General features: G+C 36.0%; 2 protein-coding genes across 5 annotated transcripts in view; one reads left to right on the top strand and one right to left on the bottom strand.

The window, feature by feature from the left end:
- Positions 1-18,411: 18,411 nt before the first annotated feature.
- On the bottom strand, positions 18,412-93,962 carry LOC129270809 (multiple PDZ domain protein-like). 4 transcript variants are annotated; one of them, XM_064106737.1, is made up of 37 exons: positions 93,896-93,962; positions 92,189-92,831; positions 85,432-85,801; positions 84,676-84,825; positions 75,651-75,947; positions 74,061-74,166; positions 73,663-73,757; positions 72,884-73,019; positions 71,091-71,234; positions 70,627-70,706; positions 69,918-70,094; positions 67,570-67,824; positions 66,721-66,894; positions 65,963-66,190; positions 64,703-64,910; positions 62,926-63,137; positions 58,691-59,069; positions 57,825-58,020; positions 56,821-56,940; positions 56,216-56,385; positions 55,596-55,708; positions 54,794-54,913; positions 38,604-38,687; positions 37,541-37,616; positions 36,777-36,861; positions 36,289-36,400; positions 35,674-35,823; positions 33,892-34,146; positions 33,183-33,465; positions 30,514-30,603; positions 28,057-28,226; positions 26,599-26,682; positions 24,862-25,076; positions 24,042-24,186; positions 23,310-23,439; positions 21,895-21,994; positions 18,412-21,353 (listed from the first exon to the last, which is right to left on the bottom strand). In XM_064106737.1, the coding sequence occupies exons 1-37, from the start codon at positions 93,909-93,911 to the stop codon at positions 21,086-21,088; spliced, it is 6,636 nt and encodes a 2,211-aa protein (XP_063962807.1). In that variant the 5' UTR covers positions 93,912-93,962; the 3' UTR covers positions 18,412-21,085. The 4 variants fall into 4 exon arrangements, with proteins under 4 accessions (XP_063962807.1, XP_063962809.1, XP_063962808.1 ...); XM_064106739.1 differs by having other exon boundaries at positions 58,691-58,844; XM_064106738.1 differs by lacking the exon at positions 30,514-30,603.
- Positions 93,963-108,493: 14,531 nt separating this feature from the next.
- LOC129271469 (uncharacterized) overlaps positions 108,494-123,004 on the top strand; it is a 21,308-nt gene continuing 6,797 nt past the window's right edge. Inside the window, exons 1-3 of the mRNA XM_064106732.1 lie at positions 108,494-108,747; positions 110,578-110,697; positions 120,048-120,406. Of these exons, the coding sequence (XP_063962802.1) occupies positions 120,095-120,406 (312 nt within the window). The 5' untranslated portion in view covers positions 108,494-108,747; positions 110,578-110,697; positions 120,048-120,094. The remainder of the gene's footprint in view (positions 108,748-110,577; positions 110,698-120,047; positions 120,407-123,004) is intronic.

Below are 123,004 nucleotides of genomic sequence, written 5' to 3'. Positions count from 1 at the left end.
GCACCCCTCAACAAGTATTGGCGTGTGAACCCTACCCTTAACAAGTCATTGGAAACAAAACAATAGGGGAGACCGGGGATAGTTGGAACACGGGGTTAGTTGAAACATTGTAAATTTCTTTAACGTCTTTAAATAAATTTCTGCATTACTGCCCTCAATTTATTGTCATTATCAACAGCCATCCACCATATTACCGACAACACATGTGCAACAAGCTTGGTGAAGTTAGAAAGGAATTTTTGTTTTTTCACCTTCTGAGTAATTTTTTTCTCTTTCAGAAATGTTGTATTATCTCAGAGAAGTTTATAGGTCAAGTTGGCCAGTTTGGGGGTATAATAGACACTTGTACCAAGCTACAAAATGAGGTTATTAATATGCCATGGTGAAATCCCTTTTTTGTGCTTGTAAGCTTGTGAACGTCAAATGGGCCTCCGGGGTTAGTTGGAACAAAAGTGAAGGGGCTAGTTGGAACATGTTCCAACTTACCCCAAACATAATTATGAATAAAAACATTGGATGTGAGAAAAAAATACATAAAGTAATTCACACTCTTCTGAACATGTATTGTATACCATGCTTGTTTTGTTTATCAGTTAGGTCTGAGTGTACATTTAAGGCCTATTGTAGGCCCCTAATGCAATATTAACCCTTATCAAACTGGGGGGGTCAATTTGAGCCCCCCCCTCGAAAAATTTCGTCACTACGCCGTCGCGCGAAATATTTTGACTACACTGCTCACTGACTTTTTACTTTTAAGTCTTGCGCATCATTTGAGACCAAATTTGCGATGCCTGTGTGTGCGGTTTCGAAATTATGCAATATTTTGTACATGCATATCGGACCCCAAATTGCTCAAAAACGTGATTCGATGTACAAGGTCAATGCAAATTGTGTTCAACCAAAAGTCATAAATGTATGATTATTTTTTACTTTTATTGGTTCAAATAGATTTATTTTATGCTATTTATGATCGCAAAAGAGTCCCGACAAAGTTCATCGGAAAAAACAAAGGTTCGAAAAAACAAAGAAAAAAAAAAAAAAAGACATAAGAAACTATATTTTTTGCAATTGTGGGTGGATATTTGTTATATGTGAAAATTGATACTCTCACCAAAAATTAGCATTCTACTAGCTTAATAAATAGAGTTAAGGGAAAAACTGTATAAAAAAAATTTAGGGCAAATTTCATATGCTTATTTGCAAAATTAATTAATGAAAAAAATATAAACAATTAATTTGATGCAGAAGTACATGAAATTGCTGATAGTATTGGTACACTTAATTGCATGTAAAATCAAACGCACCCAAATATGCAGAATTCTACTACACAGTCTGCTTGCGTGAGTGGCTGTATAATAGAAAACATAAAGTTCAACAAATCCACACTTTAAATATTTTGAACTTGAAAAAATAAAGCAAATAGGCTAAAACCATGTAATATTATAGTTTTAAGTAGTTTTAGTATAATTCTTTATTGACCATGCAGTGTTGCAACATTCCCCATACCATGTTCCAACTTACCCCGCATTGGGGCAAGTTGGAACGTTTGCGATGGTCTTGTTCAAGGTGGATTTTTTCAGTAACCATAATAGAGTTAAAAATTTTATGGGGTACATTTGAAGCCCTTAGCTATATGCTTCAAGCTGATATACGGATTGTTTCTCGAATAAAATCTATTTGGATTTTACAGCCATTTTTGTCAAAAATGTTCCAACTAACCCCGGTCTCCCCTACCCTTGGCAAAATTGAACCCCTAAACAAGTACAGCGATATTTTAATTGTTTTATGTCACGGACTTCGGTCGTTGGTTTTACCTTTACCTACACCATTCGGTTTATTACTGGGCGTTGTGGCGTGCGCCTGTAATCCAAGCTGTGGGGAAGTTACAAATTGATGCAGAGGATCGAGGTTCGAGCCCTGGTCACGTCTTTCGGATGGTGATGTTAAAGGTCGGTCCCAGACGTAAATAATCATATCTGATTGATACACGTCTGACAAAACTCAAATACACACACACACACCTCTCATCCCACACCTCTGACTCTAAACATGTATACTGTTGGTGGGGCAAAAAGTACATCCTTTACAAAATATTTTAGTCTTTTTAATACCGGTACCCTCGCAAATTTTTTCATTGTTTTATGTCACGGACTTCGGTCGTTGGTTTTACCTTTACCTACACCATTCGGTTTATTACGGCCGGCGCCCCACCTCTCATCCCACACCTCTGACTCGACTCTAAACATGTATACTGTTGGTGGGGCAAAAAGTAAATCCTTTACAAAATATTTTAGTCTTTTTAATACCGGTACCCTCGCAAATTTGACCCTAAACACGTAGCTTTCCTAGCAAAACAGATACCCTTTTTCATTAATTTAGTGTTTTTTGACACCCTTATTACGTTACGTACGTAACATGCCCTATCTTGAAAAAGAATCCTTTTTATATGTTTTTTGGTCGCGCTCGCGCATGGTATCTACTTGTCAATGCAAGTGGCCTCCCCCCCCCCCCGGGGGGATGTTGTCACGGCATCAACGTTAAGAGCAAGAAAAGATGAGGAACAGAGTCAGAGTGCTAAAAAATAATATAAGTCACCAAAAAAAAATGGACTTCAACTTGAAGCACTCCTAGTACCAATGAGGTCCAAACATTACATGTATGGACCTCATAGGCGACATCACTAGTATTTTGTGTTAGAAATCTTTGAGAACAGGATATTTCTATATTTATATCACAAGTAGAAGCTATAATTCGTTTCTTTTATTGAAATTTAAATTTTAGTGTGTAAATGCATTGTTAGCAACAACAAAAAATGAAAGAAATTAAGGGAAACTTACATTTTGACGACCTTTTCTTGATTTTCTTGGCAGTTGCTCTTCACTTCTGACTCTCGATCGGAGCTGATATGCAGATCACGTGATACGCGTTCTCGTCAGGTGATCGGTTGGTTATTCTTTTCGCCAGACGTTGATAGTTATATATTTCATAACGCTAGCATTCATCGTAAATTTGGGTGAAAGAGATTGAAGTTAAACAGCGCAAGCTTTAATTTTTGTTTTAAATAACGTTTAATTGATTGCACAAGTTTCGCCTCGGACATGTAGGATCATTTGGTCCAATATTGGCTTAACGCATAACTACGGGGGGGGGGGGGGGGGGGGGGTGTCCCTACCACTACCGTCCACAAGCCAGCAATTATCTTGTTTTCTCTCTTTTTTTAAACCAAAATACTCCCCAGAAAAAAAGGAACCAGGGTTAAAGAGAAAGAGAATAATGATGGAATAAAAAATAATTTATTTTTTCAGCTTTTACTGTTTTATTCGACTTATAATCAAATATTAAATGGGGCTTAGAACAGCCTTTTTAAAAGTCAATTAATAAAAAATATTCCTCCTCGGGATTCGAGCTTTCATCATCAATCTTTTTCATAACTACGAAAATATTTTAAATGTCCAAATTTTGTATTGGTATATAAAGCTTTAGCTCATGCGTTGCGCCCGTCTTATTTTAATGTTGAGATACAATTTTATGCTTCTAATGAATTCCTAAAAACACTAAATTCTCAGATCCTTTCGCAATCGAATGATTCGATTAAGCTAATGAATGATTATTATGTTTCATGAATTGTTTAAAAGGTGTCTCTCTATCAGTTTTGAATATTTAAAAAAAATGCCAGCTCGTGCTTTTTGCTCGCAACATTTTGATTAGTAAGAAGTTCTTGTAAGTTTGATAGATAAATAACTAGAGAGAGAGGGGGGGGGGGGGCCCTCAGCTACTTGTCCTCGCTTATTCCCGATTTTTTTATTATGCTCGTGTTGTGAGTGTTTCAAAGTCTTTTCTTATTTTTTTACCCTTTTTTATTGTCTCGGAGCTTCCCTCTATTTCTATTAACTATGATGTAGCCCTTTTTACTTGTTTCAATTCTTTTATGTTCTCATTTCATTGAAAACATAATTATTAAACTGACGTAGAAGACTTTATTACGAAATTTTGATATTGTTTTTTCTTGTTTGTTTGGCTTTCTTTTTTTCTTCTCCTCATCCTTCTTTTTCTTCTTACTTTTTTCCATTTCCTTATTTTCTCTGTTATTTCAATTCATGAGGCATCCTCCAACTTATATACAACATCAACACATTTAGAGGCGGATATCCAGTGAGGGGGCGTGGTGGTACGTGTGCCCCTCTAAAAAAAGGAGGAAAATATGAAGGGAAAAAAAGAACTGGAAGGGGAAAAAATAAGAAAAAAAGAAAGACGATGATGGCAATGATTATGATGATGAAAATTATCTTGGTGAAGATGATGGTGGTGGTGATGGTGGCGGTGATGATGATGATGGTGGTAGTGGTGATGAAGATGAGAATGAAGTTGGTAATGATGATGATGACTAGATGTAATTTGTCTTTGAAAAAATTAAGTAGTGCAAAGGTGAATTCATTTAAAGTTTATTATGAAAATAGCAGAAAAAAATAATTTGAAAAATTGGTATGCGTTCGAGGAAAATCCATCCCCCACCCAAAAAAAAAATTAAAGGTGAGATTAAAAAAAAAATTATTTGTGACGGCGTAGGCCTATGCGAGCAGCTTTAGGATATAATTATGGTAAAAAAAAGTAAATGAAATGTCAAGAAATACATGATAATGACTTTTATTGTACATTCAGTATTTCAATAGATAACTTCATACCCCTACTCGTTCCAAAAAGAAAAAAAGTGGGTCATTACGGACCATTAAAAATGGGAAATTTTGGCATTTTATATTACATAGAATATAGAGCAACAGCTTGTTTATGGCGTCACAAATCAAGCATTCTAAATTCTATTAACTCCAATCTAAAAAAAAATAATAACACCTTCACCGATATTTTGAAATTATTTTTCTTATTATCACGATATTTTTATCAAGGTGAAATTCCCCTTTAATTTACAAAACAGTATCAGCATGATCAGTGTGAAGCGGTAAAGCATTCACCTGATAAGTATAGACCTATCTATAATTCATGTGGCGCGCAGCGCGTGCGGCAATGTTTAATAATATATTGCTGTGAATAGAATGAATGTCATTAAAAACATAATCTCACAGATCAAATAATGCCAGCTCGACGCTCGAGCTGAAAAAATATATTTTGTGCCCTGATAATTTTTAACCCTAACCTAACCCAATTTCTAAGTATTTTTTATCATAAACGGGATAACTATAGACAATTGATTGAAAACTTTATATTCTTTGCGAAAATGAATATGAAGGACAACTTTTAAGAACACAGCCCGGAACACAGTTTTAGAGCGTTAGAGCGCGATTTATACAGATTTATACCTACAACCGCTAAATCCTCATGAAGCAGTTGGAACATTTAGTCCTGATTCAATCAGCTTAATAATTTTTGCAACAGGCGCCAGTCCAACAAACAGACAAACATTTGCCCAAACGGACAACATCTCAACCTCTGCTCATTTCTTTTTGCACGGGCACATAAAATCTCGACCTACCCATCACTTTTCTCACTATTTTCTCCTCCCTTTTATTTTCCATTAATTTATCTTTCGTTCACTTTATTTCTGTCCTCTTTTCCCTTCTATTTTTTTCTCGTCTCACCGCTTTTCCTCATCCCCCAGCCCCCGACGCCCGTGCAGATTCGCAAACAATATCAAGAGTAGTGGTAGGCAAGGGCGGAAATCTCTCCCGAAAGGTAGGGGGACTAGGGGCTGGAAAATTTTACAAGCAAAAAAAAAAAGAAAAAGGTTTATCACCCCAATTAAAAGAAGGTCATCTTGACCAAAAGAAATTTGACAAGCAAACAAGCCCCCCCCCCAAAAAAAAAGGGGGCACCCCAAAAGTAAGATCGTCTCTTCCAAAATACATGTTTTATTTCGATTTTGAATTAAAAGACCAAAAATAGTAGAGGGGCATTTCATAATGTGCCCCCGACTATTTTGGGTGAGGGGGACATGTCCCCCTGGGATATGCGCCCATGTGGGTGGGGGTGATGCGCCTCTCTTTCGGAATCATTATGGAAGAGTGTAAATACGAGTTCGCTGTGATTTCGATCTCATACCTATAAAAAAAATAGAACAGCTACGCCTTGAAGACAGGCAAAAATGCCTAACGATTTCTCCGCGGCATTAACAACTCTCGTAAGGGGCGCTCCATTTATAAATAAAGTTGCATATGTAGCTACCTACCGCGACAGGAACAGTCGCAGAATTGAAGCCAGAAGCGTGGGAAATTGCCCGAAAATTCAAGAAAAGAACCGGTGAGTACCGATTTAACAGGGCATTATCGTGCTTTCTGACTCCGGAGACAAAAAAGATCTGGGGTTCAAAATTTCTAATAACAACCGCTTAGTCTCGATACCGCACCGGGTATAGGTTAAAAAAAAAAACAATAGCTACTATATAGACTGCGTTGCGCAATCGCATATCGCGAACCGACAAAACCATGCCCCCCTCTCTCTCTCTCCCTCTTCTCTTCGCTTTCAAGTTTCATACTAAATAAATTACAAATTGTAAAACAATTTCAACAAGCTTATTATTTATCTTCCTTTTTGACTCCAGCGCGTGTTATTAAGTAGACAAAACCAATAGACGGAGCCAAAAAGAACGATAAAATGATAGAATCTTAGTTTTATCGTTCTTTTTGGCTCCGTCTATGGGTTTTGTCGACGTAATAACACGCGCTGGAGTCAAAAAGGAAGATAAATAATAAGCTTGTTGAAATTATGTTGGATAAATAGCTAACTGTCTAAAAGTGGCGGAGTGGTTTTGAAGAGAAAGGAAAAGAGGGGTTGATGGAATATACAGGTGTATTTCCGTAAAAAAAGTGGAGTCAAAAAGGAGGATAAAGATATAGACAGTTTGAATTGATTTATTTAGTGGATAGCCTACTGTCTAAAAGTGGCAGAGTGGTTTTGAAGAGAAGGGAAAAGAGGGGATGATGGAATATATACAGGTTAATTACTGTGCGTATCGTTAAAAAAGTGGAGTCAAAAAGGAGGATAAAGATAAAGACAGTTTGAATTAATCTATTTAGTGGATAGCCTACTGTCTAAAAGTGGCAGAGTGGTTTTGAAGAGAAGGGAAAAGAGGGGTTGATGGAATATACAGGTTAATTACCGTGTGTATTTCCGTTAAAAAAGTAAAAAAGAACGATAAATATATAGACAGTTTGAATTGATTTATTTAGTGGATATAGCCTAAAGCTATAAAGTGGCAGAGTGGTTTTGAAGAGAATAGAAAAAAGGATTGATGGAATGTACAGGTTAATTACCGTGCGTAAATTCGTTGAAAAGTGGAGTAAAAAAGAACGATAAATATATATTGATATATTCAGTGAATGTAGAATAAAGGAAGAGTAAAAAAATATTCAGAATCAACGTCAGGCCTATTCTGACTAAATAAACAATAGACTTAAACAATTCGCGTATAGGAATATGCCGCAAAAAAAATGTCAAGTCATTCATGTAGATGACAAAATAAATACAGATATCGCAAAATGAACATGTCGGGAAATATAGTAAAGGTCTACTTCTGACTCAATAAATGGCTCGAGTTTGTGCTCCTGACGTCATAATAGAGCCAGTCACTACTCCCATGAAGCTATTTTATTCCCCTAAAACTGACATCTACATGATATCGTATGTTACATGTGTGCAGGTATGCCTAATTCAATGGAGATGTAAATTTCTAGGCCCGTTACAATGATTGACAGAATAAATTACGTTTTTTATCGATCGAGATGCGCGTGTCGCGTGCCATGCTTGTGAATTTCAAGCCTAATGATTGACAAAATGCTGCTAATTATTTCATGGCACGTGCATCTCACTCTCGTAGTGTTTGCCCACGTGGTTTGGAGAGGATGTTTTGGATACATGGCGAAAATGTGTTGGCCTCGTGAAAGACCCCCCCCCCCCTATTTAAGATCTAAAAATTAAATCAAATATCTTATCGCTTTTTCCACACTTAAAGTGTTAATACAGTATTGAATCACAGGCATTGGGAGTTCACTTTGCAATACTTATAATGATTTAAAATTGGATATGTTATACATTCAAACTCACATGACTTGTATTCAACATAAAATCGTATTATGATGGAGAACTAAATAAACAGCTAATCGTGAATATACCTATGTTGTAGTATGAATAAGGTAAACTGATTCTTTGATGAAAAGTGAGTAAATGCAGATTTGAACAAGTTGTGTGTTGGATATGTGAACATCTTGCGGGGGGGGGGGGGGGGTCAGTTGCCGCCAAAATTTGCTGGAAGCAAGAACATCGCACCAGGTGCATTTCTGCAGGAATATTTCATTCATGAAAAATCATGTATATTTTACCTTAAAATACAATTGTCATACTAGGTAATTTTATTTATTGAATTGTGTTCCTTAAATCTAAGATTATGTTATGTATATTTTATTTATTACGTCTTGCAAAAGCTTCGAGGAGAAGTTGAGATTGATGAGAGTCTGTTTGGGAGGAGGACCAAGTACCACAGGGGAGATCCTCGCGGACTCAAGATATGGATCTTTGGGATGGTTGAAAGATCTACCAACAGGATTGTACTCTACCCCGTTGAGAGAAGAGATGAGAACACTCTGCTGCCATTGATCGAAAGACATGTGGAAAAGGGGTCGACTATCTATTCGGATGGATGGCGTGCCTATTACAGGCTGAACGAGATTGGATATCGCCATTTCACTGTTGAGCACTCCGACACATTTGTGCAGAAGTATCGAGACACGACAACGGGAGAGGCAACCACCGTTCATACCAATACGATAGAAGGTGCCTGGAAGATTGGAAAAGATCACTTCAGGAGAATGAATGGGTGCAAAGCATCGACAATCGAATCTCATTTCTGTGAAGTAATATGGAGAAATAGGAATGCGGCAAGCAAACGCCCACTGATCCCTGCGTTCATGGATTTGATCAGGGATCACTATCATCTCAGAGGAAAGCCCAATCTATGCATGAAAGTTCCTTTCTTCAACACATGGCACGCAGACAAGAAAGACAAGCTAATGAGAGAGGAATTAACAGGCGACGCCCCTGTCAGGATAGATTCTCCTCCAAGAGCATCGCCCCCGTTGTCACCCAGAGACGTCCCCGGAACGTCAGGCATCCGTCCACAAGCCGCATCCTCCGTGCCTTCGTCACCCTCGATTCCCACCGTCAAGCGCGTCCTCTCCTCGCCGAGTTCTAGCATCGCCAGTCCGTTCCGTGCAACATCGCCATCTTACGGCCGAAGCAAGAAAGGCAAGGGGATGAAGAAGCGTAAGAGTGACACGGTTACTGGCACACTGCATCATCCTCCCGGCTTTGTACCCATCGGCAAGAAAGGGAAAGCAAAACTTCAGAAGGACAAGAGTGTCAATGTGTATGAAAGGCAAAACTTCGTCGCAGATTGGGGATCGGACGACGATGATTTCCAGTAAATGAGTTCCAGAAAAAAAACAGTGTTCGTGTTTTTTCAACAGTTAAACGGAGTTTTAATTCAGACTGGTTTTTTTACAACTTTCTAGTTACATGCCTATTTTTGTGGCAATTGGAGTTTGGAAACTTTGTATTTTTGACTTTGAAGAAATGAATTGTTGGATTTTACTGCTCTCATGATCATATGGATATAAGATTTGGATCTAATTCGCATTTTGGTAAGTGACCATCGTTATAGTTACCGTCAATGATGTAGATTAATAAAGTACATTATATATGTTTTTTAAAGATGATAAAAAAGATGTATGCTAATACTTGGTTATATTAGCTTGTGAAAGGGACCTGTGCATTTTGTAAATATTTTTATATCATTTTATTCATGAAAAGTGTCATTTTAAATTAAAGTCCAGCTTTTCTGATCTATATCACAGTTCAATTTATTTAGTGAAATAATTAACCAATGAGACAATCGTCATATCACTATATCTGAATTAATCAATTTTGTAAAACTTTTCTTTTCCAGGATCTCTTTTGGCAACGCCCCGGTTAATGATATGCTCTACATTCTTCCCCTCAACTTCAGAAAAGCTAATCATCCGGAATATCATTTCCAGGTAAGTTAGAAAACGAAACTCCTTACATTGATTTAGTCAGTGACTCTCACGCTCACTTTTCAATGAGTTTCAATTAGATTACTAGTAAAACAATTATGATCGAGGCCTTGATGATTGTTTTATTTTGTCAGCAAAATTAAAATGTAAATCTCGATTCCTACGAGTAGTGAAATCTGTTTAATAAAATTCATTTAGTTATAGTTTGACAAACATTATATCATTTTAAATAAAGTGATTTTTTTTTAGATTTAGGCCTGTAAATATGAGGCGCCGAATGTACCAATATTATATAGAACAATTATTTGTTATATAATCATTATTTATTAAATAATAACTATTATTTATATATAATTTACATTTTATTTGTAAATAACTACTATTATATAAAATATCATTTCTAATTATTTATATATAATTCCAAGTAATACTTCATTATTTGTAAATAATAATAGTTCGACATTCCATTATTTATAAATAATGATTATTTGTTTTTCATTATTTATAAATGATTATTTGTTTTTCATTATTTATAAATAATGATTATTTGTTTTTCATTATTTACAAATAATGATTATTTGTTTTTCATTATTTATAAATAATGATTATTTGTTTTTCATTATTTATAAATAATGATTATTTGTTTTTCATTATTTACAAATAATGATTATTTGTTTTTCATTATTTATAAATAATGATTATTTGTTTTTCATTATTTATAAATAATGATAATTGGTTTTTCATTATTTATAAATAATGATTATTTGTTTTTCATTATTTACAAATAATGATTATTTGTTTTTCATTATTTATAAATAATGATTATTTGTTTTTCATTATTTATAAATAATTTGTTGAGTTTTCCATTATTTATAAATAATGATTATTTGTTAAATAATGAAAACGTCTACTTCATTATTTATAAATAATTTTTTCGAGTGCACCATTATTCTCATTATTTATAAATAATCATTATTTAATGTTCGAGTTTTCCATTATTTATAAATAAAGATTATTTGTTAAATAATGAAATATCTACTTCATTATTTATAAATAATAATTTTGTTTCAATATCCCATTAATCATTATTTATAAACAATTTTTACAGTTTGCCATTATATACAAATAATCATTATTTATATACAAAAAACCATTATTTATTAAATAATGCCATTATTTATTAAATAATGGAAAACTCGCTATAACATGCAAATGTGGGACCGCCCATGATATGAATATTCATGATGCGATTTCCTTTTTCGTGATTTTTCTTCACAAATTTTTGTCCATTTCCTCTTCATAATGACATTTCTTGAAGCAATTTTCTAGGGATATGGTCTGATTGTAATATTCTTCATTTTCTATATAACTTCGTCTTCGTAGAAATATCAAAAAGTGTAATTTTATACGATTTTTCCTACAGTTCACAATCCCCATAGGCGCGCGTGTACGGTAGGGACAACCGGTGAATCGACGGAGTGCTCTTCATCGAAATACTACGTTGGTTGGTCCCCGGAAGTGGCGGGCGGAATTTAGCCCGAATCCTCGATGGAAGTCGATCAAGTGCATATGAGCTGAGAGAGTGAAATATCAGTGTACTTGTACAGGCCCTTCTACTTTTTATAAATATTTCTTGTTGCTTTTTTTGTTAAGTTAATTTTTCCTGGTGTAGAGATAAGTTTCAATTCTAATAATGCACTTCAAATACATTTTGGAGTGTCTGTTTGAGGCGTTTGGGGCGATTTCACCCTGGCCCCAAAATGCTCGCAACAAATACGGGGGCATGATGACCCCTAAATTTTTAAAAACTTATTTTTCTATTGAAAATTATCTCAAAATTCACCAAAAGTGTGCACGAAAGCCTTCGTATTTCACTTTTAAAACTCCAAAAAGTGCCCAAATGACAAGCTTGGTCGCTTCGCTGTGTCGCATTCAACTTGAGAACGTTTACGCGTCTGCTTCCCCCCCCCCCCCCCCCCCTCCTCCGAAAGAAATTCTGTATACGGCCATGCTCTAAAGAGCCTGGCACATTGATTTATGTATACTTTCATTTTCATTATTTTTATCTCATTATCAACATGGCCTTACGCAGAATTTTTTCCAGGGGGGGCCGGAGCATGACGCGCGTAAACTTTCTCATAAAAATCTTGAAAGCGAGACAGCCACGGGACCAAGCCCAAATGACAAGCTTGGTCGCTTCGCTGTCTCGCTTTCAACTTGAGAACGTTTACGCGCGTCTGCCCCCACCCCCCCGAAAGAAATTCTGTGAACGGCCATGCTCAAAAGAGCATATGGCACATTGATTTATATGTACTTTTCATTTTCATCATTTTTATCACATTATCATCATGGCCTTACGCATAATTTTTTCCGGGGGGGTGGGGGGAGCAGGACGCGCGTAAACTTTCTCATAAAAATCTTGAAAAAGCGAAGCGACCAAGCTTGTCATTTGAGCTTGGTCGCGTCGCTGTCTCGCTTTCAAGATTTTTTTGAGAAACTTTACGCGCGTCCTGCTCCCCCCACCCCCCCCCCCCCGGAAAAAATTCTGCGTAAGGCCATGATGATAATGAGATAAAAATAATGAAAATGAAGTATACATAAATCAATGTGCCAGGCTCTTTAGAGCATGGCCGTATACATAATTTCTTTCGGAGGAGGGGGGGGGGGGGAAGCAGACGCGTAAACGTTCTCAAGTTGAATGCGACACAGCGAAGCGACCAAGCTTGTCATTTGGGCACTTTTTGGAGTTTTAAAAGTGAAATACGAAGGCTTTCGTGCACACTTTTGGTGAATTTTGAGATAATTTTCAATAGAAAAATAAGTTTTTAAAAATTTAGGGGTCATCATGCCCCCGTATTTGTTGCGAGCATTTTGGGGCCAGGGTGAAATCGCCCCAAACGCCTCAAACAGACACTCCAAAATGTATTTGAAGTGCATTATTAGAATTGAAACTTATCTCTACACCAGGAAAAATTAACTTAACAAAAAAAGCAACAAGAAATATTTATAAAAAGTAGAAGGGCCTGTACAAGTACACTGATATTTCACTCTCTCAGCTCATATGCACTTGATCGACTTCCATCGAGGATTCGGGCTAAATTCCGCCCGCCACTTCCGGGGACCAACCAACGTAGTATTTCGATGAAGAGCACTCCGTCGATTCACCGGTTGTCCCTACCGTACACGCGCGCCTATGGGGATTGTGAACTGTAGGAAAAATCGTATAAAATTACACTTTTTGATATTTCTACGAAGACGAAGTTATATAGAAAATGAAGAATATTACAATCAGACCATATCCCTAGAAAATTGCTTCAAGAAATGTCATTATGAAGAGGAAATGGACAAAAATTTGTGAAGAAAAATCACGAAAAAGGAAATCGCATCATGAATATTCATATCATGGGCGGTCCCACATTTGCATGTTATAGCGAGTTTTCCATTATTTAATAAATAATGGCATTATTTAATAAATAATGGCATTATTTAATAAATAATGGTTTTTTGTATATAAATAATGATTATTTGTATATAATGGCAAACTGTAAAAATTGTTTATAAATAATGATTAATGGGATATTGAAACAAAATTATTATTTATAAATAATGAAGTAGATATTTCATTATTTAACAAATAATCTTTATTTATAAATAATGGAAAACTCGAACATTAAATAATGATTATTTATAAATAATGAGAATAATGGTGCACTCGAAAAAATTATTTATAAATAATGAAGTAGACGTTTTCATTATTTAACAAATAATCATTATTTATAAATAATGGAAAACTCAACAAATTATTTATAAATAATGAAAAACAAATAATCATTATTTATAAATAATGAAAAACAAATAATCATTATTTGTAAATAATGAAAAACAAATAATCATTATTTATAAATAATGAAAAACCAATTATCATTATTTATAAATAATGAAAAACAAATAATCATTATTTATAAATAATGAAAAACAAATAATCATTATTTGTAAATAATGAAAAACAAATAATCATTATTTATAAATAATGAAAAACAAATAATCATTATTTATAAATAATGAAAAACAAATAATCATTATTTGTAAATAATGAAAAACAAATAATCATTATTTATAAATAATGAAAAACAAATAATCATTATTTATAAATAATGAAAAACAAATAATCATTATTTATAAATAATGGAATGTCGAACTATTATTATTTACAAATAATGAAGTATTACTTGGAATTATATATAAATAATTAGAAATGATATTTTATATAATAGTAGTTATTTACAAATAAAATGTAAATTATATATAAATAATAGTTATTATTTAATAAATAATGATTATATAACAAATAATTGTTCTATATAATATTGGTACATTCGGCGCCTCATATGTAAACACCTAAAAGACCCTACCCTTTTTCTACAATTTATTTAGTTTGTCAATCTGCATCATGTTGTCAGTTAAAGGAAAACGTGATTGTTTTGCGTATAGCTATGGGCGAACTACTAAAATGATATTACATTTTATTTTTATAGATATTTTCCTCCGCCGGTTTGCAGGACCCTTGCTGACCTCGGCCGACAGCGAACAACGTGATCCCCTAACCGCCAAAACCTTCCGCGAGCTCTGCCGTTCACCTCCGCTGACAACATACCGAGGAACCGGGCCGAGGAAGAAAGGTTAGAATGTTGTCCTCCTTTTTAAGTAGATAATTTCAAACCGTCTATATATTTATCGTTCTTTTTTACTCCACTTTTCCAATGAAATTACGCACGGTAATTAACCTGTATATATTCCATCAACCCCTCTTTTCCCTTCTCTTCAAAACCACTCTGCCACTTTTAGACAGTAGGCTATCCACTAAATAGATTAATTCAAACCGTCTATATCTTTATCCTCCTTTTTGACTCCACTTTTTTAACGATACGCACGGTTATTAACCTGTATATATTCCATCAACCCCTCTTTTCCCTTCTCTTCAAAACCACTCTGCCACTTTTAGACAGTAGGCTATCCACTAAATAGATTAATTCAAACCGTCTATATCTTTATCCTCCTTTTTGACTCCACTTTTTTAACGATACGCACGGTAATTAACCTGTATATATTCCATCAACCCCTCTTTTCCCTTCTCTTCAAAACCACTCTGCCACTTTTAGACAGTAGGCTATCCACTAAATAGATTAATTCAAACCGTCTATATCTTTATCCTCCTTTTTGACTCCACTTTTTAACGATACGCACGGTAATTAACCTGTATATATTCCATCAACCCCTCTTTTCCCTTCTCTTCAAAACCACTCTGCCACTTTTAGACAGTAGGCTATCTACTAAATAGATGAATTCAAACCGTCTATATCTTTATCCTCCTTTTTGACTCCACTTTTTAACGATACGCACGGTAATTAACCTGTATATATTCCAACAACCCCTCTTTTCCCTTCTCTTCAAAACCACTCTGCCACTTTTAGACAGTAGGCTATCCACTAAATAGATTAATTCAAACCGTCTATATCTTTATCCTCCTTTTTGACTCCACTTTTTTAACGATACGCACGGTAATTAACCTGTATATATTCCATCAACCCCTCTTTTCCCTTCTCTTCAAAACCACTCTGCCACTTTTAGACAGTAGGCTATCCACTAAATAGATGAATTCAAACCGTCTATATCTTTATCCTCCTTTTTGACTCCACTTTTTAACGATACGCACGGTAATTAACCTGTATATATTCCATCAACCCCTCTTTTCCCTTCTCTTCAAAACCACTCTGCCACTTTTAGACAGTAGGCTATCCACTAAATAGATGAATTCAAACCGTCTATATCTTTATCCTCCTTTTTGACTCCACTTTTTTAACGATACGCACGGTAATTAACCTGTATATATTCCAACAACCCCTCTTTTCCCTTCTCTTCAAAACCACTCTGCCACTTTTAGACAGTAGGCTATCCACTAAATAGATGAATTCAAACCGTCTATATCTTTATCCTCCTTTTTGACTCCACTTTTTAACGATACGCACGGTAATTAACCTGTATATTCCATCAACCCCTCTTTTCCCTTCTCTTCAAAACCACTCTGCCACTTTTAGACAGTTAGCTATCCATCCAATATAATTTCAACAAGCTTATTATTTATCTTCCTTTTTGACTCCAGCGCGTGTTATTACGTCGACAAAACCCATAGACGGAGCCAAAAAGAACGATAAGATTAAGATTCTAGGTTTTATCCTCCTTTTTGGCTCCGTCAATGGGTTTTGGCAACGCGATAACACGCGCTGGAGTCAAAAAGGAAGATAAAGTAATAGTACGCTGAAAATTATTGTGTGTGACTGTGTATGATATCATATCATCTAGGATGATCCATTATGATTTGGGGGTGTGATGATGCGAGAGTTATCATGCAACGTCGTGTCAACGGAGAAATTGTCCCACGTGCGAGTCTTGTCCATGAGAGAGCTAGCTGAGTGAGCTCGCATTGAACGAAATAAATCTATTGAAAATCAACGAGGCGTAGTCGTGCTCAGTGAAATTCAGGTACTGTATACTTTATGGCTCCAGAGTCAGCATTCACGATATGGCCTTTAACAGTACTAATTTATTGAGTAACATTTATTGAATCATAAGAATATAAAACAAAGCTTAGTTCTAAGCTAGGGCGGCCCAAATGCGCGTGAGTGGAGTCCCAGTTTATTAGCACGGGTAAGTATTGGGGTGTCGCCTAGAGTGACTTGAAGTTCATAACGATCGGTAAGTGAAATGGAACAATTTGTTAGATTTCGTAGAAATTATGTATAGGCCCTATTGTGCGATCGCATGGAAGTGTTTTATCTGGACTCCAGGAATCTCCAAAGAAGTGGAAGGATCGCACAGAGAGAGTTATATGCGTCGTGCCTTGATTTTCCTTAACCTTGAGTGGGCCTAGGCTAGGCTAGACCAAAAGCTTCGGTCTCTGTTATGTTGGTTGTTCAGCTGAACTCCGTTTGCTTCACTCACCAAATACAGAGACCGAAGTTCTAGCACGATCTGTACAGGGGACTCAATGGCCATATGTTTATGTGTATTAAGTTCTGATAAAACAGGGCAGTGAAGTTGCGCGACAGCCGAGGTAAGTCACTGTTTTTGTTCCTTTTAACTTGATTTTCCCCGTTTTTTGGCAATTAATGCCAAGAGGGAATATTATTATTAATTTGCATTTCGGTCGCGTTAATTTTCAAAAGTTTGATTCATTAAAGACAAAAATTGAAGAGCCCCGACGGGGGGATTTTGCATTGTAAGTCCCCTAATGGTGGCTGCACGATAGCGAGCCGTCTGTGTATGAGGAGAAATTATTAAAAAAAAAAATGTTAAAAAACTCCTCGAAACAGACGGCTGCCAGCTGTCTAAGGCTAGGCCTACATGAATTCCAATAAACGGGACTTATGCGTGCCCAGACTGGCCAGAGCAAAGCATGCGCAATTAACGTTAGGATTGTGGAGTAATTTATCACAATACAGTCCAGTCAATTATGCCCAGGTATCGGCACTTGATATAAATCAAATGTTGTGGAAAAACGAATTAACTTACATTGTTGTAGTCGTATATCTAGATGTTTTGCATACACTGGTCTCTTCCCTCCCTTCGTACCTTCCTACTCGCCTTGTCTGCGTCTGCTGACGCGCCGGTACCGCGGCGGCGCGGCCGTCGCACCCGTACCCGGCACCTAGCTCCAGCGCGGCGTTCACTCAGATCGCGATCTTACGTTACGATGCCCGTGTTTTCTAACGTGAAAGAGCTAGGGGAACGAATACCGGTACGTACAGACGCTGGCAGACTTATTTGCCGTTTCTTTTCAATTGAAAATGTCAGTTGCACATGTTTTCTGTCATTTGTTTTTATGTGTATGTTCAAATTCATCATTATCATCATCATCATCACCACCACCACGTACCACCACGTACCACCATCTCCACCACCATCATCATCATCTCCATCATTATCTTTTCCATCATCACCATCATCAATATCTCCATCATCATCTCCATCGTCATCATCATCACCACCATCATCATCTCCATCATTATCTCCTCCATCATCATCATCTCCATCATTATCATCATCATCTCCACCATGCACTATCATCATCATCACCATCATACTACTCCTCTTCATCACCATTATGATTGATCAATGTTATCACCATCGTCATCACACAATTGCTCAAAATCCTTTTCAAACCTTATCCTTTTCATCATCGTCCTTCTCATTATCATTACTACCATCACCATTAATCATAACTATCTTTCCCCTCATCATCACTGTCATCTCTTCGAAATCACTGTCAATCAAATCAGTTGTAAGCCAAATAAGAATCAGATAAGATGAATTGATATTAAGGATATGCGACTTAGTACTTTAATTCATTTGCATGATATATGTTTAACAATAAAATGTGAAAAGAATAAAAAATATTATTGACAACAAAATATATATCCATCTCATGATTTATATCGGTGTAAACATAGCGGCTATTCAATCAAGGCACTTCTTTAGAATCAAATTGTGGGTTAGATATCATCGATGACCATAATTACTGACAAAGGAGAAAGCCCCCGTTCCACTATCACGATCTGAAACCCCTATCCGTCCAGATCATTAGCTCGGCGGTGAGCGGGATAGGAATCGGTTGAAATCGGGAGCAGCGTAATAACAATGTTGTGACGATGAGTAATAGCGGGCCTAATATTCAGATCAGTGAGATCAGCTAAAATTTTTGAACATGTTCAAAATTTCATGCTGATCTTCCCAATCAGACAACGTGCAGTTTTAATCGTGGGGGAAGCGGGAAAAGCGTAAGCAACACGGTGCACAGTCGTGGGACGAGCATAATCAAGTCTTAACTGGCGTGCTAACAGCAACATGAATCCCCATACCTTTGGAAAACTTATTACTGCAAACTATTTTTCGCTGACTCCCGGTAAAGCGACTCGTTTTTCCCCGATCCTACCCGATCTGAGGGTTTGTCTATCGAAGCAACATCGGCATAGTGGAACGGGGGCATGACATTATGAGTATATACGGTAACAAAGAGAGTCCATTCATATCAAGATGCCATATTCATATGAAAAGATAACTTCTTACAATTGTTCATTATCCAACAGCAAAGAAAATGAATTAAACGCTCAGATAGGTTATGGCTATTTGAGTACATATTCATGATGGTTTATATGATTTTCAAGTAAAAGAATATCCAAGTTACAAAAGTAATTCAGACAAGGAATTTGAAACAGATGTTAAAAGGCCGAGTCCACCAAACCAAAGACCATTCATTACATCATTTGCATATTTGCATACAACCAATTATGTGTATAGCACTGTTTACAAAGTGCAAACTGAATTTCAAAACCATAACTTTCTTATTCTTATGAAATAACGTGTACTAAGCTTGTGTGAGTTTTCTCTATGTAATTCAACTCAGATTTTTGCTGTGGTGGACTTGATTTTTAAAAGAACAGTATTCCAAATATTTAAAAATACTGATTCAGAAATTATTTTCCTTAGGATCAAATTGGTATATCTTCAAACGAGAACTTATAGGTTTCCATCATTTTTTTCAGTTTACAATCATATATCCATTCTTTCAAAGATTTTAAAATGTTAACCAAATAAAACCAACACCATTTTAGTATCAATGATTAGATCTATCCTTTATATCTATCCTGTATACAGTACAGTGAAATCAGCATCTGGTACTACTAACCCTATTAAATACATCCAGGGGGGAAATTAATAATTTCAAATACAGTTTGCTTTATAATGTTAAGATGATTACAAGAATTTGAATTCCATAAAAAAGTGCATAGATGCATATTAAATCATAAAGTGCAACCCCCACATAATAAAGTTAAAATTGTAAATAATGAATTCACATATTTTATTCTATATTTCATGAACATTCTCTTATTATCAATCTGTTTACAAACTTCCGTTATAAGCTACTGAAATAGGGTAACGAATGGGTTGAGAGCACATTTAATTATATCATGGAATCCTCACATTTCTTAGTATGATTTGTCAAGTTTCTAAAAACTAATTAAAATAAAGATATTTTAAAAAGGAAGAAAATAAAGTATCTTTCTTGCTTGTTTAATGTGGTTGATGTGATTGTAATAATCACTGCTTAAGTTGACTAAGAAACAACAGGCTAGTGATTTTTTAATGCTATATATGGGTGAACTATACATGAAGGAATAAATATGCTACAAATAATAAATATATAAACATGAGATGATATTGACCATTAAGGTAATCATCCCACGCAGACCATAATATGGGGAAAGGGGAGGCCTTTTATAATTTTTTTTACACAATCTATTGGTTTATACAATGGCAATGATGCTATATCAAATTTGCTATGATTTTATTGAAACCTCCTCTTAGAACATAAGATAAAGCATGAATACCAAATAAAACTACGGCAGGTGAATGATATCGAATACAATCATAGGCAATATATTTTTAGTACTGGTCATGAACAAATTTACCCTTCTACATTTTCTCTTTTAATAATCCACTTTTAGCCCTCTAATTTTATATACTTTGTACACTAAAAAAAAAATGCATTTATACTGTTGAAGCTTAACATTATCTGTCAATATAAGGGGTTGTACATGGAACATCTGCCAACCTTTTGAAATCAAATGAAGTATCTGATGAAGAAATGAATATTGTCATTTCAAACAAACCAATGGCAAATGCCCGACTTTCTCACAAAATGCAAAAAATAATGGGAGGAAATAGTGGCTGCACGACATAGTTCTTGTTAAAATAAAGAATCGCAGGTAGTTTGACAACTTTTTTCACTTTTAAAAGAGACATTTCTTTAATAATTCTGATAAAATCTTACTGCATGGCATGATACATGATATCCTAACATTGAATCATACATTACTTCATACGAGATCCCAAGATAGGAATGTGTGTGCCGTAGGATAAAACATTCAATCAATCACGAAACGCACCACAGTTCAAAGGTGAATGATTTTGGGTCAAACGTCACAACTCAATCAAGTGACCACTGTTAGAATGACCTGACCACGAGCCTTCTTCAAGAGATTGACCGCGGCTTGGTGTGTGGCGCCCTCTAGTGACTCTCCGTTGACGGCCAGAATTTGATCGCCGCGTTTGAGTTGCTTGGCGACGGCTGCGGCTCCGCGATCGAAGACCGTCTTGATGTAGATAGGCAGGTTGCCATGGGGACTTCCGTATCCCCCGACGATACTGAATCCAAGACCATCCGGTCCTCTTTCCAGGGTGACTGTCTTGACACCAGAACTGAGGAAAACAGCAAACCAATCAGATAAACATTAAAATCAATCTTTGTTTAATAAGAACATGCTTCATTTGTAAAGCACTTAATACAATGTTTCTAAACACTGCATACGAACATCTCTTTTGTCATTGGTACAAAGGAGGCAAAAATAAGTAAATATTTTCTGGTCTTCAATTTAAACCAAGGGGGTGTTTCACAAATATTTAAGTATGACTTAGAGTCACTCTTAAATGCCCAGTTGCTTGCATTATAAAAGGCATTACCGCATTGGTCAGATCATGCCCAGAGAACGCACACAACTGCGTATTGATCAATAAGACTGCGCATTGCATAATGTAAGTGTCAGCATTTAAGTGCGACTCTAAGTCATAATTAAATCTTTGTGAAACACCCCCCATATATCATACACACTGATATGATGTAGACCCACATTTTGAATTCAACCTTTTCAAAGTTACATTTGATTGGCTGAGAACTAATTTGTCATTAACAATATTACAGACCAAGCACTTTATGAAAGCTTCCCAAGAATATCTGTCTTACCTGGAAGATGTTTCCTCTTCTTCTTCAGAGATTATTTCAGTACTAGATCCAAATGATTCCTGGGCTTGGATGTAATCAGCTCTTCTGCTCTCCGCACCACCTTATCAACAAAAATAATAAAATAGGCAAATGTTATCATTTGAATAAAAAAAAAAACAAACATGAAGAAGCCTTCTTTTTCTCTTTCTCCTTTTCCCTCCCTCTTCCCTTTCCGATTTCACTTTCCTGATCCCACCCTTCCCCCTCTCTTCTTGAAGAAATACAGCCAATTTTGTTCTCCTTTCCCTCCCCTCCTGGTGGGTGTTTCATAAAGCTGTTCGTAAAGTTACGCACAACTTTACGCACGACTGGAACACGTTCTTAGGACATAAATCAATTATATAGGGATATCACATAGCACAAGAAAGGATCCCCAGTCGTGCGTAGAGTCATTCGTATCTTACGAACAGATTTATGAAACACCCACCTGGGTCCCGTAAGGTTAGCGATTAATCGTACGCTTGATTTTCACGATTGATTGTACATTGTAGTCAATGGAATCAATCGTAGGAAAATGTTCTACGATCATAGCTAAGTTTTGTGATACGGGCCCCTGGTCCCCTTCCTATCCCCCTTCTGGCTGGTGAATGTTTAAGTAAAAGTAAATTCAATTTTGCTAGACTTGTTAAATTATCCCTCCAAGTAATTTAATTCAATTCTCGGTAGTTTTCCATCTCCTACATCATAGCCTCGGTATGCTTACTTAAAGTAAGCTTATGTTAGTGTTAATTTGTATTTTGTAACCCCAAACCCGTCACATCAGTCTAATAAAGTATGTATTTGATCCCATTTTACTACTTTCTTTTATTTATTTCTATGCCGCCAAATGGTTATCCTATCTTTACAATGTTAGATTCATCTCTTCAACTCAACTTTATGTATCTAGTGCTTAGCAACAATACGTAATAAGTGCTATATATATCATATATAGCTTGGGATATAATACCTGATTAGAGCTTTGTAGGAAAGTAGTAGTAAATAATAATATCTGTAATTGTATTATCATAATCATCAAAAGCACAAAATATCTTGACATAGGCCCGTATTCTGAAGTCAGGTTTAACTTAGACTCAGGTTTAAAGTTGTGGTTTAAGTATGGATAGCCAATTGTTACATAAATCACTAACAATAGAGATATCATATTTCAGCTCATTTGGCTCTCAAATCATTCATAATTGTCCAAATAGTATAAATAGATGATTGTCTTCACCATCGATGAATAGGGAAAAAGCACAGTAAACATAAGAAACATTACAACTTTATAAAAATTGTGACACTTTTGGCTTCCCATACTTAAACCACAACTTTAAACCTGAGTTTAAGTTAAACCCGACTTCAGAATATGGGCCCTTGTATTTGCAAATATCTGTCTTTACCTGGACTTGGTGATTGCTCGACAGTGATAGGTTGGGCAGTGACGACGGTCTCAAACGAAGTCATACTCAGTCGAGATCCTCCACCGTCCTTCCTACGAGAGATCTTCAGGCTAACATCACCCTCGGCATTCTAAAGGTCAAAGGTCAAAATGGATATTTGCGCTAATTGCTCGACTAGAATTCATCACCATTGTTACACAACTTGACAAGTATGTATAGCACAAATTGCACCGGAAAGATTATAAAAATAAAGTTAGTCTTTTCGTTGATCCTAGTTAAAAGGCATTAGTTCTATCAATTGGTGGCTAGAATTCAATTCAAAGATTTTGGCATAAAACCAAAATAATAAATTCTGGCTAAATACAAAATTTCATTCATTAATTCATTGTATAAGAAGAAATATTTTCCATAATTGGTGGTAATTTTGTAATATAACCCCCCCCCCAAAAAAAAAAATATTATGTACTTTCTTGTAAAACCTATTAGGGAATATATAATGCAATATAGTATGCAGTGGATATAAGTGGAGAAAACTTTATCAAGCAGTTCTAAAAAAAACAAACACAAGATGCGATGATTTCAGTAGCTTATAACACCACTGATGTATCTCTTCACGGCATGGTTCTCTATTGTCACATCATAAGGAAAAATCAGCACTATGCCATAGAGAAAAGAATCTTCTTTTTAATATCTGTACTTCAATTATTTTTGTTAGTTTGTCTATTGACTGACCTGTCGAAGTGTGGCCAGAGCTTCCTGTGGTATGTTCTTAACCGCTCGACCATTGACTGCGATGATCTGGTCACCTCTCATTAACTGACTATTGGAATCAGCCACGCTGTTCGGGGCAATGTCCGAAATGTAGAGGGCTCCTCCCCTATGCATAAAGAATTGAGACAAAAATTAATTATAATAATAACAAGAGTGTCGCTAAGGCGAGCACATTATACGCCCGCCTGTAACGCGGAAAATGGAGTTATTGGTCAAGCAAGAAAAGTGGAAGGTGGCGACTTCACCTTTGACCTTCTGACCTCAAAATCAAAAGAATTACTGGGATCTATGCTAGTATCATACACACCAAATTATATGAGCCTAGAGGTTAAGTTAAACTAAAGTAATACGTCCCGTCTAGACGGGCATATAAAAACTAAACACATCTCAAGACTCACCAATCAAACAGCAAAAGCAACTTATATTTCAAGCAAAATCATAATTTAAATACCGATCTGCAACTGTTAAAAAAAAAATGATCGCATTGGAACAAATTCTCGCAATGCATATGATTTTTGAGCTCAAGCTTGCTTGCTTAGATGTCGCCCTCTATAAGTCAAATTATGCAGTCTCTTTGCCAAAGCGATACATGCAATTGAACCACGGTTCAAAACTTGCATTAAACTACATGTAGATGCTCATAAATTCGCGCTCACTGATCTTGCCGCGAATTCCGCGAAAATTTCCACACCGCGAAAATTTATACTTTTACAGAGTTTGATTATATTAACATTGACCCTTTACCAAAACTTAGATTGACTTTGAAGAATTAATGACTCACTTTCCAGCGATGCTAAGACCAAGACTTTGCCCTGCAGGTTGGTGTAAGACCACTGTAAAGATCTCCTCCCCTTCCTCTGGTTCTTGGTCTCCCTGGTTTGGAGCAGCAGCGACAGAGTCTTCCCGAAGCACCAGCATTCGAACCTTAGAAGTTGTATTTCGGAGAACGTTGAGGGCAGCCTCATGGCTGATGTTCTTAAAATCTAAACCATCCACCTGCAAAGATAGTTTTGATGATTCCAGTTAGGTATCCACTTTCAAATCATGTCCCAACTAATCATTGATTTATTACGTTAGTTACCACTTGTACCTAACTATTAATTGATAGTTTGTTGTCAGCATTTTTTTATGGGAAAGGGGTTCAAGAAATTGTGGTGACCTTTGACCCTTTTTTGTTAGAAATGTTTCTGCCCTTCCTGACAAGGTTTTTCAGGTACACCACTGCTTTAAGAATGCCACTTAAAATCTATGAAAAGGTTTGAAAACACTCTAGAATGGGCTATTTCAGACACAAAAATATGATTACTATGGCTGAAAATAAGTTTTTAAAGTCTGAATTCAGACCTGGGGGGTGTTTCACAAAGATTTAAGTATGACTTAGAGTCGCACTTAAATGTCTAGTTGTGTGCAGCATAAAAGGCATGACCGCATTGGTCAGATCATGCAATGAGGACGCGCATTACTGTGTATTGATCAATAAGATTCCGGGTAGGCTATGTATGCGTCAGTATTTAAGTGGTACTCTAAGTCATACTTGTATCTTTGTGAAACATCCCCCTGGATTCAGACATTAGTCTGAAAAGCGGCATCTCTGCTGATTACAAGCAAACTCTAAATAAGTTTCTTAGCAATTTTTTTTATATGAATGAAGTGGAAAATGATCTATTTTCATGTTTTCTCATTTTAACGGCTCATTACCTCCTATTTTAGATGATTTATTTTCTAATAGTAAATTCAAGCACTCATTTAATACACGTAATAAGAATAACGCTATCTTGCCACATTGTCGTATAAATCTCACTCAGCATAACTCCATCATCTTTAAATGTACTAAGTTATGGAATGCTCTTACATCTGAAATAAAAAATATACATTCACAATATGCCTTTAAATCTAAATATAGAAAAGTTGTTTTATCTGCATATTGATTCTACAAAACCTACACAAACATTTTTTTTTAATGTTTTTTTTGTGTGTGTGTGTGTGTGTGTCTGTTGTTTGTAGTCTGGTTGTAATTGACCTATTGTAGATTTGATTGTTCTTTTAAGTTCTTGATTTACCATGTCATAATGTATATTTTGTATGAAAGGGGATCACTGTTTAGCAAGCCATAGGCTTTTGTTGTGACTCCCATACACATTTTATTGTATATATCTGCTTTGCATTTTATGAATTATTATTAAATTGTATTTAGGTGTATATATCACTTCATACTATGGTCCGGGAACCCTATGAGTAGTTTGGGGGAGCGTTTCATGAAAGGGCTTGTTAAACGTTTCATCCATCAGTTACCATAGCAACAGTGCTTCTCAGCCAATCACAATCAAGGAAAGATGTCAGGTCTGACAACTTGTCGGACAAAATGTTGATGAAACGCTCCCCAGGTCTTGAGCTGATCTTGGCAGTGGATACGATAATTATCAATTTGACTTCTATCACGCCAAAATCATTCTGCAGAGTGCCCAGGAAATTTTAAGAATTGAACAGAAATATTTTGAGATTTTTTTTGAAAACTCACCTCAAGGATATGATCACCAGGTTGAAGGCGGCCATCTTTAGCCACTGCTCCATCAGGTTTGATGTTCTGAATCATGATGGTGGCCTGTAATAGAAAAATGAATAAGAAAAATAAAATTGTACTGAGCCAGAATAACTACTTCATGTGCTGAATGAAAGATGAAATCGAGGCGATAAAAACAGCAAAGTGAAAAGAATTACACTTCCAAGCCATTATCACAATAAATGAACAAAATGAAACTGAGACTGTACACAATATCTTTTAGATTTCCAGACAGTGTATGAACGATAATACCTCAGTCACATTTGCTCTACAGCAGCCATAGGGTGAGTCGAAAACAGCCGTTTAATTCATTTTTATTCAAACCACCTATATGTAGCTGGTACAAAAAATGTTAAAACGGCTGTTTTCGAGAGCAAATGTGACAGAGGTTTTAGGAATAAGAACTATGAAAATCTTTTAACTTCTCCAGGTCTCAATCTGTTTTTGTTCTTTTTTTTTAATTTCAAGAACATTCTGCTTCAAGCATATTCAGTAAATTCAATTGAAATGCAGGAAACCATCAAGCAATATTGACAGAGCAAATGCTTATTCCTCAAAGGCGCACACACACACAATTTAATACCTATTCAATGTTCAATGGAAGTGACCCACATGCTATTTAGCACCACTTATTTTAAAACAATGGTGTTCAGTGAAGTTCTTATTCAGGCATCTTTGAAATGCTAATTAGTCATAATTTCAATTCATATAAAATTCATCATTATCGATTGGATATTTTTCTCACAAGCAATTGTTATAATTAGGGATTCCTTTTTATAAGCCAGTTCACGGTTAGCTCATGATCAATTTTTCTCAAATGACCTTTGTGATTTTTCATTAGGATAAGCACTATCATTTTCAAATGTAGATGTTGCGTAAGCTTTACCGGTAGAGTATTCAAATTCTAAGAACAAAAGGCATTGTATAGACCAGGTGACTAGGATAGTACATCAGGGATAAAGTTTGGAAATCTGTTTTATTGTCTGCCTTTGGCACAGTTGACTATCGTTTATGCTACTGTCAAATACCAGTGATTATGAAGGCTCTATTTATTACTCTTCAGCTTGGATGTGATAAATATTTTGAAAGGAATACATGAATAATCATCAAATCACAAATGCCTATTTCAGTGAATTTGAAAGCCACCTTCATGGTTGTCTCCAATGACCTTTTTCTGCTCGTGCGCAGTTTACAACCGTGAACAGGCTTATTGATACACCATGTACGATGTTTTGTCATACATGTATTTACCTGTTGTTTATCGGCTCCACCAATAAGACTGATCCCCAATCCTTTGTCGTGACCTCTATCAACGACGATCAGTGTCTTGTGACCTTTGATCACCGGACAGGTCAAAGGGTTATTTAGGGATTCCTTTTTATTGATACACCATGTACGATGTTTTGTCATATTTACCTGATGTTTATCAGCTCCACCAATGAGACTGATCCCCAATCCTTTGTCGTGACCTCTATCAACGACGATCAGTGTCTTGTGACCTTTGATCACAGGACAGGTCAAAGGGTCAGAGGTCGGAGAGACATCTGACCTTAGCTCTACGGAAGGCTTGGCAGCAATGACGGAACCTGGAAGGATTACAAAGAGACAAAAGAAATATATGGAGATATCGATATAGAATTTAAGGGAAAGAATGAATATGTATGTAATAATTTACACCAATCAAAAGTATGCAATCCTACATAACATGGATCTGTGTGCACAGACATTGCAAATCCAGCCTAATAAGTAAAAAAAAAATCAGGGGCCTGTTTCATAAAAGAGTTACAACTGTGGTAACGTTGCCATCATGGTAACTACCATGGTAACAGGGCTCAGCAGCCAATCAAACTCAAGGTTACCATGGTCGTTGCAATAATGGCAAAGTTACAACAGTTGTAACTTTATGAAACCGGCCCCTGGTGTACTTGGTTTTCGGACGTACTCATGATTTCAAATAGAATATAAGTTTCTTGCAATGCTCCAATAGAGCGGTCTACTGGGATGTTGCAGGAAACTTTACGATCGATTCCAAATTTGCAAACGATAGGTAAAGTTCCACTCAATCAAATGAACTTTAATTTTCTAAATTGCAACAATTAGACTGGCACTACGTGTGAAAGTGAAATTGATTACAAGATTTATGAATGGTTTTAGTTCTTAACTTGAAATTGCAATTAATTGTAAGTTTCTTGCAATGTCCCCTAAGATATGATCACTAGTTAGTCTCATATTTCAGACCTTCTATACTGAGACCACAGAGCCATACATACCTCCATGGTCTAGACTAGATTAGCTCTTTATATTGGCTGTCCTAGAAAAGGAAGACCAGTGGAATTGAGTACCTTGCCCTTGTTTTTTTTTCATTTTATAAAAAATATCTGTTCAGCATCTTATGCCGAAAAGAATGATACCACGATCACTGAATTTGGTGAATTTTAAATGATTTTGCTGCTTTTATATTTCATCTGTTTTTTGGACAGAATTTCTGCCAAACTCGTTTTTCATGACCTGTATGATGTTTGGGGAAAGCTGTGACATACATGAAACAGTGAACATTGATAAAAAGCATATACATGTATGTCACAGCTTCCGCTATTTAACAATGTGCACTGTTTCATGTTGACATGGATCAATACAGAAAGAGAAAATTGAAAATAATTGAAAATAACAGAATAAAAAAAAAATGGACATAAACTAAAAATGACTTAACCTAATTCAATGATCTTGATACCATCCATTCTCTTCATACGATGATGCGTATCAGTCAAATTTTGAAACAACACATTTTGAGGTCAAAGTACACAAAGTCCACTCTTCCCCTTTTTCTGGTACACTCGGTACAGAAAAATGCTGATAACACATGTAACATCCGTTATTAGTATTGTTAGAATGCAGATCTATTTCTACAAACTTACTGTTAAGATTGTTAGTAGAATCAAAGCTTGAATTAGAAGATGAAAACTCTGTCACCTCTAGGTCATCCAAGGGAGGGAAGAATGCTTCATGTTAAAAGAAACATGCATTGGATATTAGTTGATATACGAGGAAACCCATTCATATGTGACCTACCATCGCATAACCAACAATAAGTCGCCAGGGAAGGTTCTCTGTAAATAGCCCAGATAGAAATTTGGTCTTCAAAAAGTGAAATTTATGGAATTGGCTGATCTGAATGAATAATTTTTCCTCTTCATACTGTAAAAAATTTGAGTTAGATAAAATATGAGATACAATGTTTTCTTGACGCCAATTTTTTTTCTGGACTGAGTGGAATTTTCATCAAGATTGCAGAGTGTTCACATCTCATGCTTGAGTGAACCCCCAAATTCAAACATCGTTTGTTCCTTCTTCTTTGAAGCTCTTGCTGAATATCTTCTTGACTCGATCAATCCAATCCAAAGGTCATTTGATATAGCGCCTTTTCCTTTTGGTCACAAAGCGCTGCGCACACACTACTCCATGTTCAAGTACTTGTAAGGGATATTTTTTATCGATTTTGACAAGTTATTTATCATTTTAAAGCTTTGGATGTGCCTTTTCAAGCTCAATATTCCCAAGATTCATTTTGGGAGACTTATTGTTGGATTGGGTGGCGTGTTAAATAGGTGCTTTATATTATAGACATCGTGATATCAGGTAGACAAACTTGCAAATGATATTATTAGATAAAAAAACAAGAATAAACTGTGGTCGATGTTAGTAAAGGCAGGCTACCTTGATGAACAAACTAATGAATTAATGATACTGTGCAAGCTAGTAAAATGTAACTTTCAAAATCACAGCAGATGAAAAAAAAAATTCCAAGAAATTTGAAAAAAAAAATGAAGTGTTAAGATAGAAATATAAATAATACTGTATGGTCCCACTACTTACTGTCTGAGTTGGTAGAATGTTGATAGTTAATACTAGTAGAGGCATGAAATGAGTTGGGCTCTTCATCATTATCAAGAGCTGGAAAGAAGTCTTCATGAGGAGGATAAATACATGCAAGGTTTGTTAGAAAGCAACCACCAGGGAAGAATTCCCTATCAAGATCATTTTACATGCATACCGAATGGGTTGGTGTAGTAAACATGATTGGTTTATAGAATTTGAAAGGAGGTTTGCTTGGTTGTTAAAGCATGAAAGCAAACGGAATCTACTCCCATAACATATTTTGTGTTTTTCCAGAAGATGCTTTTTATTGCACTTTAAAACCTAGAACTACCTAGTGAATTTGGGCAAAAACGATCTTTCTTTCCTTTGGACCACATGAGGAATTCTATTGCAACATTACAATAAAGGATTAATTAACTAGAAAGCCAGGAATGCAATCTGTTTAAAGCTTAAATTTTATGCAAACTTTCCAAATATGTACATGTACATGTGTATTTGCGCCAGAATGTCGCATGAATTTTCAACGGTAACTTCAGTTCAATGCAAAAGTACAACAAAGGGAAATCTGGACCGAGGGTCCAAGCAATGACATAAAACATATCTCACTTAAAAAAAGCCATCCCTGATCTTGGACAAATTGAAATTCAGGTGCTACATTTGATACATGTGTATGATTCACTGTATAATGGGCTGAAACAGGTTTTCTAAAATGGGAACATTTTGGCTGGATACCTAAGTGCATTAGTGCCCAATCTGGCAATTTCTCCTCCAAAATAGGACATGTTTGATGCTACATGATGAATACAAGTACATCACGAGAAAGATTCAATAACAAGGGCTTGAATATAGCACTTGCTTAGATGAAACCAACTGGCTATACATCATTTTCAAGGTGGGGGGGAGGTGAAGATGTATTATTTGGAAGCAGTCCATATAAACAAGGTAAAAGAGATTTTGTGTCTTGCCCACTTAAGAAAATAACCAGAAATATCGTGATTTGCGAGGGCACGCAACAGAATTGTATCAAAACTTCATTGTGAAATGACTGGGATGGAATAACACTTGTCATAAGAGCCTTGCACGTAAACTTTAACGTTGACCTGAAAATGACCTTTGACCTTACCGTGTGACCTCCGACTGCAGCATAACATGCAGGTCGCCTAAGTACATCTACCATCCAAGTTTGGTTGAAAAGTGACTTACGGTTGCGGCGTAAGGTGTCATAAGAGTCTTGCATATAAACTGTAACGTTGACCTGAAAATGACCTTTGACCTTACCATGTGACCTCCACCTGCAGCATAACATGCAGGTCCCCCAAGTCTATCTACCATCCAAGTTTGGTTGAAAAGGAACTTACGGTTGTGGAGTTATGTGTCATAAGGTTTGTGACGGACGACATTTGGATCCCTAAGTCTCGCCTTCACCTCTGGTGGGCGAGACAAAAATGAGCCAGCAATATCCAAGTTATATGCAGATGCTTATCAATTAATAACAATGAAAATAACGTATACATAAAATATACAATGACCATGGCACAGAAAAGTTTGAAATCCTACTCAAAAGCACAATTCCATAGGTTATAATTCATGCAAAATTAGATTAAACCCTTTGAATAATATAGAAATACATTAAACACAGTGAAAATGCTAGGGTAAGGGCTGTAGATATAAATCTGTTTATTTGAAGTTAAATTTGGTTATTTGTAAGTTGTAAATATAGTTATACAATAAAACCATACATATCTCCCACGGTCATTAATATTCACCATCATGTTAATACAAAATCAATACCCATTGAACAAATAAATATGTAGCATCATAAGAACATCCTCAGCTCCATGAATTCTTGCATTACGTGAGGGGGGTTTCTGCACCATGCAATGCACAAAAATATATATGTACAGTTGAGGCCAGAAGTTTACATACATGTACACCCAGGAAATTCAAAGAAAAACTTACACTTGCCAAACATCATAAAATTTACTGAATACTTTTAAAATATTTGTGCTATCATGACAAATTTGATATCAAACAAATGAGTATGTCATGCCCCTTCATCACATTGCTTTGTCACCAGGAGCTGAAAAATATTTAGGTGTTATTTTTTCTCCAGAAATCTTCATATTTTAGATAAATTAAAAATAAAAACTTGACAAAAACATTTCATATTTGTGCTAGTTACTTCTCAACACAGACATTTCAGATTACACTTTTTTGTTCAGTAGTGACATATCATGATAGAAAATGTAATATAAATCATAGATTTGACATTTATATATTTCCATGAAACGATGTTTGAAAATATAATAACAATAGACTACATTTGGCACGAATATTACTTTTTTTCTTCAAAGAGAATTCCACCTGAAACATACTTTGATCCCAAAGGCACCCAATCATGCGAAAGAGCTTAATACGCTCTTTCATTTGATACCAAATTCGTCATGGTAGTATTTATATTTCTGAAGATATAGTAAATTTTACGATGTTTGGCAAGCGAACAAATTTCACTGAATTCCATGGATGTATGTAAACGTTTGGCCTCAACTGTATATATAATCCAGCACCATAATTTTGAATGAGATCAATAATTATTATTAATATTAATTGGTTTTTCAATGAAATTAGTAGTAATGCAAGGCTGCAAAATATATATTGCGACTTACCGGCATGTCCGATCTGGCTTCTTATCGGCGCCCCAGCGAACACATCTGGTTGGCCGGTGGCGGAGATGGACACGCCCCCTTCGAACCCACCACCCAGGTCTAGCGTAGGGAAGAGGTTCTTCTGAGGGGACCGCGGGGACGAAACGGGTTTAGCAGCGCTGACGGTGAGGGCGACGGATCCCCTGGTGTCTTTCAGGACACTGATGGCGCTAAGCTTGGAGAGGCCGATGACCGATTTGTCGTTGACGGCGAGAATCTGATCGCCCACCTTCAGATTCCCCTCCTGTTTGGGTGGAAGATAGAACGGTCTCAGTAACAGGGTCAAGTCATGGTCATACATATAAGTATTTCGTGATGGTGAAATTGTCATCATCACTCTACATTCCATATCAATCCTTTTCACCATTATCACCATACATTTTGATTATTGTTGCAATCACTAATCAATAGTACCACAAAAACTGTGGAAGACATGCTTTTAATCATGACCACAAAGCTGTTATATTCAACCTTCAAGTAAGGAGGGAAAGTGTGGGGGGGGGAAATCATTCAAGCATAATCAATCATCAATCACCATGGAAACCTAACATCGATTCACCATCATCAATCACCATGGAAACCCAACATCCACTCAATATCATCAATCACCATGGAAACCCAACAACCACTCAATACCATCAATCACCATAGAAACCTAACATCAACTCACCATCGCAGCTGGTCCACCCATGGTGACATCCTTGACAAAGATACCGGAGAGCCCCTTCTCATCCTGATTCTCAAAGATAGCAAAGCCCAGACCTCTGGGTCCTTTCTGGAGAGTGATGTGCTTCACGTTGGGGTAATCTTCCGGTGTAGGGATCGGTTTCACTGGCTCTGGCTCTGGAACAGAATGGACGGGTGCCGAGCCGCTATCGGCCTCATCGACAGCCTCATGCTTCTTTAGGATGGTTGGCATAGAAGTCTGTTGAATAAGAATATAATTATCAATGTTAAACTCCATTTGTAGAATCGATCGCAAATTAAATTCCTACTGTAACGCTTTTCCCATAACGACTCAAAGCACATTACAGCATATTATTACCCCGGCCATTGGATTCATTTCAATCCCGCACAAAAAGTGCACAATTTCCACTCCCTGGGAAGCATTCCTTGCATTCATCGCAGCCTCATAACGGCGCTGGCAAATTCAAACATACAATAACTTTCACATCCTATTGGGTACCCATTTAGCACCTGGATTGAGACTAGACTGCGGTGGGATTGGAACACACGACCCTCTGTTTACAAGGTGGGAGTCAGAACCACTACACCACGACTCTAGTAATGAGAGCACATAAAGGTTTGTTATCAATCGCAAAATGCCAAAGACCAATCAAGATCATTGTTGCGTACACACTTTGTTCAAACAACCGACCAGGGACCAATCAGAGTGGTTCTTTCATATGTGCAATGCATTGCTAACCTTTATGTTACACGGGTCAGGGCCCCATTGTACAAAGAGTTACGATTGATCCGATCAATCATAACTATGGCAAGCCAGCAAAGTCAACATATGAAATGCATGTTTGTTCAAAAAAAAATTCTAGATATGAATGCATATCCAAAGATTCATTGATTTCTTGACAATTTGGGGTGTTCTCCTTTAATTACAAAGGACATTTTGCAAATTTCCTGTAGAAAAAATTATGACACTGATGGATTTCCATAGAGTTACGATTGATCGGATCAATCGTAACTCTTTGTACAACGGGGCCCAGACCGCCATTTTTATGTGCCCTACATGAGCAAAGTTTGAAGTTGATCCGTTGAATGCTCTCACGTTATCAAAAAATGGATGGATAAACCTGTAACCCGATGTCTCCAACAGGTGACACGACATTTGATCCTGAGACAATTGCTCCGGGGTTAATTTCGTCTAAGATATAGGGTTATGTGCAATAGGGTTTTATGATAGGTTTAGTATTAGGTTAGGGTGGGGTAAAGTTTTAAACCCAGGGTTGAAGTTGGCCATTCGATTAGTATGTGGAATTTACATGTAGAGCGGAGCAATTGTCGCCAGAGCAAATATCATGGAGCCCTCCAACAACCGGTCGGTAGAGGAATAAAACTAATATTGCATACATCCATACCACCAATTTGTGAATATGTTTGAGAAAAATATTTTACAAACCCTCAAATAACTGAACAGGGGTCCGTTGCAGAAAGAGTTGCGTTTAAACGCAAGTCAAAAAATCAATCGCAAGTCCCAAATGCGCGCTGTTGATTGGTTGAAAATCAAGTTGCGCATGATTTTTAGAGTTGCAATCGATTGCAACTCTTTCTGCAACGGGCCCCTGGATGCTTAAGAGAATAGGCAGAGCAAGTCTCTCCAAATGTTTAATAGTAGGTAAATTGCTTTAACTACTTTAATAGGAATTACTTGGAATGAAGGAATAGTTAAAGGAATCAAGTAATTTTCGCAGCAGACATGGTATCAAAGGAATATTACCTGATTGGGGTAGATGACCGGTGGTACAGCGAGCTGATTCAGAGACTCTGAATTCCTGACGAGGACCACCTTGACCGTACCAGGAGCAAGACCACCGATGATACTAGATGCATTCTGATGGGAGTGACCATATACCTTGATGCCGTTGATCTAAGATGAACATAAGGAGAGAGGTTACACTCTATCATAATTAATCATCAATTGTTACTATCATCATCATCATCATCCTCCTCATCATCACCATATTATCATAAATCAAATCATCATTATGATCATGATCATCGTGATTATCATCATTGTCATCATCGTCATCCTGATCATCATCATCATCATCATATTATCATCAATCAAATCATCATTATGATAATGATCTTCATCATCATCTTCATCATCACCATCATGACCATCATCATCATCATCATGACCATCATCATCATCATCATCACCATCATCATCATCATCATGACCACCATCATCATCATCATCATCATCATCATCATCATCATCACATCATCACTTTATCAACCATCACAACTACAATTATCTTCATCACCAATACTACCATCACCACCACAACTACCACCACCACCACCACTTCCACCTCTACACTCTTACCTCTAAGACCTCATCTCCAATAAGAATCCTTCCATCTTTCCCAGCGGCGCCTGAAGGGTTAACACCAACGACAAACACGCTTGTCTTACTCCTGTCCTTATTCCCAGCAAGACTACAACACAATATACATGTAGAAGAAAATAAATCAACTCGTTGACTAGCACTTCAATGACATAAGCATGATCTATACATAATAAATCATACAAATATTTTTGTGATGAATCATCGTAAATCACCTGAAAGTTCACTTCTTTCTTTTAAATGAAAGTTCCTTGGCTTTCTGCTATAAGGTTTTAAAACAAAACAACAACAATATGAAGAAATGATCATGCAATATATACTTCAGCACATATTTATGAGAATCAAATACAAATATAAAATTACATTCAACAACAAAAGAAATATACATTTATAATTAATACCATTAATGCTCACTCTACACAATCAAATTACTACTCTAAACCATTAAAGGAATTCATGTACTTTACCTAAGGCCCAATCCTCGATCTCCTTTGTTCAGTTCAATCACATGCAATTCTCCGTCTAAATCATTATATCGCTGGCTAAGTTTCTCTGGTGGAGACAAAAATGTGTCGTAAAAAATCATTAATAAATCTTGATGGATCGAGGCACATCCAGCTTATTCAAATTTTGTTTTCTATACATGTATATTTTATGTAATATATTACTTGCATTTTCCATGATATGATCTACGGAGAAATATTGAATAAAACTTTCTTAGAAAAAAAAAATAATTGAACATAAATTCTAATCTATGGCAGTTAAATCCATCAATGTTATTAGTATTTCAGATACTATTGGAATGGGACTTTCATATTTTCTTCAAAACAAGAGTAAGGAATTTAAATTGAATTATTATTACATCATACATTGAAGTTTTTGCAAAATTGTATAATTGTAACAGATTATTTTCAGGATTTGTAAATTTTCATATTTGCAAAATTCTCCTTCTTTCCACCGAAAACCCCCCATTCATTTCTGTGACTCATCTGAATCCTAACATGGAAGGGCTGGCCAAAGTCAGAATTTTGTGGACCCCCAAAATATAGATTATACTTGAAATATAATTTTCCATGTATTTCCCATAAGATATTAACAAATTCCCTATGGTCATTGTAATTTATCATTCATTATCCCATGTAGGGACTGTCTTTAGTTTTAATTTTCTATTTTTAATTTTCTATTTTTATACATTCAATTATGTTAAAAATATATATTCAATGATACTTACTCCAGGTATATCCAAACTCATCTTCGGATTCACTGTCGCTCTCTCCATCGACTTCTCTTCTCTCGTCTGGTGCATCCTACAAAAATAACAGATGCAATATTATGCTATTATGCTTTGTAAAAAGGATGTGACACAATTTGTATTTGATTCATTGGACTTTTAAGAGATTTGTATACTACATGCGAACAAGTTGCGCCCTTATTGTGGCGTCACTTATCTGCATTTATCCTGAGAGAGTGGTCAACCACAGTGTATCCATCACCATGCATTAATCACAATATTTATTTTTCAAAGTGATTACAATAATTGGCATTTACATAGCGCTTTATCAATCTACGACTGCTCAAAGCGCTTCACAATTATTATTACCCGGTCACTGGATTCATAGCATTTCAAGCAGCCTGTTAGGCGCGCACTTGCTAAACCAACCACAATGACGGTTGTTTCCTACCGGTACCCAATTAGCACCTGGGTGAGAGTGGCAAAGTGTGGATTAACGCCTTGCCAAAGGACGCTAGGCCATGGTGGGATTCGAACACACGACCCTCTGAATACAAGGCGAGAGTCAGAATCGCTACACCACGGCGCTTCCACAATGTCTGATTATGAACCTTATTCTTAAACAATCCAGTTTTCCGATTAATCCTGACAGATTCAATGCTTCCTACTCTTTAATAGTCATTTACTCCTCAAGTTCTTTAGTTTATTATTGCATAATTTATGTATACTTCCTTTTCTCTCTCTCCCATATCTTTCTTTTATTGCACCTTGGGCACTCTGCAGGGTGGAATTGGCGCACTATAAATCCTATCTATTATTATGATTAATCCTTATTCTTCTATCTGCTTTGGATTCATTATTCAGTTCAATATTTCTAAATTTGCTGTTTCAACTCTGACAACACAGTGCATGCTTGAGGCCTATAGGGAGAAGAAACTAGTTGATCCGCAATGCTACTCATGATGATGAACATTAGTGGTGCAAGCATTAAGAAAAGCACAAATTGGTGGAGCCATTTGAATGAAGAAATTTGACATAATACGACAATGATTGCATTACGTACCAAATTATCATCGGATTCTGCTCCTGCTTGTACAACAGTCGCCATGGCAACAATGCTCCCACTGTCTGGGACATCATCCTCCATCTGAAAACAAAAACAAAAAGATAAAAATTTGCAGTGAATGAGATGAATTTGGAGAACATTTCACGCAAAAAAACTAACTTCCTCGTAATGTCCAAATTATGTTAAAAACTGATTTAAGAACCAAGAAGCACTCATTAGCTGAAATAGATTCACAAGTTTCTCAAAGAAGGAAGTTTGCTTTGAATACATGGCAATGCGACGGTGTGTTGGCTCAGCTGGTAGAGTCCGTCTCACAACCGGGAGGTCGGGAGTTCAAGTCCCAACCGTGTCAGATCAAAAGATGGGACTTGCTGCTACCCTGTCTGGCATTTAATGATTCAAGGGATAGAGCTACATGGAACTGGCGTGCTGCAGAATGGCTGCCAGGCCAACGATCAATTGGGAAATTTTTTTTCTCGGAATATTCCTATTTCCGATTTCATTTTGAATAATAAAATATGGACTTTAAAAAAATGTGTTTTCATCATTTGACATATATCTCATTGCTACACTAGGCAAGAGTGTGTGTCTCTAAAGCGTGGTCTATTAATGTGGCGATATGTAATACACACCAAATTTCAGAAAGTATCTATGAATATAATAAGAGAATAAAGAAATTAACTTAATTCCAATTAAAAAAACAAGATCTTGATTCACATAATTTTTTTTAACCATTTACAAAATGACTAAACAAACTTCACAATCAGTTTGTGTTTATAAAAAAGGGTCAAATAACATAGAAAAAGTCAAATAACAATTAATCATCATTATCAAGAGGCATAGCATATACCAAACAATGATAAACATTATAATACTGTATTGAGCAACAAATGCAACAAGGTCATGACAATGTCAAATATATATCAACACACAAACAATTTTACCTTGCAATTAATGAGGAAAGATCATGCTAAGCATGATAAAAAAATTCATGAGAAAACTTGGGAAAAACCAATCCACAAAGAAAAAAAAAATGTTGGTCTATGACAAGGATGTCATAGAAATTCTGACAGATGCAAACACAGTACACGATGATCATGTGTCTTGGTTTGAACAGTAGGTATTAATTAACATCTCTCTCTTACATCCTTCCTCCGCTAAGATAGGGAGATCATCAAAGACCAGCACTGCTGACACTGTCAAAGTTTGTGCCGAATGGCTGTTTGATATTCTATTGTCCCATAACACAAAAGTTAGCAATTAACCATACTCTTGATTTTCACGACCGATTGTACATGTACATTCTAGTCAATGCAATCAATCGTTAAGATATGTGCTACGATCATTGCTAAGCTTTGTGTAACGGGCCCTAGGTTGCAGGAGAATTAAGAAGAAGAACTGCTAAGCAGATTTTGGCAGGCTGTCTGAAGGATTTTATAAATAAGTACTCAATGGCCCGTATTCTGAAGTCGGGTTTAACTTAAACTTAGGTTTAAAGTTGTGGTTTAAGTATGGACAGCCAATTGTTACATAAATCACTAACAGTAGGGATATGATATTTCAGCTCATTTGGCTCTCAAATCAGTCATAATTGCCTAGGAAGTATAAGTAGATAATTGTCTTCACCATCGATGAATCAGGAAAGAGCACAGTAAACATAAGAAACATACAACTTAATAAAAATTTTGACACTTTTGGCTTTCCATAATTTTAGCACAGAGTTAGACCATGGTCTAAGTTAAACCTGAATTCAGAATACGGGCCAATAAGTACAATAAAAGTGCACAGAGAAAATAAAAAAATTGCCAGGATGTCCATGAAACATTGGGAAAATTTCACATCTGGTTCACACCGAGTAGCTTAGTGACAACTTTCTAAATTTCTTTAAAAATAGAACTATGCATAGGAAATCATAGGTATGTAGCTACCTGACTTCACAAGTACATGTGCATGTTGTATCAAGTTTTGGTCAACGTAATTTCCATAATTTGACTTTTGAGACCAAATGAAATATCCCGATGCTATGTACATGGACAGTGTCTCTGTACATGGACACTGTGTCCGTGTAACAGCATTATACACCATTTTGCTCAATAACTTCATAAACGAGTCTAAATGGCCCCAAATTGCCAGAAAAATGTATGGTCTTAAAACAAATGCAAAGCTTACAAACAATAAATGTATATTACAATTAGTATTGATTTATGCTGAAATGGCAAAATTTGTACCCCAACTTTGTGGAATGACCCAAATACGTAATCATCTGATTTTAATCTCTTCACATCAAAGGTATAGATATGAAGATGGGACTTTATCATTATTTTGACTTAAGGTATGCATTCTACTTTACTATATGACACTCCAGGTGGGTGTTTCATAAAGCTGTTGGTAAGTTAAGAGCAACTTTAAGAACGACTGGTGAACCTTTGTTTTGGTAAATGGTATATTCATTGGCGATGGTTAAGCGCGTAAGAAAGGTTCACCAGTCGTTCTTAAAGTCGCTCTTAACTTACGAACAGCTTTATGAAACGGCCCCCTTGTGCATATCACTGTCTTACAAAGAGTTACGATTGATCCAATCAATCGTAACTCTATGGAAATCCATCAGTGTCATAATTTTTTCTACAGGAAATGTGCAAAATGTCCTTTGTAAACAAAGGAGAACACACTAAACTGTCAAGAAATCAATGAACTTATGGATATAAATTCACATCTAGAAATTTTTTTTGAGCAAACATGCATTGTATATGTTGACTTTGCTGGCTTTCCATAGTTACGATTGATCGGATCAATCGCAACTCTTTGTAAGACGGGCCCCTGATGTACGCTTTGCTACAGATTATTCTGCAGACTTCACATATGACTAAGTAAAACCAATCCAAATTCAATCAAAATGAAAAAAATATCAATAAATGCAATTTCTATGATAGATGAGCGAAAATTACAAGATAAAAGAAAAAAAAAAGCATTGAACTGTGCTGAAAGCTAAAGACATTCGTAAAAATATGAAATCGCTCAAATCTAACTGATTTTAAGAACTATGTGCACGCATGAATAGATTGCTGAAAATGGAGCCAACATGCTTTTGGAAAACCATTCACAACAAATCAGAAATCAATGATCTTGTAGAACTCAGAAATCATGGAAATCTAAGATTTTAACATTCCCTAGTTTAAATGAATGACTGAAGATGGATGATCAGATAGATACCACGTCTAGCAATATAATCCAATCATGCATAAAATAATGCATCATCTACAAACAACCTTATGACCCCCTCTCCCCCCACCCTCCCTGGAATAAATATAAATGAATGGATGATGCTGTAACAAAATAATTCTACCAGTCTAAAAATCAGAACACAGAGAGAAAAAAACAAAGAACTATCCATTCACTAAATCTGGAACACAAAGAATATAAAATGAAAAAGTACAGCAGCAGATAAACAAAGAGTCAATATTGCACAGAGATAAATATGACTGATGCATATTCTTTTTAATAATGGGTGGAGGCATGGGCAAAACCTTAGTTTCATCTTACTCAGATTGAGAACTAAAACCTTCCCTCCCCTTTGTGGCTTGCCGGTAAAGGGGGGGGGGGGGGCTAGAACCCAAAATCTCTTTATAATGACCAATAGGCTTGCAAATCAAGCAATGATGGTGTATTCATGAAATGAAAAAATAGAAATTAAAAGTAGTCAGTTCTGTCTAGAAAGCAAAAGTGTTTGTAATGTAATTTAACCCACTCTCCAAATTCAGAAATATAACATTGAAAGAATATTTTATCTGATGAATCTGATTGTATCTACATGCATATTTTGAGAGGCTTTTGTTATCAAAGAAAACTGATCCGCAGATTTGTGAGGTGAAAAGTGCAAGTGCAAAGTGAGAATGATTGAAGTTGATATCTGGGTAGAGTTTTATAAAGCTGTCCATTATAAGGAATGAACAACTTTACACATGAGTGGTCATCGTCATCTTTTCTTGCCCTAAAACAGATTATCTGTCATTTGTATTTCCATACATTATGCTAAAATTGAAATGCAATCATTTTGGAACATAATTCTCATTGTAAACAAGCACATGAATGCCAATTTTGTCAAATTGATTAGGATCATAGAAAGCTCACTCACAATATGTTCGAACAGAAAAATGGGATATCCATCTATCACACAAAAGAGTCACCAATCATCCATAAAGTCTTATGAAATGACCGCCTGCATGACTTTAAAACTCACTAACTAAAAAAAAATCCAACAATATCATGTTCTTGTGTTTTTGTGTGAAAGCTTTTAAAAAGAGACTAAACAATACCCCTCAAAGATGTCATGCTGACTATTGCTCAGGAATGTGATCTTATCAAAATTATAAGAATTTGTTGTCAAGATGAAGTAGTGTCATAAAATATCCAATGAAATGATGACTTTGCTCTGTAAATTCATGCTACACGTACAATATCATTATAAAATAAGATACAAAAATATGTAATACCATCAAACCATGCATGGTTTTAAAATGGAGGATTAGTTCATATGCAACACAAAATGGTAGCAGGAAGGTTTGGGGTTAGAATTTCTATCATAAAATAATCAATATGCACAAACATAAGATTAAAACAAGGCAGCAAATGGATTCGCTAAAATCTGCAATAAACGGGGAAATCAAACACATGCAAAATAGCATCAAAGGAGACTTACTTTTTGAGAGGTTTGAATATCTTTACGTTGAGCGGTTACACTCCAAATAAGTTATGGGTGGGGGAAAGATGAACAATAATGACAGCTTTGAAGTTATAATAAACTTTGAATAGGCTTGTATTTTCAAGTAAAAAAGCAAAAAATAACCAAATCTAATCACAGGCTAGATCTTCTAAGGATGTATACATATATGGTTGAAGTCTGCTCTATTACATTATCATAGTACTGTTGAGAAATGCTATGTCTAAATACCTCAAACTTCTTGCTCATTTCAAACTATTCATTTGGGCACCTCTGCAAAAAAATGAATGTTCAAATCTATATTGATGTATTTCCATTTTCCAATGCATGGATACAATTTCAAAATGAAAATAGCTGAATTTATAACAGCTCTTTTAAAGGTGGAACCTTAAGAGAAAAATTAGAAGAAATGCTCCAGCTCAGCAAAATATTAGTTGCCCTGTTTGATCACAATGGTACTAATCGAACATATTACTTAATTTGTATTAATTAGCTGCACTACTGCATAATTTCTTCCAATACTTATCAAACATTCTTGTGAAATAATCATATGAATGAATACCGGATTAAAATGTCTAATTTACTAGCAGATACGTATTAATGATAATTGTTACAGTTAAACACAACGCATGCCATCCAACTTACATTGAGTGATCACGAGAAACGGTAAATTAATGTAAGTGGAAACGAAGCCTTTCCTCTCTCCATGAACTCCAGAGCGAGGGCAGCAAACTTTCACTGGAATTAATCGATATCTGAACTACCTCTTTGTGCAAGTGAAATCAATCGTGATGTGGGAGGGTTTGTATGCGAGTGTGAGAGTGTGTAAGGGATGCAAATTGTTCAACATTTATTTGTTTGAGGAACTGATCTAAAGATGTTTTTTTTCTTTAGCAACAAACATGTAGAAATTAAAGGAACAGATATTAAAGTTAAAGATGAAGAAGAATAAATTAAAGAAAAAAAGGCAAATGTAGTTCAGGGTGTTAAAAAAATGAGACATGAACTGCCAATGGTAATTATTGAATTATGTGAACATAAAATAAAGGTATATATAAAGAGACAGGCAGGGGGGGTGGAATTGAACAACGATTTTCGTTTTCACCACTAAAAAATCAATCGCAGGTTATGAATACAAGCTTGTAATTGGTTGAAAATCCAATAGTGCTTCAAGTCCAAAGTCGCAACTACTGGGATAAACAGGCCTGTGCAGTCAAATATAACTAGGAATTTCTAAGCAGAATGAAATTTGAGCATCGTATTATTATCTTAAGCAACAAGAAAAAAACCCAAGGCTTTGTTTGGGGGCTTATATTTTGAATTTGGATGATTTAAAAAAAAAACATGAAATTTGAATGGTTAATATTCCAATATAGATATTTTCATAATTTTGTTCCTATAGCTGTACAGAACAATTGAATATGAATTTCATTACAATCAAATATTTCATGCATAATTTTAGCTTCAGCACTGGCCATACTTTTGGATATTTTTCACATGGTTGACACATGAAAGTAAGGTATGTGTAATATGTGTGAAGTACAAAGCATCGGTGACAAACAGAATGAACAAAAATATTCACAGAACTCTTCCAATAAGCCAGTTCGTAGTTCCTTTCTGCGCATGATCAAAAGATTCTACGCATGATCAGAGGAAGGTCATTTGTACTAAACTGACACTGTGGTTTAAAATCTAATGAGATAAGCACCAACTTTGATGTCTTGATTATTCATATATTCTTTTGAATTGTGGTTTTCATTTACATCCACAAAAAACAACGCGTCCACGAACGAATGGTTTTCACAGTTTGCCAAGTACATTGTGCAACATGCTATGATATGCATTCAAAGTAGGAATGCAACAAATACCTTCATAAAGTATTCATTGGTGTGCTATTCTAGTCACCTGGTCTATTCAATTTCTTCATCCTGCTATGTTAGGCAAGCTTACGTAATATTTTGCTTTGAAATCTGCCTATCATAATGAAAGAAATGAAAGGTCATTTGACCGAAAATTGTCCATGAGTAACTACGAACTGGTCTATTGGGCTCACCACCAGTAGTGGAACTAGCCAGATTAGAGACAATAACTTTGGGCCTTTTCACACATGAATCTTGAATCATCATTGTAATAATGATTGCTATTCGTCTTTAGAATCATCGGACCTTTCACTCGAAAACTGATTTGAATTCGAATTCCCGAGCGAAGGCGATATGTGTCCTTGGTGACTTGTCAATCAAAGCACTGCATCGCAAATACAAACTACGATGAGTGCATGACAATTGTATTATTATTATCTACGGAAGTGCTTGAAAGGTCACGTAAGCTCCGCCCCTCAAGATGTTTTGGAGGTAAAGCCTTTCACACGGAAAATTTGTACCGTAATTTGAGTGAAACTTAATTGGAATTCACCTCCGGAGTAGAATTTGAATTTGTGATTAGCATTCGTGATTCTAATCATGTTCTAGTTTGGTTTCACACGTGCTAAATATCGTCATTAGCCTGATTTTTCACTGGAATCATCATTCAAATTACAATTTTTTTACCATGTGAAAGGGCGGAAAGACAGGCAAACGACAGTCCAGTAAAATGGTATTGTATTGAATCCGGCTAGATTCACCACTGATTTTCACCATCAAAACTTCATTTTTGTTGCATTATTCTACTATGAGCGAGTACTGAACTATTTCTTTTCACTATTGAGCGAGGGAGCAGAATACAGAGAATTTTTCAAATAGAAAATAAATCGACCAGTATCAAGTTTTATACAAGCGTACATGAATACCATTTCACAAGGGAGCAAATAGCAAAGCTCAGTTTAAGGTAAGTTTTCATGATTTTTTTTGAAAATTAATTAGGCACACATATGAGGGGCATTTCATGCACTGTCAAAATAGAGTGATCATATTTTCATTCTTAAAGTGGCCCCCATTGCACAAAACTGTATATCAATGATAACTTCCATGGACACCTTATTGTTGATCTGCTCTCAGACCACAATATTGGTCAAGGGTACAAGTAGGTCGATGAAAGCTGAGTGACTGTCTTGACTCTCCTGGGGGCCATTTGCAGAAAGATTTGCAATCAAATGCATCTAAACAAAATTTATACACAATCTGATTTTCAGCCAATCAAACTCACGCATTTGGGAATTGTGCTCCATTTTCAAAATTGCGTTCAACTGCAATTCGTTCTGTTACAGCCCTCTGGACAACCGTAGTCGGTGATTTGTCTAATGTTTTATCCAAAGTGCCCATAGAAATAATCATACACCCATGCTTCTTGACCAATTAAAATCAAGTAAATTTATCAGATCTGACAACAAAGAGTCGATGAAATGCCCTCCTGTAAAGTACAGATGTAGAAGAACCTATACAAATTTAGGAGAATGTAATAGCCATTATTTTTTTCTGTCTAAAATGGTCAAGAGGGTCACTCGACCACCATTAACCATCTTTAAACATAACTCTAGTGAGAGTATCACTGACAACAGAACAGACAGTGATTCTTTACACAATAAGATCCAGATATTCTCCAGTGCCGACCGCACAGAAACGTTGTTAGCCTAACAGAGCGCTAACAGTAAGCTCAGTCACATCTTTCGGATTAAAGTCAAAACATTTATTTCAATGTTAAGCAATGCATTGTTGTAACATTAGGCATCGCCACCACATTACCGGTTGTAACAGGGCCTCTGTTAGTGCACTGTTAGCGCTAACAACGTTTCTGTGCGGTCAGTACAGAAACACACTCACAAAATGTCACTAAATGGCATCATTTCTCTAAAGGAGTGGGCTTTATTATATACTCAAATGCATAAATTACCAATACCAATAAATAAATGACTGAAAAATCACTGAATACATTGAGCTGTTGGAATGATGCAAAGTGACTCAGCATTCATGAAGGCACTACTAGTCCAGGATAGAAGAGGCATAACCTTGTTTTTTTATATAGACAATATTTTTTTATGGTTTCTTGTCAATTCGAGGGTGCTGATTACGAATCTGAACGATGCCACTCGTGTAACCTTGAGCATTTTCCGCAAATTGGCAAAATCCAATATGGCCGCCAAAATATGCAAATTACCCATGAAAATCATAAAATTGTCTGCACATTGGCTATGAAATGCATGAAATTGTGTGGCAGGAGTGAATTACAATCTGAAAAAATAATTTTTGACAAAATATTTATTTTCCTGATATTAAAAATGGCCGCCATAGGCCCTTGTATACTCTATCAAGTATCATGTACAATATGAATAGGAAAAACTAATTATCACAAAAATGAGCACTAAACTGCAAAAATAGCGATGTATGAACGAATTAATATATGCAAATCATCATTAGTAACAAGATATATCATTTATTATGTCATTTATGGGAACATTGCTGTATTTTGATATCTAAAATAGCCGCCACTGGCCCAAACAGTATTGCATACAATGGCAATGGGGGCCAACAAATTCACAAGAGTGATCACTAAAATGCTTATTATGAAGATTAAACGAGTGGAATACTGACTAAAACATAATAGTTAACTAAATATATTATTGATATACCATGTATTTAATGAATGTTGTATTTTTATATTCAAAATGGCTGCCAAGGGCCCTAAAAGTTTTATGCACAATGAGAAAGAAGAGAAAAGAAATCACAAGAGTGAGCACTAAAATGCATATACTGTATGTGATAAATTAATTGGATACTGTCTAAAAACGTAATTTCTAACGAAATATATCATTTAGGTTTCAAGTTTTTGTGTTAAATACTGTACTTTGACTTTCAAAATGGCCGCCATAGACATTAACTGTATTATGTACAATGCAAAGTGGGAAACCAATATTCACAGGAGTGAGCACCATAAATACACGTAATAGTGATCTATGAGTAAAATATTGTCTGAAAGCATAATTTCTATTAAGATATATCATTTATTCTGCCAGTTAGGTGATAAATACTGTTATGTTAAAGTCAAAATGGCCGCTACAGGCCCTTACGGTATTATGCACAATGTGAATGGGAACAAATCATTTCAACAGAATTTGGCTTTGCTTGGCCAAATGGTGATGCATGAGTGAAATATTGTCTGAAAACATGATTTATAACAAAATATATCATATCTTATGCAATTTAGGTGATAAATACTGTATTTCAACATCCAAAATGGCTGCCATATGCCCTTTTTGTGAACATTATTTTTCTCCACTCAAATTGCATATTATACGATAAGTGCCTATGGTGGCCATTTTCAATTTAAAAATGCAACATTTATCACCTTAATTACACAACATTATGATATATCTCGTTAGAAACCATGGTTTTAGACAATAATTCACCCTTACATCACAATTCACAATTGTATGCAATATTTAGAGTCAAACAAAGCCAAATTCTGTCAAAATTATATGTCCCATGTTACAATGTACACAGTACTTTTAGGACCTATGGCAGCCATTTTGGATTTCAAAGTACAGCATTTATTACCTCCACGACCAATATGTGATGTATTTAGTTAGAAATAATGTTTAAGACAATATTTTTACTCGTACATCACAGTTATATGCATTTTATGATTCTCAGTCTTGTGAAAATTAGTTTCCCTGTTCGTATGTTACATAATTTAGTTAGGGCTTGTAGAGATTATTTTGAATGTCAAAATACAGTATTTATCACCTATATGACAGAAGAAATGCTATAAAAAAATGTTTTCAAATAACGTTTTACTCATACAACAGGATTATATGGATGTCATAGTTAAGCAAATCCAAATTCTTACAAAATTATATGTCTCCATTCACATTGTAGATAATACTGTTAGGGCCTATAGGGGCCATTTTGAATTTCATAATACAGCATTTATCTCATGCATGACAGAAGAAATGATATGTCTTGCTATAAAACATGTTGTCAGACAATATTTTACTCGTAGATCACAATTACATGCATTTTATGTTTCTTACTCGTGTGAAAATTAGTTTCTCCATTCGCATTGTACATAATAGATATAGGGACTATGGTGGCCATTTTGAATTTCAAAATACAGCATTTATCACATAAATTGCATATTAACAATTATGTTTTTAGTCAGTATTCCACTTGTTTATCTTAATAATATGCATTTTAGTGCTCATTCTTGTCATTTTTCTGGCCCCGGCCATTGCCATTGTACATAATACTCTAATGGGCCAGTGGCGGCTATTTTAGACACAAAATACAGCAATGTTCCCATATATGACATAATAAATGATATATCTTGTTACTAATGATGATTTGCATATATTACTTCGTTCATACATCGCGATTTTTTGCAGTTTAGTGCTCATTTTTATGAAAATTAGTTTTCCCTATTCATATTGTACATAATAGTGTATACAATGGCATATGGCGGCCATTTTGAATATCAGGAAAATAAATATTTTGTCGAAAATTATTTTTTAAGATTGTATTTCACTCCTGCCACACAATTTCATGCATTTCATAGCCAATGTGCGGACAATTTTATGATTTTCATGGGTAATTTGCATATTTTGGCGGCCATATTGGATTTTGCCAATTTGCGGAAAATGCTCAAGGTTACACGAGTGGCATCATCCAGATTCGTAATCAGCACCCTCGAATTGACAAGAAACCATCAAAAAATATTGTATATAAAAAAACAAGGTTTGGTCAATTTTCTATGGGACCTATCCTGGACTATACCTACTAGGCTTCATATTTCCATCTAGTGTATGAACAGGGAGTTGTTAGGAAGGAGCTGTAACTGTAACTGTAATTTATGCAAATCCTACTAATGGGTTCTAAAGTATAACAATGGGATTCTCAACATTCCACTTGGCTTTGAACTTTCCACATCTTTCTTCTTGTGAGGTGATTTTCAAAAGCCTATCTCCAGTTTTGAATTTATATTGGTTGAAATAATGGTTAAATTGCAATATGAATTATAAAGCTCATGAATGGTTTGTGTTAGAAATAGGACACCTAACAAGTTTCTCTAATTAGGTACTATGCCTATATCGTGATTTGTGTACTAGATTCGATCAAAGGAAAATTTGATGTACAATCTGTTGAAAATAGTATCAAATTACAGGAGTTTGCGTCCGCTCATGAAACACGTTACACATTTGACCACTGAAAAAAAAATCATCAAATGGGAGAGCGAACAGTTGCCAAAATATGATGTTCTGATGCGCAAGCTTCAAACACTTAATATTTATAATATATATCTATTATCTAACCAGCTGGTTAACAACCAAACGTTAGCACATAACTAAGTTATTGGCAGTGTCAAGCAGGGCATGAGGAAAGCAGATTGACCCCTTATAACAACTCCCTGGTATGAAGATATGAAATGATAGGTGATGAAAGTACTAGATGACTTAATACTTTCAAAGACAGCATTTTACTTTATAACCAAATTTAGAATTCAATTCATGATTTAGTAAAATCTTTTGCCAAGCAAAAAATTTTGTTTTTCATTTTCACAAAGAGCTGACTGCGATGCTAAGTTCAGTTTAAATTTCTAGTAGCATGTTTATTAGGCAGCTAGAATGGGAAGATTTAAATGAGATGTATAAACACATAAATATAAATAAATACAAAAATCAAACGTTGGTGGTTATCATTTAGCACCTATAAATGCACAGAAATTCTACAACAACAATATAATTATAATAATACCAATGATAATAACGATAACAAAAATAATAACAGTAATAATAATAATAATATTAATAATAATAAATCTTCTAATTATCAATTTACATCTAAAAAAAATTAGCATTGCACTAACACACAAAATTGCCTATTTTCAAATGTTTTTGATGAGCTTTCTAGCTGGGTTGATCAAAATTCCAGGTGGCCGCTCCATAAAGTTGTTTTTAATGCCAATGAGCCACACCAGATTTGAACAGCACCAGCCCAAGGACCACAAACTACTCAAATAGTTCCTGGATCTTTACCCAGGATGCAACATTGTTCCTGGATCTTTACCCAGGATACATTATTTTGATAATGATTCCACATTTCTTTACATCATACCCCAATACCTGCCAAAAAATATATTTAAAAAAAACAAACCTACCGGTAATCCCTATATCCAATATCTAACCTAATACATATAACTCACATATTTTTTTTTTTACAAATACTTGAATAACTTAATAATTAATTAATTTAAATATTCGCAATTGTACTTATTTGATTGGAAATAACATATTTGATATACAGCATTTTGTATGTAATTCCATTGGTATTGTAGTCTATTTCATTCTGTATATGTGCATATGTATTTGTAACTTTTTAAACCCGATGTGAAAGGAATTTCCTACAAAGGACAATAAATACATTCAATTCAATTCAATTCAAATATTGGGACAAAAGTTTCAATAAATAGATACACAGAGCAATTACCTGTAGTTAAACACGTGCAGAGGATTTCGAAAAGGTTATCCTGCCCCTTTCACTAACAACTGGTAAACTTTCAGACTAAACGCGTTGACCTTGGTTTCCTTATGTACATGTCTATATCCCAAATATAATATCTACCAGGGGAATGAAATACACATTTCCAGATATTTACATCTTCAACTGATGATCTATTCTACTATACATCATGACCATCTATATATACAAAAATATTGAATACACTTTGTAATCGCCAATGATACAAAGAAATGTATCATTATGAATACTGGGCTGAGAGTTGGAAAACTATTATAGTTATAATATTTCATTTCATTTCATTTAGGTTTTATTTCCACAAATCCGTTATGTTACAAAACTTTGATAACTTAACTGACATAACTAAGCTGAGCAACCATTACACACGTAGACTATATAAGTATAGATAGCAAGCATTCTTAATCACTACATATTAATACATGTTTAAATACATTAAAAAAAAACGGAAAAGCGGAGGAAACCTTAGAAGCAGAATGCTTGTAGATAAGGTTCCCTTTTTTATACATTACATTTGACATTACTACTTAGTAATAATACACGTGACAACATTTTATCAATTAAATTACACCCACAAAAACAACACAACACAGAAACGTGACAAAAAACAAAGAAAGAAAGAAACGAAGAAAAAAATAAAAAAATAAAATAAAAAATAAAGTAAGCAGCTGCCATCCAACAGAATTTAAGAAACTTCTGGATAATAAGCTCTATGGACAAAAATGCAATAGAGCATGCCAATAAATAGCAATTTCAGTTTGTTTCATTATATCGAAGAAGAAGCTTTGCTTTCAAGTGATGTTTGAAAATATTATAATTTTGTAGTTGCTTAAGTGTCATATCCAAGGAATTCCAGTAAACTGGACCAGTATATACTATCGTTCTTTTCCTAATATTAATAAGCTATATCCAAAGCAAATACCGTACAGAGATGAAATAGAAAATTAATTTTATACCAAAAATGAACTAAAAAAATGTACATGTACATAAAAGTTTTAATAGAAAACATATCTGTCAGATGGTTGAAAAAGTTTGTCAAGGAAGCTTAAATGATTACCTTTTTTAATAGCATTTTGAATCTTTTTGTATTGTTTTTTTAATTTATTCATACTTGAAAGGAATAAAAATTTTATCCACAGGAGCAGTAACAAAGTTGGCTCGACTGAAAAATTATAATTAAAATTAATATCTGATAATATGACAGCGATCTAGCATATTTTATACGATTATCATCGAAATATATATATATATCATTCTATATTTATAACCACTGGACATGTTGCACAAGTCTTATTGTCACAATTATTATGTACAGTAAATTAACATTTACCACCTCTGTCATTCCAGTGGTTAATTTCTATGTTTTATTGTTAATCCATTGCTCTCTGAATTGTTATGTATTCTTGGAATTATCTTCCATTTTCACAACAAATAATAATGATAATGCTAAGAATAAGAAATAATTTAAATTACATGTACATGTATGTTTGTTAATGTGGATTGTACAATGGCAAGAAGTCAATATTAAGACACCATGGTGGCATGATATGTAAAATAAAAAGCTTTGAAGAACAGAAAGCAATAATAAGGCAAATTTAAGAGTCAATTAAAAGCCAAGCCCAAAATTTTTAAACTAAAATAATACCGTTAGTCTGCGTAAGTTAACCTTCTACAAGTTGAATAATGGCAAGATTCAAATTAATTTATCAAATTTGATTTGTGCAAAACATGTACTATTTACTATTCCTGCATCAAATTTCGTCTGAGTCCAACATATTTTTCTGGTCTAAAGAGATTTGACTTTAATAGGCAGACTCACCTGTGATTAATACAGTTATGCTGTGTAACATCTATAAAACTTAATATAATCATATAATTCTTTATACAGTCCCACCAAAGAAACTGACTCCAGACCGGCAAATGCTCTTACGTTATTAACGATGAGAGACCATCGTTTGGTTTGGAGTCGGTTTCGGTGGTATGACTAAAGCATTATGTACATGTAGAAGGAAGAAGCACACTGTTCCAAAGCACCAAATGATGAGAGGCAAGACAAATTTGTGTAGCATAAAAAAAACTGGCTAGTAAAAGTAAATAATAATATTTGTATTTGACATCTATACATGTATAACAGACATATCCAATATGTTGAGCAATGAGCTCTGGACAACATGGAGCTGAGTGATCAAGTATACTGCCTAAATCATAAAAATAATTCCTTCCATATATTTACACTCGATGGAGAGAGGCAAATGTAGATTAATGTCTTCCCAATTGACATTAGTGCTTAGGTGGGATTTGAACCCTGGACCTTGTGGTTCTATGGATTCTAAACAGTTGATGATGGATTACTAGTCATCTCGGGTCAAAATAAAAACTGTTCTTACTCGTCAAATGAAAAAGAAAAAAAAAGAAGAAACTTGTGACCCCGAATTATGAATATTCACCATGCAGGATTAATTCTGGTGGTTATACATGTAAGGCATAGGAAGAAGTGTTCTATAATAAACTTCACAGTTCATATAATAATAAACTTAATATCCACTCGACCGAGGTAAAATATTTCTGCGATATGTGGTAGATACGGTATACCTTCTGAATCATAATTAAATGTTGACAAAAAGTGAGAAAAAAAAAACATATTATGCTAAAATAATTCTGTGGTGAATGAAATCACATTTGGTCAGGAAAGAGTTGGCCACAAAAGAGTACCACTTGTACTCTGATTTCCAATGGAAATATTGGAAATCTGAGCCAGATGAAATCTCTACGTATCAAGAGCACAGTTATGGGAAAGTATATGAAGTTCAAATGGAAAATATGAATATGAATCAAGTAAAAACTGTGAGGAAATGGAATACATGAAAAAGGGGAAAAGTGGAATTTAGAACTGAAAGATACTTAATGAAAAACATGAGAGGAGGTATAATAGAAGAGTTTTATTCAAAGAGGCCAGAGAGCTGACTGACCCGGCTGGCACGCTTGATAAGAGGAGCCGGGGTAGGACTTACGATTGCTGCTGGCGAGCCTACTCGAAGACTCTGGACTTGGAAATGCATCGGGTTCGAGGCGTTGCGGATGACGGCCACTGCTTGATCATGGGTCGCTTCTCGGAGGTCACATCCATTGACCTGAAGGGGGTCAAGGGTCCAGGGGGTATAAAAGATATGAGAAACATGTTAGAATAACTATTACCATGAGATGGAAATGTTTTACAACTTCTTGTTTTAGAAAGGAGACAGTTGAATAAAGTGAATGTACATATATAAAGAAGAGTATTTCCTTCATCTACATGTATAGCAAGAAATTAGAGATTAAGGAATCTTGATGACACTATTAAATGAACAACTATACATATCAAGGGTATTGTATGATCATAAAAATCACACCCCCTCCACCGTTTTCATCACCATCATCATCACCATCATCATCTTCATCATCATCATATCATCATCACCATCATCATCATCATCCTCCTCCTCATCACCATCACCACCACCACCACCACCACCATCGTCGTCATCAGCCAGCACCACCACCATCGTCATCAGCATCGCCATAATTGCCACCATCATCATCACCATCCCCTTGCTTTTATTCTTCCTCATCAACTTCATCATCATCATCATTATCATCATCATCACAACCACCACCACCAGCACCACCACCACCACCACCACCACCACCATCATCCCCTAGCTTTTATTCTTCCTCCTCCTCCTCCTCATAATCATCATCCTCTTCATTATCATCATCATCATCATCATCATCATCATCACCACCATCATCATCCCAATGATGACCAGCACTCACCTCTAAAATCCTGTCCCCTGTTTTGAGTTGTCCCGTTTTCCATGCTGGGCTGTTCTCAAGAACATGTTTGATGAAGATGCCTTGAACCACCTGTCCATCTCCTCCTGCACGTCCTACAAGAATAGAATAAAGACAAAAGTATTGGATCATCAAAGGTGTCTCTTTAAACTACTGATCTGGGGGATGTTTCATTTTCCTAGTTGTGATTTGTATATCCCTAAATTAGTCAGTGCTGAAACAAATCAGTCTCTTTTCACATTCACAGCACCAAGAAAAATGATTCAATGCTATCATTAGTTTACTTCTGATTTAATCAACACACTAATGCGGTCTTATTTCCATTTGACGAAGTAAAATCAATAGTAGAAGAAGAGATAATTAGACCAACTGGGGATTAGACTAAATGAGAATTAGACCAAGTGAACTGTAGACCAAACAGCATTTCTTAAGCCTATGTGGTATTAGATTATCTGAGAAGTAGAATAACTTCTTGTAGACACAGTGAATATAAACATTTGAAAGCACACACCAGGGCAAAGGGAAATCCCCTAACATAGCCAAGGGAAATCCCCTGCTAGAGCCAAGGGAAATCCCCTTCAAGAATTCTTCTTGATACATACCTCCTACTATGCTGATACCGAGACTCCGCCCTGGTTCCTTAGTTACGGTGACCGTCTTCACATCTTCCCACTCACTCTCCTCTGAGGGTGTGGCCTCAGTGGGCGGAGTCATGCTCGGAGGGGTTGTCATGGTAATGTCCATACTGGAATTTGGAGTGACAGATGGACTACTGCTTGTAAAAAGAGAGGGAAAATACATAAATGCAAATTTTATTCTGTCAGTCCGAAGGTTAGAGCATTTCTTCTTATGAGTACCATTCTTTTCCTTTTTTCTCTTTATAATACTTCTTCAAGTTAACTTAAAACTCTGAAATACTGACCTCTTTCTTTATGGAGTATCTTCATCTTTATCATTATCTTTATAAGTATTATCAGTATAATCATCAATACCATTATCATTATCATAATCAATATCATTATTATTATCATTATCAAATATTATCCTTATCCATATCATCATCATCATCATCATCCTCCTCATTATCATTATTATTATCACCACCACCACCACCACCATTATCATCATCATCATCATCGCCATCATCATTGAAATTATCATTATCATCATCATTATCACCATCATTATCATCATTAATTTCTTGTACCTATCTGTTGATCTGACGACGCTGGATGACCGTGATGTTCTCAGGGGCGGGGTACCCATGGGGGAACCATAAGATGACTCCAACAGACTGGCTGCCTTGGTAGCTGGGATGTACGTCACTCTGAAAGATTGATATAATCAAATATTTCATGGTGGAGAAGGAGATATGACAAATTATACAACTTGATCCAAGAAGATGGAATGAAATTATCAAACCAAGCCTGAGGAAAGATAGCAAACACATTCATATTGCCGATAAAGTCATAGACCATTTCATCATCTGATTATTAAAGGTGATCATTTGCTTTGTATTCCATATTGGAAAAGATTTGATGAGGTAAAAGAGATTTCATTCAGAAATTGTATGAGTGTCATTGAGCGATAATCTTCATAAAGAATCAATGTATGTCTGCACGTCTGAACATATAACCACTGTATCATGGGTAAGTGAAACATTAAATGTGCGGTGTTATCCTGATGTTTCGGCAAAAACATAAGAAAAAAACAAGAATTTTATTCCACACTTCTATGGAATGCTAGTGTTAAGTTTATTTCTTTATTAATCATGACAAATATAATGTATCCCATAATTCATTGAAAATTCATTATATACTCATAACCATTATTTTTTCTGATACAATATTGGGGGGATAACTTTTGTTCACAAGATCAAAATAGTTTATACTTGGTGAATGGGATGGCGACTAGCCTTCCATAAAAGTCTGGACTCAGTAAGCCTGGGGGTAATTCAACTACTGCTATAAGAATACCACCCCATAAGTATCAAATAATGAGTGGGTGGGTGATTCGTAAAGCTGTTCATATAGTTACACATGACTGGAACATGTTATTAGTTGCTAAGTCAACTACGTACATGTACATTGTAGGACATGCCATTTAGCTTCAGAGAGGGTCGCCCATCACGCGTAAAGTCATTCATAACTTAAGAACAGCTTTATGAAACACCCGCCAGGTTTGTGAAAAAGTGTATTGTGTAAATCTCACGTGATATCTGTTCCCTGCATGAAGCTCCGCCTTAGGACCCCCCTGGCCGTGTTGTTGCTAAGGTTACGCATGCTCTCTCCGTTCACTCCAGTGATGTAATCACCCATTGACAGGCGCCCGTCCTGCTGGACACACCCACCGCGGATTATAGACTTGATGACCACGCCGTTGGCCTTGTCCGCACTGACCGTCAAACCTTAGCATTGGGATTCAAAGTTTTGATTACGAGAACACGAACACTAAGGAATGCAATTCAAATAAAACAATAACAGGAGTAATGAGAGAAGAATGACGAGAATAAAAAGACAAAGAACAGGAACAGGAAAGAGAAGACAATAATAGAAGAATTACAGAAAGACCATGTACCTATTGAATAATTCCATTATTCCTTCTCACTGGGGTCACCAAAAAATGTGAGGTTCAAGAGATGTTGGATGGAAAAATTTCATATCAAAGTAAAAGCTAATTAAATTCAGATATTGCTAAGTTTTTAAGGAGAGACCTGTGGGTCACGCAGATTCAGTTATCTTTCACATAACAGACACAGGTGACGCTAAATAATAATAATAGGCATTTATATAGCGCCATCTATCAAGAAATATTCTATTCCGAGGCGCGTTGTTATTAATATTATTATCCCAGCTTTAGCTCGAGCTGCCTTTCAGCGCTCATGCATTCAAGGAATTAATCCTGCCGGGTACCCATTCACCTCAACTGAGTCGAGTGCAGCACAATGTGGATAAATTTCTTGCTGAAGGAAATTAAGCCATGGCTGGGATTTGAACCCACGTCCCTCTGTTTCAAAGTCAAAAGGCTTTTCCATTGGGCCACAAGTGCCAAACAAATAATAATGGTGTCACACTCACCTAGACCTGCGTTTGTTCTCTTCAAGACAATGGTTTCTTCCAGGGTTGGAGGCAGGATCACATTAGAAGACTTCCTCCTACCGATGGGTGGTGTCGACCTCATCGGTACCATCTTAGCCACGCGTTCATCGGAACTACGCTCCTCGAGTGACGCCTGTCGGTGATGGGAGAGAGTGATTGTAGCACTGGAGCTAAACGTACTGGAAGGGGAAAACCCTTTGGAGCCTGGAGGGGAATACCCCCTAGGTCCAAGGAGAGAAGCGGGGGTGGAGCGGGGCGAGGAGGGACTGGTAGCAAACCGGTTCTGGCGGAGGATGGGCTTTGGAGGGGGCTTGGGTGGGGTGCGCTTGGGGTGGGGAGGGGTGGCGGGTGCCGAGGGCTGCTTATTATTAGTTATATGACAAATGATAATTGTTATTAATGAGCGGAGGGGGGTTTGAATGGGTGCATTAGGAGGGAGGGTGTAAACCACATATTTAGGATGATATGTTAGCACAACATCACATAGGAAGTGGAAATGATACAGGAATTAAACAGAATAAATTAATCAACAAATAAATGGTTTAAAAGTATATAAATGATTAAAAGAAAAAAATGACCACACAATCAAACAAATTTAATATGTTTAATCAATAGACAGCCACACAGATGCAAGATTAGTTCAGAATTAAAAGGGTTCCATTTTGGGGAAAAGAAAAGGTTGAATATAAATTTTGGAAGGAGCAGGGAAAGCGAAGGAAAGCGATAGATGGGGGGAAAAACCACAGAATGAGAAGCGAAGATGCAAATAACAGTAAGTACATCTATATCTGTGACCAACTCACATGATCAAATGGATAATGAATGCAAATCAAATATCATAATGCATAAATGTCAAAATGTATTATATCAAGCAACTAAATTAAATGTATTGTCATCGTGTAATCAAATCAAATTATGATAAATTGTTTAAATTATCACACATTTTGATCAAATGAATCCTTGAAGTTTACAAAAAAGTAAAATCTTGCAAAACAACAAGAGGACAAAAAAATAATAATAAAAAGATAATAAAAAGGAAAAGATACTAACAGATAATTCACTGGTCAAAGCATATGCTACATGTGGGCAATTGTCTTGTTTTTTAATACCAAATCACAGCAAAGTGGACATGATATTCATTTTTTTTCCATGATGTGAGAGTGACAAATTTCATCAATCTGCAATCCAAACATTGTGTGTTTACAATCAATGTTACACTATACATGTACATGCATTAAAGGGGAATCCAACCCAAATAAAAACTTGTTTTTATAAGGAAAAGAAAAATCAGACAAGTTGATAGGTGAAAGTTTGAACAATATTGGACAAACAACAAGAAAAATATGAATTTTTAAAAGTTGCAAATATTGGTAATCACTAAACCCATGGAGACTTCAAATTGGCCGCATATGGGATGTCATAGTGATGTAAGGCAAGGACTACTCTTCCATGTACTCCAATACATATATGGCTAAAATGTAATTTTTCCCAAAAGTTTTACTTCAAATTATATTTTTCTTTCATGAGGACATTAAACAATATACTACCTGGGTTATATTTAGATTACTGCCCCAATGGAATGGGTACTTAAGAGAAAACCACAAATCCCTGATAATAAAGTACATGGCCTATGGGAAAGTTGTCCTTGCCCCTTGTCATAATTTACTTACCCAGTTGCCAATTTGAAATCTACATATTATTAGTGATCTCAATTTTAAAGCAGCTATAACTTTCTTATTGTTTGTCCGATTTCTTTCAAACTTTCACCATTCTGTTTAATTTATTTTTCTCCTTCCCAACGCAACATTTTATGGCCAAGGCTGGATTCCCCTTTAAAGACTTTATCATAGTTTTGTAATCATCTCAGCACATCCAGAATGTTCAGAATATTTTCATTTCAATTGATTCATAATAAAAAAAAAGAAATTCCTTGAAAGCTAAAGTGCCTGATCAGGGTTGCCGTACTAAAGCCAGGTAATAATCTGTAGCACTTGGAAAAATTTGTATTAAGTGCTATATAAATGTTGCAAATTGATATTATCATTATTATTATCATAATGTACATGTGATGAAGTGTTGCATTGTGTCAGTGCAAAAGCCTATGAATAACATGAAAGCAAGTATTTTTTTTCATTTCAAAAGTAGATCAAAAAGCCATGTCCTTTTATAAAGATTAATTACCAAAAGGTAAAGAAAGATCATTTTAATATCATTAAGTAGGAAGGGATATCCATGCATGGTAGTTTAGGCCAGAAATTTCTCATCAAAGTTTTGCTAATAGATAAAACTACAGAGAGCAATAAAATACTTGATAGAAGTAACATTTATAAGTTAAATATGGGGAAATATTAATAGCACTGATAGTATCAACGATTTTTCATATAGCGGGTTGCCAAAATTAAATGAGACAAGAGATATCACATATACAAAGATCAAAGAAATCAGAGATATATTACACAGAGATCATTTTGTATGCTGCATTCTTATTTCTATACAATCTTATTAGATTCTTTTGGCAGGATGGGCTCAAAATTAGACCAATATCAACTTAAAATAGATGCAAAATATCAGACAACATAAAGAGTATAAATAATGATACATTACACATCACACTTCATTGTCTGCCTAATGTCGTTATACGAATATGGAAAACATTCAGAGCAAAAGTGTAGAAAATGAATTGTGCGAGCACTAGGGACAGTGATTTTTTCATTTACCAGTACCGGTACATCAATACAGAAAATCCGTTCGGGTTCTTTCATTTTCATGTGAAAATTAATCTAATATAACTTTGCAAAACGGTATTCATGTTTCTGCTGTGTACATTTTCTAAGACAAAACGGAATTTCCATTTTTAGATTATGTTTGAGCTAAATCACAGGTTTCCAAGAACGGGAAAGACCATTTTTTCATTCAATAGTGAAATCACTGTCCCTTCAAGTGATGACAAAACTAAATGATTCACAGCAAACTACAGGATTTGCATAAGATCACTTATAAAAAAAAATATGGAAGGGAGCCATGGCCATGAGAGAGGTGGGGGGGGTTGGGAACGGACTTTCTCACCAGATTCGATTAATGGCTCGTATTCAGAAATCCAGTTTAAACTCTGGTCTAAAGTTGTGGTTAAACTATTGATTGCCAAATGCTACACAAGTCCCTAAGAGTGTACACAAAGTTTCTATTTGTCAGTACATTTGGTGTCCCATTCATTCACAATTGTGTGGGAATAACAAATGAAATATTTTTCTTCGCCATTAAAACATGAGGAAAGTATACAGTGAAAATACGAAATATAAAATGTATCTTTTTTAATATTTTTGGTTCACCTTTTATTTTTTTAGTACAGAGTTAGACCACAGTCTATGTCAGACTGGACTTTAGAATAAGGGTCCACAAATCTATGAATACCCTTAAGTTGTTTATATTATCTTCCATGCATAGTTTTCTTCAACTTTCCCCCAGGCATCCAAAGCAGCAAGTAATCATTCAAGCAGAATAAATCTTCAAAATACCAATCTTAATTTACAGCAAAACAGACATTATAATGAACAGGTTTAATATTATGCTAGTTTCTGAGCTTTTTTTTAAATTCCTTTTCGCACCAGGCAAAAGCAACAATAATCAAGATTGGGGGAATTAAGCAGCGATCTCTCATCCAAAGTCAAAAAGTTAAATGTTTCAAATAAATCTCTGTTAGTTCATATCAAAGTCAGTAATAATAAAATGGCAATGTTATGCATAGAGTGATATATTATACAAAGTTATTCATTCTACAAGAGATATAAAAAAATAAATTTGAAATACAGATTTTGTTTTTCTTACTAACAACTAACAAAAGAGAAAAAAAAAATTATTGCAAACATTTGTTTCCTCAATTTATTCAATGACACATCGCAATAATAATGAATTACTGGAACTTCAAAACTTATTCAATTTATAATTTTCTCTGCTATAAAATTTTGCAACACATAATATAACAAATACTCAAGTTAAAAGTTTACTATCAAAAACAAATAAGTTGAAAAAAGGAAGTACACAAATTCACTCTCAGTGAATCTTGCAATCAATGCTATCAAAAGATTTCACATTCGATATTTGAAACCTCTCACAATAACAAATTCTATTAAACAGCGGGTGTCAATTTCAACCTGGTGTTAGTGTTAGCACCACAGAGATTTAAACGCCATACCCTATCCTAAGTGTCATCTTACCTCTTCTTTGGCTACTGTTCCACTAACACCAACACTGACTGGTGGAGGTGTTGAGGACACCGGTGCTTCGGGTTTTGGGCTGTCTGACACTGTGATAGAAGACACCAGATCAGGGGGCATGGTTGGTGTTTGGGTGTCCGGTGTTTGGGGTGCTGGTGGAGCACTGTGGGATACTGACACCTCTGCTGCTACTATTGCTGGTTCTGCAGGAACTATTGGGATAGGGGGTGGGTGAGAAGAGTAAATCAGTTAATGTATGTGTACTTAAAAAAATATATATCAATACAACTTGAAAAGAAAAGTTCTGGGACTGGCATAAATATCAAACCTTCTGAAAAATAGTAACACATTATTTTCATATAGCACTTAACACTTAACCCTAAAAGGACTGGGGGGGGCATGATGGCTGGCCCCCCCTTGACGCTTCGTGCGATATTTCCGAAACGCAAAAAGATAGCACCGCTAAATTTTCTGACTTTTTTCTTTGAAGTCTCGTGCAACTTTTGAGACCAAATTCGCGACATACATGTACGGGTATATCATCGCGACGTCATGTGGTTTTTTACGAGGCAATGTCATGCCGAAAATGGCTCATTTTTATACTTTGTGTACAAAGTCTATGGGAGATGAAATTCATAAAAGGGTGATTATTTTTTGTTCTTATTGGTCTGCTCAATTAATTTAGGTTTTAATTTAGTTGTTAAATGGTCCGTAATAATTTCCATTGAAAAAAACAATGAAAAACAAAAGATTAAAAAACACAGAAATACATAAGAAATTCTAAAAACAAAGAAATACATAAGGAAAAAAAATTGGCTTTCGCAATTTTTCTTTGTGGAAACCTTTAAATTAGATTACAAAGATGACATCTGCAAGAAAAGAAGAAAATTTGAAGTGAAATAGGGTGATAAACATGCAAATAATGTTTTCATGAATAAATTTGCATATTTTATTCATAATAATTAGAAAATAATTATTTTCAGAATTTTTTTATACTAGCTTGTAGTTTATGTGGTAAAGAAGGTGCGTGCCAAATGTTGGCGCGATCGCACGAACGGCGGCCGAGATCAGAAGGGGGGCCATCATGGCCCCCCCCCCAGTCCTCAATAGATCTCAAATAGCCCAGTATTTTAGGGTTAATTTATCACAAGTCTGTTTGTGCTCTATAGTAATGCAGCACAATTACCTTCATTTGAGCAGAGCAGCCGTTATGTACTCTAAGTTTCAAGAAATAAATTCCTGGCAAGACCTCATTTACCACACCTGGGTCGAGTGCAGCACAATATGGACAAATTTCTTGCTAACGGAAATTATGCCATGGGTGGGATTCGAACACACAACTCTCTGATTATGAGGGCCAATACGGAAATCGAGGCTAGAAAATAACATTTCCCCACTTCTGCAGTAGACGTTAGTATGAAAACCATATTGGCAAAATTGTATTTTCATTTTCTACAAAAGCAGTATTTATGTTTCATAAAGACTTGTTATAGTAATAAATACACAAATTCTGTAACAAATATAATATCAGAATGAAGGATTTCACTAGCTTTATTAAAACTATTATTGCAAATTTGTAATTAGAACAAGTTCTATGAAATGGGTCCCTGGGGAGTGTTTCATGAAAAATGCTGTCAGACGTTTTATCCGACAAGTCCTGTTTTATCTGACAGTTACCATAATAGCTGTGCTTCTCAGCCAATCAAAATCAGGGAAACTTGTGAGATCTGACAACTCGTCGCACGAAAATGTTGATGAAACGTTTCCCGAATCTTACCTTCAACAGAAATTGGTTTGACCTCCATTTCCGTCTCCATCTCCCTCTCGGCCTCGGCTATCTCCCTCTCCGCCTCCTCCATGGCTTCCTTGGCCATTATACCGGCCGCTAGGGGCGAGATATCAACGTCCGGTAGCATGGGCGTGGTGGTAGACATGGGGGGTGGGGACTCCTGCACCATGGCGGGCATGGCACTTACTATCTGGGTCTGAGCAAGTAAAAAATTGGAGCGGAAAATTCAATGAATAAATATTTCACTCTCTTCATTACAGTAAACAAACCTCATAAATTACAGTGTGTTTATAGCATTTGCAGCCAAGAACTTTCCAGGGCGCCGTAACACACAGGTTAGCGATTAATCGCTAAATAAAATGACCAAAATCCTTGTTGCATGTGCATTTTGCTCAGTAGACTGACTTTGAACCAATCAGAATTTTTCTTTTAAATTAGCGATCAATCGCTAACCTTTGTGTTATGGGACCCAGATCATGAAATTTGAATTTCAATGACTTAACTGAATACACACTCACAATATTGCCAGTGGCAGGTATACAGGGTCTGCACAAGCATTGATTTGTTAACCGTTGCTAACCACATGAAGGTAAATTTCACACGTTTATCATCAACAAAATCTTCATTTTACATTTATTGCTATATTTTGAATAAAGAGGACATATATACAGTTGAGGCAAGAAGTTTACATTTATATTTTTGAAGATATAGTAAGTTTTACAATGTTTGGCAAGCAAAAAAATTTCACTGAATTACATGGGTGTATGTAAACTTTTGGCCTCAACTGTAGGTCAATGACCAGAAGAAATTTACAAATCCTATAACGTTCCCTGACTTTTTGCTACTAGAAAAATAATTTTAAAATTCTTGACTTTCAAGATATGCTAAGACCTATATAAATGACGGCCTCATGGCACACTTCGCTTCTACAGCAGTCACTACAACATTAGGTGATTTCAAGTTCAGTGTTGACCTTTTGGTGTTGGTGTTAGGTCAATTTTTACACGATTATAACGCCAAACATAAAATGAAGATGGTCCCAAAAATTCAATCACTAGTTGTTGAGGTGTTAATAATGTGATCTGGATCAGTTTTGCAAACTAGGAATAAGTTTTGGAGCCAGGGGAAGCAATCCAAATTTCAACACCAAGGCCAACACCGAACTTGAAATCACCCATTGTGTATTACTTGTGAGTTACTTCTTGATGCAAATATCGGGCTCAAAGTAAAAATCAAACCCTGACATACCTCCTCGCTCTCCATCCCAGAGGCAGGCTTGGCCACACCAATGGTAACCAAACCCCTGGGGGCGCCCTTCAAGACCTGCACGGCTGCATCGAGAGTGCAGTTCTCCAGATTGGACTCGTTGACCGAGACAAGCCTGTCTCCGGGAATGAGGCGGCCATCTTGTTCCGCAACACCGCCCGGTACGAGGGATCGGATGACGATGACCGATGCCACAGGGTTGTCGGGATCCTACGTCAAGAATTATTGAAAAATCAGAATAGGGTCTTTTTCTAAAAAATAATTTAAGTACCAACATTAACACACCTTAATGCCAGAACTTTTCAAGACAGAAAAGCCAACAGTCTTTATTGTGAGGAATTAAAAAATAAAAAATCTGAACCTTAGTTCCCATCTGAAATTTGAAGTACTAGTATCCCTTCTGAGGATAACATTACTCTTTCCACTATATAAGGAAGATCTATTTTCTGCCCCTTTTACAAGTCCTTGTCAAAATACAAAAACCTAGTAAATGTGTAATTATCTTTGAATATATACAATATTACAAGTTATTATTATTTATTCGACGAATATAAAAAGTACATACACAATACATCAGAAAAAAAAACAATTACAGTACATGAACATGCAAAGAAAGGCGGGAACGGCATGTGGGTCAGGGGGCACAAAAGCGAATGTTAATGTTATTTGATTATTCTCTATTTATTCAAATGAACTTATTCTTGGGGTGGACTTGACCTTTTAAAAATATCTCTGGTTACCTGATAATCAAGGATACTGAAACCGAGTCCTCTATCTCCTTTCTCTAGCTCAATGTATTGAATATCCTCACTCCACATAGAATCCTTCTCTTGACTAGCTTCAGTCTGTATGCTGTATTCTAAGGGGCTTCCGCTGTCATCCAGCGCAGGCAGCATGGGGGTAGTCATCTCCATCTACTCGTATACAATAGACATAAAGATTTATTTGAGTTTAAAGTGGTACTCTGGGCTGAAAATAAGCGGGGATGTGACTTCATCAGCTTACTCATTGCATGTTAATGAGGACATGCATAAAACTGTCTTACTTAAATAATGCAAAGCTTTAAAATGTCATAACTTTGTTATTCCTGGATACATTTTTATGATATTTTTATTTGTTTTGTTTTTTTGTCTGACTTTTCTCCATCTGCTCTACCCATATTATTTCAGCTTAGAGTACCTCTTTAAACTGAAATGAAACACCCCCCAAAAAAGAAGAAAAAAAAAAAAACTTCTCCACTCTTTCTCCTCTTCCTCTTTCTGCCCCTCCCCCTATTTTTATCTATATTCTTTTCAATTCACCAACAGCCAAACCAACAGTCATTATCAATACAAAAATGTAAGTAATAACCATACAAATCTTCAACCCTTTTGTACATCCTACCCCAATTTTTCTCAATTTTTATTACACTTTATGATGTGGTCAACCCACACAGATTTGAGAACATTACAACTTTTCATACGAACTAAAATAGAAAACAGAAACAAATCCTCTCAGGAGAGTACCAAAAATAGGGGGTCGGAAGTAGACATTTTATGGAACTGCCCTTGTGAGGAGATCATTGGAAAATTCAATTATTGACCACTCACCCCTGCAGATACATTGAGCGATACCTGCTCCTCGACCGGCTCAGCGCTTCCACCGACGCTGAAATCGGGTAGCTTGATACCGTCATCATCACTGATCGGGTTCTCCATAGATGGCAGGCTCTCGTCGGACATCACGGTCTGAGGGAAGACAGAATCGGCAGAGCGGGCACAGACCAGACGGACGTGTTGGGGTAGATCCTTGAGAATCGTGACGACTGCCTCGTGGTTCAACCCTAGCAGACGGGTGCCGTTCACCTACATGGTTCAAGTTTACATTTTAATATTTCATTGATAATATTACCTTTAATTACTCTTCACTATGGTACTACAGCTGTTGCTGCTGCCACAAATACTGCTGCTACTACTTCTGCTACAATTGCTACTACTAATACTACTACTACTACTACTACTACTACTACTACTACTACTACTACTACTACTACTACTACTACTACTACTACTACTACTACTACTACTACAACTACTACTACTACGACTACTACTACAACTACTACTACTACAACTACTACTACAACTACTACTACTACAATTAATACAACTACTACTTCTACCGCTTATACAACCAACAATAATGTAATTCTTTATATGCCATAATTTCACTTACATGTATAAATCCTTCAGGTTACATAAAAACGTTTAAAAAAAAAAAAAAACTTTTGTGAATGTGTCATTGGAATTTCAATCGGAACAGAATATTGTTATCATGAACTAAAATCATCAACACTTTGTCCCCATGCACTACAAATATGACAACCATAATTATTGTCAAAATCATGAAAAATACATCAAATGCAGAAGTTATATGTTGTGACACAAATAGTGGCTTAAGGCACAATGTTTGTCGCAACAACAGTAAAAACACTGTGCTTAACAGAAAATATTTGTATGACAATATGTGAGCATTAATGTCTCCCAAAACCAAATGGTGAGGTATTCAAATGTCAAAGTGATACACCTGAAAGAGGTGCGGCCCAGTCATTAAAAGCTTACAACAAAGTTGGAGGAATGGAGTGTGGGGAAAATCAACGTGCAAGTAAAAGAGTGACCAAACCCTACCCACAAAAGGTTATTACATGTACATGTAGCTAAGATTTTTTTTACAATACCATTACAGTACATATTTACAGTAGGTTTGAGCATTTCACAAATTGACCGACAAAAATATATGTAATACATAGATGGCCTTTGCAAAGATTGAAAGGACAACAAATATCTCTAGCCTTTTGGCTACTGGATTTCTGCAGTCTAAACCGATTTTGTGAAGGGCGACCAGGTTGTATAATAGGTTTATACAACTTGACTTATGAACTGGCTAAATTAGAAAACAATGACACGCAGCTCAAGGACAATATTGAAAGAGTTGAATCTCTAGGTGGGGCGGCCATATCTTGTGAGCAAATCTGTAACATGAAAAGCTCTCGCTATAAGGTTTAATGACTCTTTTTAAAATCTGCTATGCATCTACGCCACAGATTTGAACTACGGAGAAAAATCACTCCTATTCACTTCTGACCTATCTTTAATGGAATGATTAACTGCCAAATTTCTCAGCGATATTGAATAGCATGAGGTAGTGTGGATCTCCTGTCCCGTATCTTAACACTGTCACCTTTCTTTTGTGTTGCACTAAGCAAGATGGCACATGAAGGTGCCACTTGGCAAATTGAATGATCTTTCTACTTCAAGTTTAAAGATGCACTCTAGTGCAGAAAACCAACCCGATACCCCATCTTGATAAAAGCACGACAGGCACACACGGTGAGACCATATTACTTACATCTTTGGATGTCTCTACTTCTCGAGGTACGTTGTTTGGATATATCTTTCCATAAAATTTGGCAAAAGATTTGTCAGTAATTGAATATTGGCATAATCTTATGTAAATCAAAGCTAACACCCAGATTGACAGAGTAAAAATGTAATTAAAACACAAAACAAACAAATAGCTCTTCCTTCAACTTCATTTCTATTGAATATTATTCAAACAAGAGAAATTAAGGAAGCAATAATTTATATTGTATAGGTGTGATAACTTCAGGTTCAATGAAAAAAGTCTTCTAGTCCTGTGTTACCTCGTCAGGTCTAATGAAAAGTCTCATAGTCCCAGATACTTGTATCTGTGTCATCCCTTTGTATACAATGATAAAAAAATGAGTCCTACATCCATATATCTGTGACATCAGTTCAAGTCAAATTAAAAAAAGTTCTAGTCCCATATATTAATATCTTTGTCACCACTTCAGTTCCAATGATAAAAACTTCTAGTCCCATATACTTGGATCTGTGTCATCACTTTGCATACAATGAAAGAGCAAAATAATACAAACCTCTAATAGTTCATCCCCACTGGCAAGGAGTCCATTCTGGCCGACAGGACCCTCGGGTTGGATGGAACGGATGTAATGGTGCGGCTGAACTTCTTGACCATTCTCATCAATGTCCACCGTTCCTTCAAGACTGATGCCAAGACTTCCACCCTCATGGAACTTGGATAGCTGAGCAATCTGGACAACAACACAAAAATTACCAGGGAGTTGTTCCAAATATTGTAGTTTGATTTCATCCATTTCCTGCCATCCAATAGTGATTGTCTAACAAAATTTTCAAGAAATATTATCCATTTTCAAAAATTTTCGATTGCGACACATGTTTCTGTAGGAAAAAAATAAAATACCTGTAGTCCATAGTCTGATGCATTGAGTACAGAATTCTCAATTTCTTAGACTTGGTAGAGTGACCACACAGCTCTCATAGCAAACAGATAAAATGTTGGGTTTGTCATCCAAATTTGGCTGTCTGAAATTTTATCCCACCAGTCCAACAGGCTTAAAAGGTGGAGAAATCATAATTTACTGAAGAAAAAAAAGCCTCTTGTAAATTCCATACAATTCCCGGATTTGCAATTTGAGGGTCCCTTTCAAATCTACATGCTTTTTTGAACAGTTCATTGCTGAATTGTGTGACAAACATTCTGTGTGCCTTAACAGGATGCATTAGAATAGATAGGTATGTTCCTGTCCAAGTCTCATGACCTACCACAATGTCTTTCTCCAGTCCTAGTAAGCCTTGCCACAGAGCCATGATTGCTATCTCCTCCTCTGGACTCAATTCCCCCTCTATGAAAATATAATAAAGAGAGAGAAAAGGACAGAAACAGGGAGACAAAAAAGACAAAGAGAGAGAGGGAGAGAGAGAGAGTGAGATACATCAAGACAGAGAACAGACACAGAGAGAAATAAAGGGAAAGAAAGAAATATATAGAGATACAGAGATAAATAAAGACAAGACGGGAAGAAAGAAAGAGATAGAATACAAAATATATCATTCACACCATTTCCAACACAAATATGTCCTCCTCTAATTTCTAAGAAATTTCTCTTGCAATTTAAACATAATTATAACACATTGAATTTGACAAATCACAATTATATCATACAGTAAGAATTGCTATCTTTCACACGTAAATAAAAAAAATCGAACACTATCTGGAAGTAACTTACCAAAACTCTCCTCCACCTCTTGCGGGAACTCTGCGCTGTCCTCTTCACTGAACGGGGATGATGCCACCGCTATGGTATCCTCCGGTACAACAATGTCGTCATGGAGAGACGGTGGTGCAAGGTCAGGCAAGGGTGCTGCATGGGCTGAGATGGGAAGGACAGGATGAAAGAGCAGGATGAATAGAAAGTGAAAGTTAAATACACTTTGAAACCATTGCGTAATTTCCTTCAGCAAACAAGAGTGTCGCTGGGGCAGGCACATAATACGCCCGCCTGTAATGCGGAAAATGGAGTTACTGGTCAAGCAAGAAAAGTGGAAAGTGACGATTGACCTTTGACCTTTTGACCTCAAAAATCAATAGGCTTCCTGGGATCCATGCTAGTATCATACACACCAAATTATATGAGCCTAGGTTAAGTTAAACTGAAGTTATTGCGTTTACAAGGAAAAGTAAACGGACGGACAGACAGACAGACGAAAGGATTGACACTAAGCGTGATACCATAATACGTCCCGTCCCATCTAGGACTGGCGTATAAAAATTGATCCACATTGTGATGCACTCAAACCGTGTGAGGTGAATGGGTACCCGGTTGGATTTATTCCTCGAATAAACGCTGAGCACCGTTGATAAAGTGGTACCTTTAGCTAAAGCCAGGGTAATAATAGTTGCACTTTGTGTCCTCTGGCAATAAGTGCTATATAAATCCAGCATTATTATTATTATTATCATTATTACACATATCATCAAGTAAAGGGGAAAAACAGCAATTTATATACTGGGCGTATCTTTAATAATTTGTTCTAACTTAGGTAATTCCATAAAATATGTAGGTCGACCCCCTATATGAGAGACCTTCATCCTGAATTATAAGTCTCTGTTTTTTAATTCTTGAGATTATTCGCAAAGTTCGCAAATGATCATGCTTTGGGCAGTTCACAAAGTGCAGTGAGAAAAAAGAAAAATGGGGGTCGGATGTCCACAAACATTGATAGTTTTATTAAATTGCCCTATTATGTTTCCATCAGCAAGGAATGTGCTAAACATGTACATGTATATGTTGTCTCAAAGACAATAACATTTATTGTGCGCCAAGTGGCAATGACGATATCCCTCCAGTGCAGACGAGCTGAAGAAGCATCCCGGATCGAACGTGAAACTGTTCTCGGTTTCAATAACAGTAAGTGCAGATGATCAGATTTATTTTCTCTTTGTAATTTGTCTTTCTTTCTTCCTGGATGAAGCAAAACATACATCAGTTTATGTAAATGTTGTGATGATATATATATAAAAAAAAAAAAAAACCCTCACAATAACATTATTACTGTCTATCTTATTTGTTCTTAAAATATATTGAACCATCAAATGACGTCAAGGGAGCATTTCATCAACATTTACCATTCGACAAGTAGCCAGATTTCACAACCTACCTTGATTTTGATTGGTTGGGAGGCACTGTTACTATGGTAACTGCCAGATCAAAAAGTCTTTGTTGGATAGAACATCTGACAAGTCAATTCATGCAACAATCCCCTGGATATAACACAGCGGGGTAATTCCATAAAATGATCAACCTTTTTGTACGTCAGACCCCCATTTTCCTCAAGCCTTACTTCTCTTCATAAACTGACAAAGCCATTGTCATTTGAGAGCATTACAGACTGTCAAAAGAACAAGAATTCAGAGACAGAAAATTTCATGAAGGTCCCACGTATAGAGGGTCGGACGTACATATTTTATGGAATTGCCCAGAGGAGCCTTTGAAGACAAAATGCCTGGATATTTATTTACCTTGTTGAGTCGGTTCCTCTAGTTGTGGTTGTTCTGGCGGGAACCTGACAAGCCTAAGCATCACCACCGCACCGGTCTGACGTAGGAGATCTACAGCGGCCTTATTGTCATATCCCTGCACGTTAACTCCATCAACCTACGGATAATATAATTGAATACAATGGCGTCAAATTACATAAAGTTATATATTCTCAATCAATTAAATAATCAAGTGAAGTCTGTGGTACTCAGTTTAACAGAGATCTGTGACTAATTCCAATCATGAAACTTATTCATTCTTTGTGTTTAATACAGGGTAAAACTTTTATTTTGTATTCAACAGTTTTTCTTTCACCATACAATCTATAAAAAAACAAAACAAAAATAATTTCATTGAATATTATAGTCTGAATAAGAATACTGTTAGTGTATTTTGGCTGCTTTCTTTTTCAGCATCTTTCTAAAATCAAAATTAAAATTATAACTTGTGGTGAATCTTAATTGAAATGATCCAACGCTGCTGATATCATCATCATAATCATCATCATCATTACTATAATCGTTATCATCATTATATTCATCATCATTATCATTTTTATCCTCATCATCTTTTTCATCATCATCATCATAGTTGTCATCATCCGTTTTGTCATTATCATTATCATTTTAATCATCGTCATAATCACTACCATCACTAAAATTCATTATAGTCATCATCATCATTATCATCATCATCATCATCATCATCATCATCACCACCACCACCACCATCAACATTAAGACAGACTCTGACAACCTACCTCTATAATCTGATCACCAACATGGATGTTGCCCGACATATCGGCAGCACTCCCCTCTGCAATCTTCTTCACAAAGATTCCTGAAGTTTCTCCACCTGTCAGAAGATAAGGGAAGAATTTCAAGAAACAGTCAGTCATTTTGCACGAACAGGTTTGTTCCGTGCCAATCACATGAAAGGGATTCAGTAGCTTACAACAGTCAGTGAAAATGGAATGAAATGCCCCCCCCCCCCCCGAAGAATTCCATCATAATCATCACTTGCATATAACATATATCTGTGCTTACAGACATTGTTCTGATGCATAAAGGGCTATGTAAAAGTCATATATTATTATTACTATTAGGTATACTATATGGACTTTTGAAGAAAAAAAAAATAACAGAGCGAAGGACCTACCATCAGGTGTCTTCTTGATGAAGCCTGCAATAGAGAGACCAAGTCCTTGGTTTCCTTTGGCTAGCTCGACCTCAAACACCTCACCATGATCTACACCAGAGGTTAGCTGGTAAAGAAGACAAGATATATTCATTATTTCAACATACTATATGAATAAACAGAGAGACCAAGTCCTTGCTTTCCTTTGGCTAGCTGGACCTCAAACACCTCACCATGATCTACACCAGAGGTTAGCTGGTAAAGAAGACAAGATATATTTATTATTTCAACATACTATACGAATAAACAGAGAGACCAAGTTCTTGGTTTCCTTTGGCTAGCTGGACCTCAAATACCTCACCATGATCTATACCAGAGGTTAGCTGGTAAAGAAGACAAGATATATTCATTATTTCAACATACTATATGAATAAACAGAGAGACCAAGTCCTTGCTTTCCTTTGGCTAGCTGGACCTCAAACACCTCACCATGATCTACACCAGAGGTTAGCTGGTAAAGAAGACAAGATATATTCATTATTTCAACATACTACAGTCTATGAATAAATAGAAAGACTAAGTTCTTGGTTTTGTTTGGCTAGCTGGACCTCAAACACCTCACCATGATCTACACCAGAGGTTAGCTGGTAAAGAAGACAAGATATATTCATTATTTCAACATACTATATGAATAAACAGAGAGACCAAGTCCTTGCTTTCCTTTGGCTAGCTGGACCTCAAACACCTCACCATGATCTACACCAGAGGTTAGCTGGTAAAGAAGACAAGATATATTCATTATTTCAACATACTACAGTCTATGAATAAATAGAAAGACTAAGTTCTTGGTTTTGTTTGGCTAGCTGGACCTCAAACACCTCACCATGATCTACACCAGAGGTTAGCTGGTAAAGAAGACAAGATATATGGTATGAAATGTAAATTAGTTAGTGCAACATACATGTATGAATTAACAGAAAGAATAAACAAGAGTGAGATACATGTATATTAATAAGACCCCTCTTACAGTGCAAGGCTGGGCCAAGCTTGGGTTGGGGTCAAGTTAAAATGCAGAAATCAACCTCTCTATTTTGTGCTTTTATAGTGGCAGGCCTGACCACCCTACATTTAACCTTTTAATATTTGTCATAGTAGGGCTCTACATGTAAACAAATTATTATTTGGTGGCAAGCCAGGTTCAGTGCTGCACCAGGCATGGGTCGCATTTGGGTCTAAAAAGAGGCAAGGTTTGACCCAGGCATGGCCTGGTTTTATTTTTACTGTAAACAGGGTCTTAAAGAGAGTTGAAGAAAGATTTGTTTTTCAAATATAGAAAAAGAAGAGATAAACAGAATTATATGAAAAAGGAAAAGGAAACAAATAACCCAAACTCATCGCATAGTCAAATGTGCACATACATGTACAGTTATGACAGTTGACTCCTTCTTGCACTGATTTATGGAAAGGGTCCTCCCCGAAGAAAGTGTTGTGAATTACTGAAAGCAAATTGAGGCAAATTTTACTGTTGGTGTGGACTGTTTTCATGTGGCCAAGAAGCAGAACGATTACCATAAGGTGCACAAGTTTTGAATTCATAAGAGATCACCTTACCTCTGACAAGTTAGGTGGAGGCGAGACCGGAAGAGGATCCAGTTCCATCTGACCCTGTCCAAGGAGGTCCAGTCCCTGAGGGGGAAGTCTAGTACCCTCTTCTACCCTCCCCTCTACCTCTGGCTCCATGGGCGGGGCTGGAGAGGATTGGATGACAGGAAGTGCTCCCCGCGCCACCACCAGCTGAACGTGGCTCCCAGATTGACGGAGGACGGACGCCACCTGGTCGCTGTTCATCCCTTCAAGGTCCGTCTCACCGATACGCAGGATGATGTCACCACTCTGAAGACGTCCATCCTGTTGATTTTAAAAAAGGCAATGGAATTACGGTTCATTTAAAAACAAAGAAAATAAATAATAATAATATTTGACACTATATCACATAATAATCTAATGTTTTTAAGGGCTTCCAAAGGACTTTGAATATCATTATCTTGGTATTAGCTCAGCAAGCTTTCACACAGCGTAAAAATATCTCAAGGAATATATCCATGCCAGGTACCCATTCTCCTCACCTGGGTCAAGGGCAGCACAGTCTAGATAAATTGCTTGCTGAAGGAAAACACGCCCTGGGCAGGATTTGAACCCACAACCCACTGACTGAAAGGAGACGGTAAGAACCACTAGACCACAATCCTCCTAATGTTGTAACCCGCACCCGTTGCGGTACGGGTTAACCTGCCGGTATGCCCCCGATCGCGGGTTGCGGGCCGGGCCGAGTTCATTCTCAAACCCGCAGACCGTCATACCAAAAAAAGGGAGAAGTAACGACGCATTATAAAAACATTGACAATGAAAATTGAGTAAGGATCATGTGCTTCTTACGTGGCGGATTCTTTTAGAGACGTAGATATTTCCTTTAAAAAAATGCCGGCGTATTTTTGTCTTGTGAACAGTGAACAGGACTGAGACAGTTCGACATAAAATACATCGAGTTGCTCTTTCAAAGGAGCGCCAGTGCAGCGCAGTCAGAGAAAGGAATGTTTTACGACTGGGAGAGGGGGAGAGAGAGAGAGAGAGAGGGGAGGGGATGTGTTCGGAGAATGTAGACAGAAGCCAGAATACATTGCGTAATCATGTCTGGCAAGGAGCGAGTGATAGCCACGTGGTAGAGATAGGATTGCTTTATGACTTGGAGTGGGGCGAGTCGAGCCCGTTTCCACGGCAACGCTCGCTGTTTGAGCTCGAGGGATTTGCGGTGCACGGCAGTGAGACAGTTGTTTGCTCATTGGATTACCAAATTAGGTCATGACCTGATAGAGCGTGCCGTCAGGTCAGAGTGTTAGCTGCCCTTTTTTGTAATTTTTTTGAAGACATGCTAAGCTAGTCTAGTCTAGTGGCTAACTAACCCTCCTTTTCGTTGTTTCATACATTTTCTGATGAAAACTGAAGCCCCCGCACCCTGAATGCCCAGATCTCTTAATTTTTCCGATGTACAATTGATTGAAAGTCTTTAAGATTTCTGAAGATGTAAAATTGGATTGCAAGTTTCTTGCAAATACCTCTCTCTTGACCGATCGATCGAGAGAGATAAAAAATAAATAAAAGCCTAGCTAAGCTAGCTAAGCACTAGTAACACGAGCTGTTTACGTAAGTTCATGGGCGCCCTCGTGCACGTTTGTATTAGTTTACAAAGAATTGGAAGAAATACAAAAACAGAAGGAAATAATATGGAGATATACAAGAAGAAAAAATTGACTGCATCATTATCCTGGTATTTATTTCAATTTGATTACTTTACAGACGAGGTCCCATAGAATTGAATATTGTAATTATGATTGTTGTGAGTCGCCGTGTCGACCGACCTGGACTGAAAAACAACATTGCCGATCTTTGCTGGGCAGCCTGGGCTAGCTAGCGCGTGCTGAGCTGCGGCTCCAATCAGAGGAGTTAATTGCGTACTGCTTTCAATTTCGAGATCAGAGCGGACCCATTTCGTGGTACAAAGTCACCCAAAAAAACATTTTCTCTCCGGAATAATAGGCAAATTTGCAAATTGTAAGTAAATTCACTCTAGGCTAGGTTAGTAGTTGGCATATATTTTCCTGATTTGAGCCTGTATAGTGTGGGGATTGCAGAAATAATATTTTTCATTTTTCAAAGATAAATTGACTTGCGGGTTAAAACCCGAGGGGTCAGCAGGTCCCGCTTGCAAATTATTGGATTATACGGGACGGTACGGTTCGGGTTTTCACTTGCGGGTTACAACATTAAATCCTCCCACTATATTAAACCATCACATGGTGAAATAAAAGAAGAAAGAGCATAAACTATATATAGGATTCTCCGATGCGATCAGTAAACATTTATAACCTTTGACCTTATTATCCTCTATTAACCATTCAAAATATATCCTCACTCGAATGTGTACCGGTACATGCAATTATGTAAACTTGTATCAGTCTCCAAAATGATATCATTTAAGAAAATGCATTATGAATCTGAATCAAGTTTAATAGAGCAATATAGAATGAAAATGTTTATGTTTTACTAGGAGAAAATATCAGATTGATGAGAGATTGATGATAAAGCTTACAGATTCAGAGATGATATCTGACTTCCTTTCCTCACATAAAACACTTTTATTTACACATTAATCATCGTGAAAAGCCTTTTGGAAATGTTGCATCAATACAGATGACAATGATACAGGGTTCCCAGCTTTTTAAGGAAACAAAATTCCCAGATTTTTCTCTGATGAAGTTTGAGAATCCCCTGATAATTACTTAAACCCATTCCCAGTTTCGCACGTTTTCTAAGTTGTTGCAGTGAATTATATACATTGCAATTTCAGTATAAAATTAAAAACAATAATGTAAAACTAATTAGTGAACACTAAAAAACCACCATAACCAGTCATTCAATGAATGTTGTTTTGATATGCAACAAAATATACCAGAGTCTGACCGACTACTGTGCTTTTGACTTTCGGGCTGATCAAAATTCCCTGATTTTTCCCCTCATTTGAGGCATTTTTTTCCTGATTTGAGGTAATTTTTTATCAAATTCCCTGACTTTTCCCTGACTGGAAGAATGTATAATAATTTTCCCTGATGGGCTGGGAACCCTGTGATACTAATGCTGGTTGACGCCTCAATTTAGAGGAAGTCTGCATTGATGGAGCATCCTATCATAGCTGCATGAAGAAACCAAATTCATATTGGCAGGGATGTGCTTTACGGTATTAAGATTTAAGTTTGGGCTACAGCTGGTGCACATGTACCTACAATCTTTCTTGATGCTTCTCCGATATCACAAGCTTGGCGGACAATGTATGTATTTTCAGATTTCAGATTCAGATTTTAGATTCATTTATTTCACACCTCTTTACAATACACATAAATACAAATAGAAAAACAGAACAAGTATTGACAAGTATATTGTATAAGTAACAGATAGTAGATAACATTTAATTATTCATGTAATTATTCAACATATTTTGCACTGGATCATAAATTTTAATATTTTGTATTGGATCATAAATTTTTAGAAATGAAAAATAATGATAGTAATAATAAACAGTGATGTTTATTCTTATGGAAATCCTTTACATAATATACCTTCAAAATATCACTAAAAACATGGTTACATGTAATTATGTGAGCTTTCCTGTAAATATAACTTTCATCCCCTGTTTTATTTAACTAATACTTCAAAAGTATACATGTCTCTTTTTTCCTTCCTTTTCTTTTCTGGACCATGATCATCTTTTCAAGATGAATACTGGCATATTACAAATATTCAGATTATTTCTATTAATAACATCCACTATACATTCTCTTGAAGATGACAAGATCACACTTGTCGAAATGCCAAGTTTGGGTGGTCCTTTTCAGGACCAACGCTTGCCCAAGAAAGATACATGGTGTACCGTGAAACCTACTACACTATCCACTGTACATGACGATATAATAGTGATTTGTTTTACATGTAATATTTCACGCTTGTATGATTTCATGAAGGTACACATTCCAGATAATTCCAACTACAAGGATTGATTATTTGTTGCATTATACATTATTCTGTCCCGGGTTTGATAGGTTTTCTGCTTTTATTTGTTCAATATTATTGTTTTACATTTTACATATGTACGTTGTGCTTTAATTTCTAAACAGACATCTTTCAAGTTATTTTCTTTTAGTTACGACCCCACGGAGGACAGCAATATTTTGTAAATATCACTGAAATGGGCTATAAATAAAAAAAAAGAAAAAGGGATTGGATGTCATTGAGAGAGAGGTTCTTGACAGGTGAAATCTGCTAAAAACTCAAATTCATCATATTCACAGATTGACCCATTTTAGACAGGTGTTTATCCCGTAGGCATTAGCTTTAAAGGCAACTCAGGGGTTTTTCTTGAGCCGCAATTGGTTCGCTTAAGGGCTTAGGATTTAAAAAGGAAAACAGGAAGCAATTTGGTTTGGAAAAGCTAGTGAAGACATTTCGGGTGCATTCAATCTGCCTTCCAAGGCTGTGTTCAAGCGACCGCATAAACCAGAATAACAAACACGATTCAAACCACAAACAAAAATAATGGGTTTGATCGATCCTCTCTCCAATGCTGTTTCTCCCTCGACTTGAACCATGCCAGTGCGCAACATAGTGCGCAGTTTGACCCAGGGAAGTATAAGTCCACTTATATGCCCCCCTTTTTTATTTTATATATTCTTCTTTCTTCCTTTTCAGCTTTTAAAAGTTACTCATGTCCGATGTTTATCTTTTAAAAAATATTACTAATAACCCAGCAACATAGTTTAATCCCGATTTCTCCATTCATTTTGATTACGCACAGGTTCACCCATGCACAACCATGTCGGGCTGTTTGGGCCAAAAACTACCCCGACAGCGACTTAAGTGAATGTCTGTCAGGACAAAGACGGGTTAGAGTTGTGATTTTACCTTGCTTCTACCCTTGTCAGACCGGGACAAAATATGGCAAAATCATTTCCAACTCATTCCACCCAACACCTCAGAAGGAGCGGTAGAAAATTGTGCATTTTTTTACCCGGACTTAATAGTAAGAAAAAAAAATAAGTCAGGAAAGTGTCTGTAAAGGCGGGGCTTGAGTCAGTTTAGACTGAAAGGAAATGCACATCTGAGCAGGAGAGTGTAATACAGCATTATTAGTTTTCTGCTGTGCTCAAACAATTTTTAATGACTGGATTGTGCATAACAACCAATGATTATGCACTCCTTCTCAGAATTCCACGTTTGTGTGTGTGTGTTTATAGCGACTTTTTGTTGTGACTTGTGACCTATGGAATATCACTTGAACGCAACCATGTTTACACTTTTAATACAGCTGAACATTTTTAAATTGTGTTTCTAGTGTGAAAAAGTATCAACAAAATGAAGGTAAGGTGACAACTGGGCCTCCGTCTTGTAAAGAGTTACGACTGATCTAATAATCTCAAACTACCATTATATGGAAATCCAACAATGTCATAATATTTTCTCCAGGAAATTGGCATGATGTCCTTTGTAAACAAAGAGAAGCACACTGAGTTTTCAAGAAAACTATGAATGTATGATTATACCTCACATATAGAGTATATTTTGAACAAAGATGCAATTTAGATGTTGACGTTGCTGGCTTTCCATAGTTGTGGTTGATTGGATCAATTGTAACTCTTTGTAAGATTGGACCCTGACCAGTGGTTTTCTTAAAGGACAAGTCCACCCCAACAAAAGGTTCATTGGAATAAAAAGAGAAAAATCCAACAAGCATAACACTGAAAATTAAATCAAAATCGGATGTAAAATAAGAAAGTTATGACGTTTTAAAGTTTCACTTAATTTCACAAAACAGTTATATGCACATCCTGGTCTGTACGCAAATGAGGAGACTGATGACATCATCCACTCACTATTTCTTTTGTATTTTATTATATGAAATATGAAATATTATAATGTTCTCCTCTTTGTCAAGTGAAACAACAATTAATTCCTCCATGAACATGTGGAATTAGCACTGTTTAATACTATATGGTTCAGTCAAGTTGGTCCTTATTGTCAAATCTGTAAAAATGAAATATTGTATATTTCAAGCAATAGAAAAACAAAAGAAATAGTGAGTGAGTGACATCATCGACCGTCTCATTTGCATGTACCTGAATTGTGCATATCAATGTTTTGTGAAAAATAAGAGAAACTTTAAAATGTCATAACTTTCTTATTTTACATCCGATTTTGATGAAATTTTCAGCGTTATGCTAGTTTGATTTTTCTCCATCCATTCAAATCAACATTTTCTGGGGTGGACTTGACCTTTAACAAATATTTCAAAATCAACTTTCATGCATGATGCATTAAACTACTCAAGTGTATAAAATCAATACGTGTGCATAATGTTGTAGATTTATTTGTAATAATGTGAATGGGGCATCTCTTGCACAGATCTCAGTATTGCTATGATGCATGTCTGTCAACACATTGATCTGGAACACTCAGACAGTGACTAAACCAACGATTTACAGCTCTTAGAGATAAAAACCCCTTTCCTCTTACAACTTGTTCTGTTCTTTTTATGCCACTGCATATGAATCTGCAGAAAAATATTAATCCTACTGTATGTATTTAAGTTATTTTGGGACCACGTGCTGAAAGATCTCTCTATTATCAATTTTTAATAATAAAGATATAAAGCCATTTTATGTTGGTTGGAAATTCCCTTATCATTATCAATTAGTAATTTGTTCCTAAATGTATTTTACTGCAAGGATTCCAACTTATATTCCTTCAACAACAAACAATTAATGAATAAATCTTTTGTAAATAGTTACTTGATTGGAAATTACAGTTGTAAATGCTTATTTCAAGAGATTGAATAATATACAAAATCATAAAACTATTTCTGGAGAAAATGTATTTACATGTTTATGTCATGCAATTTTCACATATTTGAAATTGCCCTCAATTTTTTTTCTTCTTCATATCAGTTATCAAATTTGAGTGAACATATATATGTACATGTACATAAAACCCTATATGTTGTTGGGTACATGTATGTAGTATCTCACATACCTGTACACTATTTGTACATGACACCTATTAAAATGTTGCAATCATATTTCTTACAGAGGCAACCAATACACGTACCTGTATGTGTTTAGTCATGATTTCTTTTGTTTTCAACTGTTGAACTTACGTGTACATGTATGGGTAGCGGGTGACCTTTGAAGCACACTATTACTTCATTAGAATGGAATGTCTATTATTAGCAGACAGTGGGAATATACACAAAGTACTTTGTTTACAAGCCTCAATGCACACTAAACTATCAAGTGTTTTTTTTGTAGCCTGCCAAGGAATCTACTGCATTTGTTTTGAAGAAATCAACAAGAACGAACCCGCTTGAATGCAAGTTGTGGTGACAATCAAGAAATGAGTTCAAACAGAATGCAATAAAATGACTATCAAAGTGTTTACAAGTGTGAATAGAAAAAATATACTGTTATGTTACGTGCCCAATTTTTCCCATAGAAATGTGTAATCCATGCAAAATCGATAAAACAAGCAAGGCATTCGAGCCACATATCAGTCTTTTTTCTTAACACTATCCCAGAGGTGCTTACTATATTTAATAGTGATCTTCAGTGCCATCATTGAATGATTTCACAGAGTTAGGTTGGTTCATTTTCATTTATGGTCTAATTGCCATTTCGTCCGCTCACCATTTTGTCTAATAACCAGTTGTTCCAATAGTCATTTAGTCCATATCCCACTTGGTCTAATTAGACTATTAAAGTGTTAATTGGGCAAAATGAATGTAAAATAAAGGTATATAAAAGACCAACTGGTTAAATGTGATGAAATGGTCAAAGACCAACTGGTGATTAGACGAAATGATTGGACCAAATGGTAATTGGACCAAATGGTTGTTAGATGAAATGTTGATGGACAGAATGGCAATTAGACCAAATGAAAATAAACCAACCTAACTCTGTGAAATCATTCAATGATGGCAATGAAGAACACTATTAAATACAATAAGCATATGTGGGATAGTGTTAAGAAAAAAAAATATCTGGCTGGAATGCCTTGCTTGTTATATATCAATTTCACAGCAATTGCTCATTTCTATGGGAAAATTGGGCACATAACAGGATTTTCTTCTATTCACACTTGTAAACACTTTGATAGTCATTTTATTGCATTTTGTTCGAACTCAAGCGGGTTCGTTCTTGTTGATTTCTTCACATCAAATGCAGGTTTATAAAGGAACAGGATCCAGATCTACCATATGGTTACGATGAAATATGATGAGAAAGATTTTCTCATCAAATAAGTTTTGCTGTCACTACAGGTACATGCACTTACATGTAGCTGTATGTTCGTTGAATACAACTAATGTACAACTAGTGTAAGGAATGGTATACATGCATTGGTATTTAGTAAAAAAAAAGTACTGAGTTAGCTTTGCATTGAGCCCCACCTCCTTGAGTATAAGATGGAAATGCTACATACCTGATCATGTTTATGTATTTGTAATTTAATGTTTGTAAAAATACAGATCGAGCAGTGCTCAGGTAAGTCCCCACCTTCAATATAGTTATTTCAAGCAACATGTCAATCTGAATAATGCTGGTTTAATTAAGTAAAAGACAGTAATTGCAGCAAACAATCATTTCATGAGAAAGCGTTTAAAATCAACGTTAATTACCACTACATTATCATAGATCTAGATCTGGTACATTGAAAAAAGCTTATGTTTTCAAAATCATGAAATCTGTGCTGAAAACCGAGAATACTGATGGTAACTAACACAAAAAGGCAAATGTGGGACAGCATATTAATATACCTTGGAAAAAATACAATTTTATAAAATTCCGTGCTTATTCTGCTCATTTCTCAGCAATTACACTTTTTTTTTCCAGAGCAAATCGGAACATATCTTTTATTTAAACATACAAACACTTGGGTGGTCATTTTATTGGTTTCTGTTTGAACTTATTTTGAAATCGTTACCACAAATGGTATTTATCTTGAAGATGTTGTGCAATATAAAAAACTGAATTTTGCCTACCTCTTCAGCAGCTCCACCAGGTACGATGGTTTTGACGACGATACCGATATCACGTACACCAACGATACCGAAACCAAGGCCGGAACCCTTGTTGTAAAGGTCAATGACCTCGATGTTGGGGGCAAGTGACTGGTCAAGCTCTCCTGAAGCCTATTTATAGAATGGATGAAACATCAAAAAGATAAATTCAGATATTCAGATGAGATATTGGTTAATGGCAGGGTATTGTCTGACCCCAATTTTTCTAAATTTTTACTTCCTTTTCTTAACTACTCACACCATGATTATTTACAAGCATCAAAACTTATCCATGAAGTGGAAAAAAGAAAGAATATTTTTCAGGAATATAGCAAATATAGGGTGTCAAACATACTGTACATGTTTAATAGCCATACTATTACACATGGCCAGTAGCCCACTATTTCTGAAACCACTCTGTGAATGAATTCAGAGAAAAAGGATACAAAGTATCTAAAAGTTTTATTTTCAATCAAAATCTTGTATACTATAATTCTGATTATTCACATCATTTGTATTGCACCATATATATAATTATATAGGCCTATCTGTATAAAAACAGTCATTGGCGCAAACTCCTCCAACAGAGTATGCAATCAACCGGAAATATTCTTTGTCGAAGATACATGTAAACATAAAGATAGTTAAGTTTATTATTCCTAAATACAATACAAAAAAGTTTATTATTCCTTAATACCATTACCATCAAGGTTTTAAAAAAATGAAAGAGTATCTCACCTGTCCTTGACCATAATCATCTGGTTCTTGATCTAGCTGCATCATCAACTCCTGATTGGTTTCTGGAAATGCCACGCCCCCTGCCACTCCCATCATAGCAGCCTGCATACCAGGCTCTTCCATCCCCAGGCCACGCTCCCCCATCCCACTAAGGTCATTCTGCTCGTGGGCCACCGTTGAACGACCGGGCGGGGCCGAGGACTCCGCCTTGGATGGGGTGGGGATGTGGAGCCCCCCTCGGGCCACGATCAGGTGGACCTTATCTTTGACCTTCTGGAGCATCCCGATGGCTTGTTTGTGGGATACACTGGAGTCAACGAGGGCACCGTTGATGGCTAGAATCTGGTCACTCTCTTGGAGATTGCCGTCTCTACAGTAAGGTAGATGAGAAAAATGTACACACTGGGGCCGCAGAACTGGGGGGGGGGTGCTGGAGGGGCCTCAGCACACCCCACTTTTATAATAAATGGGTACAAAAACATAAAAATAACCATTGATTGTGTTAGGGTTTTTTGCATGGTCAGCCCCCCCCCCCTTTCAAAGCCATTCTGTAGCCTCTGACTGGCCTGACAACAAAAATAAATATTGATATCAATTACCAATATGTTTACTGTCTAAGCCTGTCGTGATCTAATCATTAACAATAAAACTGCAGTTACTGTTTGGACTCAGAAAATCCTACTCCTAATGAGTTAAAAACAAATGATTCACAAATGAAGTTAAATTCAGGATTAATCTTTGTATCAAAGACATGACAACAATGGATTATAACAGTCTTTCCATACTTCTTTTCGAGTGTTGAGAATTTAAGGAAAACTGAAATAATCTCATTAATCTGCCTCTTTCAAAGCGAGATTGTGGAAACCATTTATGACTTGATTTCCTCTCCAGTGGAATCAAGAATCACCGATGAAAGAAATATTTTGCACAAGAGTATTTGGTTTGACTAAAAAGATCTACATATATATACTTCACATCACATGGTGAACATACATGTTTAACAGATGCAGCAGGCTTGAATTAAAATCATACATCATGATGATGATTGGTTTGGAGAAAATAGAGAAAATAACATTAATAATAACAATGATAATAAAGAACAACAGGGTACTAAAAAGAAGACAAAGACGGATGAGGGGGAAGTGAATAAGAAAGACAGCAATAACGATAACAATAAAAAAAAAGATTACAAACTGTTCAAATGTTAAATTGAAACATGCAGATCTCACATTTCTGGTTGCCTTGACCTCGCATGAACCCTGATACAGAAGCCCCTCAACCATCAATATTAGAAACCGATGAATCTTTTTAAGCCCACACACCCTTAACTACTAACTAGGCAAGCTGCAACTGGACACACAAACCGGGGATAATAACTTCAGATTTCCAACTCCAAACTAAATACCCCACAATGTTGGATGCTTCTTTTAATGAAACTTTGAACAAATCTTAACAGGATACCACGTTTACGGGCCCTAATTAGAAGTTATTGGACGGAGCGGCGATGCGCATCTGGTCGGTAATTAAGTTCGTTTTGGCGGGCCATGACCCCCCATAAATAGCGAGACTGTCCTGATTCATACAGTGGTGACAGACAACGACATCCAGGACTAATCCCTATCCATGAATAATGAGTATATCAGCAATAATGAGAATTAATGCACAATGTCAAAGCCTGAGGAACCGTTTCTCCTCAAATGAAGGGATTTAAAACACACACCCTGTCCTTTATAAACAGCGATAAGAATGGCAATGACATCTAGATCCAGTTGATACAGATACAATTAAAGATAAGAGTTTAATACAGTACCTCTAGATGGAATTCAAATGAAATTGCTTTTCAAGGAAGTCAAATGTATTTTTCAAATGTATTTTTTTTAACTGCACGCAATTCTTAATCCTTCCAATTAACAAGAATTGTATTCATTGTAAATGGTCCTTTTAAGTTAATTACTAGTATTTTAAAAGGTTGTACATGTACATGGAGGTAGCATATTTATTTACAAGCATAGTCCTACATGGACATCGGAATGGTTTTATAACTTTTATCAGAAGAAAAATAAGAATATATTGAGGTTTGATGAAACTCAGGTCTGATGATATTTTTATTGTAACATTACAAATCTTTTTTAAACAATAAGGAAAATTACTTTGTAAACAAAATAGTAAGTTCATGGAATTGATAGAATAAAAAATGACTCATATGATGTCATAAATTAAAACTTCCATTCCAAAAAAAAATTAATTTGGAATTTGGGATTTTCATCAAACCTTCATTTTCTCTAATTTCTTTGTCTTTTATATAATAAAAATAGCAAATAATTTGAGGCTAGACTGAACCTTTGCAGCAAACAATTATTTCATGAAAAAGTCTTTTAAATCAAGGTTAATTGTCAAAACATTATCATACGTCCAGATCTGATACATTAATGTAAACTTATCTCTTTAAATCATGAAATCTTAGCTCAAAATCGATAATTCGATGATCACTTACACAGAAAAGCATATGTAGGAGTCAGAAGGACAGTAAATTGATATTGCTTGGAAAAAAAAATTTACTGAATTCTTCTAGAGCTATTTGGCACATACATGTACAGGTATACGAAGTTACAAACACACTTTGGTGGTTATTTAATTGGATAATGTTCGAAGTCAATTTGAGATTGTTACCACAAACGGTATTTACATGTATCTTTAATGACAAAAGTTTACATAACACAACATACAGATGTAATAAACCTGTCTAAAAAGGTATATCTACAGTGCGTCCCACAAAAAAAAGGAAACTTGGATTCCCATTTACTTCCAATAACGGAACCAAATCCTTATTGGTCTTCATTTATATCATCATAAAATTCAATTTGTCTTCTTCATTTTGATACCAAATATGGTAGTTCAGGTATAAATGAGCAAGGAGAGTTTGGAAATTTAACGTCAAAATCAAGTAGCACAGAAACTTGGTTGAGATCTGTTCAAGAAGCTACAACCTTGCGCATTAGCATATCTTTTGTATTCTTTGTTACTTTTCTTTCACATGTCCCTACAAAACAAAGTCAGTGCTGATTGCCTGATTCACACGTGGGTAAATTCACATGTGAACTTTGGCGCAAATCGTTTCTGACATGCCTCAGAATTTATTGTTTTTACTCACCAATTTGAGAATAATTCAGTAAGTATTTGGTCTCGAATCAAAGAAGAGATTCCATTCTTACAACAATTAATGTTCATTTTATGATTGAAACGTACATTACATGTACATGTAACTACATGTAATTATATACTCCAAAAACCAAGTTTGCTTTTTGTGGGACACACTGTATAGGCCTAAATGTAACATGTACAACGTAAATGTATATTTTCTATCTTTTAACATGTTATCTACATGTAGATCTTATGTTAACAGTTTATAAAATCTAATAAAATTGTCTTCCTATACTGACAAGCAAATTACAAAGTTTGAAGTTGATCCATATGCACATGTACACGTAAGCCTGTACAAGACTAAAATACGAGAGGTTCCTGAGATAAATGCTAACAGTAACAGCTGAGCTTGAAATTTAAAAAGATTGACCTCAATCGACTTTATAATCTGTGACCTAATAACTCAAAATCTACATGTAATAAGTTTATCTAGATGCATATCAGTACCTTAGCTTGAAGAACTCGAACCAAGTGATATACATGTATGACCAGGCAAACATCTGTAATTGATTCATTAATTTCTATTTTTGTTGAATAAAAAATAATAATTAATCTATAAATTCAATTGAAAAAATCACTTGCTAGTGCTTCTCAGACAACCTTTCTCATGGAATACCAAGACAAATCAAGTGAATATGATAAACTGCAAAAACCAGATCACATCTTGAATAATCTCCTTCCACTATTAAAGAAAGAGTAGGCCTACAGTATACTGCTTTGAATTCTGTTGTGATAGTTTGTATCAAAGAATGGAGTAAGTCCAACACTGCCCATATTTAAAAATTCATGTCGAAAATATTTGAAAGATTACAAATTTTTTTATCTTAAATTGAATCTTGATCAACCATATGTGTGTGTATGTGTGTGTGTGTGGATTTTTGTATGTATTTTTTTTATTTACTCTCTAGATTATCATTGTATATTTTTTTCATCTCATTCTTGCTGTAATGTTCTATATAAGGGGCCCCTCTCACAAGCTCTGCTTCTATGGGGTCCCAAACCTATCATGTATTCTAATTTTTTTGTTAAACTGTGTAATAAGTCTCTTGTTTTGATTGGTTTAAATAAAACTTGAACTTGACATGAACTTATTAAGAATGTATGATTTTAGGAACAAAAAACAATTTCCTTTGCCAATGTGTAAAACAAAAAGGTACAAACCGAGTTTTATCCCCTGGTGTCTGTACAACCTTCAGTAGCAAGAATAGTCTCTAGCACATTATTAGACAATTGGTGGATTTGTTTATTACCCAATAGACTGAGCAGTCTCTTGATCAATGATGTAATACATTTTAATACATTTTTATATTCAAGTATTGCGTATTCCCAAATTTGTTAAGTCTGTTTACATTTATTTTGAAAGTGATACAATGTGCAATATCTTCCCGGTTTGTTCTTTATGTTCTCTTCTCCTTTTCCTCCTCTTCTCTCTTTCCTCCTTTTAATTCTTTCTTTCTTCCATCTTCTTTCTTGACCCCTTTCTCCTTTTTTTATACTCCCTCTCTGCCTCTCCCCTCCTCTTTCTTTTTCTTATTCCTTTTTCTCTTCTTCTTTTTTTCTTCTTGTCCTTCTCCTCCTTCATATTCATCTTATTTTGCTTCTTCTCCACCTCCTTCTTTTTCTTTTTCCTCCTCTTCTTCTTCTCCTTTTTCTCTTTTTTTTCTTCTTCCCTTTTTTTCTTCCTTTTCTTCCTCACAATTCTTATTACTCCCCCCCCCATCTCTTCCTCCTTCCCATTCCAATTGCCTTTACTATCCTAACTTATTCTGAACTATCTGGTTTAACCATTCAAACCATTTATGCATCCGTTTTAAGAAATACAGTTCAGGTTGTCCCCCCCCCCCCCCCCCCCCCCGTTTCATGTGAGTATTTTGTCAACTTTGAATAGATATTGTTTTTCCATTCCCTGCTTCTTCTTCATATCCCGTTTTCCTTTTTTTCTGTTATATTATATTCCTCCTTCCTTGCACGTCTTCCCTGGTCTTTCTTTATTCATACTGATTTTTCCCTGTTTGTTTTGATATTAATGTACAGTGTATATTGTTACATATTTCTCACTAGCTTTTAAGTATTCAAATGATATGTAATTGTGTATTCAATTGTACCACTTTCATTTTTGCATTGTCATTGTCAATAATCCAACTGTCATGGTTGCAATGAGTAATAAATAAATAAACTAAGGCTTCGACAATGATGCCAAGCTTTATTACTGTAGTTTCAATGGCATTTTTTTTAATGATCACAAGGGAATGAAACTAATATCATATTTGAAAACATGGAATAATATAGGGGGGGATTGTTATGATTAAAATGAAAACACAAGGGAGACGAACCGATCCATCTCTTTTCCCCCGAGGTATAAACATCAAGCAACTGTAATTAACACATAAATGTAACCCTCTTAAATTTCAAAAGCCTTCATGACAGAAAACGGGTATTAGTTGGAATAGTCACATATTATCATACCCTAACGACATGTACCACAATTGGAATTGTAGGCATACATACATGTATGTATTTCTTCTGTACTGTATAATGTACATGTATATGTGTATTGTTGTTTTTTCAATTTGTTAGCCCCATTCCAATCAAAGTTACATTTCTTTGACAGTTCCCTATTAAATGCATTGCAAAGTAGTGTAAGTACATATACTGTATGCGCATTAGATGTAATAAAACTTTTTAAATCATACCCACAAACCCATCCCCCCGCAAAATTTTTTTTTCTCAAAATGTATATACATGTACGTGTACGTAACATAACTTTAGGGGTAGTTGTACGTATGTATTAACAAACAGAAGTATAAACCAACTTTTTATACAGATTCTATATTCTCATATAAAAAAAAGTACAAATGGGAGGGGGCTGCATGTTGGTAATTTGGATTGTCAGACATACATGTAGAGGTGTTGTGACTCAATGGATATTGCATTTTAACCACAATGTCACTGATTCAAATTCCACTTTATACTATCACTCATACCCTTTGGCAATATATTCATTTACCTACAACCCCGGAAAAATATTTTAAATTCATTCCCTGATGAGAATGAGCCATTTTCAGGTAAAAGATTCTCATGATCATCTATTGACCCCACAGTCTAATCAGATTGGCAGCAGCACAAAGTCAGGTGATCCTATTTGCTGCATTTAAGAATTTTCATATTTTGGTTAATAGGTCAACAAAACAACCCAGAGTTCTATTTCAACACAAAGGTACATGTACACTGTATGGTATCAACTGGTTGTCTGTCGGCCATGATTTGCAATTGACAGACATATACGTTAGGCACCTTACTTAAAGTTAGAGTTACAGGAGTCCTTAAACTTCCTTGCAATGATACAAAACAATACCGAAGGGAATGCAGGAAAGTTCCTGCAAAAGAATGTAGTGCCTTGATAACAGGTTCAAAGCGAATTTCTCGCATTCCCCGTGGCTTTGCCATCATGCAAGGATTTAGTGATAAGCAGAAGCTTGAAGGAGTCCGAGGCTCTGACATTTGGTAAGATGCCTTATGGATTTGGGCATAATATCGAACAATTGAGTTCACTTACCTTGCTGCAACACCATTCTTCTGTATCTGCTGTACAAAGATCCCCAACTCTCCTTGATTCTCGCTCTTGAGTCCTACCACACTGAATCCAAGCCCTCGGCCTTCAGACTTCAACAATTCTATGCTCAACACCTCTCTGCCGAGGGCTAGTTCTCTCAGAGCCTGTTCTAGGTCTTCATTAGCCTTTTCGAGAGGAATGGATCTACTCTTCATCAGTTCATCCTGGTCTTCCGAATCGTCTTCCTCGTCACTCTGAGGGAGTGGAGCGGAAGCAACGGGCGCAACGTTATTCTTCTTGATGACACCCTCATCCCCTTCGAACACCTTATTCTCAAAGGCGTACGGATGCTGGGGACCAATTGAGACTCGGTATGGCTGCTCAGGTTCCTGGTCAGAATCCAGATCAGGTACAACCAGCTGTCCTTCACGGGTGAAGCTGAAGTCCTCAACAGTTTGTCCTGGAGGGCCATTTTCAAGATGGTGTTTGAGCTCCCGTACAGACTGCTGAAGGTTGAGGAGGTGTCTGAAGGAAGGACTGGCTAGGAGGTCTATCATAGAGGCAAACTGTTCACCTAGTTCAGGTTCTCCTGCTGCCATCAGTCTCCCCTGAAGACCCTGCAGGACACTCACTGCTCTCTGTGTGTCTGGGGAAAACAATTCATGAAGCAATATAGGATGATGTAATGGAAGGGTTAACTATAAACCAGGACATAACTCAAATATTGGTTATTGTGAGATTTAGGTTCCAGAACCTACAAATTCTAAAAGCCATTGTATGACATCATTCAACATTACAAATTTTTGGATTAAAAAAAAATAATTTACTGTAAGGCCTTCACTCTCTACAAATACATGTATATGTTTACTTTATTGGGAAAGTGTAGGGATTAATTTTCCAGGTATCACATTGCAAATTGCTCCACATTTTTTCATGAATACACAAATTTCCTTTGTGTAGCAATATTTTTTTTAATACGACTGTAAAGAACATAGTTGAAAGCTTTTCTCTAACAACCAGAAATGCCTATCAAATTTAAGTAAATCTATTCCCGAAAGTGCAATTTTTTTTCTTTCCCTTTAATATTGGACAAGAACATTTCATAACAAAGTAAATACAGGATCCTGGGAGCCGTTCTTACATGTAACTTAGTCTATGAAGTTCTCAAATAAACTGTTAATTGGAGATAGTGACAGCTCTAATTATCCGCTAACCACTTCATTAAGCCCAAGATAGCCTTGCTCTCCATAGACCAACTCGCCCTAATCTCCGTTCATCTAAAGACCCATATTTGCTTGCCATACCCAAAACTCGTACAAAAACAGGTGATCGCACATTTAGTGTTACTGCTTCTAAAGAATGGAACAACATCCCCACTTTCATTAAATCATCAAACTCTTCAGATCAATTTAAGAAACTTCTAAAAACATACCTCTTTTCCGATTAATTTCTTTTGCGTGTATTTGTATTGTAATTATTATGTACTTTTGTTTTAAATCGTTTGTAAACGCTGTGATATAGTTAACTATGGAGAGCGTACTAAATGCTAGTTATTATTATTATTATTAAGGAGGACAACCTGAACACATACATTCATGACACCTTCAAACTATGAATTCATATCTTTATTTTATTTGTAATGCAGCATCATTATAGAAACTATTTTGCTTTAAATAGATTTTTAGAAATTTGGTTTGTCCGTTTACTCACCTGCTACGACGGCCATCTTTGTTCAGTTTCTTGTTCAGTTTAATCATATGATCAATTGTGTATCTAGAAGAAAAAAAACCAAACAATTCAATATAATTAACACTTTGTGTGACATTTTCTATTAAAATAATGGGTGATCTCAACTTTGGTGTTGGGGTTAGAACTTACATGTAACACAATTCAGATTGTACCAGTCCTTAGCTTCGATACATTGCGTGAGTTCATAAAATTGGTCCAAATCAAAATGCCTCAAGATCTACAGTAGTAGTAAGTTTAGTCCCCGGACCAGTCTCAATTGAAGAAAATAAGATTTCATTAATCTCTCATCAACAAATACATGTTTCTACCCCGAGCTAGGGAATTCTCCATCTCAGTGTTGCGTATTCCCTTTTTGTGCTCCGCACAAGCATAGTAATAATAACAATAATAATACACAAGTGATTTGGTGGGTTCACAACACGGTGCGCCATCTATCAGTTGCAGCGGACAGGGCGAAATTCGCAGTGCCTCATAGGAAAAGGTCAACATCTCTGTTGTGCGTGCTAGTACTATACTGCTCAGCGCTGGGTGCCGACGTGGCTCTACCAGGCTGCATGTAGGGGAAGGCGGGGTAAGTTGAGCATAGGGGCAAGTTGAGCCACCGCCCCCAGGCCAATAATGAATTAGTTAGACATTATGGTGGTGTCATGTATTTTTTTCAGCCAAAAAAGTAAAAAAGGGTGTGAAATAGATAAGTGTTTTTTACACACACACTTCTTTACATATAATAAAGCATATGAACAACATTGTCAGTCCAGGTATGGATCTTCATTCTCGTCACAGTTTTTTACATGATGGATACATAAGAAATGTGTGGATGCGAAATTATCGCATTAAGTTCGGACTGGGGTAAGTTGAGCCAGCAAACATGGGGCAAGTTGAGCCATGGTAATTCTTATGGTAATGTAAATAAAAACACAATCAAACCTTAATAAGTCATCGATATGCAGGCAGAAAAGAGCAAATTCACATGACAGTTCTTTTACTTTTAGAGAATATTAGTATTTTTAGAGAATTAGTACGTGAAAAGACTTTAAATAAAAAATTGACACGCTGGTTCTTCCCGCATACATTTTGTACATAGTTTTTGCGGCTCAACTTACCCCCGAAGGTGGCACAACTTACCCCACAGATGGGGCAAGTTGTGCCACTTGACATCGTTTTTTTCAAAGGTCACAACGACTTTCAGTGTGGGGGTAGAAAGTTGAATAAAGGTGAAAAAGATTTCCCAATAATCATATTTAAAGGCAAGGTACTTATCATTAGTCATATCAATTCTATCATGCAAAATGCAAAAAGTGTCACAACTTACCCCGCCTTCCCCTACTGTTTACCTAGGGTCCAGCCGTCCAGGTGAGAAAAAAATGTTGCCTGCATATTTTTTTGCGAAATTTAGACCGTTTTGGGTGAATTCTTGCCAAATGGTTTTCATTTTTGAAGCATCCCCAGTCACATAGCACTGTGCGCTGTCTACGCCTGCGTGCGATCGACCTCAAAGTTAGAAATTTGGCCTGTTCACTGCAACTGATAGATGGCGCACCATATTGTGAATCCACTGAATTGCGATTAGTGCGCACGTGACTGATACCTGTTAGGACATTTCATGCATTGAAAAGATTGAACGCTGATCTATTCATCTTTTTTTGGGGGGTAAATCTAAACCAATTTCAACCATAACTTTAACTTAGAGGTGGGTGCATATAATAATTTGGGGGGTGCTTTGAGGAACATTTTTAGTGGGCCACTGCCTCAACCTCACATGAGTAGACTACATGTCTTGACTTGTCTTTCCGTTAATGCCTACAATCATTATATTGATTATTATGCCAGGACCAGCAGGTGCAATACACCGGGTGAACACCCTACTCTTTGATGAATAGTGTATTGGTTTAACATGCATAGGTTATAACTTTTCTATACACGGGACCAACATTTGCTTCCTTTCCGATGGACGAAGTGTTTTCCAACTGCATTCACACCTGCACTGAATACAGTGGTGAGGCACGCTTACAAACGGGGTCGGGACAACTCGGACCACGGGACATCTCGGACCGCGGGCCGAGTTGTCTCACCCATTACGAGTTTTTTTTTTCACAAATTTGCGTCTATTTTTCCGTCATTTCGAAATTTCTTGTAAAGATTTTCTAGAGATATGGTCTGATGGTAATGTTCTTCACTTTCTATTAATTTTTTTCCGCTGAAATAAATAAAAAAGTGTAATTTTAGGCGTTTTTCGACAGATCGCGATTCCCATAGGCGCGCGTGTATTAACTGTGTTGGTGCTCGGCTCGGCCCCGCTCAACAACTGACTTGATTTTGTGATCATTTCTCCTCAAGTTACCACTTTTATCGCAGAAGATGGACTTTCTTGTATTCCATTAACTCCATTTTCTCATCAAAAGGATAAAATTTGGAGTATTTGCACGATTTTCTTAAAGTTTTTCACCTTTTCTCTCTGGTCGTAAGAAGCGAACAACCGATGAACGGTCCGCTGCTCTTCATCGCAATTCTACGTAGCTCGGCCGCCTAAACTGACGGGGTGGGATTCAGCCCGGAATCCCCAATGGAAGTGGGCGTGCACAGTCAAAGAGCCGAGCTTGACTGAGCTGAGTGAGAGAGAGTGAACTACAGCTTGGTTGAAGCTTGGCGCTGGCAGTGTCGTATAGGCTCTGCCTTTTTTTGTGTGTAAATATATATATATATATTTTTTTATAGTTTTTCTATATTGATTTTCCCTGGTGTAGAGCTTTAAGATTGTAATAATTAAATATACTTTAATTTCTTTGACTGAGTGTGACTGTGGTGTGGATGTATGAGTCGCACAAAAAATACTTTTACGTGGGTGGGGGCTCGGGGCGATTTCACTCCTGCCCCCGAAATTTGAAAAAATATTCGCGTTGTAAATGTGTTGGCATGACGGGCTGAGGGTAGCCATCAATAAAAAAAAAAATATTTTGGGGGCTTAATTTTTAATCAAATTGATTAATTATAGGCCTATTTTTTTCTTTTACATTTTATTTTTATTTTTTTATATTGAGTTTCCCTGGTGTAGAGAACTGAGTTTTAAGTTGCAATAATCAATATGCTTCAATTTCTTTGACTCTGAGTGTGACTGTGGTGTGGATGTTTGAGTCGCACAAAAAATACTTTTACATGGGTGGGGGCTCGGGGCGATTCACTCCTGCCCCCGAAATGTGAAAAAATATTTGCGGTGTAGCTGTGTTGGCATGCCGGGCTAAGGGTAGCTATCAATAATTTTTTTTTTTTTGGGGGGGGGGGCTTAATTTTTTATCAAATTGATTATTTTTAGGCCTATTAATTTTTTTTTACATTTTATTTTTATTTTTTATATCGAGTTTCCCTGGTGTAGAGAGCTGAGTTTTAAGTTGCAATAATCAATATGCTTCAATTTCTTTGACTCTTGAGTGTGACTGTGGTGTGGATTTTTGAGTCGCACAAAAAATACTTTTACGTGGGTGGGGGCTCGGGGCGATTTCACTCCTGCCCCCGAAATTTGAAAAAATATTCGCGTTGTAAATGTGTTGGCATGACGGGCTGAGGGTAGCCATCAATAAAAAAAAATATTTTGGGGGCTTAATTTTTAATCAAATTTATTAATTTTAGGCCTATTTTTTTTTTTTACATTTTATTTTTATTTTTTTATATTGAGTTTCCCTGGTGTAGAGAACTGAGTTTTAAGTTGCAATAATCAATATGCTTCAATTTCTTTGACTCTGAGTGTGACTGTGGTGTGGATGTTTGAGTCGCACAAAAAATACTTTTACATGGGTGGGGGCTCGGGGCGATTCACTCCTGCCCCCGAAATGTGAAAAAATATTTGCGGTGTAGCTGTGTTGGCATGCCGGGCTAAGGGTAGCTATCAATAATTTTTTTTTTTTGGGGGGGGGGGCTTAATTTTTAATCAAATTGATTATTTTTAGGCCTATTAATTTTTTTTTTACATTTTATTTTTATTTTTTATATCGAGTTTCCCTGGTGTAGAGAGCTGAGTTTTAAGTTGCAATAATCAATATGCTTCAATTTCTTTGACTCTTGAGTGTGACTGTGGTGTGGATTTTTGAGTCGCACAAAAAATACTTTTACGTGGGTGGGGGCTCGGGGCGATTTCACTCCTGCCCCCGAAATGTGAAAAAATATTAGGGGTGTAGCTGTGTGGGCATGCTGGGCCGGGCTGAGGGTAGCCATCAATAAAAAGATGTTTCATTTGGGGGCTTACTTTTTTAATGAAACTTATTAGTTTTAGGCCTATTTAATTTTTATATAAATTTCATTTTTATTTTTTATATCGAGTTTCCCTGGTGTAGAGAGCTGAGTTTTGGAGATGATGAGAGGGTCGAGGTGAGGGATGGCGATGATGAGAGGGGTGCATGGAGATGGAGAGAGGGACGACGATGTGAGGGATGGGGATGATCATGGGAGGAAATTCCAGGGGGGACGTGTCCCCCCTACCAAAAATAGTAAGGGGGACACAATATAAAATGTCCACCCTACTATTTTTCTTCTTGTATGATGGAGAACAAATACATCATTCACAATCGAAATAATACATGTATTTAGGACTAAATGACCTTATATTTTTGAAAACCCTTTTTTTTTCTTGTCAATTATTTTGGGGTTAAAAAATGACCCTACATTTTGGGCGATAACCTTTTTGTTTTAATGCTTAATTGTCAAATTTTCCAGCCCCTGATCCCCCCTACCTTTAGGGACAGATTTCCGCCCGTGGGGATGACGATAGGGACGAGGATGATGATAGGGATGAGGATGATGGGGAGGGATAATAAGGTGAAAAGCCGGAAGAGATAGATAGATTTAAGAACAAAAATCCATCCGACGAATGCCGTCATGTAGATTCCGTCCCACGTGATAACCCAAAACTTCACATATGGCTTGATTTTTGTTCTAAATCATGTTATGTGATGAAAAATCATACTAGGCCCTACAAGTATTTGGGTTACATTGAAAGAAAATAAGGGTAATATTTTTTTCCAATTATCAATAAATTAAATTCTTTATTCAATAAAAATGATGAATTTATGATTTTGAATTTCATTTCTTTTACATATGTGTTTTTTCTTTTTGATTAAATTAATTTTATTACTCTTTTTTCATCACTGTATCATGATTTTTGTCTCACCTGGATAGCAGAGTGAGACTATATAGGTGCCACTTTTCCGACGGCAGCGTCAACATCAAATCTTAACCAAAGGTTATAAGTTTCTGAAATGACAGCATAAATTAGAAAGTATTTGGACATAGTTCATGAAACTTGGACATAAGATTAATCAAGTATCACTAAACATCCTGCAGCAAGTTTCAGGTCACATGATCAAGGTCAATGAACTTTGGCCATGTGGGGGTATTTGTTGAATAACTAATTTTGAATAACTATTTTATAGTAGTTTTCAAAGTCAGCACTGCTCCTGGGCACTGCTGCTATATTGAATCGTGTAATGCAGGTGAGACTGCCAGAGACGTTCCACTTGTTGTATGTACAGGGCTCTCTTTTAACTCAGTTTTTTTATTTTTTTATTGAAGAGACCACTCTTTCTCGAGAAAACAGAAATAATAAATAAATCATTTAAAGGGATGCTCCGGGATGAAAATATTTATATATAAATAGATATAGTAACATCACATATCAAAGTGCTTATTTCATAAAAATCTGATAACAAATAGCCGGGTTATTGAATTGAACGTTTAAAAATTAATCAATCTAATTTCATATAATAAAATACAAAGAACAAGTGAGGATATGACATGAGCTTGCTTATTGAATATCCATGAAGACACACCAGACCTGTTTCACCAGAATAATGCAAATCATTCTTTAAAATGCAGCGATAATTTTGTTATTCCTTATCTGATTTTGATCAAATTTTCATTGTTTTCTTTGTTCAAATCATATCATTTGCAGCCTGGAGTACCCCATTGTCACTTATATATATAACTCATTAATATTGCCACAATTTGGTCCAGTTGTTCAAACTATCTCGTAAATACAATATATTTTATTATTACAGAAGCTTGTCATAAGAGTCATTGAGAAGGTGATCATAGAGCTAATGCTTGTGTCAACGATTTATCAACTACGTGACCTGCAACTTGCATAATTTATGTAAATATATACCAAAAGTCAAAAATTTTCTAACTGGTACACCTTAAATGATTACATCCATAATTATGATACCAGGAACTAGAACATGTAGATTGGAAAACAACACTAGGGCAACTTAGTGTTAGATACAGATTTCAGTTTTCTAGAATGGGTGATATTCTATTCAAAGAAAAACAACATCACTCCAAAGGAACTGCAAAAATTATTTGATAAAAACAAAACCCTCTTCATAGTTGCTCTTTGCAATATTGTATTGACCACCCTTCTCCTGTTTTTAAAACCCAGACAAGCATGATTTGTTGCTACCCCCCTTTCCATGTACCTGTCATTTATTTGTTTTTTCCCCTCTTTTTCTTTGTTTTTTCTATTGATCGATGTATCAGTGTTTAGTATTGTTGTCTTTTTTTATACCAGTAATAGAATATAAATTTAATTGAAATGAGAGTGATGAACATAATGAGAAAGGGAGACAATGATAAGATAAGAATGGAGATAAAATATGATTTGAAAATATTACAATTTACAGAATATAACATATACATGTATATTTCCATTTATTCAAAGTTCACAATTCATTTTTATTCAGGTTTACATTTAAAATTTAAACAAGTTAATTAAGTGATTAAGGACGTTCCACAGTTATGTTTGTGCGCATTATGATCTGCGCATATTTTACACTCTGCGCGCTGACCTCACAATGGATGAACAGGCGATTAATTAGCTGTGGTTATGAGCTGATTTTTCTCATCATCTGCATGCTAACTACAGATCCGATGCGTTATTTTATGAAGCTAAAAAACTGGAATTATTCCATGGATCATTTAAAAAAATATGTCTAAAACTTTGACATACTTTACTCTGCAATGCTGCCAAGAATCACGAATATGACCCCGAGTTTGAATAAATGGTAGAGTGGTTTTGTTTTTGTCTTCACATAGATACAAAGCATTTGGCACATTTTTGGTGTTTTAGAAAGCATATTTTCTCTAATAAAAATACTGATAGTTTGAAAACAAGCACATGAACCCCTATTTTTTAATGCTTGCACCTCTTATATATACCTTCCTCTACAACTTTGCAAATTTTGGTGAAAATGACATGGATTTTGAATAAAGTGCAGCATTTTTTGTACTTTTGTAGTTTGTTATTGAAATTTTCACATTTTTGAGATTGGGTTTTTGTTATCTCTTACGCCATTTTTAAGAACTGACAGTGCTGTTAGACTTAAAATTGCTAACAAATAGCACTATAAATAGATTCTCCATTCTAACAATACAATGATTAACTCTCTTGTAAAATTTGATGACTTTTTCATGTATCTTGACTGAGTAATATAGGTTTAAACCCATTGTAGTGATATTGCGAGGTCTAAAAATGCCTAATTCTTTTGAATGCGCAATTCTTAAGAACATCCATTTAGGTGAACTTTGAAGCTCTATAGCAAAAAATCAAGCACATGGACCTATGTTAATTTTTGCATATTTGGAATATTCAGGTTCTAAAGTATCTATGTGCAAAGTGTGGTGAAAATGACATGGATTTCACTTTAACTGTGGAACGTCCTTAAGTGATGCATTTTGGAACAATACTAAATTAAATACATTTTATATTGAATAAACAATAATTGGTAAAAATACAAAACACGAAACTTCTAACTCTATTCTTTCCTCCTGTAAAAAATTACAAACTAAATGAAATGGACATTAGTTCCAGTGGTAAATCGGGGGGGGGGGGGGGGGGCACATTCTGCCCCCCCCCCCCCCCTTGAGAGGTACTCAAAAGGCAACTGCTTGTCAAATTTTTCCTGGGAAAAATTATGATTTGGTAGTGAAGACCTTTTTGTCAAAAAATTCCTATACAAAATGCCCCCCGGCCCTGTAGGGAAATTTTGGATCCGCCCTTGATTATATTTAAAATGGGAATAAGACCGAGTGGCCCTAAAACTTGATTGAAAAAAATATTCACAACTGCAGGGCAAGGCTTCAGTCTCCAAGCTCACGACTGTGCAAGTACATCCACTTCCATTAGCAATTCCGGCTGAATTCCACCCCGGCAGCCTGACCTCCACCCTTACCAAGAAATAAAATTTAAGAAAGTAAATCAGAGAAAAACAAGGAATGGCACAATGAATTTCATCAATTTATCTTAAATCCTGTAAAAAATAAAAATAAGTAATAATTCATTTAATTAAAAATAAGCCCCCAAATGAAACATTTTTTTTATTGATGGCTACCCATAGCCTGGCATGCCCACACAGATACACCTAGAACATTTTTACATTTCGGGGGCAGGAGTGAAAATGCTCCGATCCCCACATGGCCACATAAGTATTTTTTCTGTGACTCAAACATCCACACCACAAAGTCAAAGAAATTGAAGCAGTAGCATATGTAGGATTTTTTTAAAGGGAGGGGGGTTCAAGCTGAATGAAATGTTGATCAACAAAAGAAAAAAAAAGTTCTTTACCACCAATTTCAGGTCGTTTCCTCCAAAAAAATTGACAAGCAAACAAACCCCCCAAAAAAAATTGGGGGGCCGGGTGATGGGTAAATTTTTTTTTTAGGGTGTTTGAACGCCTGTAACCACCCCCTGCGTACGCCACCGAATTGAAGCATAATTATTGCAACTTAAATCTCAGCTCTACACCAGCGAAACTCAGTATAAAAAAATAAAAATAAAATGTATATAAAAAATAGACCTAAAAATAAGTAATTTAATAAGAAATTAAGCCCCCAAATGAAACATTTTTTATTGATGGCTACCCTCATCCGTCAAAGAAATTGAAGCATATTAATTATTGCAACTTAAACTCAAAATAAAAAAATAAAAAGTAAATGTAAAAAAAATATATAGGCCTAAAAGTAATCAAATTGATTAAAAATTAAGCCCCCCCCAAAAAAAAAAAATTTATGGCTACCCTCAACCCGGCATGCCAACACAGCTACACCGCGAATATTTTTTCACATTTCGGGGGCAGGAGTGAAATCGCCCCGAGCCCCCACCCACGTAAAAGTATTTTTTGTGCGACTCTAACATCCACACCACAGTCACACTCAGTCAAAGAAATTAAAGCATATTTGATTATTACAATCTTAAAGCTCTACACCAGGGAAAAATCAATAGAGAGAAAAAAAAAAAATATATATATAGGCCTATATATACACACAAAAAAAGGCAGAGCCTATAAGACACTGCCAGCGCGAAGCTTCAAGCTGTAGTTCACTCTCTCTCACTCAGTCAAGCTCGGCTCTTTGACTGTGCACGCCCACTTCCATTGGGGATTCCGGGCTGAATCCCACCCCGTCAGTTTAGGCGGCCGAGCTACGTAGAATTGCGATGAAGAGCAGCGGACCGTTCATCGGTTGTTCGCTTCTTACGACCAGAGAGAAAAGGTGAAAAACTTTAAGAAAATCGTGCAAATACTCCAAATTTTATCCTTTTGATGAGAAAATGGAGTTAATGGAATACAAGAAAGTTCATCTTCTGCGATAAAAGTGGTAACTTGAGGAGAAAATGATCACAAAATCAAGTCAGTTGTTGAGCAGGGCCGAGCCGAGCACCAACACAGTTAATACACGCGCGCCTATGGGAATCGCGATCTGTCGAAAAACGCCTAAAATTACACTTTTTTATTTATTTCAGCGAAAAAAAAGTAATAGAAAGTGAAGAACATTACCATCAGACCATATCTCTAGAAAATCTTTTCAAGAAATTTCGAAATGACGGAAAAATAGACGCAAATTTGTGGAAAAAAAATCACGAAACGGGTGGGACAACTCGGCCCACGGTCCGAGTTGTCCCGTGGTCCGAGTTGTCCCTGATTCTTACAAACAATGCTAGTATAGCATAAGATTTCTTTTTTGTTAGACGCGTTTCGGCATGAGCGGGACTCAAACCCCTCACGTTGAGATCTACGATCTTATCCGAAACATGCACTCTAACCGACTAGCCCCCTGCCTGGGCCCCAGGTATTTTTATACTATTAGTATAGTAATGTTCCCCAAGTCTGCGCAGCTCAGTCTACCCGCACGCGTATCTGTGCGATTCTACCTACCCGACGACAACAAACTTTTACACATTTATCTATATACATGTAGAACGATGGTGGAAAAATTGTGAATTTCATGGGACAGCCTTTCTCATCAAAATCCATGAATCGTGTGTAAAAGTGAATGAGTGCGCAGACATGGGCCACCGTCTCTTTGTTCAATCTGAACTGACTCACTGCGCACTGGCTGAAAATTAAAAAAATTTCCAAAAAAACATTTCTCAATTCTCTCCAATTTTTATGAGATTTTTGGCACTGACACACTAATACTCAGTAATAGTAATACTAGTCATACAAGGAACAAATATATCAACTGATTTTATGGTATAGTTAAAAAAAAATCATGATTTATCTTCAGTCAAGTTGTTTTTTCGTGCGCAGATCTGCTGTGTTGACGCCGCCGAGCTTAGCTCTGACAGCTCGAACGTGAGCTCGGTACCGCACCGGGCAGCTGCAGGGAAGAGCCAGTCTCTCAATCAGGCACGATTTGGACGGTGCCGGTGGGCGCGGCGCGAAGCTAAGAGACATGCCTATTCCAGAATTACTGAAAATTTTAAGTTACTATACGGTAATAATGAATCCTCCCAATCTCCTTATTGAAACTGAAATAGTCAATGCGACAAGAAGCCGGATTTGATGTAAAATTACATAGTAATTGATCATTAAATTTAATACTCACCGCATCAGGAATGTATGGGCGGGACCAACGCAATAATGTTGACGACGAGCGCACAGCGCGCGCGGCGTGCCTATAGAGATGTGAAAGTTCACACTGCACTGCACTGACAAAAAGTTTGTTGTAAAAATAGCAGAAATAATAATAATAATAATAAAAATACATTTGTTATGGAACGTTTGAGGAATCCATGAAAGATTTCAAAAGTTATTAGAAGTTTCATTTTTAGATTTGTAACGTTATATGCGAACAGCTCTCCATGTATCGTGAATTTTAAAAAATAAATAAAAATGTCATTTTCTAAAAAAAAAATTGGAAAGCTTGCAATCAACTCTCAATTGCAAGCTTAGTATTTTTTGTCCAAAATCAGTCAAAAGTCTGTTCAAAAGGTGATTCCTGACGAAAGATTTTTTTTGTAAAAATACAAGAAACAATAAAAAAGATATTGGTGAGGGTTTGAGAAAATCCATCAGATTAAGAAAGTCTGAGAATTTTAAGTTTGAGATTTGTGACGTCTTATTTTAATACGAGCAGCTGACCTGCCCCCTATATTACGTAATATGCAATTAATGAATTTCAATTTTTAAATGGTTCATGATGGCTAAATTATATATTTTTTTTAGAAGCGGGTTGAAATGATTCGTCGGTTGATATACTGAAGATACAATAAAAACAATTTCTTAAACGCCCCTTCGATCTATATAGGGCTGCAGCTAGAACGCCCCCCTTTTTTGGGGGGGGGGGGCTATGTACCATGCAAAAAAAATCACAATGAGATGTTGATTTTACTATGGGTTTATTTTGTTACACTTTTATTGAAAAAAGTGGGGGGCAGGGGCGGGGCTTAAACCCCCTCAGCCCTTGACTCATAATATAGTTAATATAGTCTATTCAAATCAATTAAATCCCAAAATACTTGTCTGATTGTTTAGAAATTTATGTCCCAGGTAGAAGAACTAGATCCTCTGAAGACCCACTTAAATTAACATATCCAACTAAAAGAAAACAGACCGGAAATAGAACATTCACCGTTGCGTCCTCAATGGAATATGGAACAAACTCCCTCTCACAATAAGACAATCCCCAACAATTGAGTCCTCAGTTCAAGAAGTCCCTTAAAACTCTTTTTTTTTCTAGGAAACTGCCATCGTTTAATATGTCATTCTGATTTTTTGTTTGTATAAATATGTTAACTGAAATTGTGAGCGCTTTGGGCCATGTGGGAAAAGCGCGTTATAGATATTGAGTATTATTATTGCTATTTTTGGGGTTGCATGTTAATCTTTGTTCTCCCAATTTCATTATTTTTTGTACTTCTTTGTTTCCGTGATTTTGTGCACTAAAATCGTGCTATATTTTAAATTTTGATTTTTCATGATATTTTTTCAATAAAAACTAAATTGTAAAAAAAAAGTTTGATGAGTGAAATAATCCAAATGGAATACATCTTGATATAATTATGGCAGGCATATAGTACAGAGCGCGTACATGACTTGTGAATACGGGGGGAGGGGGGCATCGCCCATCGCACAGAGGGAGAGTGCGTCTGCGCTCCAAACTCATATCCTTGCATATCCAAATATGCCAAGGGTCCTTTACTTGATGTATAAACAGATATGTAAAATATATGAGTTTTATTTAGATAGGCTAGACCCTTTTTTCATATTACATATATAGGCCTATACAATGTATTGGTCAAACTGGCATTTTGCAGCTTATGATAAGTTCTGATTCATTCCGATAAAAATATTTTTTTTTTATCTCTCTTTCATTTATTCTATTTTTGTTTAGTTTCTTTTTCAAATTTTTTGTTGCTCCTTGTTTTTCATATATTCCCTTCCCTTTCCTGATATGGTTTAAAAATACCGAAGTAAATGTATCAGATATCTTTATCATTTTCCGGGATTATTTTCTAAAAGTACGAATCTAGGTGAATGCTTAAACAGATAACTTTATACTATTTATAAGTAATATTTAGAAAAAAAAATCTAAGGCAGCTCAATGAAAATTATATGGGTTTTTAAAATATACAACCCCGTCTGTCCTGATGTATCTATAGATGATAACAAATCATTGTGTGTTGGTTTAAATTTTTTCCAGGGTTCAAAGTTGTGCCATTTCCTGGTGAGTTTCTCCCCTAATCCCGGAGTTTCCTAACCTTTATTTAGCTTCCCATAGACTTCAACCTTGGCTATGGAAGTAGGCGGAATCGAAACTAACAAACGAAGTATCAATGGAATGTAGGCCTATAGTTCCTCCTTTTTTCATTCCAAAACCTGATGCGGAAAAATCGATAAACCATTATATAAAAGAAATAACAAAAATAGACAATTTTCGAGATAAAGATCGACTAACGCCCATTAACATTTATAACATTGCACAGCATTGTCTGGCCAATACTTGACCTCTTTTGGCATACAGGACGTTGGATCGAACTTCAAAGTAAACAACAAAAACAAAACAAACTAATTTTATTGAAACGGTTGAATTCTATAAGCACTGCAGGGGCCGTGGAACGGTTTTGAAAGTGCATGTGTGTGTGGGGGGAGGGGGTTGACCATGCAAAAAATCACAATCAGATGATAATTTTTACGTTTTTTTTACACGGTTTTGGAAATTAGGGGGGGGGGGCTGAATTAGCCCCCGAGGGAGCCTCCCGATTTTGCGGCCCCTGCACTGCATGTACTTATGGGGGGGGGGGAATTATTTTCGGCCATTTAAGTCTGAAGTTTTAAGTACATCCAAGCTTTTCTTAAAAACCAGATTAGACATGTAATAAGGCCTGATTTAATTTCCGATAAAGAACAAAGAATACAAGCACGAAGCGAAAGCTATAGATTTTTTTATAAGGTGTAGATATTAAACGGGACATTCTAATCACTTTTGTTAATCACGGAGAGTATGGGTATTTAATTAAACAACTGATGCGAGCGCGAAGCGAGAGCTGAAATTCTTTGATATTTTTACCTGAAAACTGGACAGTTTAAGCATGTTCATTTAAAGAACAAAGTATACGAGCGCGAATCGCGAGCTAAAATTTCTTCAGAGACCTTGAAAAGCGACGTTATCATCACTTTTGGTTATAAGAAATATATATAAATAAACACGAGTTGATTTTTTTTAGATTAAGACCTAAGAACTGAAAAATCCCCCGCCCCGCCCCCCTTTCCGCCGCCCATGGTGTCAGCTCATACTACCTCCAAGGTCGAACGCCATTTTGGGGGAGGGGAGGGGGCATTTATGGTTCCCGTTATTGTCGTACGAATGAAGATGCGGCATGCCTAAAAAGTTTCCGACCAAGAAAAAAAAGAAAAAGAAAGAGGAGGTAAGGTAAAGAGTGAAATATTATATAATTTTCTGAATATTACGTCAAAATCTATTATCATATAAAAATTTGTTATTTTTTTTGTATTATGAATGTCGAAGTTTTAGCTGGTTCACTTCGCTCACTTGCATCTTTCTAAGATTTTGCTCCATACCCGCCATTATTTGGCCTCCTAATTTTTTTATTTTTTCATAACTTTTTTTTTGGGGGGGTTATTACGCCTCTTGGTCCCTTCATTCATGTAATCCTTTCCCCACGACGGCCAACAATTAGTGTCTCTCCTATACATGTGGACCAGCTTAGTGTGATTCCCAGGCCAGTCGCGCCCCTGGTTTTTTTTTTAAATGTCCGGATATACTATTGTCACTGGCAGTCAACGAAAGCAAAATGTTTATCCAGTATGATATTTATCCTGCAGCCTATACCACGAAATGAAACTTAATCTAAATTTTGTTTAGACTGTACTCTAGCTGTGGAAGGATATGGAGGATCATTGCGCGGTAAACGCAAGCAATGTTTATTTCTACACAAAATGATGAAAATAGAGCTTGATAGGAGTTGTTGATGTCGGGAATATTGTTGCTGTCGTCTCGGGAACAGAAATGGTACACAGTTTGTAACACAGGTAAGGTTACATTTCACTCGTTGTGTCGCATGTGTCATGGTTTATTTATTAAATTAACGAATATCATCTTTCATTAATCTTTTAAAATTTTCAGACATGATCCAAAAATTATTGATAGATGGTATAAAAAATGTACTGAAAAAAAAAGAATATCTCAAACGTCAAAATAATGTTCACCCGATTGTTGAGAGCCCCGATCAGAGCATGAGTGTCGATTCCAAGGGGGGGGGGTGGATATTCCCCCAATGTTTCAGGTGGGGATGGTCAGTGTTATCATCCTCAATACTTAAAAGTCGAAATCATAGTATTCATGACTAATCATATAAATATGATCATTATGATGAGGAGTGAGTTACAAGATGATCATGATTATGATGTTGGTAGTATTAATTGTCGTATACGCATGATAACCATCGATTTTTTTTTTCCTATAGTAAATTGTTATTGAATAAAACCATTCCTTTCGGAAATTGTTAGAAACAGATGGATGGAGAAAGAAATATTCCAGGATAAAATAGAATAACATGTTCATGTTTATGTTTTTATACATGACAAGTCATGATATATTCACACATCCCCGCAGCCAAGCGCATTTGATGTGCCCCGTTTATTTTACAACCGTATTGTCACTTAATTTCTGTTTATATAGGATTCTTCATTCAGGTTCATAATGTAAATTGAGTGGAGAACATGCAAAATAAATGACAATTTAAAGAGTCATTTAAAGAGTTTATAAAAGGAAATAATCATGAAAGCAGGCAAAAGCCCACAAATTGTCTCATTATCAGGTTAATTTTTCCAACAAAAAAACATCTTGCGCTTCGAGCTCGCATTTATTGTTCTAGTCTATACCAAGTAACTAGTCAAGTTGTAGAAATAAAGTTTACATATCATACTGTACTCCAGTCTTAAGGACCACTGCCACTGGCGTACAGGTGTGGGGCCTGTGGTCAGGGGTTCCCCAAAGAGAGGAAAGATAGAAGTAGAAAGAAAGAAAGAAAAAGGGGGAAGGGGTGAAATATCATGTCGAAATCTATCAAAAATTTGATTTTTGTATTTGTCGATTTGCTCACTCGGAGCTTTTTTTTAAATATAATTTTCGCCTTTACGCCATGGCTGCCCCTCTGAAATTTTTGGACTCGTTACGCCACTGGTCACCCGCCCGCCCAAAAAGAAACAAAATCCCTCACAGACAACAATACTTGGGTAAATCATCCCCCAACCTGGAACACCGATCGACTCTCATGCCTGGTAGCAAATCTATTTATATCATTTGGGAATGTTTCTTTCGGCCATGGACTGAATAGAGAAAAAAAGGTATTACCTTGTTATAATTAAAATATATATTTTTTGCATCCGTCTCCAGTAATTTTCAGCTTGTGTCGAATAACTTTTGATTGAAATTACAAACTGAGAATAAAACTGAAAGTAAACATGTTATTTTTAGCTATCCCGAGAACTCAATATTGAGACCAAAATGCAGCTTCAAACTAGTGACAGATATTGGTTAACATATTTTCTATTAGCAAGCAAACAATGGAAAGAGAGACGGGGCACTAATTACTACATGGTAATTTTGCGTACAAGTTTGGGTGCATGATCAGGGGGCATGCGCATGTGCCCCTACAGCTCGACCCCCCCCCCCCCCCCCCGCCCCCGGATTCACTCTTGAGTACATGATGGTGTAATAAGGCTCAGAAACCCGTCCTTGACATATCCCATTGACGAAATGAAAATGATAAAGGGAAGTAAATTTATGCATCAAGAACTATTGTATAAAACCACTGGTGTATATACAATATGATAACTACCGTTTATCTCCTTTTATAGAAGGGAATTTTCACATTCATAAACAACTCATAAACAACGAAAGGACTACAGTATTGTGCACGTTCTATAGCACCAGGTCATCGAGTTTACATCCTATGAGTGGACCCTATACCAAGTCTGGTAAGTAAATTTAGAAGCAAATTTCATAGCAAACTTTATGCCTTGCACTAGACACAAAACAGTTATATTATTGTAGAAATATATGTTATACAGCATACTCTCATTAATTGTTTGCAAAATCAGCTGCGGCTATGTATACATTATAGACAGCACGTCAATTGATATTCGGTCGTAAATAATCTTGAAATAAACATTGATTACAGTATATATTTTAAAGTCAGGGTGAACTTCCCCTTTAAGACCAGTCTTCATGAAATGACCACTATGACCCCTTTTTAGAAGGAGATAACACTTTTTTATAACTGTACTCTTCATGTGAAAGTATATAGTACCATGGGGCTATACTAACGGACTTTCATCAATTACAGGAAACTCTCTAGGCATTGGTGCATTTCCGATGATCTCCCATATTTGATATTTGGGTTACAATTCTTTACAGTACAATTGTCTTTCAAAACAGGAATGTGAATACCCTTATTTCCCAAACTTGTATAACATCATGCCTTCAGTGTTTCGGATATTACAGATGACGTATAGATAACTTCAAATCTAACATTTAAATTCAGTTTTATTTCAAACAGAACATAGAGTAGAATACAAATTATTTTCATACATTTATAACAAATACTAGTATTTACAATATGCATCATTGTCATATATACAATTATGATTATATTCAGTGACATAAATGATAATTAACATAGAAAGAAATTTAAATAGAAAAAAGATGAAACGCCTTGTTCAATCATTCGATGTTATGAGTATGATGAATGTCACTGTCAATGTCCCTTTTAATAAAATATTTACATTTACTCTAGATTTATTATTGTATCTTCCATGGAAACCTTGAACATGATTGGCTGCTGAGTCCTGTTACCACGGTAGTTGCCATAATGACCAAGTTACAATAGTAATAACTCTTTATAAATCGGACCCCCTGCAGGAGTCGAACCCGCGGGACTTTCATGTGTTTGCTCAGCGCCCAAAACCAATTCAGTCGCGGCACCTTTCTGGAGAATATAAGACCCGCTCATCATAATGTGCGGGGGGGGGGGGGGATTGCTTCAAATATTGATTGCGATTATTGAACAGACCATTACCATTTGTTTGAACGTTCAATTAAGACATCGCAAAATAATCGGTGTTTCATTTGATTAATGACGTCAGAGATATTTTTGAGCTGATGTTTAATGATATTATGTTATATTGGATGGCTCATAATGTGTTAGCAGAAACATTTCATCATACATACACCGTAGAAAAGTGCTATTTCGGTAACAACGAATGGAATATTTCTGGTATCCCATGTAGAAAAAAAAAATCATCAAATGTAACTATTATCTATAATGATTATTATTCATAAAGTGTTACATTCATCAGATTTTGGAGCATCGTGCAATATGCTGTAATATTGCCCATGCAAATCCCACAGACAAAAATACGCGTTTTTCATGCACTGCTAAAATGCTCTTTAGTAAAAAAAAAAAAGATTTTTGAAGTTTCGGGATTGCGATAAATACGTTTATCTAATAAAGCAAATGCTTTTGTAAAATCATATGCATTGACCGAAATCTTTTCATAATTCAAATCATTCACACTATAATACGAAGCCCCAAACCGGACATTTTTGACATCAAAAAAAAAAAAAAAATTATCACGTACGTACGCAGTATTATTACGTACGTACGTAATATTATTACGTACGTACGCAGTATTATTACGTACGTACGTGATAATTATTACGTACGTACGTGATAATTATTACGTACGTACGTGATAATTATTACGTACGTACGTGATAATTATTACGTACGTACGCAGTATTATTACGTACGTACGCAGTATTATTACGTACGTACGCAGTATTTATTACGTACGTACGTGATAATTATTACGTACGTACGCAGTATTATCACGTACGTACGCAGTATTATTACGTACGTACGTGATAATTATTACGTACGTACGCAGTATTATTACGTACGTACGCAGTATTATTACGTACGTACGTGATAATTATTACGTACGTACGCAGTATTATCACGTACGTACGCAGTATTATTACGTACGTACGTGATAATTATTACGTACGTACGCAGTATTATCACGTACGTACGCAGTATTTATTACGTACGTACGTAATGTTATCTCCCAAAAGGTCATACATGAATTCAAATACCGCAGTCAGACTGCAGGTCCCAAGAAAGTGGCTTCTTTCATCCAAGTGATATTCATGACTTGAGATGTTTTGCATATTTAATGAGCTTGATGCGGACCAAAACACCTCTTTTCATTCGGTCATTGCTGCTCTAATTGTGCATCAAATTTCATGAATTTGGTATCATTGTAAAGAAGAAGAATCATTCTTTCAGGTCATGTGTTTGAATTTATTCAAAGATTTTGTAATATAGGTTAAAATTTTGATCTAAAATATGCTACAAAATAAATATTTTCACCTGATAAAAGCTGCTATTTTCACACTTTATTTTTGTTTGAGCCCAAATGATTTTTATATCATGATAAAGCTGAATATGCATGCTTTGAAATGATATATGTTTCAAAATAAGAATTTGTTTAATCGGGTCAAGATCACACTTTTCATTTGCCAAGTACATAAAACAGTTTGAAAACAAGAATACTGCACTCTGATTGGTCAAAGAGACCACACAATGGCAAATTCCAACGGTCCCAGTGCCTGGGCTCGTGGGAAGGTCACACTTCCCATGTGGTAATCTCCTCAAATACCCCGCGCCTGTTGTTCTGTGAACCTTATCCAGCCAATCAGAACTCTGGATTTCTTGCAAGTACACAATTTCAGAAATCTCGTCTTGTACCTTGGTGGGAAAAGTGTGATCTTGACCCGATTAAAAGGTGCCGCATATCAAGAGTGGCATTGTGAGAAGTACAGAAGTTCAGCTTTATGGTGATATAGATATCATTGAGGCTCAAAATAAAAAGTTTTGCACAATTTACAAAAGAAAACAGATGAAGAAAATTCAGTTTTGAGGCACATTTTCAGGCCAGAAATTTACTTATTTAACAAAATATTGTATACAAAATAAATGACCAATATGAAAGAGTAACTTTCACTCTACCTGATGGTGCAATAATATTTCATTTAACTTGAGGTTAAAACAGGTAAATTCTTAGAGAAAGAAAATCTCACGAATCACGAGATTTTCCAAGGAGGAGGATTCAGCCATGAGATGATTTGGATGAATCTGGCCTTTTTGCTCATTAGCATAGGGACCTGCGGTCTGACTGACCGGTAGTTACTGAAATCTGATCACGCTAGCGCGAAGCCCGCAGGCTTTAAATTTTTATGTGGGCCTACAATAGGCCTTCTGCTTTGATTGTTCCCGCATAGAATTTCCCTTTAAATACCAGCCTCTTCAAATAGTTTTTCTTTTTTTAAACACCTATACATCTTCACTTAATTTACATCAATTAATACCATATCATATTCAAATTTAAGCAGAGAACGAAGCAATTTCAAAAGGGTGGTAAAATAATAGGGGCTCATCCCAGTGTCGCGTGTGGGTACATTTTTGAAAAAAACTGTCTCGCCAAAACACTAACATAATAGGCCTTTAATTGTCCTTTCCCCAATGTGTTTCTAGCAGTTTCTGAAAGGAATGGTTTAATTGAAAACACAGCCTGATGACGAGAACAAATGAATGGTTATCATATGAATATTGTGGGTTATATAGCAGGGACCTGGGAACTCGCGGGGGTGCTGGGGGTGCTGCGTGTATTATTTTCCATAGGCAGCACCCCCACGAAATCAGGTTCCCTTTGTATTTTTTATATATGTTATAATGTACATAATTATCACATCCGACAATCGCAAATCATATACAACGTCTTTCACATATTCCAATAACATCCCTCCTATAACATGTAACGCGACTCAATCAAGCTCCGGCACGCCGATACAGACGTAGTCGCGCGCGATACGTGATAACCATTATAGTTTTTTTTTTTTTTTCTTTCAATCTTTATTGATCAAAAAATAAATCACAGTACAAATCAAACAAATCAACAAGCTATTTACATGATTAAACAGAGCAGCACTTACGTACATGTAGGTATGTACTTGTCAAGACAGATTCATAAAACAAATTAGATATCAAATCTCCACTTTTTAAAATGTACAGGTAATTTACCATTTTTCTTCGCCAAAACATATTCAATATCCTTAATACCTTTGATACGAGCTTTTAATTCCACAATATTGGGGTTTTTGTTATTAAATTTACAAAAGTGAACATAGTATTTGAAAGCAAGGAAAATGAATGTTAGAAAATTATCACCTTGAATACCAAAAACCTTTACAAAGGGGGAAAGGATAATATTCGAATGTTGTTTTTGGTTTATTATAGATAAAAGATCATCCCATACAATGTTAACCACCGGACAATCACAAAATATATGTACAATTGTTTCAGGGTCTCTTTTACAGAATGAACAGTTTGGGGAATCTTTTCTCTTGATTTTAAATAAAAATGCATTAAGGGCAATTGTCTTATGAAACACCTTGAAATAAAATGATCTGAGGCGGCTATCAATAGTACTCTTAAAATTCAGCATATGTATTTTCTCCCAGTCTACTTTGTCGTTAGAAGGGCACGACTCTTCCCAAAAGGAAATACAATTATCTGGGAGACATTGATCGAAAAATATCGAGTATGCATAACTGCTAACTTTCCTTTTCTCTAATAATTTATCTACAACTTCGGAATGGATATCTAAATCTGGATTATTATGCCAATCTAACCATGGACCAGGAATATTTTGTAATAGAAAATTAAATTTTCTTCTATCTTTTGCTGAAATTTCAAAGTCGAGAACTAACTCTTCAAATAACTTGTAACCTGGATGGGGTGGATTAAAGAGATCACTTATAAAAACTATGCCCTTATTAAACCAATTTCCATAAAAGAAAAATTGTTTAGATTTGGATCTGACATTTCTATTAAACCAAATACAATGTGAATAACCCAAATACAAATAATCATAACCAAACTCTTTTCTGGAAGCTTTATCTCTAAACAAGTACCAGGTCCGGATTGAGTCTGCAAGTAGGGAACAATTTAAATTATTCAAAATTTGTTCAGGTGCATGGGCCTTTCACAAAATGTCCCTCATTGCATTAAATTTGTCTAAAAAGGAAACTTCAATTAATTTCCATCCACTATTGTAGTTATCATTTAACAAAAATTTTACCCAAATCATTTTCTGAGCCAATGAAAATGTATAGGGATCAACCATCTTGAGCCCACAGGCAGAAAAGTCATTACAAAAATATTTCCTCTTTACTCTGTCCCTGCCTCCATTCCAAATAAATCTGTAAAATAAAGTATTTAGATCTTTAAAAAATTTGCTTGGAATTTTAATACACAAAACAGATAGTAAATACAGCAACTGAGGCATTAATAAAGTTTTAATAACACAGATTTTTCCAACAAAAGACAAATTTCTTGAGCGCCAACAATTCAATATATTCTCTATCTGCCTCAGTTTAGGAACATAGTTAAGACTATACAGTGAATTAAAATTCAACGAGAATTGAATACCCAATGTTTTGAAAGAATTATCTCTCCATGTTAGACCTCTTTCAGCAAATGGGAAATCTTGACAACCTTTTTTCCTTCCTATCCAGATAGCTTCTGACTTAGATAAGTTAAGCCTACACCCTGAACTACTAGCAAATTTATCAAGCACTTGAAATGTTATATTAAAAGATTCCAAGGAACCATCCAAAAAACAAGTTGAATCATCCGCCATCAATGAAATTTTCACTTCTTCATTTTGGATTGGAATACCTTTGATAATGTCATTTTGTCTCACAGCTAAAGCCATTGTTTCAATTACAAGTAAAAAAAGATAGGGGGAAATTGGGCACCCTTGGAATATGCCTCTTTACATATTAATTACCTTAGTTAAAAATCCATTATTCATAACATAACTTTTCCTCTCGCAATAAATGGTTTTTACCCACTTAATAAATTTTGGATAACCATTATAGTTTACACACTACCATGACTACTCGATAGCAGAGAGGGACAAGGGTGTGGTTGGACTTGAAACTTAGAGGGTTTTATGTCGAATCAAGTGTGGGCGAGCCCGACCGCCCGTGTTTTGTATAAAGAATTACAATTCAGACAATAAAAATCAAATTTCAGTCTTTTTCGCCCTGCCCCATGGCCCTGGGAAGCGGGGGTGCTGGGGGTGAAGCACCCCAAAATGTGGGGGTGCTGCATGTGTTATTTTCCATAGGCAACACCTCCTGGAAATCTAGTGGTAAGTTGATGAATGACAGAAATGTAATGAAAATGAACGACGTTTTGTAGACCCCACCCCCTTAAGAATTTTCCGACACAGTACTTAAAATAGTGTTTAAATTCACCCTTTTTCAAATCGGAATATCAAATATTTTCTGCTTGTGCTTCGCGCTCGCATTATTGATTTTTATAATAAAAACAAAGTATTTACAACGCCCAGATACTAAAGGGCTAACTCTAAACACGCGCACGCATGCTTATTCAGATACGCAGCTTGTTTTGGGGCTACTCCGGGCTGAAAATATTTATATCAAATACAATTTTATGAAAATCTGATAACAAATAGTTAAGTTATTTAATTCTAAAGTTTAGCAATAGTTTATGAAAATGGTGATATGCATGTCGTCATGAATATTAAATAGGTGGGTTGACATGTGCGGAAATCTCTTCCCAAAGGTAGAGGGACCAGGGCCTGCATGGAAAATTTGACAAGCATAAAAAAAAGAAAAAAAAGTTTTTCACCCAAAATGTAAGGTCATTTAGTCCAAAAGCTATTATTTCGATTGTGAAGTGATGTATTTTTCTCCATGAAAGACCAAAAATAGTAGGGGGGCATTTGATATTGTGTCCCCCTACTATTTTTGGTAGGGGGACACGTCCCCCTGTCCCCTCTGGGATTTCCGCCCTTGCGGGTTGAAGATATCACATCCCCACTATCCTGTTTCTTGTGTTATTACATGGAATCAAAATTGTTTAATTTTTTCATACCAGTGTGAATGATATGTCTCCCTTATAATGAAATAAGTTGCAGCAAAGAATATCTAATAGACTAAATCAGTTGTCAATTCAACTGTTTTTTGGTTCTTGAAGGGAAAATATCAAATAAACCTAATTTTATATAATAAAATACAAAAGAACAATTGGGGATATGACATCATCAGTTTGCTCACTGAATATTAATGAAGACATGCTTAAAACTGTTTCACCGGAATAATGCTAATCTTTAAAATGCAATAACTTTGATATTCCTTGTCGGATTTTGATCAAATCTTTATTCTTATGTTCGCCTGATTTCTCTTTATCTGTTCAAACCATATTGCATTCAGTGTGGAGTTTCAGATCAGAATATCAAAAATTTTCTGCTCGCGCTTTGCGCTCACATTATTAATGTAAGAATATATCCAATTACCCATCATTTTCTTGATTTTCAAAACATGAATAGAATGTCCCAATTATAGGTCTGAAATCTCAATTTTGTTTCCGCTCGCTCTTTGCGCTCGCATCAATTGTATAGTTATATACCTATCCTGTTCATGATTAGAAAAGTGCTTAAGATGTCCTGTTTTTAGGTCTGAAATCTCATTTTTAATTCCGCTCGCGCTTCGCGCTCGCATCAATTGTATATTTATATACCTATCCTGTTCTTGATTAGAAAAGTGCTTAGAATGTCTCGTTTTTTGGTCTGAAATCTCAATTTTGTTTCCGCTCGCGCTTCGCGCTCGCATCTTATCCTGTTCATGATTGCAAAAAGTGCTTAGAATGTCCAGTATTTAGGTCGGAATGTCAATTTTTTCAGCTCGCGCTTCGCGCTCGCATTATTTGATTGGTGATATATGAATCGTCTTAATGAGTATAACTGCAAACATTCCTTATAACACTTCCCTTTCGATCAGACCAGAGCGTATATAAAAAATATCTGCTCGCACTGATCACGTTCGCAGTTATTATTTGTTACATACGCATCTTGTTCAGGACCACAAACATTGCTCAAAATATTCAATTTTTCAGGACAAAATACATGAATTTCCCCCCCAAAAAATAGCTCGCGTTTCGATCGCGCTCGACTTATCTCATTATATATCTATGTTCTTTTATAAGAAGAAAGCTAAGAAGTGACTGTCATATATATGTATATATATATATATATGTGTGTGGGGGGAGGATTGGTTGGTGTGTGTGTGGTGCCCTTAGAGGTGTGTGTGTGTGTAATTATGGAAAATTCAATTATTGTGTCCCCGCGCGGCCGGCGCCCCCCCACCTTTGAGGAGAGATTTCAGCACCCCCACTGAAAAAATCGTTCCCAGGTCCCTGTTATATAGGCCCTATAATCGATGAAAAGTCATGATCATCACCAGCATGACTATGGTCCAACCATGGTCCCAGCTAGCAAGCTGACGTTGGTTGGGCCATGCAATGCGGGGTGCCGATGTCGGCCACATTCGGCGAATATCGGATTCCATAGACCAATGAAAATTAGAATACTACGTACGTACGTAATAATACTGCGTACGTACGTAATAATACTGCGTACGTACGTAATAATTATCACGTACGTACGTAATAATACTGCGTACGTACGTGATAATACTGCGTACGTACGTAATAATTATCACGTACGTACGTAATAATACTGCGTACGTACGTAATAATACTGCGTACGTACGTAATAATTATCACGTACGTACGTAATAATTATCACGTACGTACGTAATAATTATCACGTACGTACGCAATAATACTGCGTACGTACGTAATAATTATCACGTACGTACGTAATAATACTACGTACGTACGTGATAATTTTTTTTTTTTGGTTGTCAAAAATGTCCGGTTTGGGGCTTCGTACTATAACAGTTTAGTATATATGTGCAAACAATAATTAAATGGAACAGAGACAGTCAAAACCAAGACTCAAAAGGGTCTTTATAGGCCCAAGGTCAGGCTGCTCCTCAATTCTTAATGGCAAGAAAAAAATATTAAGAACACGGTATTTTCCCCCTTTTTCCTGTTGTTAATTGGACGCAGTCCGATGTCGTCATTAATTGGAAAAACGAAAACAAACGGAAGAATATCAGATCTGGTGATATCCAGTCATTCACCCCCACAAACCCATGGCATGGCATCATCCCACACCGGTGTAGAAGCGAAGATGTATAATCCGAGGTTATTAAGAAACCGCGCGCATCACAAAACAGAGGTGGTATTACGGCTTGACGTGTTTAACGACCAAACCATGAGCGACTCTCTCTCATGAGTTTTCCACCATTCTCCTCATTTCACATCTAGATCTCGTCGATAGCTCATCCTCCAATCTACCAACTCGACTGTGAAAAATGAATACCACGCCATGGTTAAACGCGAGCAATTATGATGTGGATGCCAATTTGGCGACGTCGCCGATGTCAGCCAACGACGCCGATGGCGGTGGAGAATCACGATGTCAAAAGCCTTTGTTTATCACTAAAAACATCACGTTAGCCATAGCGACGTCGTTGATGGTCGCCACTTTGATCTTGATTCCGTGTCATCGTCGACTTCGAAGGCAGCACCATATCTTCCCATACAACCTCGTGCTCGCTGACTTCAGTGGTGCGGTGTCCATCATTATGTTTTCTTTAGCGGGTGATTTCGAAATTCCGGGGCAGGTAAGATATTTTCTTTCCTTAAAGGTCAAGTCCACCCCAGAATAATGTTGTTTTGAATAAATTATAGATAAAAATCAAACTAGCATAATGCTGAAAATTTTATCAAATTCGGATGAAAAAAAAGAAAGTTATGACATTTCAAAGTTTCGCTTATTTTTCACAAAACAGCAAAACTTTAAAGTATCACAACTTTCTCATTTTACATCCCATTTTGATGAAATTTACAGTGTTATGCTTGTTGGATTTTTCTCTTTTTATTCAAATCAACTTTTTGTTGGGGTGGACTTGTCCTTTAGAGATAATAATATAGTGATTTTTTTTAATCATCTTGTCATTGATATTTACGAAAATACCCTTTTTTCAGCCAAGCAGCTAAAAAAGATTTTCACATTTCTACACTGTAAAAACTCTCTATAAAATTTCATACACTGTAAAAAATATTGGGTAAAATTGTAACCAGCACGAGGGTAATTATGTGTCCAACCAATTGGGGGCAGTATTTTACCCAATGCGGAAAGCATATTGTCCAGTAAGGTTACAAAAATAAGCAGCAATTGCAGCTTTAGAATGGGCAAAATTTTCATCACACTGGATGAAAAAAAAATGCCCAAAAGAAATGCCTAATGTTGGTTGGACACATAATTATCCTCATGGAACATTTTTACCCAATATTTGTTTAGAGTGTACAACGTTGTTTATTATATGAACCTTACAGTAGTTGCTTAAACAGTTTAAACAACTATGTTTACTTTATTGAGAATTAAGTATTGATAATTAAACTTTGTTGTTTAAGATTTTTTTTTTACTTGTTCAAAAAGTTTAAACAACTACTATAAGGTTTGCATAGTAAAAAGCGTGGTATAAAAGCTAGATGGCGCTTTTACTGTATAACAGTTATCAGAAAAGAGAAAATTACTTTCAATCGCTTCATGAAACGCACTCAGATTTTCTGCCATTTTTTCACCTGAAAATCACTGATTTTATATAAATTTATAATTTAAAAAATCAGATTCGAAAAATCTTAACCCGTATAAGATGAGTTAAAATCGATCTCCTAACATATTCTTGCCTCAGATGATATTCGATTGTAGTTCTCTACAACAGTTTTGAAAATTGATATCTCCCTACGAAATGAAAAAAAAGAGAACAAAGCCAAATTGAATATTGTATTCAGTGAAATAGTATACATTCGAAGGATATAAAAAGCCAAACGCGAATACATTCGAACAAAATGATATACTTGAAAGATCCAGGATGAGGTACCTGCAAAAATTATTTAATGAAATGCAAGAGTGACATTAAAAAAAACAAGTAGGATCTTATTTGTGTATCAAAAGTGAACATTATTTTTTTTTGTTACAGTCACACCAATGAAACCGATTCCAAACCGACCGATGATCTGTCATTGTTAGTAAAAGGAAATAGCTTTGGTAGGTCTTGGGCCCGTTTCATAAAAAGTTACAACTGTTGTAACTTTGCCATGATTATGGCATTACCATGGCAACAGGGCTCAGCAGCCAATCAGAATCAAGGTTTCCATGGTAGTTGCCATAGTGGCAAATTTACAACAGATGCAACTCTTTATGAAACGGGCCCCTGGAGTTCGTTTCGCTGGTATGACTGGACTTTAAACATTTTTAAATACTATGTTGGGTTTTCTTCGTCATTTGATTTATAAAATTTATAGGCCAAGTTATTATTTTTTTAGTGTTTACCATGCATGATCACCACGTACTTCAAGCTGTCCCATTAATTCAATAGGGTGTGAAAGTTTCAGTTTCCACTCAAGCATCGACAAGAATTAACGTCTTTGAATGCTGAAAATGTATTTTCAAAATTGTCTTCTTGACGTACCAAAGCGAGATATCCGAATTTTGCCGGATGATCTCACATGATAATAATCGAGATACGCAAAAATAATTTTATCACGACTGAATTATAATTTTAGATTATTATTATTATTGCTTTGTTGAGTTCATGGGGTTAATAAAAATTAGGAACGGACTTAATATATTGATATTTTTTTATCAGAAAACTTATTCAAATGGATCAATACAACGCGTAAAATATCTACTGCACGCACAATATCAATACGTTTTTTGATAACGATAGAAGTAAGCCATTTTATATAACTCCCAAGAATGTTCTGTAATCTGATTGGTCCAAATTGGATCACATGATATTCAGCGAATTGCGCTATTGCATCCAAAATGCACTATCCTGCACTCTGACGTCATACCAAATGCACTATCCTACACTTTGACGTCAGAGTGTAGGATAGTGCGAGTTCTGGAATTATCTAGAATTAAGAATCAAATATAGCTTTTGGGGCAACTCAGTAACATGGGTGAGGGGGTGTATAAAACAAACAGTACACGCATTCTTGTGCATAGAGGACTCTGTGCTCGATTCGCCAAATGGAAATACCGCACTCGGTCCTACGGACCTCGGAGTGGTATATCCATTGGCTCTTCTCGCACATCGTTCATTATTTGTCCCTGCATGCACGCGCTTACGTGCATTATTTGTATAGTAACAGAGGCGCGCAAGCCTTAGAATTTCTATATAAATTTAAACATAGTTTGCAGTACTGTTAAA

The sequence above is a fragment of the Lytechinus pictus genome, chromosome 11 (genome assembly GCF_037042905.1).
Source record: "Lytechinus pictus isolate F3 Inbred chromosome 11, Lp3.0, whole genome shotgun sequence".
Taxonomy (NCBI): Eukaryota; Metazoa; Echinodermata; class Echinoidea; order Temnopleuroida; family Toxopneustidae; genus Lytechinus; species Lytechinus pictus.
This window is presented reverse-complemented; position numbering and strand designations above follow the sequence as displayed.

Coding starts and splice junctions, on each gene's coding strand:
- LOC129270809 (XM_064106737.1), bottom strand. Junction 63,138..64,702: donor CAAACCAATTTCTGTTGAAG/GTAAGATTCGGG, acceptor CTATCCCAATAG/TTCCTGCAGAACCAGCAATA. Junction 25,077..26,598: donor CTGGTGATCATATCCTTGAG/GTGAGTTTTCAA, acceptor CTATCTTTGCAG/GTGGATGGTTTAGATTTTAA.